The sequence below is a fragment of the Schistocerca serialis genome, chromosome 9, assembly GCF_023864345.2.
Source record: "Schistocerca serialis cubense isolate TAMUIC-IGC-003099 chromosome 9, iqSchSeri2.2, whole genome shotgun sequence".
Taxonomy (NCBI): Eukaryota; Metazoa; Arthropoda; class Insecta; order Orthoptera; family Acrididae; genus Schistocerca; species Schistocerca serialis.
In genome coordinates this window covers 64,197,971-64,342,149 of record NC_064646.1, presented here as the reverse complement: position 1 = coordinate 64,342,149, position 144,179 = coordinate 64,197,971, and the positions used below count along the sequence as shown (strand labels likewise).

The window sequence follows — 144,179 nt, the reverse complement described above, 5'->3', positions numbered from 1 at the left end:
CATCCACGGCATAAGAGAGGCATTAAACAGGATGTTAACAACTACAGAGGAATCTCTTTGCAACCAATTATATACGACATATTTCCAAGATTATACTACAGAGACTAGAGACAACACTAGGTAAAATGATGCATGAGCCACCATTGGAATTTAAGACATTTAGGGAGTATGAATAAGTCTTAAAGATGAAGTCGCAACCGAAGTTGCCAATTATATTCAGAGTGTAGTGAGAGACTGCCGACAGAGATCCCCGTCAAGGGTATAGGCACAGAATGGGTGCAAAAACCTCTCTCTCTCTCGATTCGCGACTGTGCAAGCATGATAATGGTACAGTGTCACTTCTACAGTGTAATTTCTTCCAAGTACCATCACAAGCAAACGACTACTACCAAACAGACGTCTCTTACTTTCATGGTTTATGTGGTAAAAGTGTGTTTGGTTCCAACAAATGCCACCTATTGGATTGAACCGAGACTCTTTGAGTTGGAATGCTTCAAGGTATTTGACAGATTAATAACTGAAATGGAAAACAGATCTCATATAAATCAAACCATTCCAACAGACTTCAATTTCTTCTCAGAAAACACCTTGAGTGAAAAGATCTGTGACTTATCTGTAAAAATTATTGAACTGAACTGGAAATGGTGCCAAATACAGCAGAGATATTGTTATAGTGGAGCTACTTAACAAGAGGTGAAACAGGTGATGTGGAGCTTTGACACCGCTTCTAATTTGATATTTTTAAAGTGTTTTTTCAAAGTATGCGTTAAGAGATGATTATCCAATCATCACAATAGCTCTCATGATACGATAATACCAGTGACTGTAGCATCTTGTGAACACAGTTTGAGGAAATTAAAGATGATAAAAAAGCTATTCAAGGTCGAGTATGCGAGAAAGCAAACTGTCCAATTTAGGTATCTTGTTGACAGAATATAGAACGACTGCTATACTTGACATCAGTGACATACTATACGAGATTGTTTCTTAGAAGTAATCTATTCTTTATTGTGCATCATACAGTACAGTAGCTCCCATAAACAAAAAGATGTAGATTTTGTTGTGTGCAATATTTTTCATCAATGTAGGCCGTTTAAATAAAATTTTTCAGTAATGCTTAATTTTTATTAAACCTTCTCATAAAATCATATAATTTGCTAAATATGTGTGTAAAATTACAGAAATGAAGCTGTATGGGAGGGAGGAGTGAGAACTTTGGCCAGGGGGCACAGGTTCACCTTGATACGGACCTGCTTATGTTAAGAAGTAATACAAACACAAAAGCGCTGACGCCCTCAGACTTTGTAGTGATTAGCATTTCGAAGCTTGTGATACAAATTGCTTGTGCTACAAAAGTAGAAATTCATGAAAACTTCATAGTAATAGCCACAAATACTACTTTTAAGGTGTGTACGAAACAACTGCATGCAGTATTAAAGTTTTTAACTTCTAAACGGGATGATGTAATATTAAATGAGCATTTTGATATGAATGTTTACCAGTCCAGATAAGTGCTCTGCCTCTGGGACGGAGAGGTGTACCAGTTCTGGTTCGAATCTGCCTCGTGTATTAAGAATGAGATCAGTATGCCGGCTAGCCTGGATGTGGTTTTTAGGTGGTTTCCCACGTCCCACTTGATGAATATCGGGATGGTGCCCAAAACCCTTTCTGTTACACGAGTCGCAAATATCTAGAAAACTTTCACTCAATTTCACGGAATAACATATATTCTGTTCTGGAGGAAGATGAGTTGGCGACAGCAAGGGCATCCGGTTACCCCTTCAAAGTAACGAGGTCAAATCCCTCAATAACTGTGCTAACCCTTCGCAAACGTGGGACAAAGTCACAAAAAAATAACGAAGATAAACATTTTTATTTGAATGTTTAAAGTGTATTATTCCACACTATGCTAAATACTCTTGCCATTTCATGTAAACCAACTTTCCATATGCAGGTTACAAGAGTTTGAGGTCATCAGCGTTTCTGCTGTCGACAGCTTTTCTATAACACGCCATGATTGCATTACCATTGTGTAAACACTTGCATTTAAGCTAAAAGACTAATAAATAGACACGGAATTGAGGACTAATAAATGAAAAATGAATTGTATAAATAAACTGGAAATATGTGCTTAACCCACTTAATATTAATGAAAAACTTAATGTCTTCTGTAATATAGCCCACATTGCTCACGAAAACGTTTCAAAACGTGTCTGAAAATTTAGTTTTTTTCAGTATTAGTCAATGCAAGGAAACCAAGTGCCACTGTTGCTAAAAAAAAAGGAAAAAAAAAACACTTCATTTTCCATAGCTCAGCTTCACGACCCAGTGGCGTTTATAATACTGGCTGGAACTGCTTGGAGAATCACTCGAGTGTGGTGGAGTCGAAGAGAGGGACCGATTGCAAACGATATCGCTGGCGATCTGTCATCTCTGTGTGGAGCCCTTACATGCGTCCTAGACTGTCAGTAGTATTGTGCAGTACTCCATAATGTGCAATATTATTGACCACCCTTGGGGTAAGATTGGTTGTTGTGAAATATATTGTACAATATGTCGACGAATTTGCTGAAATTGGGTTGTTATTGTGCAACTGCTTAGCTTGTATAGTCTCTAGCTAACACTGTATGACGGCGTGCTGAAAAGTAATACCTCCGAATTTTTTGTGTGAAAACTGTTACAGCTTTTTACATAAAACAAACATTATTAAAATTCTTCACATCTACATATTTATTTCTCAACAGAGTCACCCTGGCGACGAACGCATGTTTCCAACGAGAGAACAGTTTATTGATGCCATCACTGTAGAATATCTGACTGTTGTCAGAGCCACAACCTCAGCTCTGCTTGCACCGCATCATCAGTACCAAAGTGAAGTCCTTGAAGGTGTTCCTTAAGTTTTGGAAACATGAAAAACGTATGGGGTCAAGTCGAGACATAGTACGCGAAAGAACTTTCCCCCCTTCTAACAACCGTGTACCGCAAGTCTCTAGAGGAACGGAAGGTTCCAAATGATTGGAAAAGAGCACAGGTAGTCCCAGTCTTCAAGAAGGGTCGTCGAGCAGATGCGCAAAACTATAGACCTATATCTCTGACGTCGATCTGTTGTAGAATTTTAGAACATGTTTTTTGCTCGCGTATCATGTCGTTTTTGGAAACCCAGAATCTACTCTGTAGGAATCAACATGGATTCCGGAAACAGCGATCGCGTGAGACCCAACTCGCCTTATTTGTTCATGAGACCCAGAAAATATTAGATACAGGCTCCCAGGTAGATGCTATTTTCCTTGACTTCCGGAAGGCGTTCGATACAGTTCCGCACTGTCGCCTGATAAACAAAGTAAGAGCCTACGGAATATCAGACCAGCTGTGTGGCTGGATTGAAGAGTTTTTAGCAAACAGAACACAGCATGTTGTTATCAATGGAGAGACGTCTACAGACGTTAAAGTAACCTCTGGCGTGCCACAGGGGAGTGTTATGGGACCATTGCTTTTCACAATATATATAAATGACCTAGTAGATAGTGTCGGAAGTTCCATGCGGCTTTTCGCGGATGATGCTGTAGTATACAGAGAAGTTGCAGCATTAGAAAATTGTAGCGAAATGCAGGGAGATCTGCAGCGGATAGGCACTTGGTGCAGGGAGTGGCAACTGACCCTTAACATAGACAAATGTAATGTATTGTGAATACATAGAAAGAAGGATCCTTTATTGTATGATTATATGATAGCGGAACAAACACTGGTAGCAGTTACTTCTGTAAAATATCTGGGAGTATGCGTACGGAACGATTTGAAGTGGAATGATCATATAAAATTAATTGTTGGTAAGGCGGGTACCAGGTTGAGATTCATTGGGAGAGTTCTTAGAAAATGTAGTCCATCAACAAAGGAGGTGGCTTACAAAACACTCGTTCGACCTATACTTGAGTATTGCTCATCAGTGTGGGATCCGTACCAGATCGGGTTGACGGAGGAGATAGAGAAGATCCAAAGAAGAGCGGCGCATTTCGTCACAGGGTTAATTGGTAACCGTGGTAGCGTTACGGAGATGTTTAGCACACTCAAGTGGCAGACTCTGCAAGAGAGGCGCTCTGCATCGCGGTGCAGCTTGCTCGCCAGGTTTCGAGAGGGTGCGTTTCTGGATGAGGTATCGAATATATTGCTTCCCCCTACTTATACCTCCCGAGGAGATCACGAATGTAAAATTAGAGAGATTCGAGCGTGCACGGAGGCTTTCCGACAGTCGTTCTTCCCGCGAACCATACGCGACTGGAACAGGAAAGGGAGGTAATGACAGTGGCACGTAAAGTGCCATCCGCCACACACCGTTGGGTGGCTTGCGGAGTATAAATGTAGATGTAGATGTGTGGAGGATGATCGATGACTGTGAACATGGGACCAAACTGCTGAGGTCATCGGTCCCTAAGCTTACGCACTACCTAATTTAACATACACTATGGACAACACACACCCCCATGCCCGAAGGAGGACTCGAATCTCGCGCGGACCGTGACAAGGCGCCCAGACCACACGTCTACCCCGCGCGGCCGTGTGCAGTGTGGTATTGTCTTGCTGAAGAAGAGTGAACTCCATGTGTGGACGACCTTTCCGAATTCGAAACTCGACTGCAGCACGATGTGTTTCACGCAGTGGCACATTTACGTTACACAACGCCATGTTACACACTACAGTTCGGAGCCCTCTAGCAGCAGAGGGCTGCAGATATGTAGACATGAAAAATAAAGATGTAGCATTTTAATGAAGTCTGTTTTGTTTAACAAGATTTAAAACTTTTCACATAAAAAAGTCGAAGGAATGAATTTTCGGCGCTTCTGTCAGCTTACAAATTAACTTTATTTTGCGCAACTTGTATTGTGAAGTGGAAATGACATCGAAATCAGCGGAATGCACGTTCATTTTAGAATTATTGGAAGCATTTAGGGGTTTTCCACATTTCGTGGCGTATTAAATAAAACGAGTACAATAATTACCAAAGTTAGAAAAAAGCACTATATGCAGTTTAGAACTTCTAGGCTTCCAGCCACTATATTCGTAAATTATGACGATAAGAGAACAGAAGAAGTTGATAGTGTTAAATTCTTGGTATTGTACGAGGGTTATTCGGATAGTAAGGAACGATCGATCGCGAAATAGAAAATTCAGTGAAAACCTGATGAAGCTTTGCACAGATGCGTTGGGCACTATGTCTAGTACGCCCATCGATCGCATCATGTCGCTCTTTTCAATATAGTTATGATAGTTATGTTATGTGGATTGCATAACTTCAGGTGAAATCTTTCGCCAGGCCCTCATACTTGGCGGGAGACGCTAATTTCTAGCTATCTTTACGGTCTAGATAGCTAGAAATTAGCATTCCCGGCAAGTATGAGGGCCTGGCGAAAGATTTCACCTGAAGTTATGCAATCCACATAACATAACTATCATGCGGTTCGTTCTACATGAGAACGCACTCTGAAGGGGCAATGAAGATGCTGCTGCAGCTTTCCCGATGGGAAGTATTTGATCGCCCACAATACAGCCTGTAATTGGCTACCACTGAGGTTCATCTGTGCTCACATGAACCTCTGGTTATGGAGACAATATTTTGACACAGACAACGAGCTGCAGTCCAGAGTAGAAAATTGTCGAAAAGCCACTGGCGGCTGTCTTCCATAACGAGGGAATTGAAAAGTTGGTGCAACGTTACGACAGATGTCTAGGTCTGAACGGCGACAGTGTAGAGAAGTAGCTGGAAGGTGTAGCTAACTGTTATAAACAAAAGAGTCTTGATTTTCGCTGTGGTTTCCATTTCGCGACCTATCGTTCCTTACTTTCCGAATAGCCCTCGTCGTTGTAAACAGCCTTCACGGGTTTGCTACCGGATGGCGTTGTGCAAATTCCACAATATTTCCTCGGGGCAACTGTCCGAAATCTTCAGGTGGTTGAACCTTCCTGGTAGCTAAGTACGACTGTCGGTATGCGCACGTCGACGACTCTGTACATAGCTAACGCGTGTGTAGAATGCGCAGGCACGGAAATCAAGCACGCTCAGTGATTTGCAGATAGATGGACTCCATACTCAAACGCCTTCTGCCGAAAATCGCAGAGCGGCCCTCCTGCCTGTCCGCTTTGCGACTGACAGTGCAGCCAGATATTACTCACTTAAAAACCATAATAGACCAATGATATAACGGGTCTGTTATCGAAGGATCTTGATTTTTCTCGTCGTGATTTAATACCAGCCAAAGCAGGGTTCCAGGCGGTACTCAGTTGAAATCCCACATCCCTGTTGATGAAATTATCAGCTACACGGATATGTATTGCTTCCTTAATGACGCAGTCCCAGAAAGATGATGCCGGGGATAAAACTTCCATCTTTTCGTAAGTCATGCGATGTCCTGTATTCAGACAGTGTTCTGCAGTTACCGATTTCTCCGATTGGCCTAGGCGGGTATGACGCTCATGTTTATCACAGCTTTCTTGTACCGTGCGACTTGTCTGGCCTATATATGCTGCTCGACAAGGAATCCTATACACATCACGTTTACTCAGGCTAAGATCATCCTTAACCGAAGACAACAGATTCCTTATCTGTGCAGATGCTCTAAAAACAAACTTAATGTCATATATCCGACGGCTCTTCCGATTCGTGACGGGAATGGCATCAAAATATGGCAAGAAGGCCAAATTGGTTAGTGTCTTCGTGTCTTCGTTCTGCTCCATGGACTGAACTAGCTTGGGCCTGAATGTATTACGTATCTGTCTCCCAGAATAACCGTTTTGTCTTCAAATGTTGTATCTCACCCGACAGGGTGTCAGGATCAGATACCACACGCTTTCTATGAATTAACGTACGTAATGCACTACCGCATTGTGCAGGGTGGTGGCAGCTTGTGGCCTGCAAATATGTATGCGTATGCGTATGTATGCGTTGGCTTGCGATAGATGTTGTGTCCAAGGTTCCATCCGCTTTTCGGCCTGCAGATATACGAGGGTTATTCCAAAAGTAAGGTCCGATTCGCCGTAACTATTGAAATTTGGCGCCAATGACAAAACACGCATGCGCGCCGACTCCCGGCAAGCCTTGCGCGTCAAACGCCGCCATTCGCTTTGTTACTGTTGCTAAGTGTAGTTCACAGTGTCACTTTACAATGTTTAAGACAATTGATCAGCCCGCCGATTGTGAAGTAAGGGCAGTGATACGGTTATTGTCTGCAAGAAACAATTCAGCGGCGGAAATCCATCGGCAGATTACTGAAGTGTACGGTCCTAACATAATGAGCGACAGTAAAGTGCGCAAGTGGGTGCGAGCTTTTAATGAAGGACGGGATAATGTGCACGATGAACCACGGTGTGGCCGACCATCAGTGATTTCAGACGATTTGGTCAATGCGGTTGACAAAAAAATTCGTGAAGATCGCCGATTCACTATTACAGACGTAGACATGCATTTGCCGAATGTGAGTAGAACAACTTTGTACAGAATTGTGTCTGAACATTTGAAGTTTCACTAATTGTGTGCCCGTTGGGTTCCCAGGCTGCTTACTGAGCCCCAACGAATGAAAAGAATGGCTTTTGCTCTTGATTTTTTGGAGCGATATCATAAGGAAGGTGACAGTCTTTTAGACAATGTTGTCACAGGGGATGAGACATGGGTTTCTCACATCACTCCAGAGTCTAAACGTCAGTCAATGCAATGGCGTCACACGTCATCGCCAGTCAAGGTCAAGGCAAAGCAGACAATCTCAACACGTAAGGTTATGGCGACCGTGTTCTGGGATAGACGTGGAGTATTGTTAGTCGACTTTATGGAGAGAGGAACAACGATTAATAAAGCCGCCTACTGCGCTACCCTGACTAAACTTCGACGTGCAATCCAGAATAAGCGACGTGGTCTTTTGTCGTCTGGAATCTTGTTGTTGCATGACAATGCCAGACCCCACACTGCAAATGAAACGCAAGCTCTGATCAAGAAATTTGGATGGGAACAGATGGACCATCCTCCTTACAGTCCGGACCTGGCGCCAAGTGATTTCCACCTGTTCCGTTACTTAAAGAAGTTTCTCGGCGGCAAGCGCTTCGACACAGATGATGAAGTGAAAGAAGCAGTTAAGGACTGGTTATCGTCATAGGCGGCCGATTTCTATAACATGGGCATTCAAAAGCTTGTTGAACGATGTGACAAATGTTTAAATAAGTATGGAAGTTATGTAGAAAAATAGATAAAGATGTAAGGAATGTAAATAAAACAATTGTTTTGAAAAAACATTTTTGTTTTGATTTTTTTTTTATAACCGGACCTTACTTTTGGAATAACCCTCGTAGATATTGTAATATTAGTAATTTTCGCCTCACAAACATTAATATACGTTCAATAGTACACGCCTGATGGGCCGAACGCAGCATGAGGCAGAAGGAACATTATCGTTTTCCTATTATTTCTGATCCAACTTTTTTTTAACACTTTGTATTTCTTTTAAAGTCTATAAATCTTCTGGTCCCTTAGTGTTGTTCCGTGGATGACTACATCGTGAATATAAAAATGCACTGAAATGATAATGTTTCTCTTATTCAGGTATTTAATGCTCAACGTATATTATTATAATAGTGTAATCAATCCCTGATTCTGTTGCCAAATGGCCCACCAAAATATTCACTTTTTTCGACATTTTTCAAAAAAAAATATAAAATAACAATTCTTTTTCTTTTTGCCCACCAAGAGCAACGCTACAGTATGTATGCGTTGGCTTGCGATAGATGTTGTGTCCCAAGGTTCCATCCGCTTTCCTTCGTACCAAGACATGAAGAGAAGGTAAAGTGCCATTTTTTCCCACTTCCATTGTGAAGTTCATATTAGTATGAAGCGAATTTAAATGCTGAAGAAACGTGGGTAGAATATCAAGTCCATGTGGCCATACCACAAATGTAACATCCACATACCGCAGTAAACAAAGTGGTTTGAAAATGGCTGACTGTACAGTCTTTTCTTCAGTCCTCCATACAATAATTGGTCACCACAGGAGACAGAGGACTTCCAATGGCGACACCGTCAACTTGTTCAAAATATTGGTCATGAAATAAGGAGTATGTTGAAGTAAGCACGTGTTTAAATAATGCTACTATGTCCACCTCAAACTTGTTGCTAATGAGCTCTAAAGAGTCCTGCAAGGGCACCTTTGTAAATAAATACACAGCAGTTCTGTGGGAGAGTGTCACAGAGATACTGAAGGAACTGAAATGGCATACTCTTGACGACAGACCTAAACTAGCCCGAGAAAGTCTAGTTATCAAAGTTTTTCAAGAACCGGCTTTAAATGATTACTCTGCGGATATACTACAACCCGTTATGTATCGCTCTCACAGGGATCGTGAGGATAAGATTAGAATAATTACTGAACGCACAGAGGCATTCAAACAATCATTCTTCCTGCGCACCATACACGAATGGAACGGGAAGAAACCCTAATAACTAGTAGAATGGGACATGTGTTCTGCCATGCACCTCACTGTTGTTTGCAGAGTATAAATGTACACTCCTGGAAATGGAAAAAAGAACACATTGACACCGGTGTGTCAGACCCACCATACTTGCTCCGGACACTGCGAGAGGGCTGTACAAGCAATGATCACACGCACGGCACAGCAGACACACCAGGAACCGCGGTGTTGGCCGTCGAACGGCGCTAGCTGCGCAGCATTTGTGCACCGCCGCCGTCAGTGTCAGCCAGTTTGCCGTGGCATACGGAGCTCCATCGCAGTCTTTAACACTGGTAGCATGCCGCGACAGCGTGGACGTGAACCGTATGTGCAGTTGACGGACTTTGAGCGAGGGCGTATAGTGGGCATGCGGGAGGCCGGGTGGACGTACCGCCGAATTGCTCAACACGTGGGGCGTGAGGTCTCCACAGTACATCGATGTTGTCGCCAGTGGTCGGCGGAAGGTGCACGTGCCCGTCTACCTGGGACCGGACCGCAGCCACGCACGGATGCACGCCAAGACCGTAGGATCCTACGCAGTGCCGTAGGGGACCGCACCGCCACTTCCCAGCAAATTAGGGACACTGTTGCTCCTGGGGTATCGGCGAGGACCATTCGCAACCGTCTCCATGAAGCTGGGCTACGGTCCCGCACACCGTTAGGCCGTCTTCCGCTCACGCCCCAACATCGTGCAGCCCGCCTCCAGTGGTGTCGCGACAGGCGTGAATGGAGGGACGAATGGAGACGTGTCGTCTTCAGCGATGAGAGTCGCTTCTGCCTTGGTGCCAATGATGGTCGTATGCGTGTTTGGCGCCGTGCAGGTGAGCGCCACAATCAGGACTGCATATGACCGAGGCACACAGGGCCAGCACCCGGCATCATGGTGTGGGGAGCGATCTCCTACACTGGCCTTATACCACTGGTGATCGTCGAGGGGACACTGAATAGTGCACGGTACATCCAAACCGTCATCGAACCCATCGTTCTACCATTCCTAGACCGGCAAGGGAACTTGCTGTTCCAACAGGACAATGCACGTCCGCATGTATCCCGTGCCACCCAACGTGCTCTAGAAGGTGTAAGTCAACTACCCTGGCCAGCAAGATCTCCGGATCTGTCCCCCATTGAGCATGTTTGGGACTGGTTGAAGCGTCGTCTCACGCGGTCTGCACGTCCAGCACGAACGCTGATCCAACTGAGGCGCCAGGTGGAAATGGCATGGCAAGCCGTTCCACAGGACTACATCCAGCATCTCTACGATCGTCTCCATGGGAGAATAGCAGCCTGCATTGCTGCGAAAGGTGGATATACACTGCACTAGTGCCGACATTGTGCATGCTCTGTTGCCTGTGTCTATGTGCCTGTGGTTCTGTCAGTGTGATCATGTGATGTATCTGACCCCAGGAATGTGTCAATAAAGTTTCCCCTTCCTGGGACAATGAATTCACGGTGTTCTTATTTCAATTTCCAGGAGTGTAGATTTGTGGCGTGAGCTCAAGAACGTCATGCAGAAGCCCGTTTAGGTAACTAGGGACACCACTAGCGACAGCAAATACTGCTTCCCATAATATTTTTTATTCCTTAAAGAAATCTAGCGTTAAAAATGTGTCTTTTTCAAACCACTAGCTCACTTCATGGAATCAATACTAAAAAAAATAATCTTCATAAAGGTTTAAAATCGCTTACTTCAGTCTAGAAAGGTGTCTACAATTTAGGTACACACATTTTCAGTGACTTACCAGCAGCCACATAAAGTTTAACTACTGATAAAGTTCAGTTTAAGAGGAGTTTAAAGACCAAGTCCATCCGCTTCTCTGATGAATTTCTTAGCGGAAACGACTGTTATGTGTATGTTACTAATATTGTGGGTGACTGTTCAAATTCAGTTCAGTGCTGCGATCATTGCAAATAAATGCCGTAAAATGTTTGCTGATGCATGGTTACAATAGCCTAAGAATCATCATATGCTCCTCAGCGAATTTAGCACTTACACGTTTTGCGAAAAGTTTGTTTTTATGTTTTAAATGAAAATGCGTTTAAAACTTTTTTTACTTAGTCCATATTCAGATGGACCATTGCACTTTGAATTTGTGGACGATACATTAGGACATTTGTTTTTCTTTATAAGTACGAGTATTTACTGTGTATTCTTGTGTTCTGACATGTTTTTCGTCCTGGACGATCTTTTCACTATGGATTTATTGCAACAAGAAATACATCTAATCTAATATCAGTTGTTGTGAAATATAGCGAAGTGTATCCTGAGGAAGATAAGCTTCAATTACTAAATAACTTAAACTCATTACAGACGAATTATAGGAAAGAACAGAAAAGAATCAAGGGAACAGGGTTAGAGCTAGATTACAGTTGATGTATGAAGATAACAATGTTTTTACAGATGCTTGTAAACTGCTCTCCCTTATTCTGTCCATCTCTTCTGCTACCGTGCAATATTTGCGCAACGACGCTTTTCTTGCCTGAACCGTATAAAAACATACTTGAGGAATGCACTTTCAGAAGAGAGGCTTTCTTCTATAGCGAATATTTCAGTTGAGGAAGAACTTCTAGCGCAGTTAGTAAAAACACAGCCATTCTATGAAGACATCACCGACACGTTTGCAGTATTAAAGGACAAAAAGATTGACATGGTGTACAAGAATAGGTGAGTCCAAACATTAAGACAAACTTACGTAAACATAGGCATATTTTTATTTCCTGTTAGTTCTTCACCTAACTTCCCAGCCACAAACCTTTATTGCCTGAGAGTCAAATAACAGTTGGCGCATGTATCCACCATGATTACACATTGGGGATTTGAAGGAGTCGCTAAAATGAGAATGGTACCACTGGCGTTTACTGAACTCGGTAGATTTTGTTGTGGTGACAGACTGATTTGTAGCATAGCTCGAGGTCTAGGATTGAATGAAAGATGGTAATTTCGTTGGGATTTGGCGAAGACACCAAATGTGAATGCCAAATAAAGGTTGTGGTGACAGACTGACCTTCAGTTTCCAGAACGGGTGCACTGTGCCATGCGAAGTGCAGAACAGCACAGAACTACGCAGCATGGTTCTGTTGTGCACTTGTGCGTGACAGTAAAAATGGAAAGTGAAACACTGAATACTGCAAGTGTTGCTTTCATAGTGATTTACCGTCAGCTGAAGCCATTTTTCATCCAGAAACAGAGGCGTGAGTGTAGGACTTGCGTTCAGTAGGAAAAGATCACGTTCATCATTCAGCTTTATAATGTAAGGTAGAACTTTTCCACGGCAAAACTAAGGTAGAGTACATGAAGGATATGGTGGCCGATGCTCAGAGTCCAAAGCGCTTGGCGAGGGGAGGTCACAAGTGTTTTGCCACCTTTCGGAAGGTCGGCGATGACAGAATCGAGGTGCACGCCCTGCAACCTTTCTCAAACGATTTTACAGAAACTATTCGGTAAAAATTTTTATTTTCGCCTTACTTATAGCTTTATATGTCAGGTTCATGATGGTGTGCCCATCATTCCGTTAATAGTCATAATTATTGTAATATTTACGTCGAAGTAGAACACTGTGCAAAATCAGAAAAAGTTTGCAATGAAAAATAGAGGACGGTATGATTTTGCGTTTGGTGCATATTATATAATATGTTGCTGTGTATGAAATTTAGCTAACATATTGAATTTTTCTTAGACTTGGGTAGAACTGTCTGTCATCAACCTAGAGAAAACTGAACTGACGTAGCACACTCATTTGCGATCGGGACGCACCAGCGATAAAGCCAGAATGAAATATACACAACGTTCCTCATATTTCTTAAACAGTTTCAGACATCGTAATGAGATTTCGGCAAATGATAGCACACAAACAGGAGAGTGTTTTGCCATACCGTTATTATGAAAACTTCATTATCTACCATGTTATTCCACTAAATACAAACGTTTTCGATGAAAGAATGCAATTTTTAAGTGCCACTGATAGCTGGTGAAATGAGAAATACTATCTGTTTTGGAACATTTACAGAAAATGTGAACGTAGGCGTCAGTTTACAATAACACTTCCCCTCCAATGCTCTGCATTTTCCTGCCTCAGTTCCTCACTTAATAAACCACTATTTCAGAATTCTCTCGCAATTGTGTCTGCACGACATGTTAATGAGCTGAGACTGTGTAAACTCCGCTGTTTTGGCAAAAGAAACAAATTCTAACGTGGCAACCAGAGAAATGTATAGGTTTTACTTCAAACTCGCCGCTCATGACACTTGTCTGAAAGTTGCAAATGTTTAACAAGCCAGGCAAAAACAAATCACTGCGTTTTCGGTGGAATTCTTTTTAGATACGTTTTGAATGATCACCATGCAAGTGTGGCTGTGGAGAGGCTCCACTTAATATTAGCAAAAAATGTGAGTGCAGGCTTCAACTTAGGACGGGACTTCCCCTCCAGCGCTCCGGATTCCCCCACAACGCCTGCCCGTAACCCCCACACTACTGTTCTCGCCATCCATGCCCAGCCTTCTGTATATCTACAGGCCACAGTATTCCTCACGGACTCTACCACCACGTGCAATAGAAGCGAATCATCAGTAGAATCCACCTCCTCGTAAACAATGGAAAATAGCCTATTGTTTAACGCTTATGTTTTCACAAAATTCTCGACACTGATTGCAACATTCAGCACTTTAGTAATTTACGATTGCACTACTTTAAAGCCAATGCCTCCCACTGTATCATGCAGTGTGTGAATTTTACAGAAGGAGAAACAGCACACACTCTTGCCACGAAACCCCTTTTAGTTCCAGTAAATGCTGCCGCCCCATCGTTACATATACCAACACAATTTTTTCACGACAGACTTATCAACAAAAACGAATTCACAAGAAAGCAACTATTTTCGCCTACATGTCTCCCTTCCAGAGATTCACAAAATAGACTGTCCCTGCACATTTAATTTTCAAAACAGTAGCGTACAAAAACATGAAGCTAAATCAGATTTGCGATATCTCTACTGTCAGCAGGTTGCAGGACGAATTTTCGGCTATCATGAAGACATGTTATCAACTGGCTTTTCATTAGCTGAGACTGGTATCGACTAAGACTCTCGCCGAACCTTTCTCCATGCATGATTTCATTCGTTTTCCGCTCATGGCGCTTAGAAAATATCAGTTTACTTACATGCTCCGGATGTTTTGTCTGCAAGTGACTTAAGTTTTACAGGCTTAACCCCTAACTCACGACATGTGGTCTCTCAGACCGCACCAGAACTTCCCAAGTCGTTCTCGTAGGTCATTTGTGGCGGATGTTTTTATACACCATCTATCCTTTTATAATCACCAACCCCACAAATTAGTATTGTCAGTTGCGCTATCGCCTTCTTTGATTGTTGTTTTGTGTTGCTGACATGTGATGGAGTCTCCTAGCCGCGCCACATGGACTACGAACCAGCTTTTGTCAGTTCAGCACAAAATGTGTTAGCAAGAATGTGACAATTTAATTTCGATGAAATTTTTAGTCAGTGGTTGGAGAATCATATCAATGAAACAGAACAAGAAGTAGACGAAGAAGACAGCGATTTTTCAATAGCCAGTGATCACAATTCTGCTAACGAACAAGAGGACCATGAGGACCATTCAGAGGAAGAACTTCAGGACAATGGTGATGAGGACCTTTCTGTTTCTCCAAAGAATACTTACTGTTAGTTAACATGAAATGTGTTCTGAGTGGTGGTAAAGAAAGATGTAGATCTCAGTTCTGAATATTAATTTTGCAGCCTTTCTATTTCTGGCTATCGAGTTCAGTTTTTATATGCAAGTTTAAACCCTGGAAATTAGTTTTATGCGAAAATTTGTTTTCTACAGAGGTAGCACAATTATTCAGAGCGTAAAAGTCAGTTCTCCAACATTTCGTTTTGTGTACTATTGAAAAAGCTTTACAAAAATATATGATTTTTGCTTGATACAAAAAAATATACTGTTGGCTTTATTTAGTGCAATAAAATCAACAATGAGTATTTAAACAACACTTTTATAGTTGTAATCATAAATGTTATATAACATAAATTAAATTTTCAAGTGATTTACAGCTTAAATCTTGGCTTACAGATAGGGGTCTCAGAAACCACACCTCGTAGTATACGTTACAGAAAAGTCACCTCTCCAAACGAACAAAACATTGCTTATCGTTCCTCATTTTTCAAAAGAATGCTGACAAAGCCTAATGTCATTCAACCTGATATGTACGCTATTCGGTTTTGCGTTTAGAACTAACGTTGCTCATTGGAACAAGGAAGATGCGAAAGAAGGATATATTTTGATTAATTTGTTTGCTTATTAGAACTGCATACTTTCGAAGGAAAAGAGACACTAGGTGAATCACTTCCATGGGATCTCTTGTTACCACTGCGAATCAGCCACTAACCATGGGAATGGTGGCACTTGTATCACTCTCTTTTAAATCTGGTTAACTACTTCCACTGAACACGCCCTAGAATTCAACTTCTAGCTTACTCACTACCCGTGAACTGAGTCCGGAAGCTTGGTAGGAATGGAGTGGAGAGTCACAATGGCTGCGATTAACAATCTATTCTTGTAAAATCAAACAATGGAAAATCCAGGATGGATCTATTCTTGTAGTTAGTCTTGCAACGAAGTGGCGGTCACATTGTCAAGCGCCCTATTGTCATTAGTGGTTGTTAAATGTTTGGTAAGTAGCTAACCCCATGGCGTTGCCACAATGGTAACAACGGTTTCCGACAGGTCACCGAAGTTAAGCACTGTCGGGCTGGGATAGCACTTGAATGGGTGACCATCCGGTCTGCGGGTGCTGTTGGCAAGCGGGGTGCACTCAGCCCTTGTGAGGCAAACTGAGGAGCTACTTGATTGGGAAGTAGCGGCTGCGGTCTCGTAAAGTGACATACGACGGGGAGAGCGGTGTGCTAACCACACGCCCCTCCGTATCCGCATTCAGTGACGTCTGTGGGCTGAGGAAGACACGGTGGCCGGTCGGTACCGTTGGGCCTTTCATGGCCTGTTCGGACGGTGGTTAGTTTTGTTTTTAAGTAGCTAACACTGGGGTAATCGATGACGCGGTCTGTGTGACGAAATATTACTCGCCACTTTTTTCAGCATTTATGCTGGCAGGACCTACTGCGTCAGTTCTAGAGAAAATAAACGATGGAGGAGCTTTCTTGGTTCATGGAAATTAGAATCTGCTGCTAGCAGTATTTGTTCACCGGAAGTCTTTTTTTACAAAATATGAATTATAAATATTCCAATAGAAGCCGTCCCCCTTTTCCCCTACTATTACTCTCTGTACCCCCCATCACAATTTTGAGGTCGGCCGCTGTAGACACATGGATGGGCAACGAGCGGCTGCGAGCCGCATCTGGCCTGCGATTGGTTTCATTCCAGCCCACGATAGAAATTAGAGAGTGAGGCACTTGCACTGCACTTCGCTCTTGGACGCATTTTCGGTTATTTCCTTCGACAGTCGGCACGCCCCCGGTTTGCAGTTCATGACGCAGACCAATGAATGTTCAGCTTACTGCGCATAGGCTCAATGCCGTTTCGCCTCTGCTGGATTTGAACAACAAAGAGAAACAAGTTTCTAGTCTGAGCGTGAAGTCTTGTGCGTGCAGAGTGTGGGGTAGAAGGATTTTTGTCTCTGGATCAGTGCTGACAATACGCACACATTATTTACTGCTTACTGCCTATGTCTGCGCTACACATTGATAGTTCGCAAGCTTTGGCAGCAACAATGGCACGAAAATTACCGGCTACTCGAGAAACGTGCCGATTTTGAGCAACGAGCAGGGGCTATAACTTTGTGAACAAAGTAGTTCAGACTCTTTAGAACATACTGCATTTCTATAATCAGTGTCTTCTTTTCTTATTACAGATTCCATCATGGTTGCCTGCAGATATTTATCCATGGTGGGCGGCTGTGGTTGGTTAGACTCTAAAATCGTCTTTCTTTCTATACAAATGAATTGGCTAGCTAAGGGCCGTACCATGTCACAAGAACATCTGTTGACGTTCGTGCCTTATTTAATCGGTCGATTTCAGTCCAACGCACCCCCACTCGTTGCAGTCTCTGGTGAGATCTAACACAAAGTTTGCACAGTATCACTCCGCTGTCCTAGTCTAGGGAGTGGTGTAGCGACGTCCTTGTCTCGCGGTATATGGCATGTCGAGCCTATCCAATCGCTTTTACATACAGCTTCGAAGTTTTTGTAACGACTGATTTTGGTCGACCATTACTACAAAATTCATCACTGGCAGAAGCACAACCACGACGATCTTCTGCATTGTTGTTATTGTTGTTGTTGTGGTCTTCAGTCCAGAGACTGGTTTGATGCAGCTCTCCATGCTACTCTATTCTGTGCAAGCTTCTTCATCTCTTCCAGTACCTACTGCAACCTACATCCTTCTGAATCTGTTTAGTGTATTCATCTCTTGGTCTCCCTCTACGATTTTTACCGTCCACGATGCCCTCCAATACTAAATTGGTGATCCCTTGATGCCTCAGAATATGTCCTACCAACCGATCCCTTCTTCTAGTCAAGTTGTGCCACAAATTTCTCTTCTCCCCAATTCTGTTCAATACCTCCTCATTAGTTATGTGATCTACTCATCTAATCTGTAGCACCACATTTCTGAAGCTTCTATTCTCTTCTTGTCTAAACTATTTATTGTCCACGTTTCACTTCCATACATGGCTACACTCCATACATATACTTTCAGAAACGACTTCCTGACACTTAAATCTATACTCGATGTTAACAAATTTCTCTTCTTCAGAAACGCTTTCCTTGTCATTGCCAGTCTACATTTTATATCCTCTCTACTTCGACCATCATCAGTTATTTTGCTCCCCAAATAGGAAAACTCCTTTACTACTTTAAGCGTCTCATTTCCTAATCTAATTCCCTCAGCATCACCCGATTTAATTCGACTACATTCCATTATCCTCGTTTTGCTTTTGTTGATGTTCATCTTATACCCTCCTTTCAAGACACTCTTCATTCCGTTCAGCTGCTCTTTCAGGTTCTTTGCTGTCTCTGACAGAATTACAATGTCATCGGCGAACCTCAAAGTCTTCTGCATACCAATTGTAAATTGTCTGTGCTTGAACACGATTCGGACTGGTCGAGCAGTTGACGCCACAGCTCGAGAAATCTCTGGCTTTGCTCGAGCTTTCGATCACCGCATGATGGTTTGAGTTTCAGTAGATCTGATCATACCTCCATGATGTGTCATAGCGTTAGTAATATATTATTGCTTTTACAATAAAAATCATGTATCCTACAGGGCGCTTGTCATATGGAAAAACAGCCACTAAAGGAATTCATACACGAGAAACGGATCACAGCGATCCGTCGAATGCGATATCGCTGCAATCGGTCGCTTGCCTCATCCTCGCACACACAAGCAATATCAACCAGCACTACGAACGCCAATGTGACGAAAATTTCTGCTATTGAAAATGAACTATGTTTAGCAGCAGTCACATTTGCTCTGCGGATCCCCACGAAATTTAAAATAAGTGAATTGTAATTTATTACTTCCTTAGAAACACATTTTTAGGAGCTTTATGTTACATTACAGGATATATAGCTATTACATTTTTTACCTACGCCAAGTGGATTGTGTGTGTCTTTCCAGTGTGCTAAAACAGTGCATTTTTCGTTTATTAGTGCTCAATTCCTTTTTCATTCAATAGCTTTATAGTTTAAATTTCAAGTATTTACACAGTTTGTTTTGCAGTCTCGAGAAATGTCAATAGTAGCACTATTGGTTACCATAACTCTTGTTGTAAATAGTATAAGGGAGACCTACAATATATGAAAAGACAACGGACTTGAGTACAGCTGTCTAATAGACGTGCCCTATCATTTACTTTAAAACGTATAGTTAATATTACGGTATATCACTCAGTTCAAGTTAAATACTTCAACAATGCATGTAACTGTATCATAAATAACTCAGTCATCCAATGTGAGTCCAGTGTACTGTGGTTACTATGGACTTCTCAAATTCTACACCATAAGCTTTAAAATGCTACTCACTGAAAAATCAAGAGGGTGTATTTTGTATTGCTTCTTACAAGGGAACCTCCCCATCTCACCCCCCCCCCCCCCCGCCCCCCAGATTTAGTTATAAGTTGGCACAGTGGATAGACCTTGAAAAACTGAACACAGATCAATTGAGAAAACAGGAAGAAATTGTGTGGAACTATGAAAAAAATTAGTAAAATATACAAACTGAGTAGTCCATGCTAAGATAGGCAACATCAAGGACAATGGGACTACAGGAGCGCCGTGGTCCCGTGGTTTCGTATCATTGGACTTTGAGAAGGCGTTCGATAGAGTCGATCATGCTTACCTTTTTCACACTATGCGTGCCATGAACTTTCCGCAAGGTTTTATCAACATTATTACAAATCTTTTGCAGAAGTCAACATCGAGAGTTATGGTAAACGGTCAGCCCAGTAGGCCCATTGTAATGAAAAGTTCGCTGCGACAAGGGTGTCCGATGTCTATGTCACTCTTTGCAATAGCAATCGAGCCATTACTTTTTCGCCTGAGCCACAACCTACAAGGATCCACTACACGCGGCCGTAGGATTGTGTGCACGGCATATGCCGATGAGGTTGCATTTATTGTCAAAGAAAACGACGAGATACAGAAAGCACTCGACATAGTAAACAAATATGAACAAGTATCTGGTGCGAAACTGAATAGAAATAAGTCTGGCATAATGAATATTGGAAGCGGATTAGGAGTTCCCATCCATGGGCCAATAAAGAAAATTGTCACCATGACATGTCTTGGGGTGGAGTATACAAGGAATATTCGGCAGACCATCGCAGTTAATTACAGAAGAATCCTCAACACCATCCGTGCCTGTATACGTCAGCACAATCTCCGTACTCTTGATGAGATACAAAGAGTGGCTCTCGTCAACATCTATTTGTCCTCTAAATTAAATTACGTGGTGCAAGCCCTGCCAATGCCGAGGGAAGTGGCGAACAGGAATTTGGCTGCTTTTGGCCACTTCGTCAGCCGCGGCCACATCTTCAAAGTCAAGTACCAAACATTGACTCTACCGACTGGGAATGGTGGATTGAATCTCACAGATGTGTACAATAAAGCACAAGCTTTGAACGTCTGTAAAACATATAAACTGTGGAAGCGGTCAGTCAACAGTGTCGCCGCATTCTTGTTAAATGAAATAGCGCCGGCCAGCCAGGACGCCCCAATAGACGTTCACCACATCCCAAATGAACTTTACCACCTAAAACATTTCTTTGTAGAATATAGCTACATTAGACTGGGAACACCCGAGAAAGATGTCATCAAAGTGAAGAAAATATACCAAAACTTAATGAACTTTCAGACCAAGAACATCATAGAACAAAAATACGTCGGTCACTCTTGGCATGATATCTGGAGGAACATACACCACCCGTATTTACCAACAAAAGTGCGGTCATTGTGGTACTACTTTGTGAATAGGAAATTTCCAACGAACTCCAGACTGCATTCCATTCACCTGACTGATTCCCCTTTGAGTACCACTTGCAACCTGATTGATACAGATGAACATCAATTTGTCTGTGGAAATGCGAATAATATATGGTTGTCAATCAGAAAAAAATTAGCAACCATGCAGAGAAAACCGCCGTATTTGATAACGCCAGCGTGTCTTTTATACCCGGAAGAAGAGCTATACCCCACCTGCAAGAAAAATGCCGTCAACTGGTTGAAGGGACGCGGGGTATTTTACCTGCTGTCCAGTAAAGAAAGGAGCGAAGGAGATTTTTGGACGTACATTTCCGACCAGCATCACAAGCTACTACGCATGAATAATTATTATGATACATACGCCAACTTCCTCAGAAGAACAGTCATGTGAACTCCATTTTCGATTATGCGATTCAGAACATGAAGAAACGAGAGACAATTTGATCTTTGAAAAACAAATACGATCAAGTGACGAACATCACTATCTGGTTTAGACTTGGATTTTTTTTTTAAATGCCAAGGAACATGTAATTAATTTTAGTTTGTTTTATTACTTTTAAATGTCAGTTGAAAATTATGTACTACTCTGGAATGTTATGACTAATAAAAAAAGATGGAGGAAAAAAAAAAAGTGGAACGTGGTTAGCGAGAGCAACTACGGAACGAGGGGTCCTAGGTTCAAGTCTTCCCTCGAGTGAAAAGTTTAATTTTTTATTTTCAGTTTATGTGACAAACTCTTATGTTTTCATCATTTTTTTGGGAGTAATTATCACATCCACAAGAAAACCTAAATCGGGCAAGGTAGAAGAATCTTTTTACCCATTCGCCAATTGTACAAGTTAGGTGGGTCGACAACATATTCCTGTCATGTGACGCACATGCCGTCACCAGTGTCGTATAGAATATATCAGATCTGTTTTCCTGTGGAGGAATCGGTTGATCTATGACCTTGCGATCAAATGTTTTTGGTTCCCATGGGAGAGGCACGTCCTTTCGTTTACTAATGGCACGGTTTTGCGGTGCGGTCGCAAAACACAAGACACTAAACTTATTACAGTGAACAGAGACGTCAATGAACGAACGGACAGATCATAACTTCGCGAAAATAAAGATAGTAAAATTTTCAGTCGAGGGAAGACTTGAACCAAGGACCTCTCGGTCCGTAACTCCCGCTACCCACGGGACCACGGCGCTCCTGAGACCACACTATCCTTGATGTTGCCTATCTTCCGCATGGACTACTCAGTTTGTATATTTTACTAATTTTTTTCATAGTTCCACACAACTTCTTCCTGTTTTCTCGATTGATCTGTGTTCAGTTTCTCAAGGCCTATCCACTGTGCCAACTTATAACTAAATCTGAGGGGGGTGCGATGGGGAGGTTCCCTTGTTAATATAAATGGCATCACCGGTCTCCACTTCTCAGACTAGTTCGCGGTTCCCGGGTAGCTACAAATTGCAACGTTAATCTCTTATTCAATGTGGCCAAAGCGAGACAAAACAAACCTGCACACCCGCGCTTAAACTACGGAAATGACTCGCAGCCACATGAAAAAAAGCCTCTAATAATCAGATAAAACATTGTATTGTGTTTAATGTCGAATCATGTTTTTGAAGGACAATGCTTTCGCTCTTGTTAGCTACACATCAAAAATCACTATACATTTCTATTTATGGTATCCATAAATAGTGTATGAGAAGTCTTTTTGTAAATTAGTTTGTACGGTGGTAGGATTTATTACCATTTCCACCCGTGTTTCACGGAACTCAGAAGTTCAAGCAGACCAAAAACACAGCTTGTAGTTTCGGCAACTTTTTAGTGTCTCAAGATCGCTCGCTGGCGTGTCTTGTTTTGAGTCAAATGTTCGTGATTGTTTGAGCAACACTCGATAAACCCCATGGCATCGATCTCTGTGGCGAATAGGGAAATCTCGAGCTCGTTCGAAAGTGAGTATCGTCTGTTGACCTCGTATGAAGGTAACTTATTTACCAAAAGTTGAAGGATGTGATTACATTGTTAACCCCGAAAAATTTTCATTTTTTACAACACCGTTTCTCTAAACATCATCATCAGTTATCTGCTATATTAGCAGGTCCTATGCCTCTCCATTTTCTGCGATCCATTGTTTCTCTAAACACCCGCTGTGAAAAAACTATACGATACTTGACCAATTCGTGAGCTGACATTGTTGTAACAATAACGAATGACAGTTTGTATTAACGCCACATCTTAATAGCGGCATCTAACGGTTACTGTACAGTTCGACCCGAACATTATTTGAGTTTTCGGAAAAGAATGACTTTCCACATTCGCCTCGAATCTCTCAGAGTAACAGTTTTTGTTGTAGTTTCCCTTATTGTTTAATTACTTTTCTAAACTATTTAATTCGCTCGGGTACTTTGAAGTACGTAACACTTCCTTATAATTTCTCAGTTACATCGACAGTTGATACGAAAAAACTAAAATGATATAAACGCCAGTTAACACGCGGAGCTGGTAGCTCTATAAAAATCCTACGTAAAATCTGCGCATTCGCGTAACGCAAATGGCTCGCGAAGTCCGGCATACAACCGACGGCTGAGCGGATCTAATGATCGCACGGTAGCTCCCCGTATCATTGTCGAGCAGAATTTTTTTTTTTTTATTTGTAGAAGTTCTAAATACATTTCTGTCCTTAGTGACGTACATTTTAAGAGTTTTTTCACAACGATCTACTGTTATAAAAGGATGTGGCAGCAATATAGTGGTACGAGTTTGGTGAAATACTTCGCAAAATTTTTCGTGGGATATATGTGCAATACTCTCAACACTCTGATGTACTTTTCGTACTGGTAGGTATTTAGTCAGCATTGGTTCTAGCATCCTCATAATGAACCAAAGGCTGTATTGTAGTATTTAAATCAATATTTTATTTCCAGACAGTGAAAAAGTGTATGGAGCCACATATAATCACCAAGGAAGATTTCTTTTCCTATTAGATAGTAAATTGGCATTTGTTTATTTAAGATTTGAACTTTACTACACCCACCTGCTTTCCTTCCCGCACAGATCATCCTAATTTGCTGTCAGTCAAGTATTGCCCACAATGACTCGTCCATAAAATCATACATACAGATGAAAGAAAAAGTCTGTGGCACAAGCCCAAGACTGAACTATCAGCCGGAGAAATGCAAAATTTTTTATTTCATCAATAAACAAATTAAAGGATAATTAAATATGCAGTGCACAGGAATCACTTGAAGTGAAATGAGATATCATCTGGATATACACATATCTATGAAACATGAAAAATTACTCCGCAGACTAGCCTCTCTAATCTTGAAAAAATATTGAAAGGAAATCATATTCTCAAATTTAATTTGCATTTTTGTATAAAGAACTCCATGTTCTCAAAGAACTGCCAGAAGCGAGGGTTATGGATGTGCAAAAATCCTATTGTTGCAGTTAATTATCTTTGTGAAAATGGCATGTGAAGTTCCTGGGATTCAATAAGATTATACTATGCTAGTATGTAGAACACAGCTTTGGTGTTCATAAATGAATTCCAGTACAGTAAATGTTGCTTCAGAATGCAGTCCTACTGACAGACTTTTAATCTGTGTGTTTAACACATTGCAACACTACATGGTGAGGCAGTACAAGTGCCTGGTCTTGCTCAAGATGAACCTTGGCTCTTCTCCCATGTTTGCTCTTGTGAGGCAGCATATAAACTGCAGGCCAGTACTGCAGCAGGGTAAACACCAACATGGAAGCCAGGCTGCTGCTGGGCTTCTCACTGCTGTGGCTGTTTGGCCACCATGTGCAGGTAACATGCTGTGACATAGTAAAGTTACATGCTCCTCTTAAGCTGTACTATTTATTTATTCACACATTGTATTCTGTGAATTCTGTCATGAATGGAAGCCTTCATGGAGGTGGAAGAATTTAAGTTGTACATTAACAATCAAGAGCAGCCACTGCAGGCTACTTCTAAGTGTACTAGCAAGAAATTATGTCCATTTCCAATCTTCTTACACAGATAATTATTGATTGATTGATTTTTATTTGGTTCTGCAAAATTACATTTTGTACAAAGATTGTACTGTAAAAATAGGACAAGTCAATGAATACAGTATTATATGGGCAAAAATAGAAGAAATACAAACAATACTGTAAACAATTTGAGTACAAAACATACAGTATAATACAGAAGATTTAAAAAAAAAAAAACAGTACCGGTACTGCAAACAATATACTTAAAAGGTATACAATATCACATACATCGGCATACAAATTACATCATTTATAATGTAATACATGTATAAAAATCTTATAGTTCTAGAAATTCATTTAAATTTTATACGGTATGGTTTATGAGGGACTGTCTCAGTTTCCTCATTTTAATACATGAGGGTTGTCAATGTCCTTTTTTATATTCAGTGGGAGCTTATTGTAAATTCTTATTCCAGTCTGGATAACTCCTTTTTGCATTATATTGAGACTAGCTGAGTCTTAATGAGGCTTTGCTTTTGCCTTTATTTTATTTTATTTTATTTATTGAGTCCTTTGATCATATGTAGTACAGTGTACAGGATGATATTGGACTTATTACTAAGTTCAAAATGATACATATTTAAATAATCATTTTTCAACATGCTACCAATTTCAATAGTTGTAGTTCTTACAATGATACAATGTTACAAATTACTGTAGCTGTAGTTCTTAACAGTTATTCTGGTCCAAGTATTCCTTTACTGAGTAGAAACAGTGGTACTGTAGATATTCTCTGACATATCTTTCAAAACCATGTGTTTTGACTGTGAATATCACAATTACTTTGGAAAAGATGTTTATTGTTATTACAAATATCGTCAATGAGTAGAGGTGCTGACTTGTGAATGCCAGTATCCCAAGTGTCTTGAACAGGTGCCTGCAGGATGTCTGATGTAAAACAGCACACATCAGCCTCACAGCCCGTTTTTGTATTTTGAAAACTTTTTCCACTTTTATTGCCTTTTCCCACAATATTATGCCATAAGCGATCAGAGAGTGGAAATGTGCAAAATATAACAAAATTATTATTTCCCTGTCAACAAAGGGCAAAACAGCTCTTAGTGCAAAATGTTTTGATGTTAATTTCCTGTGCAGATAATCAATATGTTCATTCCATTTAAAATTATTATCCATTCATGCTCCTGGAAATCTTATATGTAAAGATTAATTTATTTTCTGACCACTGATAACTTTCAAGGGCTTTAAGCTTGTTATTTGCTGTCTGAGACGGCATTAAATTTGTTTTTGATAGATTTTATGACAGATTATTTCCTGCAAACCACTTGTATACTTGTTGTATGAGAACTGCTTCTAGATTTCTGTGTACTGTATATGTATATTAGGAGAAAAACAGCATTTTTAAACAATCCACTACCTATTCTCTGATACTACTCAGATGTTGTTATTAGCTCATACTTCAAACATAGAATTTACTTTTTACTAACTGTGATCAGATAGCCATATACTGACAATGTTAAGATCCAGCCTGTTCCCATTGATCTCTACTTCTGGAATCTGTTCCCATTGGTCTCTACTTCCGGAACCTGTAAGTCATTTTTATTTGTGAAGAACTACAAACATTAGAGTTGTACAGAATTTACATGCATGTGGCCTCAGTTCTACAATTTGTGGTGTCTGAGAAAACAGACCAATAAAAATCAATCAATCAGTCAAATTCCAAATATTCTGATATATTGCAGGAGTGCGTAATGAGGTACCATGTTGTTTTACTTTTGTTCCTGAAAACTCTGCATGATGTCTGTCTGTAAAATGTTATAGATTATTGTACCAGAATATAAAATTTCATTCTCAACCCTAGATAGGTAAGCATATTCTATGAGGAAGAAATTACTTTTACTTTTAGTAAAGTGTTTGTACATTACAGAGTCCATCATAAATTCAATTTTGTTATCAACTGCAAACACCATTAAGAAATATAAAGTGTAGTGTCATGTAAGTGTAGGAAGCCCAAAGTCTCTGAAGAACCTTCCACAAGATGTTTGATTTTCAATTTTACGTAATATTCTTGTGCCACACTTCTATTCAACACAGTATGCTAGCAATCCTTTGTGCAAGTCAGTCCAATGAGAGATATTTCTGAGTGCAAAGTGGGCAACGCTGAACTTTTTGGTTAAGTTATCCACGTGTTGGAGCCACTCCAGTTTATTTTGTTGACCAGAAACTTAACACATGTGGCGTCATCCAGCCTCTTCCCATTCTCTACTTCTGGAACCTGTTCCCATTGATCTCTACTTTCGGAACCTGTAAGTCATTTTTATAAGAGTTAAACTGTTTGATGTGAAACAGTTCTGGGCTGGGTGCTTCTGGTGTGAATGTGTTTGCGAACTTTATCAAAATATAGCTTACTTGTTTCATTGAGCAGCCTCCTGGGTACCTGTATATTAAGTATTGATACAGGTCTGATAATTTCCCATATTGTGAATGGTAGTATAGTCTCTGCACCACCTTTAAATCTTATCAAGATCTGACTGAATATTTATGCAGCTTCGCTCAGATAATACTTGATTACAGATAACTGGATCATCTGCAAAAAGCCTGATTTTACTATCAGTATTGTCTGCAAGATCATTAATATACAACATAAGCAGCAAGGGTCCCTACCCGCTTCCCTGGGGCACACCTGAAGTTACTTCTACATCTGAGAAACATGCTGTATCCTCCATACCAAAAAGGTCCTCTATCCAATCACGAATTTTACTTGGTACCCCATATGATTGTACTATTGACAATAAATGTAGGTGCAGTATTGAGTCAAATGCTTTTCATCAGAGTCGATTCTAGAAGTCAGTCAAGGGGGGTGCTATTGGGGGGGAGGGGGTTTGGGGGAATGGAAAATCGCTTAACAAAAGGAGAGTCCTCCACTGACAAATTGGTAAAATTTGGTAATGCTTAAAGTAATTTTTGGTAACTGTTTTGGAGTTTGGAGTAAAAAAAAAAAAAAAAAACTTATTTTAACATGGGAGATTTTATAAATTACATAATCCATAAAAAAGGTCAACTTACAACAAATAAGTTTTCATTAATTTTCTGGATACAGATGGTGACATGAATGTAGAAACTTGAACTGGACATGAATATAAAAAAAAAATCTGTAACAAAATGCACTGGTTATTTCCATCTTCTGCCCAATTTGTCATGCTCATTGATCTCTGTTTCTTCTTACTGAATATGTCAATGATATTTTCAATGTCCATATCTCTTTCTTTATGGATATTTGCAAGAGCCAATCCATTTAGTCTCACCTGCCATATTGTGTTATGCAAATAAGCCTTTATTCATCTCGAAGTAGAGAAGCTTCATTCAGGAGTGCTTGCGGTGACAGGAATAGTCCCAAATATTTGAAGTAAAACATATACATTTGGGAAAAACTGCTTGTGACAGTTCTTTAAATCTTCAGTTGCTGTTTCAGATCTTTTACTTTCATCAACCCACTTTTTCTTCCGTAGTTTCAGCTCTCCTTCTGAATCTGTTGAAGTAATATGTTTGCTGATTTCTGAAGTCATTTTATCCCATGTAATATGATACTCCATTGGGAGGGAAAGGGGGGGGGGCTATGGGGGCTTGCCACTGCCTCTGATTTTCATAAATCAAGAGACTGCATCTACCTGGTTGCCTTGATCTGAAACTTGCCATTAGATCAAATATATTTCCATCATGATCTGTTCTAGGTAAATTTTCAGAGAAGGTGTTAAGTAAAGTTACCTTGGATGTCTTACACTTCCACCACTATCAAAACTGTAATTTTCCCAATTATTTGTTGGATGATTAGTCTCCATGATTATTACGGTATGATTGGGGAACTTAACTTCAAGTGAACTGAGGTTTTCTCTAAAGTTTTCGGTTATGTCAGGAGATGCGTCTGGTGGGTGATAGAAGGGTCCAATTATTATTTTATGGCCACCTCCGATACTGAGTCTTGCCCAAACAATCTCACATGCAGCTTCAGTTTCTATCTTGGTGGATTTGAATTTTTTGTCTACAAATACACCACTTCCATTTCCAATTTGCCTATCCTTTTGATATACACTTAAATTTTCCCCAAAAATCTCACTGCTATCAAATTCAGGTTTCAACCAGCTTTCAGTTTCTAGTATTATGTGAGCTTCACTACTTTTCATGAGCATTTCAAACTCTGGCACTTGACTGCGAATGCTTCAGCAGTTTACCATTAGGATTTTTATAGTCTCACTTTTGGGAGGCATTTGTTTTGATCTCACACTGATACTTCTGGGTTTCCTACAGTTATCATTATCTGGGTTCGATAGATAATTGCCTCATCCAAAAAAAACCTTGTGCACTCCCCACACACAGTCACCTACCTGACTAGGAGCCTCTGATGTGTAGTGCACACCTGACCTATTTAGAAGGACACTACAGTTCTCAACACTGAGGCGCAAATCCAGGAAGTCACAGTCTATCATGTCACAGAACCTTCAAAGTCTCTGGTTCAGTCTTCTCACTCAACTCAGAACCAAAAGGCCACAATCAGTTCTGGGGACAATGCTCCAAATTGTGACCTTTGTTGAAACTCCACATGCAAGGCTGTCTTCTCAACCTTCTCTGCCAGTCACTGGAATGACCTCGTAACCCAAATGACAGGCATCATTTTTTCCAGTGTATGCCACAGTTTGCAGTTGGTTCCCCCCATTCTCTCAGTGGCTGCTGGAATAGTCTCCTCAACATCTTGAATGAGGCCCCCATACATACACAATGTTTAAAAGTGTACTCAAGGAGAGAACTCTGAGAAGAGATTAAAAACTGACCAATGGGTAAAAATTATAGGCTTTATTAAACACAGTCTTCCAGGTTTTTTTAGTCCCACTTTCCATGGAAAAAAACTAGTAAAAAAGGTACATAGAAGCAAAGACAAGCAGTTGATAACACATGAAATCAAAATATTTTGTGCCAAGAAAAGAGAATTCTACTTAGTTTAGTGGACAAATGCAATCAAAGTTTAAAACTCAATTATCACAAATATTCTAAAATCCTCCACTCTATCATCAAAGGGTGATCTATTCATTTCCCAAAACATGTATTCCTTAATGGCATCTTTTAAAATGTTATTTGGTTGAGTTTTGAATCATGCAGTCACAATACAAGACAAAAGCATAATTTCCATGTTAACTATGAATGTTTGTCTAGGTTTCAGATTAGGGTTCATGTGCAAAGATCTTTAAAAAGTCCCTTCCTGACATAAATTGAAAATCCCTGTAAATTTAAAAGAAAATAAAAGCGTATTTCACCAATCACTCCATCTACAGCTTATCTACTCATCTAGATCCAAGGATTGAAGATTCCTTGGAACTGCATGACAAGGAGCGAAGCTCATTGTATGAGGGCCGTTCAGAAAGTAACCTCCGGTTGATTTAAAAAAATACACCAAGTTAAATAAAAATATTTTAATATATACATCTTACAACTACATCTTTGCACTATTTTTCTACATAGTCTCCATAGCGATTGAGGCACTTATCGTATCTCTTCACAAGCTTTGAAATTCCTTCTGCATAAAAATCACCCGCTTGTGCCTGGAGCCAGCCTGTGACCGCATCTTTGAGCTCTTCGTCGTCATCAAACCACTGTGACCCGAGCCATTTCTTCAAATGCATGAAGAGGTGATAATCACTTGGCGCCAGGTCTGGGCTGTAAGGTGGATGGTTGATAACGTCCCACTTGAAGGACTCAAGAAGGGCCGTTGTTCTGCGAGCAGAGTGAGGACGGGCGTTATCATGCAAAAAAACGATACCAGAAGTCAGCATACCACGGCGTTTGTTCTGTATAGCCCGTCGTAACTTTTTTATTGTTTCACAGTACACGTCTTGATTAATGGTCGTACCACGTTCCATGAATTCAACCAACAACACCCCTTTGGCATCCCAAAACACCGTTGCCATCAGTTTTCTGGCAGAAAAATCTTGCGAGGCTTTTCTTGGTTTGGTAGGCGAATTTGAATGTGCCCACATCTTTGATTGTTCTTTTGTCTCAGGGTTCACGTACTTAATCCAGGTTTCGTCACCGGTCACGATTCTGTTTAACAATGGTTCTCCTTCGTCCTCATAACGTGACAGAAAGTCTAATGCAGAGGCCATTCTTTGAGTTTTGTGGTGGTCGGTAAGAATTTTGGGCACCCATCGTGCACAGAACTTACGGTAACCCAATCTTGCTGTCACTATCTCGTACAAGAGAGTCTTAGAAATCTGTGGAAAACCAGTAGACAACTCCAACATTGAGAAACGTCGAGTTTCACGAACTTTTGCATCAACTGTCTGAACGAGTTCGTCAGTCACCAATGATGGTCTACCACTCCTCTCTTCATCATGAATGTTTTCTCGTCCACTTTTAAATAAACGTACCCATTCACGGACAACTCCTTCACTCATAACTCTTGGTCCGTACACGGCACAAAGCTCACGATGAATAGCTGCTGCAGAATATCCTTTGGCTGTAAAAAACCTTATGACAGCACACACTTCACATTTGGCGGGGTTTTCTATTGCAGCACACATTTCAAACTGCCACAAAAACTAAACTAGCGCAAGTACGACGTTCACTCGACCACGGCTTGATGCCGACTGACCTGTTGAGTGCGTGAACGCACAGATGGCGTCGCTACTCCCCCCACAACCCGCACTGTGACCAATCGGAGGTTACTTTCTGAACCGCCCTCGTAAATTGGGAGTATCAGTGTGATCATGTATGTATTCAGGGATATACCAAGTGCTTGATGATATAGGCCACTGCCAGGAGTGTAGACAAAGAGAGGGCACAAAAACTGTCCAAAAATAAAGATAAAATCAAGAAACATCATTTAAGAATTACCAAGGAAGATATGCAAATTTTTCTATCCCTCTATGAAAAGATGCCTTTCTCGTGGATGGCTGATTTGGGGGAGGGGACCAAATGGCGAGGTCATCGCACACCTTTCCCAGTGACAGATACTGCTGTCAGTCATTTCATCCAAGTAGCACAATAAAGATATTATTGCTACTGGACAGACTTCTATTTCTGATATAGTTTATGTGACTGATTCACACAATTACCTCCTACACAGCTCACTCGTGTTCAGCATGGAGCTGTTAATGCTACTTCACTGTGGAACTGTAGCATCTTAAAGGTCGGCGAGTACATGCTGAAACAGATATGCTATTTGAACTAAGGCTTTCAATTTTTGCCAAGGGAGGAGTAATCGTAATTTATGAGGAGCAAATAAAATCTATGTATTGTTTTACTTTCAGTTTTTTTTTTTAAATTTATACAATTTGTAATTTATGCGCAACATAGTATTTGATTTGAATATAATAGAGGGAAATATTCCACGTGGGAAAAATATATCTAAAAACAAAGAAGCTGTAACTTACCAAACGAAAGTGTGGTATGCTGATAGAGACAATAAAAACAATAAAAAACACACACACAAATTTCAAGCTTTCGCAACCCAAGGTTGCTTTGTCAGGAAAGAGGGAAGGAGAGGGAAAGACGAAAGGATGTGGGTTTTAAGGGAGAGGGTAAGGAGTCATTCCAATCCCGGGAGTGGAAAGACTTACCTTAGGGGAAAAAAAGGACAGGTATACACTAAACTGTGTACAGTAATCAATAACATTTATTGTAAAATATTTACTATCCTGATATTTCATTAACTAGATAATGTATATAAATCATGTGCATGTGTTTCTCTCAGAAATCACACGTCAGTCATTTGTGGTTACATCTACATCTACGTGGATACTCTGCAAATCACATTTAAGTGCCTGGCAGAGGGTTTATCGAATCACCTTCAAAATTCTTTATTATTCCAATCTCATATATTGCGCGGAAAGAACGAACACCTATATCTTTCCGTACGAGCTCTGATTTCCCTCATTTTATCATGGTGATCATTTCTCCCTATGTAGGTCGGAGTCAACAAAATATTTTTGCATTCAGAGGTGAAAGTTGGTGATTTGAGTTTTGTAAGAAGATTCCACTGCAACAAAAAACACCTTCTTTTAATGACGTCCAGCCCAAATCCTGTATCATTTCAGTGACATTCTCTCCCATATTTCGCGATAATACAAAACATGCTGCCCTTCTTTGAACTTTTTTGATGTACGCCATCAGTCCTATCTGGTAAGGATCCCACACCGTGAAGCAGTATTCTAAAAGAGGATGGTCAAGTGTAGTGTAGGCAGTCTCCTTAGTAGATCTCTTACATTTTCTAAGTGTCCTGCCAATAAAACAGTCTTTGGTTAGCCTTCCACACAACATTTTCTATGTGTTCCTTCCAATTTAAGTTGTTTGTAATTGTAATTCCTAGGTATTTAGTTGAATTTAAAGTCTTTACATTCGACATACTCCTCTGCAGAGACAAAAATTCATTCTGGGAAGAAAAATTGTCCTGTTGATATTTTCTGTGCATTTACGGACTTATTCAGTTATGTAGATCATACAACATTACTACAGAAACTAAAACATTATGGCATTTAAGAACTCCCCTTGCACTGTAAGAGTCACATATTAACAATAGAAAAGAATGTGTCACTTTGATAAATGAGACCAATGGAATATAAGTTAGTTAGTTAGTTACTTTCACATTCCTTGGATCGTTTTTCATGATAAGTCATCATGATGTGGAATGAGTCATTTTGCATTCATATTGCAAATTAATTTGTACATCTTTTTGTACTCTAAACATCACCATATTGTTATTATTTATTTATTTTCTTCCCCCTGAAATGAAAACAAGATACACAGATTGAGTTAGCAATTCCTGCCCACCACCTTTTACACATTACAAACATAGCTAAATACTCAGTGGGAAAACATTAAATACAATATCCATCAAGGGATCAGCTTCTGTTCTTGACCTATGTAAGTGATTTAATGCAGAAATTGGAGGACTGTCCAAAAACTGTGATCCTAGCTGATGATACAAATACACTAATAATAAATTTCACTCTCTGTACATCATATCACCTCCAAATTTAATAATGTAAATTTCTTACTACACTGTATACATACAATATGTAAAATTTAGTTACTAGCTATTGATCTGGGTGTTGCATTTGTAGCACCTAGTGGTGTATTTACAGGTTCCAGAAGTAAACATCTATGGGCATACAATAAATGAAACTTCATGTGTGAAATTTGTAGGCATACAGACAGATAAAAAAATTGTTGTACCAGTATGATGTGGACAATTTAACTAAAAAGCTCAGTTCTGCCTCTTTTAAATTTCCTCTCATTGTGTTGTCCTGCAGATACAACTGCTATAGTAGAGTCAGTGAGAAAGGTCCCTGATAGTTGGCAATGCTTTCAACTGTGAATCCATACAAGCCTTAATTTCTCTTATCTTGTTTTTATGTTCCTTGCACAAAATGTACACTGATGGCAGTAGAGACTCATTCTGCAATCAGCTGCAAATGCTGCTTCTAAAACTTTTCTCAATAGTGTTTTGAGAAAAGAATGTTGTCTTCCCTCCAGAAATTTCCATGTGTTCACAAATCACCTCCATCAATCTCACATGTTGATCAAACCTACCAGTAACAAATCTAAGAGCATGCCTCTGAATTATTTCAGTGTATTTCTTTAACCTGACATGGAAGTGATCCCAAATTCTCAAGCAGTACTCAAGACAGGGTCACACTGGTGTTCTCTACATGGTCTACATTATAGATAAGCTACACTTTCCTAGTATTCTCCCAATAAATCAAAGTCTGCCTGCTAAATCAAAGGCTTCCCTGCTATCATTCTTATGTGCTCGTTCCATTTGATATTGCTTTGTGTCATTACACCTAGATACTTAATCGACATTACTGTGTTAGGCAACAAACCACTAATACCATGCTTATAAAGTACAAGATCGTTATTCCTACTTATTTGCGTTAACTTACATTTTTCTACATTTAAAGCAAGCTGCCATTCATCACACCAAATAGAAAGTATGTCTAAGTTGTCCTGTATCCATCTGTGGTCACTCAGGGACAGTGTTTTCCCGTAACTATAGTGTCTTCAGCAAACTGTCACAGATTGGTGCTTATCCTATCTGTCAGATCATTTATGTGTGTAGAGAACAAGAACTGTCTTATCACACTTTCCTGGGGCTCTCCTGAGGATATCCTTGTCTCTGATGAGCACTTGCTGTTGAAGACAGTGTACTGGGATCTGTTACTTAAGAAATCTCATGTATCTGGGAATCGATTCTGTATGCTCAGACCTTCGTTAACAGTCTGCAGTGGCACTCCATGTCAAATGCTTTCTGGAAATTTAAGAATATGGAGCTGCCTGTATGCTTCATCCATGGTTCACAGGATATTATGTGAGAAAATGGGAAACTGAGATGCACTCAAGCGATACTTCCTAAATATCTGCTGATTTGCAGACAGAAACTTTTCTGTCACAACGAAATGTATTATATTCAAACTTAGAGTATGTTCAAGAATTCTGCAGCAGATCCATGTTAAGGATATTGGTCTGTAATTTTGCAGACCTATTCTTTTGTCTTTCTAATGTAGAAGTCACCTGTACTTTTTTTACAGTCACTTGGGACTTTGAACTGGGCAAGAGATTTGCATTAAGTGCAAACTAAGTACGGGGTCAATGCCATAGAGTAGTCTCTGTAAAACCAAATTGGGATTTCATCTCTTTCAGTTGCTTCTCTAGACAATAGGTGCAGTACAAAGTGGTTGTAATTACACTAACAGTGTTCCAAATACTGCATTCTGGGATATATACATCACAGGATGCTGAGAAGCTATTAATCGATGTGCTCACAGAGGATGCTGAAAAAAATAATAGTTTCACTTCCTCCCACCAGGTGAAAATGTAACACTGTAAGCAGTCAGAATGTGAAATGTTCCCTGTTTTGACTTCAGTATGTTGCCTGTCACTTGGCAACGCATGTTGATTTTTTTTGTCAAGTGATGCTTGGTGTAGAGGGTTAAGGAGGTTGAACTTTTCTGTACAAAACGCAATGGCTGTTGAGAAGAAGAATGTGCACTGCTGGCAAAGTTGTTTTATCAGAATGGCTTCAATAGAAGCACTGCATTGTGGGAATAGTTGCAACAGAAACAGCTGCAGTGATGCCCCAAGTCAACAACTGGGCTAAAGAATATGGTCAAGAGATTTGAAAAACAAGTGAATTAGATGGTGCAGCAGGGAGAAGGAGGCAGTCCATTCCCATGGCAGTTGCTGGTGAAGTTGCTGCAGCTATAGCCAACCTTGCAGCACATGCCTTAAATTCTAAAGCTAGTGTTCGAGCTGCATCACAGGAATTGTCCATCCCCTGGTCAACAATTCAAAAGATTTTGTGATGCGTTTTAGTCTGGTATCACTTCAAGATTCAGAATGTGCACCAAATGACGCCCAAAGATAGGCTTCAACATCATGACGTTGCCCTTCAATTTTTGGCGTGCACGGAAATGGATGACATGTGGCCAGAGAATAGTCCATGGACAGATGAAGCACATTTTACTCAGCACAGTGCCATGGATGCACAGACTCCACCACATGTTGCGCAGGAACATCCACTGTACTCAACTTATGTTACTGTGTGGTGTGGTTTCACAAGCTCCTTCATACTCGGTCCATTTTTTCAAGGTTGTGACACCTTATGGGCTTGTTAGTTGTACAGTAACATCTGCACGTTATAAGGATCTCCTTGTGCAACACATGATTCCAGTGTTGCAAGAACAAAACAGTATCTACACCACTGTTTTCGTGCAAGGTGGGGTGACACCACATGTCACTTGCCAGGTGGAGGATTCACTTTGAGAAACCTTTGGCTAACAACCACACCATCTCTAGGCAATTTCAAGATGCTTTCCAGATCCCCAACCTAAATCCATGTGACTTCTGGTTATGGGGTATCTGAAAGGCTGTGTCTATCAGGGATGTATCTGGACTCTTCCTGATCTGTGTGACAGCACAATATATCACTCTAATTACAATATATATGCTGTGAGTAACTGCTGACAGTGCCGTGTTATGGATGCAGCATGTTGCAAAGTCTGGAGACCACAATGAACATATGTTTTAACTTGTTACCATAACCTAATAAACATACCAGAACTACCATTACCATGTGTTTAATCATTCCTCCCTTTTCCTGTACACACACCCCTTTTCCTGCACACACACCACATTCTGATTTCTTACAGTGCCATATTTTCACTGGGAGGCACAAAGTGGAACAATGATATTTTTTCAGCATACTCTATGAGCCTACCGATTAATGAACATACCTATGAGGTTTCAACATCCTGTGATGTTTGCAGCCTGCACAGTAGCACTCAGAACACTGTCAGATTAACTATTTTAACTGTAACCACTCAGTGTTATGTCCTCCATATGGGAGCCTGTGCAGTGGTCAAATGAACATATGTCTGTATAACCCTCCTGCTGAACGAATTGTTAACATGAAATTTAAGACTACACTTTTCGTTTTGGTGTCTTCTGTTGCCACATAGTCTGGTTGACAAGTGACTGGATAGAAGCCTTCAACCTGGTTAGTGATTTTACCAGGTTGGCGGTTTCTATCCCACCTCTTGCCGATGGGTTCTTGGCAAGATCTTTCACTAAGGTGTGAACTGGAAGTTTTTGTATGCATCAGTCTTTTTATAATCACTTGATTTTTTACTGACTGTTGCCTGTCAACATTTCTGCATTCTTTTTTAACAAAGAGTGCAACGATATCTGCTTCTTTAGCATTTTCTGAATTTTGTTGTTGGACCACAATGGGCCATCTCCATACTTAATTCATGTACTCAGCGCATACTTCTCAAGAAAGTAATTTACAGTCAGTTAACATTTTCCCCATAATTCCTCTGTGTCCATAAAACTGAAACTAAATTATGTCCATTCATTGTCAAATTAGGATGCTTACAATCGCTTATCTGCTCCCTCCAGCATAAGTACTTTTCTAGCCTTCTTGATGGATTTACTTATGTCAGTAACCATTGTTGCTATGATGACATCATGATCACTGTTTCCTTTCTCTGTCCTGAGACTCTTGATAAGATCAAGCATGCTTGTAGTTACACAATCTAAAATACACTGATGGGGAAAAAAATGCAGCACCAAAAAGGACTTGTACGATGCAAATGAAACTTGGTAGGTGTGTTTCTACAACTGAACGATGATGTCTATTAATATTTTGCGTGAGTCACATAAGAGTGGCACTAGTAGTGCCACTATGAGCAGGCTAATCTGGTTTGCTTTAAAAACATGCTGTAATGGCCGTGAGTGTTAGCTGCCTTTGAGATTGTATGTGATGAGTTGATATTAGTCAAGAATGCCTTTATGTCAAGCAAGACACTGTTATCAACACTTCATGAGATTAAATGAGGTCATGTAATGGGGCTATGAGTAGCTTAATATTCCTTCTGCAGTACTGCAGAAAGATGTGGCAGGAATGTTGCCACTGTACATGACTGCTGGCAGTGGTAGTCATGAGAATGTATGTCTGCAAGAAGATCACTGTGTTCGGCTTGGGATTTTGGTGCATCATATTGCATCTGCAGCAGCAATTTGAGCAGCAGTTGGCACCACAGTGACACAACAAACTGTTAAAAGTCGGTTTCTTCAAGGCCAGCTCTGAGTCAGACATCCCACGTGTGTGTTCCACTCACCTCAAACCACTGCCATTTGAGAATTTAGTGGCGTCAAGCGAGAGCTCATTGGAGGGCAGCATGGAGGTCTGCTGTGTTTTCTAATGAGAGCTCATTGTGCCTTGAAGCCAGTGATGGCCATGTGTTGTTTAGGAGAAGGTCAGTTGAGGGCCTGCAACCAACTTGTCTGCATGGTGGACACACTGAGTCTACACCGTTAGTTATGGTCTGGGGTGCAGTTTCATATGATAGCAGAAGCACTCTCGTGGTTATCCCACAGACCCTGACAGCAAATTTGTACATGAGTCTGATGATTCGACCTGATCTGCTGCCATTCATGAACAGCATCCCAGGGGGTATTTTCCAGTAGGATAACAATCACTCACATACCACTGTTGTAACCCAACATGCTCTACAGAATGTTGATAAGTTTCCTTGGCCTGCTCGGTCACCAGATATGTCTCCAGTTGAGCACATATCGGATATCAGCAGATGACAACTACAGCATCATCCGCAAACAGTATTAACCATCCCAAGATTGACCAACCAAGTGCAACAAGCGAGGAATTCCATCCACTAATTGACATCCAGCACATGTACAACACAATGCATGCATGTTTGCATGCTTGCATTCAACATTCGGACAATTACACCAGTTATTAATGTACCAGCATTTCACATTTGCAATGACTTATCTTGCGCTTATGTTAACCTGTGATTGTGTAATGTTAATCACTTAAGTATGTTATCTAGACATGTGTGTTTCCAAAATATGTACTGTGCTGACAGTGACAAAGAAAACCACTTTCAACAAAGGTTGCTTGTGCAAACAATTAAAAACCTGGAGAAGCATGTACATGGGGCCATTGACACCAACACAACTGAGAGGAGTGAGTTGTTCAACAGGTGTTGTGCTACGAGTGGGTGAGGGAAATGGATTGATGAAGCTTGAACTTATAGGAAACATGTAATTCCAATACTTGGAATATTGGGACTTTACTATTACTTGAAAATAAAGAAATATCTGTACAGATTATGAATCCATGTGAAGGGCACACAAAAGGATTTTATGTTCTGGCTGAAAAGTCTTTAACATGTTACCAGTAGACTCCAGGAAGGAAATCGGAAACTCCAGATGTACATAGTCTAAAGTAAAGGTGTATCTTATTAGCCATACCTTCTGTGACTTATCAAAATATTTGGATTCAGGGATATAAATTCTGGCCATCACTAATGTTCATAGTAAACTGTTCTTATCTTTTTTAGTGTACAGTGTATAGACAGCTTATAATGTTCTCTGAAATCAGTTAAGTTACATAACAGCTACATACAATGTTCCACTTAACTGAAGATGCTTTCCCACAGTAGGATGTTTGGTTTAATAAAAATAATAATTATTATTATTATTGCGTGCATCACTTACAACAATAAACTTGTTTTACGTATTTAACCAAAAAGATGGATATATACAACTAGTGACAACATGTGCTCATTCAAACTATGCATGAATCTTGGAAGACTCACTCCAGTCGAGTGCCTCATTGGATGCTCTTTTAAAATGTGGGCTGCATATTGCCTAACTCACTCTACAGCGCAAAAGCTCCAATTGTGCATGTGGTATTTGCACATACCTTCTGCACTCTGGAATCTATTGAGCTGTACTCACACCTCTCTAGTATGAAGAAAGCGCAGAACTTTAACAGTTTGGTTATCAGTTAGTGTGTTGTTCTGAGTTTTTTTGGCTCCATATGCTGGTCTTCTGGATTTGAGTTATTGCCTAGGCCAGTGGTTCCCAACAGGTGGTCTGTGGACCCCCAGGGCTCCGCGAGCTATGCCAGAGAGGTCCGCAAGATGCTATTAGAATAAAAAATTTATTAAATATATTTCGTATGATAAGAGATTTTTTGTTATGGCCGCTCAATATTTTTTCAATAATGAATATGTCAATGTTTTTTCTAAGTACCAAAAATAGAAAACGTATAAAAAGACTCTTAATTTGGCTTTTTTAGGTACTTGATACTGTGATATGACAAGATACCAATCATGCTCGATGAGGGGGGGGTCCTTGAGAAAATGCTGTTGGTACCCCTGGCCTAGGCAGTGAGAGTAAATCTTCATGAAGAGGGATTGATTCATTTTTAGAAACACGTTGACATTGGTTGTAAAGAGTCATTTTTCAGTGAAGGTGATTTGGACAGATGTTCAGTAATATCAGTAGCCAGCACGTAGGTGCAGATCTGTCACTGTGGCACCAATGGCTCTCATAGGTACATTAATATGAATGTCAGCTTCCTTCACATGAGCACTTCTGAAACAGACTTGTGTGCAATGTTCTGCTGCAGAGAATACCAAGGCAAGGGATGCTCCATGGACAACTAATATACGAGTAGTTACCCCATGTACTACCTGCCAGTTTCCTCACCAGATTTACTTCTACATCTACACCTATATTCTGCAACTGTACCACTTATTAGGATTACTTCCTGTTCCATTCCTATCTGTAGCACAGGAAGTAAGATCCTTTGAATGTCTTATTGTAATCTTCTCCTCATGATCCCTGTGTGAGTGACACATAGGGGGTTGTAATATATTTCTTAAGTCATCATTTAGAACCAGTTCTTGCAACTTTGTTAATAGACTTTCTGGTATGGTTTACATCTATGTTCAAGAGTTTTCCAGTTCAGTTCCTTCAATATCTATGTGACATTCTCCAACAGATTAAATAAACCTGTGACCATTTGAGCTGCTCCTCTCTGTAAATGCTCAATGTCTCCTGTTAGTCCTATTTGGTGTGGGTCTCACATACTTGAGCAATATTCTGGGACTGGTCAATGAGTGATTTCTAAGCAATCTGAATTGTAGACTGATTGCACTTCCCCATTATTCTAGCAATAAACTGAAGTCTACAGTTTGCTTTACCCATGACTGAGCCTGTGTGATCATTCCATTTCATATCCCTACGAAGATTTACACCACGGTATTTGTATGAGTTGGCTGATTCCAACAGTGACTCATTGATATTATAGTCTTAGGATACTATGTTTCTTCATTTTATGAAGTGTACAATTTTACATTTCTGAACATTTAAAGTAAGTTGTCAATCCTTGCAGCACTTTGAAATCTTATCAAGATCTGACTGAATATTTACACAGCTTGTTTCAGATAGTAATTCACTATAGATTACTGCATCTCTGCAAAAAGTCTGATGTTACTATTAATATTGTCTGCTAGGTCTTTTGGACAGTAAGGCTCCCAACACACTTCCTTGGGGCACACATGAAATTACTTCTACATCTGTCGGTTACTGTCCATGTAAGATAAGTTGCTACTTCCTTCCTACCAAAAAGTCCTCAGTCCAGTTACAAATTTCACTTGATACCTGTATGATCATACTTTTCACAATAAATGTAGGTGTGGTACTGAGTCAGATGCTTATCAGAAATCAAGAAATACTGCATCTACCCGACTGCCTTGATCCAGAGCTTTCAGTATGTTGTAAGAAAAGTGTGAGTTGGATTTCATGTGACTGATGTTTCCAGAATCCATGCTGCTTGCCACTGAGGAGGTCATTCTATTCAAGATATCTCGTTATATTTGAGCTGAGAATATGCTATAAGTTTCTACAACTAATCAATGTCAAGTATATTGGACAGTAGTTTTGTGAATCACTTCTGCCACCCCTCTTCAAGATGGTTGTGACCTGTGCTTTTTTCCAAGAGCTGGGCAAGGCTTTTTGTATGAGGGATCTACGATAGATTATAGGTTGAAGAGGGCCTAACTCAGCTGCAAGTTCAGTATAGAACTTGACAGGGATTCCATTGGGCCCTGGAAAATTTGTTCAGTTTTGACAATTTCAGCTGTTTCTCAATACTGCTGACACTCATACTTATTTAATTCATCTTTTCAGTGGTGCGAGGATTGAATTTGGGCAATTATCCCAGGTTTTTCTTTGTAAAGAACACTTGAAAATGGAGTTAAGCATTTTAGCTTTTGCTGTACTGCCCTCAGTTTCAGTTGTCTTGTGTCTGAACTTTCTTAACTGTGTAGGAAAGATGTTTATGGTGAATCAGCATGACACCCAGCTATTTTGGCTTATCGTTGTACTTGACTATGCCAAGAGGACTTATGTGTGGGCTGATCTTTGCTGCTGCTAGATGATTAGAGAGGTGGGAAAGACATACCTGTGTTTCAGAAACATTAGATCTAAGTCTCCATGTCTGATAATAATCATAAAGTTTAGTGAGGCTGTTTGTTAGGTGGTCTTCAGATTCCAAAAGATCTTCACTCTGCTATGAAATTGAAAGGTTACCTGCATACTGGGATTTCTGGCAGGTCATGTTTGGTAGGTCTGCTGTGTAGAGATTGAATGACACCAGAGCAAGAACAGAGCTTTCAGGCAAGCTGTCATTGATTACATTCTATCTTCTTGTTTCTATCTTCTTGTCTTTTCACCTTGGCCTAATTTAAACCACCAATTGCTCAACATGTTGCAAAAGAGGTTACTTAGAGTCTTACAAGATATTGTTTTCATAAATTTCAATATGAGACCCTCATTATGCTCTTCATGGGTATGCTGCCGGATATGATCGTCTTCAGTACCGATATTTTGGTGATCCATCTGGCCGCCATCTTCAGGTGCAGTCGTCAAGACACAATCACGCTGGAACTTAATGAACATCAGAAACCGCAGTTCCTTTATACCCCGGGTCCAGCCACTGGGCCTGCGCGAGAAGCGGAAGAGCTGCCCCCTCTAAAGTGAAGAATTGCAGTGCCAGCGGCAGTAGAAACTGGCAAAAGTGATAAATCGCAAATTAAAATGTAGCGGGTCAAAAACCAGACCACTGTTGTTTTATATCAGATAAAATAGGGTTCCATATCATGCTTAGAGGAAAACCTCTGTCTCTATTAATAATGTCATCGAATAATCGTATTTTGATGGATTCCTTAAGTACACAATCCCAGTAACGAGAAGCCGGAGCAACAATTTGCGTCTCTTTAAATGACATGTTATGCCCTTAATTGAGACAATGTTTGGTGATGGCAGATTTTTCAGGCTGGAGCAAATGTATGTGACGCTGATGTTCCACACATCGGTCATGAACAGTGCGAATAGTCTGTCCAATATACGTCTTTCCACAATGACAGGGAATTTTATAAAAGATTATCATATCCAGCAGCATACCTGTGAAGAGCATAATCGTATAAGGCACCGGGAAAATCTATGGGATCACATGAGACCCTCATGTCACACCATGTCATAAACTGCTGACAGGTCAACGAAAACTGCCCTGGTCTTGAGTTTCTTCTGGTAGCCAGTTTCCATGTGAGCAGTCAAGGAGAGCACTTGCTCACCAGATCTTCTATGAGGTGTAAATCCAGCTTGTTCAGGCGCTACCACAGAATTAATTTGGTCTTGTATTCAGTCTAAGATCGTTGTTTCTGAGAGTTTGTAAGCACAGTTAAGTAGAGAAACTGAGCATAAGTGCTCTCCAGCTGTTCATTCTTCCCCTGGTGGCCTGACAGCAATGTAAATTTTGCTGATAATGTTCCTGTGTTCAGAATTTTCCTAAAAAGTGAACTACTCACGTTCGCATTGTAGGACCACTGTGCACCAATAATTCATGGTATAGCAAATCTGCAGTTTTTCTACATTTTGTATGGTTAAGGGTTGCCTCCAGTTCAGTGACCTTAAGTAGAGAAGAGAATTATGGATTAGATTGTAGAGATTTCTTGATTTCAGTAAGCTGTTCTTTTCTTTCTGAGCATTTACTTTACCTGCCAGAACCCTTGAAACTCTCACTAAGTGCTGGTGATTGTGTCACTTGAGACTGTTGACTTCTTTGTATTGTGGGAAGGATCTTCTCCGAGCTTGAAAATCAATGTCCAAATTTTTATACTGGCATGTGTGGTGTCAATGTCCCTGATTTCTTTGTGCCATTTTTCTCTCCTATGTTCATTCAAGGAATTCATCAGATTTGAAGCTGTCTCCTAGTTTCCCTTTCCTTCAATTTATTATTTACTAATATAGCTTCCTATTCAAATGGCACTGTTCAGAGTCAACCTGAAAACATGCTCATAATTTGAATTAATGAAGGAAATTCATGGTATCAGCTAGTGGAAAGGACGTAAGAGACTACAACCTCCAGACTTTACATGGAAATGATAACACATGGAAAGAAGACCTGCTCACTGGTAGGATACCCAGATGATGTTGACGATGATTGAAAGTCACACTTGATAATGTTTCCAAACAATGTATCACTCATATAACAGAAAACCTATTTCTTTTTGTTTGTTTCAGGCACAGCAGGCGTCACAAGCACAGTCGCAGTCGCAGACATTATCAATAAACACCGCTAGAGGTCGGCTCAGCCTCTCGCAATCACAATCAAGTTCCTTATCATTCAGTGATCCTCAAAACATTCTTCTTATGTTTGACCGCATTGCAGAGCCATTGTTTGTTCCTAAAGGAATAGAAAACAGAATTGTGTTCAATCTCCCAACTGAGTATCTGGTGAGTTTACTGTGAATTAATGACTGAGGCCATACTTTAGAGTGTGTCTAATTATATCTATATGTGTATCATGTATAAGGCAATCCTCAGTTTAAATGATTTTTTTTTAATGGGCACTTGCATTCTCTATGGAAACTGCAGTATGCAGACACTAATACCCTGTTAATACACGCCTGTCATTTTTAAGAGTGATGACAACATTGCCCCTCCATTAGTTATTATTATTAGTGTTATTCATGAAATTCTGCAAATGTTTAGTACTGGTTTTGTTTAAGGTCTGTAGCATTCAAATTTCTTCTCAGACTTGTCCTTCTTTAGTTTTATAGCTTCCAGTAATGGCACATACTGTGCTTGTAGTAGCCTACATGAATTACGGTACATTTTAAGCAAGTGCCATTGCAAAAATTGTGAATACCCACACCCCATCCACTCACAAATATACCATACAAAACGACATTCCAGAAAACACACACACAGTATTACCACAGTCAACAAAATTCTTCCTCGTGTAGTTTTATCGCCTAACAATACAAGCGAGGTCAAGTAGAACTTTCAAAGAATACATCTTAAACATTGCAGTTTTCATAATTTTAAATAATTAAGAAATGAAAATAACAACAGCAACAAAACATAGAAATGCAATGAAACATAGAAATAATGGGCTGAAATAATATGTTTGTTCAACTGATCCACACAATACATGCTCCACATTTCCATTTTATTGTATCCTCTCTTTAGTATTCATTCATTCAGAAATCATCATGACTTTGGTTTCATACTGAAGAAGGATGGAAAACTGCTTACTAGTAACAAGATGAATGTGGAACACACTGTTGCTTTAGACTTCTCTATGAAATAAATCAGTGCAGTCTCTTAATAACAGTTACAGGTATTGTAGAAATGACGTGTATTATTTTTCATTTTTATCAGTCCTCTTGGCTACAAAAGCGTCTTATGCATAAGACATTGAATGAGTCAGTTTATATGCATGCAGGTAAAAGGGATTTCTATGCATACATATTTGAAATTACAGATAATATGATTCATACTTTTAAACATAGATAAAGATTAATATACAGAATTATTCTTCAATGATGTAAAAGTGGCATAGCTGTAAATATGACTTTAAAGGCTTCCCAAAGGTTTTGAAATTAGTATTTGCTTTACTATCATGAAATTTGTTATTGTGACTAACACTTTCAGCTGCTGAATTAAGCAACTTTATTCACTACCAGTTTCAGCCTATGAGGCTATCTTCAGGTTCATGAGTATATACAAAAATGTATTCAATAGTAGATGTAAAACTTTACAAAAATTATAAAATTACTCTAAAAAGTTTCATGATAAAACACAAACAGTGAGATTCATATTTGGTGTCATTAGTATATCTTTGTCACAGGTTTGTAACCAGCGCCATTGACACAAATATGAATTTCAGATTTCGTGTTTTACCACAAATCTTCTCAGGGTACTTTTACATTTTTTGTATAGAAATTGTATCTACTATTGAACATTTATGTCATGTATGCATCCATACATCTAAAGATGGTTGTATAGACTGAAACTGATAATGTAAAGTTCTTTAATTTGGCTACAAGTTTACAGTCATGAGCCAAAACATTGTGACCACCTGCTTAATAGCTTGTTTGTTGGTAGGTTTGTGGACGTATGTGGCATTAGATTTCTATGCACAAGTCATGTAATTTGCGTAAATAACAGGCCACTAATTTGCATATGCGGTGATGATGCCCAATAGCAACCCAGATGGGTTCCATAGGATTTACGTCTGGTGAATTTGGTTGCCAAGACATCAATGTGAGTTCACTATAATGCTCCACAAACCAGTGTAGCACCGTCACATGTCCAAAACCTGGACAGTTATGTTGCTGAAAAATGACTCCACCGTTGGGGAAGATGTCAAGCGTGAAGGGATGTATGTTGTTCACAGCTGTCAGCGTGTCTTCAATAACTACCAAAGGTCCTGTGCAAGAGCAGGAGAATGTCACCCATAGCATAATGCTGCTCCCATCAGCCTGTGTCCGTGGCATGCTGCACATTTCGAACTACTGTTTACCTCAGTGACGGCATTTGTGGAGATGACCATTGCTGTAGTGTAAAAAAAATGTGATTCACATGAAGAGCTGACATGTTTCCATTGTTTGATGGTAGAATCCTGTTGGTCCTATCCCCACTGCAGTCATAACTGATGATGTCGTTGGGTCAAGATGTGAACACATAGGGTGATCTACTGTGGAGCTCCACGTTCAACACTGTACGATTAACGGTGTGCTCCAAAACACTTGTGCATGCACGAGCATTATGCTCTTTCATCAGAGATGCCACAGATCACCATGTATCCTATTTTACTGAGCAGACAAACCTCTGGACTCCATGTTGTGTGAAGAATCATAGATATTCAACCATGTAGCATCTAGTGGCAGTTTCACTGCCCTTCTACCTCTTTCAGTAGATGCTCACAACACTAGCATGTGAAAATTCGACCATCTTCACTGTTTTCAAGATACTTGTTCACAGACTCTGCATAATAATAATCTACCCTTTGTCAGACTCACTTATCCCAATGGATTTCCCTATTTTCAGCCCATACCTTCGCTAGGGTGATCCCCTGTCCATGTCTGCTCTGCTTACATACTTTTGTCACCACATCACATGCCTGCAATGCCACCATGTGTCAAATAACATCATGGTTGGCATGGTCATAATGTTTTGGCTTATCAGTGCATGTTGAAGAAAACGTGTATGTATTGGAATATAAAAAATTATGAAAAGGATAATCTATCAGCCAAAGTCTTCTTTAGAAAATAAAGGAAAAAATGCACACACGTACATTTACTCGAGCAGCCACACCTCACATGAACATGACTGCTATCTCCAGCCATAGTCATGTGTGTCTGTGTGAGGTGTGGCTGCTTGAGTGAATGTGTGTGTGTGTGTTTTCCTTTGTTTTCTGGAGAAGGCTTTGGCTGAAAGCTCATTGTGTAACAGTCTTTTCATTGTGCCTGTCTGCAACTCGATGTGTCATCTTTACAGTGAATAGCAATCTGTCTGTTCCATAACTGTTGAGATTCCAACCAGGACTTTCCATTGCTTCTATGTATTGGAAGTTTAAAAAGTTGTCAGTGTATGTAATCAGGGTAGGGAGTCACTGATGAAACTATGCAAGTTGTGTTGAAAAAGTTCCAGACCTTTGTTGTGTAAACCAGTGAAGTATAGGATACTTCCTTCTGTGGAGATGTGGTTGCAGGCATTTACGCACAGCTGTGAATTTCTTCCCACCAACAGAAAGCATCAGCTGCTAGCAACAGAGTCTATGAGAGAATTGGTTTGCAGTAAGTTGTAAAATGATGGGATATATTTAGCAGTGATATTGCACAAAATTTTGCCAAAAGCTTGGCAGTACCCAAGTGAAAAGCATTCACAAGACTTGACAGACTTCTGGGAACGATACAGTGAACAATGCATAGATAAAGGAGTGGTATAACCTCTTCAAAGATGACAAGCACATCAGTGGACAGTGAACCACGTTCAGGTAGACACTTAACATGCCAAAGAATGGTACATTCAATTTTGACCAACAGATTGTGCATGAGGAGAATATCACTTATGCCTAAACTGCTGAAAAAGGAGCATAAGCTATCCCATCTGCATATTGCACAGGACATGCTGGACAAAGCAAACAGTAAATCCAATTTTCTGGAATATTGTGATCGCTGGTCTTTCTGCAACACTGTGATCATAGGTGGTGAAATGTGGTTTTATGTGTACAACCCAGAAACCAAGATGCAGTCATCTCATTAGAAACTTGTGACACCCCAAGGAAAAAAAAAAAAAAAAAAAAAACAGCATGGCTGGTCCACAACAATGTCAAGGTCATGTTGACTATTTTCTTTGGCTCACATTGGATAGTGCATCATGAATATGCGCCCTAAGATCAAACAATCCCAAAGGCATACTGGAATACTACCAGGAGATACTGTGTCAAATTCTTCATGCTGTGTGCCACAAATGACCAGATCTGTGGGCAGTAAAAACTTGGCAGCTGTCACAATAATGCACCTGCACTTTCTGCACACCTGATTCAGACATTCCTCACCAACGACAACATTCCTATCGTTAGTCAGGCTATCTACCAACATGCCTCCATGTCATTTTGGGCTGTTTTCCAAATTGAAAATGGCCATGAAATGAACATTATTTGAATCAAGAGAAAACATCACGTAGAATGCAATGACCCCATTGATAACTTTTCCAAAAGACAATCTCCAGAAGTGTTTTCAACAGTGGCATGAGCAATGGAATTGGGTGTATTGCCAAGGAGACTACTTTGAAGAGGGTTAGGGTTCTGTATCATCAAATCAACTAATATATTTCTGCCAGCCAGAGTTTCAATACTTCCTAAACACACCTCATAGATAACAAGCAAGAAATAGTCATAATGGGCTCATGTTCTTTCATTGTTAGGAATGTAGTAGCAATTTCCTCATATTTTCTTATTCTGTTAGAGAACTCTCAATACCACACAGCTTGCATGAATTAGGAGAAAAGGCTCAGAAAATCTAGGATGTTTCCCAGTTTTAAATGTCGCGTCACTATTATCTATTTTATCATTTTATTTTCAGCCATCACGCTATCAGCCAATAGCTTCAGATTTAGCAGACAGATGGGGTGGACCTTCAAATAAAATAGAAATAGATGTGCGGTCCATCACACTGCCTGATCTGTCATTTCCCATGAGCCTTGGCCGTAAAGAGAACTTCTCTCCATTTATACCACATCATCGAAGAATGGCAGGAAGACTTGTAGAAACATTTATGGGTGAGTAGTGTAGCAGAGAAGTTTAATGGTCATTATAAAAAATATATTCTTAATGTATTTTCTTATTTTAATGTGACTGATAAATAATTTTGTGAACCAGTACACATAAGCATACAGCTCTTACACAGGACATTTTAAGCTTTTTAAAATGAGAAATGTAGCTTTTTATGATGTGTAACTGCTTGTTTGTAACTATTTCTCAAACTAAATGGAAGATGCCATGAATTTTCCACAGTTTGGCTTGTAGTTTATTTTCTGTAGATCAGAAAATTTTCTGTTTTACCAGTTTAATTCGCTTGTCACTACTTAGAAGCTCAAGAGATTATTTGTTTCATCAATGTAATTAATGCAACAATTCTCAGAACACTAAAGCAAATGAGGGTCTGAGAAATAGAACATTATAAAGAAACAGCACACCCAGACCGTGGGAACTGACGATCAACCTATATAATCTGTGGATATAATTCTGAGTGTGAAGGAATCACATATGGGGTTCTCCATGGCTCAGTTTAGGTCCACTATTGCTTCTCATGTATTTAAACAACCTTCTGCCTAATACACAACAAACAGAATTAGTTCTTTTTGCAGATGACACTAGTACTGTGACCAGCCCCAGCATACATACAGAAACAGAAGAAACAGTAAACATTGTTCTTAGAAGTATCATTTACTGGTTTTCTGAAAATGGTCTCACACTAAATCTTAAAAAGGCAACAATTTATTCAGTTCTGCATGTCTAGGGGTACTATGCCAGTGATAAGTGTAACACATGGTGAGGACATAATAAACTGGTTGGAAACTTCAAAATCCTTAGGTGTCCATACTGATGAGAATTTAAACTGGAAAAAGCACATTTTGGAACTCCCAAAACAATGTAGTTCAGCCACATTTGCACTTAGAATCTTTGCAAATTTTGAGAAGAGACAAATCAGTAAGTTGACATATTTTGCATATTTTCATTCAATAATGTCATATGGTATAATGTTCTGAGGTAACTCACCTTTAAGAAACAAAAGTCTTTATTGCTCAAAAACGTGCTGTAAGAATAATATGTGGTGCTCACTCACGATCATCTAGTAGACATTTGTTTAAGGACTTGGCCGTTCTGACTGTTGCTGCACAGTATATTTATTCCCTCATGAAGTTCATTCTAAATAATTCACTACAGCTGAAAAGGAACAATGATGAACATAATTACAATATCCCAAGGAAAAATGACATCTATGGCTCCACATTAAATTTTTCTGTAGCACAAAAAGACATGCACAGTGCTGCAACTAAAACTTTTGATCACTTAACCAAATAATATAAAATATCTGGCAGACAGCAAAGTAAAATTTGAAAACAAACTGAAAAAGTTTATCCTTGGGAGCTAATTCTATTCTGTAGAAGAATTTCTGTTTTTGTAATGTGCAAAAGGTGGTGTGTAGGAATTACTAACAACCCACATCTGTATTATCTGTATTTTTTTAAACTGTTATATGTTCAGCATGTACCCATATTTATGGAATTAATTTGTGATGTGAATGTGAAATGAATTGTTCCACATCATTACAATTTATCATGCAAAATGATCCATGGGACATGAAACAAAATAACTGTAAACAGCATGGATGTTAATAAGAACATCCCTTCTAAAATACCTGCCAGCTGAACTCATAGATTGTCAATCAAATTGTGAAGTCAACAGTGGATCAGTGAATGATAAATACTCAGAAATCCAGTTGAGTGGTAGAGAGGTACATATTTTGGAAATTTGTGGTGAGTTCCTATGGGTCCAAATTGCTGAGGTTATTGGTCCCTAGGCTTACACACTGCTTAATCTAACTTAAACTAACTTACGCTAAGGATAACACACACACCTATGTCTGAGGGAGGGCTCGGACTTCTACAGGGGGAGCCGTGCAAACTGTGGCAAGGTGTCTCAGACCACACGGCTACCCCACACAGCGAGAGGTACATAAAAACGGAATTTTAATGTAGTATCGCAGCTTACAAATTTATGGCCTTCTCAGAGTTGTGCGTGAGCGCGCGCGCGCGCGCGCGCGCAGACACACACACACACACACACACACACACACACAGCTACAATGTTCCAGCAAGGGCTGTATTGTTGTGACTTTTCTTTTTATTTATTTGTTTTGGTAGAAAATGGGGGAGGGCAAATGATCCCATTCGTAGATTCTGGTAAAGAGTAACATTTCCCAAACTGTTACTGTTTTGTTTACATACAAATATAAGACTGAAGGCATTTTCTGCAGCACTGAAGAGAAATGGAAGTTCTCATGTTATGGAGGGGAATACTGAGGATATGGAGGGTACCAGTAATTTAGAAGTAAAAGTTCTTGTAACTCTGAACACGAGAATCAATTGCAGAAATGAGACACCACTTTAAGCTGAATATGTTTACATTAAAATTATAGCATCCATCTCACAAACTATTTTACCTTTTTTCAGGAATGCGCACATATGAAGATTTTTTGTCCTTATCAATCTACTGCCGTGACCGCATAAACCCATACATGTATGCTTACGCACTGTCAATTGCCATCATTCATCGACCAGACACACGAAATATACCGCTGCCTCCTCTAACTGAAGTGTTTCCAGATAAGTTTATGGACAGCTCTATCTTTGGACAAGCTCGTCAGGAAGCAAATGTTGTTGGTGAAGGGAACAGGGTAAGCCATGCACATTTTGTAGCACAGTATACTTTAATGGAAGATTAATATTACATAGTAGTGTTTGTACAAGGCATGAATATTGTGTGTGTATTATACACACTGTACACTATATGGCCATATACACAGGATCATGCGTATGTGAGCAGATTGTGTTGGACAACAGTTTCAGCATCTTTTATAGTCTCCTCTAGATACAATTCATTCCTGCTATCGTGAGGGTAGAGGTACCAGACATTGCTTTGGGAGACAGTGTTGTATGTTGAATCCTCCGGTTGTCAAAATTGTCTTGAATGTTTTATCCACATATTAAATTGGGATCAGGTCACTGATCATATTGCCCAGGGTAAATGATTTTCATGTAGACTTTGCCTCCTTATCTGTGGCTCATTGTGTAGTTATGAACTCTGGTGCAAAGCTCCCATCTAACATAAAGCAAGAAATTTGAAGAAAAAAAAAGAAATATATATATTTCTAAAAACAAAGATGAGGTGACTTACCGAACAAAAGCGCTGGCCGGTCGATAGACACACAAACAAACACAAACATACACACAAAATTCAAGCTTTTGCAACAAACTGTTGCCTCATCAGGAAAGAGGGAAGGAGAGGGGAAGACGAAAGGAAGTGGGTTTTAAGGGAGAGGGTAAGGAGTCATTCCAATCCCGGGAGCGGAAAGACTTACCTTGGGGGGAAAAAAGGACAGGTATACACTCGCACACACGCACATATCCATCCACACATACAGACACAAGCAGACCATCTGCTTGTGTCTGTATGTGTGGATGGATATGTGCGTGTGTGCGAGTGTATACCTGTCCTTTTTTCCCCTCAAGGTAAGTCTTTCCGCTCCCGGGATTGGAATGACTCCTTACCCTCTCCCTTAAAACCCACTTCCTTTCGTCTTCCCCTCTCCTTCCCTCTTTCCTGATGAGGCAACAGTTTGTTGCGAAAGCTTGAATTTTGTGTGTATGTTTGTGTTTGTTTGTGTGTCTATCGACCTGCCAGTGCTTTTGTTCGGTAAGTCACCTCATCTTTGTTTTTATATATAATTTTTCCCACGTGGAATGTTTCCTTCCATTATATCGAATATATATATTTCTGTTTACTGTCATCCACAGTCCTGCAGCATTTTAGAAGTGACTACATTTTCTAACTGGACTCTTAATAAAGTGGTTTATTTACGATCATAATTTCTCAGTTAATAAATCACTGTGAAGACCATCAGTACATATTCTGTAAATTGAAGGTGGAGGGAGAAGAAAGGAAAAGAAGAGAAGGAGCTATCATTTTCACTTGCGTCAAGATTTTAAGCCAAGTCAGCGGTGATGGGCGGACCAGTATTGTAACCATGGATCTCCTGCTTATCTGGCAATTGCATTAACCATTGTACCATTGGGACACGGTGTTTATCGCAATTGTGTGGACTATCTCAGCACGCCTCTCGGCTGACCTACAGTCTCACCTAGCATCAACTATCCGCAGTCCCCATCCATGTCCTCCGTGCTTGCTGCTTTGAAATTTCCACTGGAGGGCAGCCATTGTGTATCCGCACTGAAGGTGGTGGATTCATTGCCCATCAAGACGAATCAACTGTATTAATACATGGTGTCTGTTCTTTTGGACATGACCAAAAGAAGAAAACACAGTGTGGAATCTGCAGCTGTGATACATATTATGTAATTTGAAGGTGGAGGGGGAGAAAGGAAAGGAAAGTGAGGGAACTATTGATGTCAATTGCATCAGGACTTTATGCAGAATCAACGGTGATGAGTGAAAATATGTGCCGGACTGCTTATTAGCCAGTTGCATTAATCACTGCACTATCCAGACTCAGAGTTTATCAGGATTGCATGGACTATTTTGGCAAACCTCTCAGCCAACCCACATTCTCACCTAGTGCCAACTATCTGCAGTGATTGTCTATGTCCTCCATGCTCGCTACATTGAGATTCCTGCAGGAGGTTGGACGCAGTTGTACAGTCACACTGAAAGTAGTGGATTCATTACCCTTTGAGGTGAATCACTTGTATGAATGTGTGGTGTCTGTTCTTTCAGACATGTCTGAAAGAACAGACACCATGCATCCATACACTACATATTCACTCCTGTTAAGGGAACATTGTCCTCATGTCAACCACATTCATGCATTTCATGCCATAAATCATAATCTGTATAAAAGAACATAGGATCTTAAATAATAATTCATTTAGAATTCTTATCAGTACTGCAGAATACACGTGCACCAGATGTGACATTTGACGTGAGGACAATGTTCTCTTAAAACAAATACTAACAAAGAGATAGAGGGGCTGGCCAGTACTTACCTCAGCTCAGTACAGCCGATAGATACACATAAAACAGAACTGAAAATTTACGTTCCTAGCTTTCGGAACAAATGTTCCTTCATCGGGGAGGAGAAAGGGGAAAGAAAGGGAAGAAGGGAAAGGAGATTCAGTTACTCACAACCCAGGTTATGAAGCAACAGGGAAAGGAAAATAGGGAGGGTAGCAAGGATGGAGGCATGGTTGTCAGAGGGAAGCCAAAGATATTCTACTGTAAGTACTGTGCCAGCTTCAAACCAAAGAGGATGCATACAGAAGTAAAGAGGTATATAGTATAAAGATAAACACAACTATGTAGGATGAAAAGATGCGTGAATGGCTAAAGAGGAAAGGGAAAGAGGAGAAGACAAAGAGTGAATGGGAGTGAGGTTGTTTAACGTAGGTTCAGTCCAGGGGGATGACGGGATGAAAGGATGTGTTGGAGTGCAAGTTCCCATCTCCGCAGTTCAGAGGGACTGGTGTTGGGTGGGAGAAGCCAAATGGCACATACGGTGTAGCAGGTTCCTAGGTCCCTAGAATTATGCTGGAGGGCATGCTCCGCTACTGGGTATTGGGCATCTCCTAGGCGGACAGTTCGTCTGTGTCCGTTCATGCGCTCAGCCAGTTTAGTTGTTGTCATGCCGATGTAAAAGGCTGTGCAGTGCAGGCATGTCAGTTGATAAATGACATGTGTAGTTTCACACGTAGCCCTGCCTTGAATTGTGTATGTTTTACCAGTAGCGGGGCTGGAGTAGGTGGTTGTGGGGGGATGCATGGGGCAGGTTTTGCAGGGGGTCGGTTGCAGGGGTAGGAACCGCTGGGTAGAGAAGGTAGTCTGGGAATATTGTAGGGTTTAACAAGGATGTTACAGAGGTTAGGGGGGCAACGAAAGGCAACTCTGGGTGGTGTGGGGAGAATTTTGTCAAGGGATGATGTCATTTCAGGGGTTGACTTGAGAAAGTCATATCCCTGGCAGAGTAATTTGTTGATGTTTTCGAGGCCAGGATAATATTGGGTACAAGGGGGATGCTTCTGTATGGTCTGGGGGTAGGAACATTGTTGTTGGACGGGGAGGAATGTATTGCTTGGGAAATCTGTTTGTGGACAAGGTCTGCAGGATAGTTGCAGGAGAGGAAAGCACTGGTCAGGTTATTGGTGTAATTGTTGAGGGATTCATCACTGGAGCAGATACGTTTGCCACAAATACCTAGGCTGTAGGGAAGGGAGCGTTTGATGTGGAAAGGATGGCAGCTATCAAAGTGAAGGTACTGTTGTTTGTTTGTGGGTTTGATATGGACAGAGGTGTGGACGTGAGCTTCAACAAAATGAAGGTCAACATCCAGGAAGGTGGCTTGGGTTTTGGAGAAGGACCAGGTGAAATTCAGATTCGAAAAGGAGTTGAGGTTATGGAGGAAATTAAGGAGTGTTTCTTCACCATGAGTCCAGACCACAAAGATGTCATCTATAAACCTATACCAGGCCAGGGGAAGTAGCTGTTGGGTCTTTAGGAAAGCCTCCTCCATGTGGCCCATGAAGAGGTTGGCATAGGACGGAGCCATCCTGGTTCCCATGGCCGTTCCCCTGATTTGTTTGTAGGTCTGGCCTTCAAAAGTGAAGTAATTATGGGTGAGGATGAAGTTGGTAAGTGTGATAAGGAACGAGGTTTTTGGAAGATCTTCGGGTGGGCGTTGGGAGAGGTAGTGCTCAAGGGCAGAGAGACCATGGGTATGTGGGATGTTTGTGTAAAGGGATGTAGCATCTATGGTGACAAGAAAGGTTTCAGGTGGGAGAGGAGTGGGAATGGATTTGAGACATTCTAGGAAGTGGTTTGTGTCTTTGATGTAGGATGGGAGTCTGCGGGTGATAGGTTGTAGGTGCTGGTCTACCAGAGCTGAGATACGTTCGGTTGGGGCTTTGAAGCCTGCTACAATGGGACGGCCAGGATGGTTCCCTTTGTGGATTTTGGGTAATAGGTAGAAGGTAGGGGTACATGGCTCAGGTGGAGTGAGTAAGTCTATGGAAGCTGTTGTGAGGCCTTGTGAGGGACCTTGGATTTTTAGGATTTTTTGCAGCTCAGTCTGGATGGAGGGAATGGGGTCCTGGGTAACAGCTTTGTAGGTTGAGGTGTCAGAGAGTTGACACAGTCCTTCTGCCACATACTCCACACAGTCAAGTACGACAGTTGTGGAGCCTTTATCCGCCGGGAGGATGACAATAGAGCGGTCTATTTTCAGCTCCTTAATGGCACGGGATTCAGCTGGGGTGATGTTGGGGGTTCTCTTAAGACTGATTACACACTGATGCTCTGCGTAGTGAGCTGCTGCTTGAGAATATACATCAACATATATGTACATGATGTTTCGCAAGCCACCAAATGGTGCATAGATGATAGTACCTTGTACCACTACTAGTATTTTTCTTCCCTGCTCCTCTCACAAATGGAGCAAGGGAAAAATGACTGTATTTATGCCTCCACATGATCCCTAATTTCTCTTATCTTATTTTGTAGTCCTATTGTGAAATGTATTGGTGGCAATAGAATTTCTGCAATCAATCTCAAATGCTGGGTCTCTAAATTTTCTCAATGGTATTTGGTGAAACGAACATTATCTTCCACCTAGCAATTCCCATTTGAATTCATGAACCTACTGGTAACAAATCTAGCAGCATCTAAATTCCTTCAATGTCTTCCTTTAATCTGATGTGGTAGGGTTCCCAGACATTCAAGCAGTACTCAAGAATGGGTCATGTTTTCTTAATAGATGAGCTGCACTTCCCAAAATTCTCCCAATAAACGGAAGTTGACTGTTCGCATCCTGACTGCCATCTTTATGTGCCCATTATTTTTCATATCACTTTTGAACGCTACACCTAGATATTTTATTGACATGATTGTGCCAAGGAGCACACTATTAATGCTGTATTTGAACATTACAGGATTGTTTTTCCTATTCATCTGCATTAACATACATTTTTTTCACATGTAGAACAAGCTGCCATTCATCACGCCAACTAGCAGTTCTCTCTAAGACATCTGTATTCTCCCACAATCACTCAACATTGACGTCTTACCGTACACCACAGTGTCACACGCAAAAAGTCACAGACAGCTACTCACCATGTCTGTCATATCATTTATGTATATGGAGAATAAAAGTGGGGCATTCCTGAAGATACTATTGTCTCTGAGAAACACTTGTCGTCGAGGATAACATCCTCGATGGCAAGTGTTCATCAGAGACTACAGTATCATCAAGAACTTGCCACGGTCATGTGATAGAACCACTTTCATTCTCCATATTTATAAACAATCTGAGGGACAGGATGAACAGCAGTCTGTGATTTTTTACTGATGATGCCATTGTGTGTGGGAAGATGTCATCATTGAGTGACTGTAGGAGGATACCAGACGTCTTAGACGGAATTGCTAGTTGGTGTGATGAACGGCAGCTTGTTCTACATGTGAAAAAATGTACGTTAATGCAGATGAATAGGAAAAACAATCCTGTACTGCTCAAAGCTGTTTATTGTTAATGCACTATATGGATTAAGTTTCTATGATTTGCCAGTCTTTTGTTAATCCATGAAGGTTCTCCTTTGTGATGGGATCTACAGAACCCAATTAATTAATGAACACAAAGCTTGGGGCAAATGTTGCATAATCCACAATATGTGTAGGCAAGCAGTGGAAGAAAAATTAATTAATCGTATGACATTGATAACTGGGAATCCCTACCTTGGGGAAGTTTGGCCAGTGAGTTGCAAGTCCTTTTAGTTGATGCCACATTGGGCAACTTGTGTGTTGGTGATGACAAAATGATGGTGAGGAACACACAATACCCAGTCCCCAAGCAGAGAAAATCTCTGATCCGACTGGGAATTGAACCCGGACCCACTGCTGCACAGCAGTCAGACATATCAACCATTCAGATCAACCACTCAGCTAAGATGTGGATTACACAAGCTGTGGAAGAGAGCATCTACCAGAATCGTAGAGTTAGGAGCAGGGTGAACTCATTGACATTCTACACACATTCTGCACTTTTCATTGTTTGGTCGACACCAGATTTAGTATTTACTTGTAGACTGTGGCACCAGCACCCCTGCCACAACGCCTGTACCTATTTCTGCCTGTTTCTGTCTGCTACACTCTAATAGTTTTTACTCTCCTTATCAATGCCATGTTCACAAACTGCTATCACTGATACCAAGGCAAAATCTTTTTTCATCACTAATAATTAATTGGTGCCATTCAGCCTTTGAGTACAAACTCTCACTACACCTCAGGACTTGGACACTTGGAGGTTACACCTGAGAGGGAGCCCAGTGAGCAGCATCATATTTCACAGCTTGTCTTCCACCAGACACATCCTGAGGCTCCGAGATGACATTCTGTGTACAACATTGGTCCTAATATGTGTTACAGCTTTTGTGCAGTTTACAATGGCAGATGGCAATTCACCCATGCATCAATTCATGCTGCCGTCTGCAAATAGGACAACAAGCTTGTGCACATCTCTTGGCCCGCCTCTGGCAACATCCACAGCCATCTGACACTTTATATTCAACATGTTGGGCATTTTGTGTACAAAAAGATCTCCTAAAGAACCCTAAGATATGGTGGGATGTACTCTCTGCTGTGCCCTTCAAAGTTGTTTTGTGCAGTATACATGTATATTTAGACCCCTGCAAGCCCATAACAGAACTCGTATGAAACTGAGAAAACTGCATATAGTGTGGTCATTTATGCCATCCTGCTATCTTTACTAAGTTTAACAAATCAATATTGTTATTGAAATATCAGACCAATATATCATCTAGCCAAATACAGTTGTTATGGACTCAGCCTTTCATACTCAGGATATAATTTCTCCACAACATGGCTCTTTCGGCCATTGTATTTCTACATCTACATCTACATCTACATACCATTGTGAGATGCATGGCAGAGGGTATGTCCCATTTTACCAGTTATTAGGTTTTCCTCCTGTTCCATTCACATACGGAGCATGAGAAGAATGATTGTTTGAATGCCTCTGTGTGTGCAATAATTATTCTGATCGTGTCCTCACGATACCTACGGGAGCCATATATGGAGGGTTGCAGTACTCGTATATTCCTAGAGTCATCATTTAAAGCTGGTTCCTGAAACTTTGTTAATAGACTTTCTCGGGATAGTTTACGTCTGTCTTCAAGAATCTTGCAGTTCAGTTCCTTCAGTATCTCTGTGACACTCTGCCAAGGATCAGACAAACCTATGACCATTTGTGCTGCCCTTCTCCATATATTTTCAATATTCCCTGTTAGTCCTACTTGGTATGGGTCCCACACACTTGAGCAGTATTCTAGAACTAGTCACACGAGTGATTTGTAAGCAATCTCCGTGTAGAGAGATTGCACTTTCCCAGTATTCTACCAGTAAACTGAAATCTACCACCTGCTTTACCCACAACTGAGCCTACGCGATCCTTCCATTTCATATCCCTACATAGTGTTACACCCAGCTATTTGTATGAGCCGGTCAATTCCAACAGTGACTCATTGATATTATAGTCTTAGGATATGTGCTGCACCAACCCTCCATGCATAAATGATGTTTCTATGTCACATATTTAGAGGTGTTTAAATTTTATTCCAATACTTTATATTCTGAATTTTCCATTGGAAAGTCTTATGCAACAGAACAGTTACCAATATTTTAAAAGGTAGCTTCCCTTATTAATAACATGAAATTTAAACAATCATACTATAACTGAAGCTTTCTGTATGGAAATCATCCCCTAGTTATAATGGAAATTAAAGGTTGCCGTGTCAGATCTTGATAATATAAAGTATATTTTGTTGTAATATTGGCTTTATGGGGCTCTCAGAAGACAAAACAGAAGTATGCTTTGATCTGATGTAACTGCTTAACTGCTGTCATCAGTATTTCTGATAATTTGTCCTGTTGAAAGCATTGTAGTATTTCTGATGACTTGTACCTTTGAGGTTATCCTGAGATTTTGTTTCTGTTTGAGTTGTGTAAAATTATCCTTTGATTTTCCTTCTATCATATGATTTTCCTTCCTTAGTTTCTCAAAGAGTAAATTGAATAGAATACATGGGAAACATTCAACAGTCTTCATACATGAGATGCTAGTAAATTTGAAGAAAATGGTGTATAACCATTGCATTTTACTCGGAAAAAACTAAAGCCAATAAACATGCAGTATCAGCACAATGATACCAAAATAAATGACCCCAAAAGACTAGAAAACTTTACCAATCTGTATTTCAGCAACATTGCTACCAAACTGCAACAGAAGTTCAATAAAACAAAGCATTTACAAATGCTGAACAGAATACCACACACAATGATGCTATGACCAACCACAGCAGAAGTATGCAATCTTGTGAGTAGCCTAAAATGTAAAAATTCAGCAGGCATATATGAAGTACCTATGTGCTTACTGAAGTGCAAAAATCCTACCTATATATAAGAAAGGTGACCCAGAAGTCATAGAAAATTACAGACCAGTCTCATTACTGTCATCCTTTTCAAAAGTCATAGAGACCATAATCAAAAACAGGCTCATGGGGTACTTGAGAAAGTTCAATCTTTTGAGTAAAGAGCAATTTGGTTTCCTGCCTGGTGAAAGCACAAATTCAGCTGTAGCTCATTTCTCAAATGTTATCCTCGAAGCACTAGACAAAGGAGACTACATAACAGGGATCTTCCTTGATTTGACCAAAGCGTTTGACACAGTAGACCACACAATTTTGCTAAACAAACTAAATGCACTAGGAGTAAGAGGAGTAACAAACACGTGGTTTCATTCATACCTGCAAAACAGGGTCCAACAGGTGGAGATCACTCAAACTAACTCCAATTGTACCTTTTCATATCGTTCAAACCCAGAGTACATCAATATAGGAGTCCCCCAAGGAAGTGTGCTGGGCCCAATCCTCTTTTTAATATACATCAATGATTTTCCACAAAGTGCCAAACATGGTGAATCAGCACTGTTTGCTGATGACAGTAACGTCTTAATCAAAGCTGAGTCACCAAGTGTACTCAATGGAAAAGCCGAGGGAACACTTAAGCATCTATGAAGGTGGATAGAGACTAATAAATTAACCCTTAAAAAAAAAGTATTAGTTTACACTTAAACAGAAAACTGAACAGTACCAAGCTAAAAGTTAATAATGAGCACATAGAACGTGTAGCATCAACAAAATTTTTAGACATGCATGTCGACTCTCAACTAAATTGGACCGAGTACCCTGTGGTACTTCAGCATGCTATGCACTTAGGTTAATAAATTCAGTGTGTAGTAGCTCATGTACTAAAAGTGCATATTTTGTGTAACTCCACTCTATAATTAGTTGTGGCATATCCTTCTAGGGATCAACAGAGCAGAACAGACAGACAATATATAAGTTGCAAAAAAGGGCTGTACGAATCATAACGATAAGTAGCAATAGATCCCACTGCATGGAGTTATTCAAATTTTTGGGTATATTGACAGGTCTGTGTGAATACATTTTACAGACAGTAATATACATAAAAAAACATATTGACCAGTTCCCAATAAACAGTTCCATACATGCACATGAAACCAGACACAGACAGCACTTACATCTCTATAGGAAAAACAAATAAAAATCTCAAAATCACATGTTATATAATGGAATTAAATTGTACAACAATCTTCCGTAAGGGATCAAAGACATAATCGAAATAGAGAACTTCAGGAAATCACTAAAAAAAATATCTCTTGGAAAAGTGTTTGTGTACTGTTAAGGATTATTTGGAATTATGTAAATATATAGTTATATGTAAAAAATTAGCAACTGTGTTAAGTGGATTAACGATGTATCTTTATGTTACAATATTCATGAATTCTGATATTGACAATTATAAATTTGTGTACCTGTTGTATATACTTATGTAGTAAACATCCATAAAATCCTGATTGTCTACAGATGGATAAATAAATAAATAAATAGTTATACCATGCAAGTTTTGAGAACAGCAAAATTCAAAAACACCTGAAGAATATGGCAGCAGCAGTCATCAAAATAGTGTGCATAAAATGGAAACAATGTGACAGAACATCTGAAGCTCATAATGACTCAAGCAAACTGAGAAAACATGACAGATCACTACTGACACATTAGATAAAAATTTTAGAATTTCTTGAACACAATCCACTTCCCCCTGAAACAAACTAGTATAAAAGCAAATAGCATAATCATCTGTGGAAAGATACAAGTGTAGAAAATATAGGGTGAGGGCTAGTTGCTTATACAGTGTGTCCCAGGAGAAATGGTCAATATTCTAGGATGTGACAGAATGATCATCTGAAGGGGGAAAAAACTAGTAAACATCTGCTCTATAATACATACTTAAGAGCTATGAGCAGTCTTTCATCTTGGATAGTATGAGACAAATCTCTTCTACTACAAGTTCTTTATGTTACATATTTTGAGAGGTGGCAGTATGAATAAAAACAAGAAAAAATTGTCCAGTAAATATGGACTGTAAAGTGTGTACCTTAACTTGTTCAGTAGAAGTGTTTCACAGTAGTGAAGATGAACAAATGCTCATAGCTCTTAGGTATGTATTGTGTAGCCTGTGTTTACTAGACAATTTTTTCTTGTTTTGGTCCATACTACCTCCTCCCAAAATATGGAAAGCAAAGAGCATGCAGTAGAAGAGATTTGTTTCACAATATGAAAGATGAAGAAGTGCTCACAGCTCTCAATGGATGCATTATAGAGCTCCTGTTTACTAGATTTTTTGTTTAGAATGATTGTTCCTGTCATATCCCTGAATATTGGCCATTCTTTGTATATTATACAAGTAAGTGACCTTGTAAAAATCATTTTTCCACCTTCTAAAAAGATAAAATGAGAGTTAAAACTAAGAGTGAATGAAGAACAAGGATCAGCGAAAGTCACAAGAAAGTCTACCCAACTTCTAGGACAAGAACATCCAGAAAGTCATTTGAATGGCCTAACAAAGAATGGCCCGGGAAGACCTCACCTGAAGAAGACTGCTAGTAGCATACTTCAACACTTGAATGGAAGAATCCATATCACATCATGATAAAAATCACTGGCGACAATAATGACAATGTGGCAATTAATTTATGCTCCATATTGTAATCTGGCAGATTCTTAGAATCTCATTATTATTTTATGGGCTTTATTGGGGTTTAGTTTTGTGTTATTATTAAGATCCACATTATAATGTCTTAGATTTTGTTTTGAGCACTTCAAGACATGAATTAGCCCCTGTATCAGGTAGCGCAACACCTTTTGCCATGGATCAAGTCGTGCACTGCAATCTTGTATGCTAAATTGTCAGTATATAAAACTCATAAATTAAATAATAAACATTGAAATACTACCTTTGATGACTATACATGAACCATTTTGTACTGTTCAGCTTTATATCTTATGATCAACAAAGAGAAGCAAGTTATTTTAACAAATTGTGATCGTAACCATGATACATGAAAATATCTGTAACTAATAGACTGAGAAGCAGTTTAAAGATAAATAGTATTTGAACTACTTTGCTAATGACCACAACTTTTGTAAGAAACTGAAAGGCTACCTACACTATTCCAGAATACAAAACTGTAAGTAATCTAATGAATACCTGCATCTTTGTAGAAGGTCATTACCTTTGGAGAGCACCTACTTGTTGACAATTGTTATGTTGAAAATTTTGTCCCATACTAGGATTCGAAGTCGAGGGCCATCAAACAAATGTACATTGGCAGTCTTATTTACTTGTACCAGAAAATGGTTCTCCAATATTCAGTTGAAGACAGTCATGAATGTGCACTTAGTAATGCCCCTGAACTTTTGGTCCAAGAGAAAACTGAATAAACTAACAAATACTCAGTATAGAAATGTAATTTGTGTAACACATATCTAGAAAACTAAGTGTGATGTGCTAATAGTGTGCTGTGAAACTAACTGGTTCTCTCAAATTCCATTGCTATTCACAACTTAAAGAATTATAATTACACAATCTAAAATCTTCTAAGCTGTTAGACTGCACAGTTCTGCACCTCAAAATTAAGGTCCATGTATTGGGACCTTCTTGAGGAGCACTAACTGAGTGACTGAACAAATACAGTTGCAATCAAAGTTTCATGTTTATGTAAAGAATATTTTACCATATAATATTATAGTAAACTGTTACTGAATAGTTGTTCACTATGCTTTCTTTCGTTTTACATTTAAATCTAGCACAGGCCATCATTGCTGCTTAATGGTGGTTATAACATTCTGTTAGTTTTTTTTTAATTTCCTGTTTTTCTGTGTGTGGTAACTGTTGAGGATATTTTAACAAATCATATTCAATGAGGTTTTGTCTTATTCTGCATCTTCTAATTGCTTAAAATAGAATATATACTCATTTTGTATGGAGCTCTTAAATAGACTAGTTATTACTTTTTTCAAACATTTGAGGTTAAGAAATCATACTGAAATGTGTAACCAGATTATGTAAGTAACTTACCTGGAGTGTAACATAGTAATAATTGATATCAATATAATAGAGGGAAACATTCCACGTGGGAAAAATATATTTAAAAACAAAGATGATGTGACTTACCATACGAAAGCGCTGGCAGGTCGATAGAAACACAAACAGACACATACATACACACATAATAATTGAATTTCATCTAGGGAAATTAAATTTTCTATTGTCAGTTACTTTGACATAAAATGATGTATTTTTTAATCTTTTGTCCACATTTAGTTACCAATAGTAATTCCACGTGACTACACAGCATCTGATCTTGAACCAGAGCACCGTGTTGCATATTTCCGAGAAGATATTGGGGTTAATTTATTCCACTGGCAGTGGCATCTGTACTATCCATTCTCTGGCTTACCAGCTCTTGTCAATAAGAATCGACGTGGTGAGCTATTCTACTATTTGCATCAGCAGATTACCGCAAGGTTGGTATCATTTGCTTACACATAACATTAGAAATAAAAAATACATTTTAATTATTTGCATCGTAATCTATTACTGTTATAATTTCCCACAACTTTATTAGCCAAAGAAAGCTCAGTTTATTTGAGGTAAGTAAAATTTTACATCACTTTGAAGAGGCCATGATTTACAGCTCCTATGAATTTTTGGAAAATCATGGTTTCCATACAGCTGTATTGTCACTTCATTAAACAACAAGCTTGAGTCAGAAACATATACTTCAATTCACATGTTGCTTTATGGCATGATGCTTGTTAATAGTTATGATTTGTCATGCATCTGATTGTGGTGTCACATTGTACCTGACAGTGGTCCATTTCTTACAGACACTGGTTTTTTAATAAAGTTATAATACAGGTGTGTGCAAACCATAATTCTCCAAAAACTAAACAGACAAAAATGGTGTGGTGTCTTGATACTTATTTTGAAATATCAACTTTGTTCCTTTATTAAATTTAGCTAGTATAATCAGAATAGCATTAAGCAATATAGGGATAGTTTATTGTAAAAACTAAGTCTTTTGCATGCCTTTTGTTAATGTATACTTTGAATCATTCCACAATCCTGAAAGTTCTCCTTCTAAATGAGTCTGTGGAATACAGTGAATGAATGAATGAATGAGTGAATCATTTGAACTGAGGTTGACTGGTGTAGAATTCAATGATGGAAAGAATATTTTACAAAATTACCATAGCATCTGCATTTAAAGATGGCCTTTTGACTGAAAGCTTACTTGTTTAGCAGTCTGCTTGTTGTTCCTGTCCCTGACTCAACATATCCACTGTATGGTTAGCAGCAATCTATCCTTTTCATAATATTGTCACTATTCCATCGTGGATTATCCATTGTTTGATTTAGTCTTGGAAATTATCGTTTTCAGACAGACAAACAGACAGACATAACAGTTTTAGATAAAACTTTAAACCACAATAGCTCTTTTTCCATGGTCCAATCTTAATGAAATGAAGCCCATACATTGCCCCAAGTGACGCTCAACTTACCTGTGAAAACCCCATAAAAATTTGTGTAGTAGTTTTGGATATTAATGTGTTCAAACAGATACATGACAGTTTTACAGTTTTATTGTTAGTATATAGATATGTATATGTGCTGCTGCCATATGCCATACAATAAATAAAGAAATAAAACATTATCCCTTTTTAAGCATTTTGGGTATACTCCCTTCCTGCATTACTAAATTTATCTAGAATGTGAAATGGTTTTGCAAGATACACAGTACAGTTTTTTACCATTTTTGCTAATATGCCATCCAAACTCTCTGCATTTTTTTTTTTTTTTTTTTTTTTTTTTTTTGAAGCTTCTAATTCACCTGTAGGTATAAACTTGCAGGCACACCTTTGGAGTTTTCTATTCTCTTTGGTGCTGCTGTGTTTTGTTTCAGAAGTTCCTCCATTACAGTTGTATAGTGCTGATTGCAACTATTACACGTGTGCTGTGGATATATTTGCATTTTTCTAAGACATGTGACTTTTTCCTGTTTACAGATATATACTTTCAGACTGTTTTAGTGATGTCAGAAGGAGTTTGCAGTTCTGGGATTTAGTGGGTAGTCTTCACTTCTCTTATCATCCTACTGTATACTTTCTTCCTGCACCTGTAAGCCTCATGACTGGCCTTTCCTTTATCTTTCTGTTGATTTTCATATATTACAGTCAGTTCATTTCTTGTTTTTATATATATATATATATATATATATATATATATATATATATATATATATATATATATATATATATATATATATATAAACATAATAGAGGGAAACATTCCACGTGGGAAAAATATATCTAAAAAGAAAGATGATGAAACTTACCAAACAAAAGCGCTGGCAGGTCGATAGACACACAAACAAACACAAACATACACACAAAATTCTAGCTTTCGCAACCAATGGTTGCCTCGTCAGGAAAGAGGGAAGGAGAAGGAAAGACAAAAGGATATGGGTTTTAAGGGAGAGGGTAAGGAGTCATTCCAATCCCGGGAGCGGAAAGACTTACCTTAGGGGGAAAAAAGGACAGGTATACACTCGCACACACACACATATCCATCCGCACATACACAGACACAAGCAGACATTTGTAAAGGCAAAGAGTTTGGGCAGAGATGTCAGTCGGGGCAGATGTACAGAGGCAAAGATGAAGTTGAAAGACAGGTGAGGTATGAGCGGCGGCAAATTGAAATTAGAAATTAGCGGAGATTGAGGCCTGGCGGATAGCGAGAAGAAAGGATATGCTGAAGGGCAAGTTCCCATCTCCGGAGTTCTGACAGGTTGGTGTTAGTGGGAAGTATCCAGATAACCCGGACGGTGTAACACTGTGCCAAGATGTGCTGGCCGTGCACCAAGGCATGTTTAGCCACAGGGTGATCCTCATTACCAAAAAACACTGTCTGCCTGTGTCCATTCATGCGAATGGACAGTTTGTTGCTGGTCATTCCCACATAGAACGCTTCACAGTGTAGGCAGGTCAGTTGGTAAATCACGTGGGTGCTTTCACACGTGGCTCTGCCTTTGATCGTGTATACCTTCCGGGTTACAGGACTGGAATAGGTGGTGGTGGGAGGGTGCATGGGACAGGTTTTACACCGGGGGCGGTTACAGGGGTAGGAGCCAGAGGGTAGGGAAGGTGGTTTGGGGATTTCATAGGGATGAACTAAGAGGTTGCGAAGGTTAGGTGGACGGCGGAAAGACACTCTTGGTGGAGTGGGGAGGATTTCATGAAGGATGGATCTCATTTCAGGGCAGGATTTGAGGAAGTCGTATCCCTGCTGGAGAGCCACATTCAGAATCTGATCCAGTCCCGGAAAGTATCCCGTCACAAGTGGGGCACTTTTGGGGTTCTTCTGTGGAAGGTTCCGGGTTTGAGGAGATGAGGATGTGGCTCTGGTTATTTGCTTCTGTACCAGGTCGGGAGGGTAGTTACGGGATGCAAAAGCTGTTTTCAGGTTGTTGGTGTAATGATTCAAGGATTCCGGACTGGAGCAGATTCGTTTGCCACGAAGACCAAGGCTGTAGGGAAGGGACCGTTTGATGTGGAATGGGTGGCAGCTGTCATAATGGAGGTACTGTTGCTTGTTGGTGGGTTTAATGTGGACGGACGTGTGAAGCTGGCCATTGGACAGGTGGAGGTCAACGTCAAGGAAAGTGGCATGGGATTTGGAGTAGGACCAGGTGAATCTGATGGAACCAAAGGAGTTAAGGTTGGAGAGGAAATTCTGGAGTTCTTCTTCACTGTGAGTCCAGATCACGAAAATGTCATCAATAAATCTGTACCAAACTTCGGGTTGGCAGGCCTGGGTAACCAGGAAGGCTTCCTCTAAGCGACCCATGAATAGGTTGGCATACGAGGGGGCCATCCTGGTACCCATGGCTGTTCCCTTTAATTGTTGGTATACTTTCTCAAACGCCTGGAATCCCTACCCAGTCTGTTACCCCCGGAAACCATCCTTGTAACCATTGATGCCACTTCCTTATACACAAATATTCCGCATGTCCAGGGCCTCGCTGCGATGGAGCACTTCCTTTCACGCCGATCACCTGCCGCCCTACCTAAAACCTCTTTCCTCATTACCTTAGCCAGCTTCATCCTGACCCACAACTTCTTCACTTTTGAAGGCCAGACATACCAACAATTAAAGGGAACAGCCATGGGTACCAGGATGGCCCCCTCGTATGCCAACCTATTCATGGGTCGCTTAGAGGAAGCCTTCCTGGTTACCCAGGCCTGCCAACCCGAAGTTTGGTACAGATTTATTGATGACATTTTCGTGATCTGGACTCACAGTGAAGAAGAACTCCAGAATTTCCTCTCCAACCTTAACTCCTTTGGTTCCATCAGATTCACCTGGTCCTACTCCAAATCCCATGCCACTTTCCTTGACGTTGACCTCCACCTGTCCAATGGCCAGCTTCACACGTCCGTCCACATTAAACCCACCAACAAGCAACAGTACCTCCATTATGACAGCTGCCACCCATTCCACATCAAACGGTCCCTTCCCTACAGCCTTGGTCTTCGTGGCAAACGAATCTGCTCCAGTCCGGAATCCTTGAACCATTACACCAACAACCTGAAAACAGCTTTTGCATCCCGTAACTACCCTCCCGACCTGGTACAGAAGCAAATAACCAGAGCCACATCCTCATCTCCTCAAACCCGGAACCTTCCACAGAAGAACCCCAAAAGTGCCCCACTTGTGACGGGATACTTTCCGGGACTGGATCAGATTCTGAATGTGGCTCTCCAGCAGGGATACGACTTCCTCAAATCCTGCCCTGAAATGAGATCCATCCTTCATGAAATCCTCCCCACTCCACCAAGAGTGTCTTTCCGCCGTCCACCTAACCTTCGCAACCTCTTAGTTCATCCCTATGAAATCCCCAAACCACCTTCCCTACCCTCTGGCTCCTACCCCTGTAACCGCCCCCGGTGTAAAACCTGTCCCATGCACCCTCCCACCACCACCTATTCCAGTCCTGTAACCCGGAAGGTATACACGATCAAAGGCAGAGCCACGTGTGAAAGCACCCACGTGATTTACCAACTGACCTGCCTACACTGTGAAGCGTTCTATGTGGGAATGACCAGCAACAAACTGTCCATTCGCATGAATGGACACAGGCAGACAGTGTTTGTTGGTAATGAGGATCACCCTGTGGCTACATCTCTGCCCAAACTCTTTGCCTTTACAAATGTCTGCTTGTGTCTGTGTATGTGTGGATGGATATGTGTGTGTGTGCGAGTGTATACCTGTCCTTTTTTCCCCCTAAGGTAAGTCTTTCCGCTCCCGGGATTGGAATGACTCCTTACCCTCTCCCTTAAAACCCATATCCTTTTGTCTTTCCTTCTCCTTCCCTCTTTCCTGACGAGGCAACCATTGGTTGCGAAAGCTAGAATTTTGTGTGTATGTTTGTGTTTGTTTGTGTGTCTATCGACCTGCCAGCGCTTTTGTTTGGTAAGTTTCATCATCTTTCTTTTTAGATATATTTTTCCCACGTGGAATGTTTCCCTCTATTATGTTCATATCATTAATTTGAAGCCAACAATCACGTTTGTTATTGTTATCGTTATTGTTATTGTCACTGTTACATTTCGAAGTCTTTTCTGTCGTCTTATTTCCTCCTTCTGTTTTTGCCAGCAGTTTCACTTTCTATTCACCTTCTCCCTTTTTTACCGTAATCCAGTATACAATTTTATCCCGTCGATATACACTCAATAATACGTAATAATACGTAAATCACTTCGAAACCATAACCAAAAAAAAAAAAAAAATTTTTTTTTTCCCGCTTTGCTGCTATAAAATCCACCGTTTCCAGTCCACAAACAGTTCCTTTTAGCTATTAAACAACCCTTTCGGCAGTTTTAATAACTTTTGCTTTATTTCCATTTCCGTTTTTCTCACATCACCGATCATTTTTAGCCGCTTCCCACAGGTTTTAACGTCATTATTTCTTCATCAAACAATTGTTAGCTTCATTTCCATAATCTGCCACCACCAAACCACTCCTTTTAATACATCCTCACGTAGTTTTTTCGAAATTTTCCCGAATTTCTCCACCCTTTAACGTGTTTTGGCGGCAACACAACCACCTAACCTTTATGCACATCATTATCTACCTACACAAGTTCACCACAGGATCAACATAGCCCAGCCCTAACCAACCCTTTTTCGCCTTTTTTCACACCAGATCTCCATTTGCTTTCTAATTTTACCTTTATCTCTCCCCATATATTTTTTCATATTTATTTTCATTTTCATTTCAGCCTCGTGTTCCACTTTCCACCTTCTAGTACCATGTCACCCTCACAACACCTTCACAACGACCCCATTAAGTTTTATTTACATTCCCTCCGCAAACATGCCTTCGCCCTAGCCAGATTACACTCCCATATTTTATTTTCTCAGGCTTGTCTGACATTTGGCATCACCCCCAAAGGCCTCACACTTAAAGTTCCCATCTCTGGCTGCAACCCTTCTTTCCATCAGTCCCTATACCAGTTCCAAACCAAACAATCCATTGCCCTCACCCACCTAATCCTTCACCTACACATCCACTCAGCCAATCAACACGCCCATCAACTCCTATCCTTTATAAAAATCCTCAATCTTTCCTCTCCCACATCCACACCTGTTGTTCAGAGCATCCTCCTACAGGCCAACCGCAAATTAGAACAGCATGCCACCCTCCACCTTAAAAAACTATCCAATCTCCTGGTTTCCCACCTCCGGAAAGGCAACTCACTCACCCTTCACAACCTTTCCAGCAAACCTCAACCTCCTCTCATTGCACACAAACCCAGTCTCTCCCATCTACTCAATCTCCCACTTCCAGCTCCACTCCCTCCAAAACCTCAAAATTCCAATCAACGCAATCTGGAACCACAACACCCCAATTCAGTAGTTAACCTTTCCTCCAAACCTCTCTCCCAATCCGAAACCTCTGTCCTATCCAAAGGCCTCACCTTCAGCCCCACTCCCAGATTTAACCAAACAGCCCTCGTCAAAGATTTACTGTCCTACACCCGTACTCTCTGCTGGAAATATCACTTTGCCACGAAGAAAAATGATCCTACTCCTAATGATCGAATTCCCCAAGACACTATCCAAATTGAACCATGCCTGGAACAGTTCCGTCCTCCGTCACAGCGGGACCCACCTCCTCTTCCTCAAAATCACCCTCTCCTAACCTTCCAGGAATTTCTGACTTCCAGCCTTGCCTCTCAATCCTTCTTAAAAAACCTTAATCCTACTCCCAACATCACCACTGCTGAAGCCCAGGCTATCCGTGATCTGAAGGCTGACCGATCCATCGTCATTCTTCCGGCGGACAAGGGTTCCACAACTGTGGTACTTGATCGTCGGGAGTATGTGGCTGAGGGACTGCGTCAGCTTTCAGACAACACTACTTACAAAGTTTGCCAAGGCAATCCCATTCCTGATGTCCAGGCGGAGCTTCAAGGAATCCTCAGAACCTTAGGCCCCCTACAAAACCTTTCACCCGACTCCATCAACCTCCTGACCCCACCAACACCCCGCACCCCTACCTTCTACCTTCTTCCCAAAATTCACAAACCCAATCATCCCGGCCGTCCCATTGTAGCTGGTTACCAAGCCCCCACCGAACGCATCTCTGCCTACGTAGATCAACACCTTCAACCCATTACATGCAGTCTCCCATCCTTCATCAAAGACACCAACCACTTTCTCAAACGCCTGGAATCCCTACTCAGTCTGTTACCCCCGGAAACCATCCTTGTAACCATTGATGCCACTTCCTTATACACAAATATTCCGCATGTCCAGGGCCTCGCTGCGATGGAGCACTTCCTTTCACGCCGATCACCTGCCGCCCTACCTAAAACCTCTTTCCTCATTACCTTAGCCAGCTTCATCCTGACCCACAACTTCTTCACTTTTGAAGGCCAGACATACCAACAATTAAAGGGAACAGCCATGGGTACCAGGATGGCCCCCTCGTATGCCAACCTATTCATGGGTCGCTTAGAGGAAGCCTTCCTGGTTACCCAGGCCTGCCAACCCGAAGTTTGGTACAGATTTATTGATGACATTTTCGTGATCTGGACTCACAGTGAAGAAGAACTCCAGAATTTCCTCTCCAACCTTAACTCCTTTGGTTCCATCAGATTCACCTGGTCCTACTCCAAATCCCATGCCACTTTCCTTGACGTTGACCTCCACCTGTCCAATGGCCAGCTTCACACGTCCGTCCACATTAAACCCACCAACAAGCAACAGTACCTCCATTATGACAGCTGCCACCCATTCCACATCAAACGGTCCCTTCCCTACAGCCTTGGTCTTCGTGGCAAACGAATCTGCTCCAGTCCGGAATCCTTGAACCATTACACCAACAACCTGAAAACAGCTTTTGCATCCCGTAACTACCCTCCCGACCTGGTACAGAAGCAAATAACCAGAGCCACATCCTCATCTCCTCAAACCCGGAACCTTCCACAGAAGAACCCCAAAAGTGCCCCACTTGTGACGGGATACTTTCCGGGACTGGATCAGATTCTGAATGTGGCTCTCCAGCAGGGATACGACTTCCTCAAATCCTGCCCTGAAATGAGATCCATCCTTCATGAAATCCTCCCCACTCCACCAAGAGTGTCTTTCCGCCGTCCACCTAACCTTCGCAACCTCTTAGTTCATCCCTATGAAATCCCCAAACCACCTTCCCTACCCTCTGGCTCCTACCCCTGTAACCGCCCCCGGTGTAAAACCTGTCCCATGCACCCTCCCACCACCACCTATTCCAGTCCTGTAACCCGGAAGGTATACACGATCAAAGGCAGAGCCACGTGTGAAAGCACCCACGTGATTTACCAACTGACCTGCCTACACTGTGAAGCGTTCTATGTGGGAATGACCAGCAACAAACTGTCCATTCGCATGAATGGACACAGGCAGACAGTGTTTGTTGGTAATGAGGATCACCCTGTGGCTACATCTCTGCCCAAACTCTTTGCCTTTACAAATGTCTGCTTGTGTCTGTGTATGTGTGGATGGATATGTGTGTGTGTGCGAGTGTATACCTGTCCTTTTTTCCCCCTAAGGTAAGTCTTTCCGCTCCCGGGATTGGAATGACTCCTTACCCTCTCCCTTAAAACCCATATCCTTTTGTCTTTCCTTCTCCTTCCCTCTTTCCTGACGAGGCAACCATTGGTTGCGAAAGCTAGAATTTTGTGTGTATGTTTGTGTTTGTTTGTGTGTCTATCGACCTGCCAGCGCTTTTGTTTGGTAAGTTTCATCATCTTTCTTTTTAGATATATTTTTCCCACGTGGAATGTTTCCCTCTATTATGTTCATATCATTAATTTGAAGCCAACAATCACGTTTGTTATTGTTATCGTTATTGTTATTGTCACTGTTACATTTCGAAGTCTTTTCTGTCGTCTTATTTCCTCCTTCTGTTTTTGCCAGCAGTTTCACTTTCTATTCACCTTCTCCCTTTTTTACCGTAATCCAGTATACAATTTTATCCCGTCGATATACACTCAATAATACGTAATAATACGTAAATCACTTCGAAACCATAACCAAAAAAAAAAAAAAAATTTTTTTTTTCCCGCTTTGCTGCTATAAAATCCACCGTTTCCAGTCCACAAACAGTTCCTTTTAGCTATTAAACAACCCTTTCGGCAGTTTTAATAACTTTTGCTTTATTTCCATTTCCGTTTTTCTCACATCACCGATCATTTTTAGCCGCTTCCCACAGGTTTTAACGTCATTATTTCTTCATCAAACAATTGTTAGCTTCATTTCCATAATCTGCCACCACCAAACCACTCCTTTTAATACATCCTCACGTAGTTTTTTCGAAATTTTCCCGAATTTCTCCACCCTTTAACGTGTTTTGGCGGCAACACAACCACCTAACCTTTATGCACATCATTATCTACCTACACAAGTTCACCACAGGATCAACATAGCCCAGCCCTAACCAACCCTTTTTCGCCTTTTTTCACACCAGATCTCCATTTGCTTTCTAATTTTACCTTTATCTCTCCCCATATATTTTTTCATATTTATTTTCATTTTCATTTCAGCCTCGTGTTCCACTTTCCACCTTCTAGTACCATGTCACCCTCACAACACCTTCACAACGACCCCATTAAGTTTTATTTACATTCCCTCCGCAAACATGCCTTCGCCCTAGCCAGATTACACTCCCATATTTTATTTTCTCAGGCTTGTCTGACATTTGGCATCACCCCCAAAGGCCTCACACTTAAAGTTCCCATCTCTGGCTGCAACCCTTCTTTCCATCAGTCCCTATACCAGTTCCAAACCAAACAATCCATTGCCCTCACCCACCTAATCCTTCACCTACACATCCACTCAGCCAATCAACACGCCCATCAACTCCTATCCTTTATAAAAATCCTCAATCTTTCCTCTCCCACATCCACACCTGTTGTTCAGAGCATCCTCCTACAGGCCAACCGCAAATTAGAACAGCATGCCACCCTCCACCTTAAAAAACTATCCAATCTCCTGGTTTCCCACCTCCGGAAAGGCAACTCACTCACCCTTCACAACCTTTCCAGCAAACCTCAACCTCCTCTCATTGCACACAAACCCAGTCTCTCCCATCTACTCAATCTCCCACTTCCAGCTCCACTCCCTCCAAAACCTCAAAATTCCAATCAACGCAATCTGGAACCACAACACCCCAATTCAGTAGTTAACCTTTCCTCCAAACCTCTCTCCCAATCCGAAACCTCTGTCCTATCCAAAGGCCTCACCTTCAGCCCCACTCCCAGATTTAACCAAACAGCCCTCGTCAAAGATTTACTGTCCTACACCCGTACTCTCTGCTGGAAATATCACTTTGCCACGAAGAAAAATGATCCTACTCCTAATGATCGAATTCCCCAAGACACTATCCAAATTGAACCATGCCTGGAACAGTTCCGTCCTCCGTCACAGCGGGACCCACCTCCTCTTCCTCAAAATCACCCTCTCCTAACCTTCCAGGAATTTCTGACTTCCAGCCTTGCCTCTCAATCCTTCTTAAAAAACCTTAATCCTACTCCCAACATCACCACTGCTGAAGCCCAGGCTATCCGTGATCTGAAGGCTGACCGATCCATCGTCATTCTTCCGGCGGACAAGGGTTCCACAACTGTGGTACTTGATCGTCGGGAGTATGTGGCTGAGGGACTGCGTCAGCTTTCAGACAACACTACTTACAAAGTTTGCCAAGGCAATCCCATTCCTGATGTCCAGGCGGAGCTTCAAGGAATCCTCAGAACCTTAGGCCCCCTACAAAACCTTTCACCCGACTCCATCAACCTCCTGACCCCACCAACACCCCGCACCCCTACCTTCTACCTTCTTCCCAAAATTCACAAACCCAATCATCCCGGCCGTCCCATTGTAGCTGGTTACCAAGCCCCCACCGAACGCATCTCTGCCTACGTAGATCAACACCTTCAACCCATTACATGCAGTCTCCCATCCTTCATCAAAGACACCAACCACTTTCTCAAACGCCTGGAATCCCTACTCAGTCTGTTACCCCCGGAAACCATCCTTGTAACCATTGATGCCACTTCCTTATACACAAATATTCCGCATGTCCAGGGCCTCGCTGCGATGGAGCACTTCCTTTCACGCCGATCACCTGCCGCCCTACCTAAAACCTCTTTCCTCATTACCTTAGCCAGCTTCATCCTGACCCACAACTTCTTCACTTTTGAAGGCCAGACATACCAACAATTAAAGGGAACAGCCATGGGTACCAGGATGGCCCCCTCGTATGCCAACCTATTCATGGGTCGCTTAGAGGAAGCCTTCCTGGTTACCCAGGCCTGCCAACCCGAAGTTTGGTACAGATTTATTGATGACATTTTCGTGATCTGGACTCACAGTGAAGAAGAACTCCAGAATTTCCTCTCCAACCTTAACTCCTTTGGTTCCATCAGATTCACCTGGTCCTACTCCAAATCCCATGCCACTTTCCTTGACGTTGACCTCCACCTGTCCAATGGCCAGCTTCACACGTCCGTCCACATTAAACCCACCAACAAGCAACAGTACCTCCATTATGACAGCTGCCACCCATTCCACATCAAACGGTCCCTTCCTTACAGCCTTGGTCTTCGTGGCAAACGAATCTGCTCCAGTCCGGAATCCTTGAACCATTACGCCAACAACCTGAAAACAGCTTTTGCATCCCGTAACTACCCTCCCGACCTGGTACAGAACCAGAGCCACATCCTCATCTCCTCAAACCCGGAACCTTCCACAGAAGAACCCCAAAAGTGCCCCACTTGTGACGGGATACTTTCCGGGACTGGATCAGATTCTGAATGTGGCTCTCCAGCAGGGATACGACTTCCTCAAATCCTGCCCTGAAATGAGATCCATCCTTCATGAAATCCTCCCCACTCCACCAAGAGTGTCTTTCCGCCGTCCACCTAACCTTCGCAACCTCTTAGTTCATCCCTATGAAATCCCCAAACCACCTTCCCTACCCTCTGGCTCCTACCCCTGTAACCGCCCCCGGTGTAAAACCTGTCCCATGCACCCTCCCACCACCACCTATTCCAGTTCTGTAACCCGGAAGGTATACACGATCAAAGGCAGAGCCACGTGTGAAAGCACCCATGTGATTTACAAACTGACCTGCCTACACTGTGAAGCGTTCTATGTGGGAATGACCAGCAACAAACTGTCCATTCGCATGAATGGACACAGGCAGACAGTGTTTGTTGGTAATGAGGATCACCCTGTGGCTACATCTCTGCCCAAACTCTTTGCCTTTACAAATGTCTGCTTGTGTCTGTGTATGTGTGGATGGATATGTGTGTGTGTGCGAGTGTATACCTGTCCTTTTTTCCCCCTAAGGTAAGTCTTTCCGCTCCCGGGATTGGAATGACTCCTTACCCTCTCCCTTAAAACCCATATCCTTTTGTCTTTCCTTCTCCTTCCCTCTTTCCTGACGAGGCAACCATTGGTTGCGAAAGCTAGAATTTTGTGTGTATGTTTGTGTTTGTTTGTGTGTCTATCGACCTGCCAGCGCTTTTGTTTGGTAAGTTTCATCATCTTTCTTTTTAGATATATTTTTCCCACGTGGAATGTTTCCCTCTATTATGTTCATATCATTAATTTGAAGCCAACAATCACGTTTGTTATTGTTATCGTTATTGTTATTGTCACTGTTACATTTCGAAGTCTTTTCTGTCGTCTTATTTCCTCCTTCTGTTTTTGCCAGCAGTTTCACTTTCTATTCACCTTCTCCCTTTTTTACCGTAATCCAGTATACAATTTTATCCCGTCGATATACACTCAATAATACGTAATAATACGTAAATCACTTCGAAACCATAACCAAAAAAAAAAAAAAAATTTTTTTTTTCCCGCTTTGCTGCTATAAAATCCACCGTTTCCAGTCCACAAACAGTTCCTTTTAGCTATTAAACAACCCTTTCGGCAGTTTTAATAACTTTTGCTTTATTTCCATTTCCGTTTTTCTCACATCACCGATCATTTTTAGCCGCTTCCCACAGGTTTTAACGTCATTATTTCTTCATCAAACAATTGTTAGCTTCATTTCCATAATCTGCCACCACCAAACCACTCCTTTTAATACATCCTCACGTAGTTTTTTCGAAATTTTCCCGAATTTCTCCACCCTTTAACGTGTTTTGGCGGCAACACAACCACCTAACCTTTATGCACATCATTATCTACCTACACAAGTTCACCACAGGATCAACATAGCCCAGCCCTAACCAACCCTTTTTCGCCTTTTTTCACACCAGATCTCCATTTGCTTTCTAATTTTACCTTTATCTCTCCCCATATATTTTTTCATATTTATTTTCATTTTCATTTCAGCCTCGTGTTCCACTTTCCACCTTCTAGTACCATGTCACCCTCACAACACCTTCACAACGACCCCATTAAGTTTTATTTACATTCCCTCCGCAAACATGCCTTCGCCCTAGCCAGATTACACTCCCATATTTTATTTTCTCAGGCTTGTCTGACATTTGGCATCACCCCCAAAGGCCTCACACTTAAAGTTCCCATCTCTGGCTGCAACCCTTCTTTCCATCAGTCCCTATACCAGTTCCAAACCAAACAATCCATTGCCCTCACCCACCTAATCCTTCACCTACACATCCACTCAGCCAATCAACACGCCCATCAACTCCTATCCTTTATAAAAATCCTCAATCTTTCCTCTCCCACATCCACACCTGTTGTTCAGAGCATCCTCCTACAGGCCAACCGCAAATTAGAACAGCATGCCACCCTCCACCTTAAAAAACTATCCAATCTCCTGGTTTCCCACCTCCGGAAAGGCAACTCACTCACCCTTCACAACCTTTCCAGCAAACCTCAACCTCCTCTCATTGCACACAAACCCAGTCTCTCCCATCTACTCAATCTCCCACTTCCAGCTCCACTCCCTCCAAAACCTCAAAATTCCAATCAACGCAATCTGGAACCACAACACCCCAATTCAGTAGTTAACCTTTCCTCCAAACCTCTCTCCCAATCCGAAACCTCTGTCCTATCCAAAGGCCTCACCTTCAGCCCCACTCCCAGATTTAACCAAACAGCCCTCGTCAAAGATTTACTGTCCTACACCCGTACTCTCTGCTGGAAATATCACTTTGCCACGAAGAAAAATGATCCTACTCCTAATGATCGAATTCCCCAAGACACTATCCAAATTGAACCATGCCTGGAACAGTTCCGTCCTCCGTCACAGCGGGACCCACCTCCTCTTCCTCAAAATCACCCTCTCCTAACCTTCCAGGAATTTCTGACTTCCAGCCTTGCCTCTCAATCCTTCTAAAAAACCTTAATCCTACTCCCAACATCACCACTGCTGAAGCCCAGGCTATCCGTGATCTGAAGGCTGACCGATCCATCGTCATTCTTCCGGCGGACAAGGGTTCCACAACTGTGGTACTTGATCGTCGGGAGTATGTGGCTGAGGGACTGCATCAGCTTTCAGACAACACTACTTACAAAGTTTGCCAAGGCAATCCCATTCCTGATGTCCAGGCGGAGCTTCAAGGAATCCTCAGAACCTTAGGCCCCCTACAAAACCTTTCACCCGACTCCATCAACCTCCTGACCCCACCAACACCCCGCACCCCTACCTTCTACCTTCTTCCCAAAATTCACAAACCCAATCATCCCGGCCGTCCCATTGTAGCTGGTTACCAAGCCCCCACCGAACGCATCTCTGCCTACGTAGATCAACACCTTCAACCCATTACATGCAGTCTCCCATCCTTCATCAAAGACACCAACCACTTTCTCAAACGCCTGGAATCCCTACCCAGTCTGTTACCCCCGGAAACCATCCTTGTAACCATTGATGCCACTTCCTTATACACAAATATTCCGCATGTCCAGGGCCTCGCTGCGATGGAGCACTTCCTTTCACGCCGATCACCTGCCGCCCTACCTAAAACCTCTTTCCTCATTACCTTAGCCAGCTTCATCCTGACCCACAACTTCTTCACTTTTGAAGGCCAGACATACCAACAATTAAAGGGAACAGCCATGGGTACCAGGATGGCCCCCTCGTATGCCAACCTATTCATGGGTCGCTTAGAGGAAGCCTTCCTGGTTACCCAGGCCTGCCAACCCGAAGTTTGGTACAGATTTATTGATGACATTTTCGTGATCTGGACTCACAGTGAAGAAGAACTCCAGAATTTCCTCTCCAACCTTAACTCCTTTGGTTCCATCAGATTCACCTGGTCCTACTCCAAATCCCATGCCACTTTCCTTGACGTTGACCTCCACCTGTCCAATGGCCAGCTTCACACGTCCGTCCACATTAAACCCACCAACAAGCAACAGTACCTCCATTATGACAGCTGCCACCCATTCCACATCAAACGGTCCCTTCCCTATAGCCTTGGTCTTCGTGGCAAACGAATCTGCTCCAGTCCGGAATCCTTGAACCATTACACCAACAACCTGAAAACAGCTTTTGCATCCCGTAACTACCCTCCCGACCTGGTACAGAAGCAAATAACCAGAGCCACATCCTCATCTCCTCAAACCCGGAACCTTCCACAGAAGAACCCCAAAAGTGCCCCACTTGTGACGGGATACTTTCCGGGACTGGATCAGATTCTGAATGTGGCTCTCCAGCAGGGATACGACTTCCTCAAATCCTGCCCTGAAATGAGATCCATCCTTCATGAAATCCTCCCCACTCCACCAAGAGTGTCTTTCCGCCGTCCACCTAACCTTCGCAACCTCTTAGTTCATCCCTATGAAATCCCCAAACCACCTTCCCTACCCTCTGGCTCCTACCCCTGTAACCGCCCCCGGTGTAAAACCTGTCCCATGCACCCTCCCACCACCACCTATTCCAGTCCTGTAACCCGGAAGGTATACACGATCAAAGGCAGAGCCACGTGTGAAAGCACCCACGTGATTTACCAACTGACCTGCCTACACTGTGAAGCGTTCTATGTGGGAATGACCAGCAACAAACTGTCCATTCGCATGAATGGACACAGGCAGACAGTGTTTTTTGGTAATGAGGATCACCCTGTGGCTAAACATGCCTTGGTGCACGGCCAGCACATCTTGGCACAGTGTTACACCGTCCGGGTTATCTGGATACTTCCCACTAACACCAACCTGTCAGAACTCCGGAGATGGGAACTTGCCCTTCAGCATATCCTTTCTTCTCGCTATCCGCCAGGCCTCAATCTCCGCTAATTTCTAATTTCAATTTGCCGCCGCTCATACCTCACCTGTCTTTCAACTTCATCTTTGCCTCTGTACATCTGCCCCGACTGACATCTCTGCCCAAACTCTTTGCCTTTACAAATGTCTGCTTGTGTCTGTGTATGTGTGGATGGATATGTGTGTGTGTGCGAGTGTATACCTGTCCTTTTTCCCCCCTAAGGTAAGTCTTTCCGCTCCCGGGATTGGAATGACTCCTTACCCTCTCCCTTAAAACCCATATCCTTTTGTCTTTCCTTCTCCTTCCCTCTTTCCTGACGAGGCAACCATTGGTTGCGAAAGCTAGAATTTTGTGTGTATGTTTGTGTGTCTATCGACCTGCCAGCGCTTTTGTTTGGTAAGTTTCATCATCTTTCCTTTTATATATATATAATGGAAGGAAACATTCCACGTGGGAAAAATTATATATAAAAACAAAGATGAGGTGACTTACCGAACAAAAGCGCTGGAGCGCTGGCAGGTCGATAGACACACAAACAAACACAAACATACACACAAAATTCAAGCTTTCGCAACAAACTGTTGCCTCATCAGGAAAGAGGGAAGGAGAGGGGAAGACGAAAGGAGGTGGGTTTTAAAGGAGAGGGTAAGGAGTCATTCCAATCCCGGGAGCGGAAAGACTTACCTTAGGGGGAAAAAAGGACAGGTATACACTCGCACACACGCACATATCCATCCACACATACAGACACAAGCAGACATATTTAAAGACTATTAGAAGGTGGAAAGTGTAACATGAGGTGAAATGAAAATGAAAATAAAAATATATGGGGAGAGATAAAGGTGAACCGGAAAGAAACTGGAGATCTGGAATGAAAAAAGGCGAAAAGGTGTTGGTTACAGCTGGGCTATGTTGGACTTGGGTTGGTAGACAACGATGTGCATAAAGGTTAGGTGGTTGTGTTGCCGCCAAAACACGTTAAAGGACGGAGAAATTCGGGAAAATTTCGAAAAAACTGCGTGTAGTATATTAAAAGGAGTGGTATTGTGGTGGCAGATTATGAAAATGAGGCTAACAATTGTTTGACGAAGAAATAATGGCGTTAAAACCCGTGGGAAGCGGCTAAAAATGATCAGTGATGTGGGAAAAACGGAAATGGAAATAAAGCGAAAGTTATTAGAACTGGCCGAAATGGTTGTTTAAAAGGTGAAAGGAGCTGTTTGTGAACTAGAAACGGTGGATATTATAGCGGCGGTAGTGCTGAAAGCGGCAAAACAAAAAAACAAAAAAAAAATATTTTTTTGGTTATGGTTTGGAAGTGGGTTACGTATTATTGAGTATATATATAGGTGGGATTAAATAGTATAGCAGATTACGGTAAAAAGGAGAAGGTGAATACAAAGTGAAACTACTGGCAAAAACAGAAAGAGGAAAATAAGACGACAGAAAAGATTTCGAAATGCAACAGTGACAATAACAAACGTAATTGTTGGATTCAAATTAATGATATCAATATAATGGAAGGAAACATTCCACGTGGGAAAAATTATATATAAAAACAAAGATGAGGTGACTTACCGAACAAAAGCGCTGGCAGGTCGATAGACACACAAACAAACACAAACAAACACACAAAATTCAAGCTTTCGCAACAAACTGTTGCCTCATCAGGAAAGAGGGAAGGAGAGAGGAAGACGAAAGGAAGTGGGTTTTAAGGGAGAGGGTAAGGAGTCATTCCAATCCCGGGAGCGGAAAGACTTACCTTAGGGGGAAAAAGGGACAGGTATACACTCGCACACACGCACATATCCATCCACACATACAGACACAAGCAGACATATTTAAAGACAAATATGTCTGCTTGTGTCTGTATGTGTGGATGGATGTGTGCGAGTGTATACCTGTCTTTTTTTCCCCCTAAGGTAAGTCTTTCCGCTCCCGGGACTTGAATGACTCCTTACCCTCTCCCTTAAAACCCACTTCCTTTCGTCTTCCTCTCTCCTTCCCTCTTTCCTGATGAGGCAACAGTTTGTTGCGAAAGCTTGAATTTTGTGTGTTTGTTTGTGTTTGTTTGTGTGTCTATCGACCTGCCTGCGCTTTTGTTCGGTAAGTCACCTCATCTTTGTTTTTATATATAATGGTTTACCACTAATAGCTCTGCATACTTTAGGTCAAACAAAATTTTTTGGTGTCTTACTATATCAAAAAAGATTCCCAGATCTTTTCTACACTGTCCTGTTTCCTCTGCCCTACTATAATCACCAGACTGAATTTTTTTTAAAATTTAGCCACTGTGTTGTCCTAATATTTTTTATCATCTCAAAGTTCTATTGTTTGTCTGAATGTTCTACAACAAGAGTATTCACAAGCTGAACTTTTTGTCTGTCTGTAGATGTAGTCAACAGAACATGGTCTGTTAATGTGGTTGATGCTGCAGTACATCTCATTGGTATTTTTTATTTTATTTTTTTGTATACGAAATCTGAGATTTTATGTCCCCATAACATTGTGAAAACTTCATGTGTAGCCCCTGTCTTCCAGCATATCTATATTTAAGTCACCTGCTATTATTACAAAAATGCATTTCTTCATGACTCTTCTCTGTTCTCATGTATCTAAGTCCAGACAGTTTTAGAGATATTAAAAGTAGTTTGTATTTCTAGCTTTTGATGGCTAGCGGTAGCACATCAACTTACGGTAAACAGTTTTCGATGCTTGAGATTGGAGATCAGTATATCATATCTCTTAGAAGGCATTTTCCCCCCATGAACTTTATTTGCACTGCTGGTACTTCAAAGCAAAACTTTGTGCAATTTGAGATCTGTAGTGAAGTGTAGTCCTCTACCTTGCTGTCCACAGATGTTGCTATTTTCCCACTCTTACATTTAGTTCACAGCAGTGATTCTGCATGTCATGGATTCGCCAAGTACTTGGTAGGTTTCCCCAAGCATGTGGAGCCAGATGTCTGTGCACATGTAACACAATTACTGTAGATTTTGGGTTAGCAGTTTGTGGGCATGGAGCTAGTGCATGATACAGGGTGTATACTACCCGGGAGATCTGGTAAAAACCCAGGAATTTTTTTAACTGGGAGAAAACTGGGTAAAACTCAGGGATTTTTTAGAATTCCTTGAATTTTTCATTGTTTTAGTTTTCAGTTAAATTTTTGTTACTTTGACTGGTATGAACCAATACTCTTACAAAGGATATTACTGTATCTCGCTACTGCTGCAATAAAACATGAACGAGAGAACAAAAACAACGAAAAAAACTTAAGTTACAAAAGAAATATGCCATATACAACAACAAGACACAGTCCTCATACAAACATCTGCCAACAGCAGAATGTGTAAAAGGCTTTAGGAATACTATGCAGTGCTTTGTAACAAATTACCTCCAATAAGTATGATGTCGAAACTGGTTGCATTAGATTTGTTTGAGCAGTTGCGAGCGAGCTCATGTGTATGCGCAGTTCAGTCACGTATGAATAGTATCTTCCCCTGCTTCTGGCTACAGAAGTGTAGCAGTTAGCTGTATAAGCAATAGCAGCAAGCAGCCAGACGCCACTCGGAAAAATTTTACTGGTGCGCCTAAGCTGCCAGATTCATGCATGCACAGCAGGCCTGGATCTAGGGGGCAAGGCTAACCAGGATATCTGCACTGGGCAGCAGTTTCGGGGGGGGATGGGGGGATGCCAAATTCATATTCTTGAGGAAAAAGACCTGGTTTCACCAAGTGCCTAGCATCTAGTGCACGTTGGAGTATCGCTTATTCATATGATTTTGAAATGTGTCCCTGGTGGTTTTTGAACAAATTCTAAGTTGACTTGTGAATGAATCATAAGTTGATTTTTGAATGCATGCATGTTGTGCATGATGTCTTTGCCAGGGGAGTCCCCGTCGCATCTAGAAATAAATTTTCCTGTAGACAAAAGGGGACAAGGCTATACGAGCTGAGCAGAATAAAGCCGAATGGGTGAATGCCAATTGCTGTATATGTGGTTGATTGGGTTTGCAAATGGTCAGCGTTGTTATAATTAGCAAAATCCATAGATTCAGACTACCAGAGTGGAAATAAACAACTAACAGGAATAACAGGTAACAAAGATTATGTATTATCTTCTTGGTGTATCCAAGGAAATGAGATTTTGACAGAAAACTTTAGGCCAGACTGCGACACGTAAGGCCCAGTTGTACAGTCCCTGGCTAGCAGCCGCTATAGTTCTATTCTGGGAGCAGCGCAGGGTTAGTGAAGTTAAGCGGACAGTAAGTTTTGACACTGACAAGAATAGTACAGAATTAGTAATGACAAGATTGTGTCTTAGAACGATGAAGGAGAAGAAATGGGGACATCACACAAATCATGGAAGAATATGATGATTCCAAATTTATATAGAAATTTCGTACTACTACTTTTCGATCTCATACTTCAGAAGCTAGAGACTATGAATGAAATGTGAAATTATTTCCTAACATAAAATTTTTTGTTTATAGTAGGCCTATTAGGCATTTGATATTGGTACTTCGTAAATTATATTCCGTTGTGTTACTTATGTAAATGTGGTAGATAAAAATGAGCATTTGTGCTTATTTGGTGTGTGTTACAATTGCTGCAATATTAGAAAGGCCTATTTCATTTTATCTAGCAGACAGTGACAAAATAGATGTAATCAGATAGGGAAACCACACCAGTCTTGGGTACCGTTTGTATTAACAGCTTTTTCAGTATTAGACAACGAAGTTTCGTTTTTTCATGTAGCAAAACATTTGATGATCTTTGATGAGGTAATAGATTCTTTCCCAGAAAGGAAAGCATGCCATGTAAAGCTGTAGCAAGATTATAGAGAAAAATAAGCTGGGACCTAAGGATTGAAGAAATGTATACTGTCTTGCTTGTCTCTGGTCTTTACTGGTTTTATGTATCCTATATTTAATATTATGTCACACAAAAAAGCAAATTATTAGCTAATAGGCAGTAAAGAGTGCAAATTTTCTGAAGGGTTCTTGTTCTTCCAGTTTACAAATAATCCCATCCAGTATTAATTCTGAGTTTTTTTTAAGAGGGGCTGGATGTCAAGCCAGCCAAGTAGAAGCAGGACGGGCACCACAAGACATTTTAACTTCCAGTGTCCTGAATATAGTTTGATGGCAGCCATTGCAAAATATTACACGTTTGAGTTCCACAGTAGCTTGTGATACAAGAATGCTGTGTGAAGAGGCGTGGCACTGCACTTTGGCACACTTAAGACCAAATAATGTGTCTTACATTTCTCGAACACACATATTTTTTGTATTAGAAAAATAAAATGTGTGCTACAAAATGAACATATTTTTGAAAAGTTTATTTTTTTTTAATTTTTGGCGTCCCACCTCAAATGCTCAGGGGAGAGGGAGCACCATTATCTAGTATTGCACCAGTTCAGAAATATCATAGATCTGAGGCTGATGCACAGAGCAGTCTGCGTTGTAGTGGGGATGTGGGTAGTCTCCATGTGACCCGTGTTTACATTTAATGACTTTTGCTGTTTCATCCTCATGTATAGCTCTCACATCAAATGAAAACAAAACTGATTTCTGTGGCAGGGAGCTATCAAGCGAATTAAAATACGTTCACATAATCACAGAAGGCTAAAATATGTTATTAGTTTCAGATTTTATTTTATTCCCACCTATCTGACCGTCATGGATTAATCGCCTTGCAGAACGATGAAGTTATTTTTGTCAGTTTGCTAAAGAAATTTGGCTTTCATTGATATTTTCTGCTGAGGCAGTCAATTTATTTGAAACGAAGTGTCTATTGGCTAGTTTCAACTGTTTGCTGCATTTCAAGTGTATGTTTTCATCTTATAGCATGTATGGCATTATGCCATAATTAAGAACCAAACATAAGATAATACAGTACTGGTACTCCAAGAAAATTTACACCTGAATCTGGACATGTGAATGTGCACTTCAAACCGAATTATGCATTTTAGTATAGTTCACAAAATTCCAATGTTCTTGGAGTATCCTCTAATGTCTTACTTCTTTTATGACATAATGTAAGATCTTTTAATGTTTTACACACATGAACATATGGGCTTCCTGCATCATCGTACCTGTGCAAGTGCTGTGATGCCTGTTATCTGGTGCTCTCTGGCAACTGCTGAAACAAACCTACACCATGTGATCAAAAGTATCTGGACACCACCAAAAACATACATTTTTCAAATTAGGTGCATTGTGCTGCCACCTATTGCCAGGTACTCCACATCATTGACATCTGTAGTCATTAGACATCGTGAGAGAGCAGAATTGGGTGCACCACAGAACTCACAGTCTTCGAACATGGTCAGGTGATTGGGTGTCACTTGGGTCGTACATCTGTATGTGAGATTTGCACACTTCCAGACATCCCTAGATCCACGTTTCCGATGTGATAATGAAGTGGAAACATGAAGGAACACGTACAGCACAAAAGCATACAGGTCGACCTTGTCTGTTGACTGACAGAGACTGCCAACAGTTGAAGAGGGCCGTAATGTGTAATAGGCAGACTTCTATCCAGACCATAACACAGGAATTCCAAACTGCATCAGGATCCAGTGCAAGTACTATGACAGTTTGGCAGGGTGTGGGTATGACGAATGCCAGGTGAACGTCATCTATCAGTGTGTGTAGTGCCACTAGTAAAATTCGGAGGCGGTGGTGTTATGGTTTGGTCATGTTTTTCATGGAGGGGGCTTCAATCCCTTGTTGTTATGGATGGCACTATCACAGCACAAACCTACATTGATGTTTCTCACTGTTGAAGAGCAATTCGGGAATGGTGATTGCATCTTTCAACACAACTGAGCACCTGTCCATAATGCACAGCCTGTGGCAGAGTGGTTACATGACAATAACATCCTTGTAATGGACTGGCCTGAGCTGAATCCTATAGAACACCTTTGGGATGTTTTCGAATGCTGACTTCATGCCAAGCCTCACTGACCAACATCGATATGTCTCCTCAGTGCAGCACTCCATGAAGGATGGGCTGCCATTCCCCAAAAAACCTTCAAGCACCTGATTGAATGTGTGCCTGTGAGAGTGGAAGCTGTCATCATGGCTAAGGGTGGGCCAACATCACATTGAATTCCAGCATTACTGATGGAGGGTGTCATGAACTTGTAAGAAATTTTCAGCCAGGTGTCCGGATACTTTGGATCACATAATGTATTTCTAACATGTCACAGGAAAATATTACGAATGTTTGTTTGAGAAGCGTTACTTTCAAAATAAATTTCCTTTTACGCAATATGAATGACGTGCGAGAATGAACGATGAATTTCTTAAATCACAGAGCGTTTGACTCTCATTTGAAAATAAACTCTTTCAGGATGACCATTTAGAATAATTTCTAGGCCCGATCAGACATTTATGTCATCGTTAAAAATTTTACTGGTACATTTGTGTGACATATCTCAAAGTGTAACACGCGCAAAGAAGATCAACATTATACATGAAAGCTTAGCTTCTCTTGCAGCTTATTAATCTTCAAGAACAAGCTTTTCTTTCCTTGTAGCAACACTACGTATATTAATTTAAACCATTACCTTTTCCTGTTTGTATGTTCACGCTACTTAACAGTGCTGTTGCTGTTGATTGACTGCGTCACATGTCCTGTGCTCTGAATATCTGCTGTCATCGGATGGCGAGATCACGTGACATGAGTGAGCTATGACTGGCTTACAATCTTGATTTCAGTGCTTGGGAAAGTAACAGGCAGTATATGGTGGAATTCGAATTTATACTTTCATAACACAAAAATATGCAGTGTAGATGTTGCTGCACATCAGACACCAAGTGTCGGGGAATTCTACGCCGGTGTTAAAACCATAACCATTGAAAATATTGATAAGTTTTACTGCTCCAAGGAAAAGTATATTGTCACTTAACACGGAAAAAGTGTATTTTCATCTGGGAAAAAGTGTATTTTTAATCAGGAAATGCGGGAAAAATCCGGGACTTTTTTTCCTCGACCTCATGTACACCCTGGTGATAGCATCCGAGGTTTGTGCCATGGGGTTCATATCAGAAAAATTTGGTGGCCAAGACACCAACATGAGTTGACTATAATGCTTCTAAAACCACTCAGGTGTTGTGACATTGACGATTGGAAGATGCCATCACCTTTCAGAAGGGCATTGAGTGTGAAGGGACACAGGTGATGCAAAATAATGTTCACTTAGTCCACACCTGTTATGGTGCCATCAATTACTACCACATGTCTCATATAATTCCAGGCAAATTTCCCCCCACAGCACAGTATTGCCACTACTCACCTACATCTGTGGTGTGGTGCATGGATTGAACAGCTATTTAACTGAGTGGCAGCATATCTGAACATGAACATCAATCTGATGTAATAAGAAATGTGATCCATTTTATCAGACAAAATGTTGCCATTGATACACAGTCCAATGTCAATGGCACAGTGCTCACTGCAGTTGTAAATGACGTGGGATCCCTCAGGGGTCCTCTGTTGTGGAGCCCCATGCTTGATAATGTACACTGAACGATATGCTTTGAAACACCTCTGCCTGCATCAGAATTGTACTCTGTCATCAGATCTGCTGCCGATCACAGTTTATCCTGCTTTACAGAGCAGGCAAGCCCTCGCCCTCCACATTCTTTGATGACACATGGACATCCAACATCTTGTTGCCTACTTGTGTTTTCAACATGCTTCAAAACCACCTTCTGTAGATACTCATGACAGTACCACACAAACAGCCAACCAGCTTCACCATTTCTGAGGTGTTTGTTCCCGGGCAGTGGACCATAGCAATCCACCTTTTGTGGAATTCAAGCAGTGGACTCTAGATATCTACCTTTTGTGGAATTCATGTATGTTATTGGATTATCCCATTTGTGGCCCTTATGATTACTAGAATGATTCACCATTCGTCGTTGCTCGACTTATATACCAGGTTGTTACAATTAGAGTGCAGTTATTTACAGAGGTCCAGTGTGGTCTGTAACTACTGTATGGCAGTGTATTTTAATGGGTTAATGCAGAACTGATTTAAACTGGAAAAAAATTAGTTCCATTTTTGGCCACCAGGTGCAAATCCGGTGTTGTACAGCATCTCATCAATGTCTCTGGTGCTCATATTGAACAAATTGTGTAAGCAATGAAGAAGCGGTTAATAATAACATGAAGATTATGCCTTCTCACATGTTTGACCTTTTCTGCCCACATTCTGTTACAAATCCATTACACACTGAAACCCTTCTGAAAGTCTTTATCGCATTCATAGTGCCAGATTTGCACCTGGTGGTCAAAATTGGAACAGATTTTTTTCAAACATAAATCAGTTCCTCATTAACACATTAGAATATAAACCAAGTTTCACTGCTATATGATAATTACAGCTCACACTGGACTTCTCTGAGATGCTGCACTGTAATCATAACCACCCTGTACTTTCTTGTCTTTTCATGTACCCGTACCGCCGTCAGACTGCATTCACTCTCACAGTATATATTTATAGATTGCATGGCTACTGTTGCAATGTCCTAGTCTCTGATGGACTAGAGTATCGTACTGGTGTAACTGGAATATGACATGGTAGGTGAATGCATGGGACAATTTCCATGTTGGCTTTGCTTTCTTGTCTAAGATAGAGAGTGGAGTTTTTCGTTCTGCAATGCTCTCTGCAGATTCAAAAGAACATTGAAATCCATATTTTAGGCAATTCTTCTGTCAATTACCTGACTATTTGGTTTTAGGAACAGAGTTAACAGTTTCGTGACCTGTGATTACAGCTGGAACATCCTCACCAGGCTGGAGTAGCTGAATACAGCTATTATCCTAATGATGGACCTCTGTGGGTCATGTTGAGGTTTCCAAGGACACTGTTACTGGAGATAGGCAAAATAATGTGAACACCTGTACTTACTTGGGAATGGTTTATTGACAAGGGTTGGACCCCCATTTGATCATAATACAGCTGCAATTTTTCTTGGAATACTGGCCCATAATGACTGTATAGTCTCCAGTGGAATGTTATGCCACGTTTTGATCAGAGCCTCTTCTAACTCCTGTAGTGAGAAGGTAGGCGGAAATCTGCTCCGGAGTCTGCACACCAATACCGCCCACAAGGGTTCGATAATGTTCAAGTCCAAGGACTGTGCTGGCCAGGGAAGAAACTGCATTTCAGTTGCACGTTCCTCATACCACAACTGTACTGCCCTGGCTGTGTGAATGGGTGCATTATCGTCGTGAAATATGGCATCATTGTTGGCGAACAGCATCTGAATCATGGGGTGCACCTGATCACCTATTGTTCACATATTCTTTGGCTGTAACACAGTCTTTGAGAGTAATGATGGAACCAGCAGAATATCATGATATGGTTGCCCACACCATCACACTTCCACCTCCATGCTTAATTGTTTGAATCAAGCAGTCAGGATTGTAGGCTTCCTTTGGCATTCTCCAGACGTAAACCCAGCCCAGTGTTGGAAATAATGTAAACGTTGACTCGTCGGACCATATGATGTGTTTCTATTGATCAGCCATCCAGTATTTATGCTCATGACACCATGTTTTACACTTCTATGTGTTGGTTGTTGTCACTAATCGTTTCGGTATAGTAGCTCATCCATGAATATTCATTTTATGGAGTTCTCGGTGGACAAAAAAAATGATTCAAATGGCTCTGAGCACTATGGGACTTAACATCTGTGGTCATCAGTCCCCTAGAACTTAGAACTACTTAAACCTAACCAACCTAAGGACATCACACACATCCATGCCCGAGGCAGGATTCGAACCTGCGACCGTAGCAGTCGCGCGGTTCCGGACTGCGCGCCTAGAACCACTAGACCACCGCGGCTCTCAGTGGACAGTCTTGATAGATACGGGGTCTCAAAGGTGGCTATTGAGCTCTGCAGTCACTTTAGGTGCCATAGTTTTGTATTGTTTTGACACAATTTGTGTTAGTGTATGATGATCTCTGTCATCTGGTTTTGATTTGTGCATGCTGTTAGATTTACACAATGATGTATTGCTATGTTTTGTGTAGGCTCTCATGACTGATGAAACAGTTGCTCTTTAAACATTCAATAAATTGGCAGTCTTGTTTACTGATGCTCAGCTAATCGGACCCCTACAACCTGCCCTCTTTGGAACTCTGTTAGGTCTTTCATTCAACGTCGACCCAGGCCTCTGAATTCAAATACGAAGTGTGCACTACTCATAAACAACCTGCACTGATGCCTAGTCTGTACTGAATATGCACAGTCCAGCATGATACGTGCCTTACCCCTGTTGTTGACTGTCAAACACACCATCCCATTACTACCACTGTTCAGATTATTTTGCCTATCCCCTGTATATCAGGCCTGTTGCATGCATGTGATTTTTAGTTTCTAGTCTTGCTAACTGAAAATCCATAACTCTTCTAGGCTTAAGAATGCTGAAATAAGGCATTCAAGCAGGGGGTCCCCTCTTCAGAAAAGAGAAGTAACAAAAGTCAGCTCCGCTCACACCAAGTGCCATACAGGTGGCGATTATTAACATTACAATATAATGAAGGGGATATTTGCTACTCACCTTAAACCAGAGATGCTGATTCACAGAAAGAAACATACCAAGAAAGTAAGGAAATTTCCCACACAATGGCAGACAAGCACATTTCAGATATTTCTATGACTTTCTCAGAAATCCACTTGACCCCACATGAGGGGAAGGTGGAGCAGAGTGTTCCTAGCCTATAATGAAACCCACCCCTCTTAAAAAAGTGTAGAAATATCCTTTGGTCGTTTGATGTCATTCATAGGTGTTCCAACCCTGTGATGGTAGATTTCTGACCAGAGAAGTAGAACTTTGCATTTTCCTGCCTCATTCCCACCACAGTTAGCACTGACAGTACTATAACTCTCATAGGATTTGAATTTTTGTTCCTCTGCATCACCTGTGTATTTCTTGAATAATTGCTTGTGTTCAAGACAGAAAATACTTGACTACTGAACTTCAGTGTTGGTTTCATGGAATTTTCCATATTCTGAAGATTTCCTCAATTATCTGAGTCCAACACAGGTGTCCCTACTATAGGATACACAATCACTTTTATTTTCAGCATTAACTTTACAGTAGATAGATGTCGACAACTTGCAACACTATGACAGGTTTATTGAAAACAGCCCCACATTATTACATCAGGTGTCTAAATGCTGCTATTATCTGATAATTATCTGTGTTGCCGTTTAAATATTAAACCACTAGTAAGAAAAACAAACTAATGCTATTTCGTTCAACTGAGAAAGCTGCATTTTTTTCTTACAGTAATAGTATTCCTGCCAAGTTTATAATATTTTGAGACTGTGTAACTGTAAACGGTATAAAGTGGATTAGGATTGTCAGTTATCAACAGAGTGAACAGGATTATTTCTTACAACTCCTTCTCTTTGTTAATAAGTACTTTGATGTGTTCCACATCCCTGAAGGTTCTAGTTTGAGATGGCATCTGTAGAACATTGTGGATGAATGAATGGCTGCACTAACCAGAAGACTTAGATGTCCAGAGCATCACAGATGTATGTATATCTACATCCATACTCTTCAAGCCACTGTGAAGGGTGTGGCACAGATATTAACCATTATACCAGTTATTAGGGCTTCTTCTCATTCCATTGTTGTATGAAATGCTGGAAGAATGACTTTTTAAACAACTCTGTGTCCATTGTAATTAACCTAATCTTCTCCTCACTATCCGCACCAGAGCAGTACATAAAGGATTGTAGCATATTTCTACATTCATTGTTTCAAGCTGGTTTTAGAAAATTTGGAGGTAGGATTTCTATGGTGGTTTGCATTTGTTTTCAAGTGCCTACCAGTTGAGCTTCTTCATCGTCTCTGTGACTGTCTCCCATGGGTCAAAAAACCTGTGACCACTTGTGTTGCCCTTTTTGCATACATTCAGTGTTTCTTTTTAGTCCTGTTTGATATGGGTTCCACATGCTTGAGCACTGAGAGCTGTTCAAATGTTTGGGATCCCCACCAGGTCAGATTAAAGGAAGACTTCACAGTAATTCAGAGACATGCTGCTAGATTTGATCAGTGTGCATGTATTACAGAGGTGTTTTGTGAGCTCAAAAGGGAATCCGTGAAGGGAAGGCAATGCTCATTTCGCAAGGTGTTGTTGCATAAATTTATTGAACAGGCATCTGAGGCTGATTGCAGAATGATTCTACTGCTGCTAATCTACGTTTCACATCAGGACCATGAATATAAGATGTGGGGAATTGGGACTTGTGTGGAGGTTTTTAGACAGTCATTTTCCCTCATTCTATTTGTGAGCAAAACATCTGGTATCTGGCTCCACAGAAGTTGAATACCCACCAGAGGTATTGAACCTAAAAGGCTATTAGAGGAACAGTCTCGCTGTAGTGTCCTGCTCACAGTGTGAGCACACTAGTCATCTCACCATGTGAATATGCTGGTCACTGGTGTTCCTCACTGCAAATATGAATAAGGGCACCCAGCAAACAGTCGGTCAGTTCTGCATTCGCATCTGATATTGTTGATTACTGTCATCACTGTACTATGTGCTACTGGATAAAAACCTCACTTTGCACTTCTTCTTTCTCTCTGGCCACAATTGGGATCATGTGTCTCTTTGCTCTTGACCTTTTGACATCTCCGTGGAGAAGGTTTCCACTTTTCACTTCGTTATTTACATAGGATGCTTTGGCCTTGTCCTTGTCTGCATCCTGTCCACCATCAGTCAGCCGTTTTAGCTCCACCACTGCTTGGTGTCGTGTTCTCTTCCACTGGTGGTCCTTCCACCTTGCAGCTTCAGGTGTCTCTCTTCTGAGTTCTGATGCATGCTCTGATATCTGGCTAATTGCTGATGTAAAATAACAGGAAAGGAAGTGACTAGTATTGGTATGTGATACCCTCTGCTATGCACCTTATGGTGGCTTGCAGACAATGAATGTAGATGTTCATGTAGATGGTTCACATGAGGTGTTTTGTAAACAATATTCTTCATAGACTGATTGCATTTCTGTAGTATTCTACCAGTGTGCCAAAATCTGCTGTATGCTTTATATATGACTGAGCTCATTGATTCTGTTGTCATAGGTTGTAGGTTTTTTTCATTTTGTGATGTGAACAGTTGTACATTTCCAAACATTTGAAGCAAGTTGGCTATCTTTACACCACTTTGAAATCTTATCAATAGTCAGTTGAACATTTGTGCAGCTTTTTCCAGACAGTAATTCATTATAAATAACCACATCATCTGAGGCTACTCGTGATATTGTCAGCAAGGTCATAAATATATAATGTTTACAGCAAAGGTACTGGGGTTCACCTGAAGTTACTTCTACATCTGTCGATGACTGTCCATCTAAGATAACATGCTATGTTCTCCATACCAAAAAATCCACAATGTAGTCAGAGATTTTGCTTCATACCCCATATGATCATATTTTCAGTATTAGGTGTATATGTGGTTCTGGGTCAAGTGATCCTTAAAAATCAAGAAATACTACATCTACCTGACTGCTTTGATCCTTGGCTTTCAGGATATAATGTGAGAAAAGTGTGAAATGAGTTTCACATAGTTGATGTTGATGTTTCAGGCATCCATGCTAATTGGCATGAAAGAGGTCATTGTGTTTGAGATACCTCATTACATTTGAGCTAAGAATATGCTGCAGATAGCCACTGGGACCTGGAACTTTCCTCAGTTCTGCTTTTTCAGCTATTTATCAATGCTACCAACACTAATATCTAAATCGCTGATCTTTGCAGTGCAGCAAGAATTACATTGTGGCAATACTCCTGGTTTTTCCTTTGTAAGGGAATATTTTAAAACAAAGTCCAGTATTTCTGTTTTTGTTTTGCTGCCCTCGGTTTCAGTTTGTCTCATCCATCTAACTTTGGTACACCTAACAGACCTTACAAATAATCTGAACTTCTTTGAGCTTTTTGAGAGATCTTTTAATAATATTTTGTTACGGTATATATATCTATCAAGTACAAGGTCACCTATTCTTCTGAACATGGGCCACAGTTCTTCTATATGAGGCGGTCCGTTCCAAAACTTGCCTTATCCATGATAAGAAATTTTACAGGAGACACAAAAGACTAAAAACTTCTTAATTCCGACAGAAACTGAACTCTTTTCCTGGTAGGAATGCATAATTTTAATAAATAAAGTCATGATTAATTGGGAATATAATTATTACCACCGAGAAATTGGTTATGTTGCTTTATATCCAGGATTAGACAAGTTTTGTTGCAGCACACTGCAAGTGCGTAGTTCATGTACTCAGGAATATACTTTTTTGTGCATTTGTGATAGTGCTGATGCATTCAATTTATACTCATTTATTAGAACTTAAAAAACACAGTTCATAGTAAACAATAATGATTCTACATAATTATTCATAGAGCAGAATTCAAATAACTAAGTCTGTCAAATCCTCATGAGTTTCACAATTTTTGTTGATTGTCTCTTCAGGGGAGTAATTTGTTTCTCCAGTATTGGACGCTAACAAATTCTTTTAGAAAGCCAGTTCTTCATTTCTTCATTCACCTTCCACTCCAGTCCAAAATGTTTTTGTAGCAAATACTCTACGTCCTTAATCTTGGCTGGGTTCAAGGGCTCTCCTGAGGACACAACTTGTGGAACATCCATATTCATCAAACGTTTACCTTTCTTCATCACAGACCTTCCTGAACCACAGTCTACATTGTAATTCTGTTCTCCTTGTACTGTCACATTTCCTTCAGACATTTCACACAAGATGAACCGCTTTGCTGAAGAAAATTTGAAATGCCAGCTACTTGGTTTTTTCATCATATTTTAAGCAGTCTTCTTCCAGTCTCTCACTGTGCAATCCACACGCAATTTAGAAACCTGAGCATGCAATGCAAAAATATCTTCATACTCTTTTGGGTTGCAAATTACTGACCTGGTCCTAATGTCCTTCTCTATTTGTCCAAATACTCTGTCCGATGGCAGAAAGGAGTGTCCTGGAATGGAAAATATCAGTTCAATACGCTTCGCATTTGGGGGACTCACTTTTGACAGAAAATAGCAGCACATCATTATCACTGTAGAGTTTCTATTCTGTCCTCCACAGCCATCAGCACAAAGCCGCAAACTTGAGTAGTTCGATAAATCACATTTAGAAAGTCTGTCAAATATTACAGAGGATATCTCATTTGATCCCTTTTTGTATTCATGTTCCATCCACGTACACGTGAAAACATTTTGTACTGTCAGTTCAGTATGTGAATGGCCCATCACAACTGTAAAATTATAGGTGTGTATCTGACAACTGTAGTAGGCAATTTGATCCAGTATTTTAGGATTAACCAGATTTTTCTGACAGTCAAATGACATTGTGAGCATATCATCCCTTTTTTATTGCAGCTTTGCGTAAAAAGCTTTTGCTTTTAACTTATGAATCCTAAACTGAATAATCATCGAATTCTTTTCTGACGTATCCTTTGCATGCTCAGTTTTTCCCTTAAGTTCAATGCATGTAGAACATGCATCTTTTACAGGTCAACCAAAACCGATGTTGTAACCTGTTGTGAAAATGTTGCGAAAGAACCATCGCTTCACTCTCATATCATGACAAATCTCTGCATTATACATGCTGTGTAACTTTGCAATGCTTACGTTTCCAGGAAGATATTATCTTTGCAATGATTTTCCTCGACAATAGCGACTTTCACAGCACTTCAAACGTTCAATAATAGGCTTTACAGATTGTCTCTTTGCATCATACTATGGCCTGTCTCTAGCACCATCTCTTTTCTCTTTAGGCATTTCACTGGTTTGGTAGTGATTTCTGGCAATTCTCTGAATTCTATCTTTACTGACATGTAAAATATTGAGAAATGTTTTTTGGCACACTTTTACTTGAAATTTATCGGTATTAGCAAGTTTAACAAAATACTCAATAGCAACACTCTTCCTACTGCTACCTTCTTTTGCGTGTCTGTCTCTTTTAGGCTTTTCTGCTCTCAGATATTTCAGTATATAAGTGTCTTGCTCAATTTTGTTGGGAGAGCTGTAGAAGTTCTTATAGAACTGTTGAACGTCTAACATCCTTAATTTCCTGCATTCGTACGTTGGTCCATTATGACTGCATTATGGATATTGTGGTGGTTCCATTGGCCCATGCCTGTAACAATAAAAACAATGGCCTTAAAATAGCTCCTGATGTAAATGCCCAACATGGTGTTTGATTAAATCAGAGGAATATAATATTGTTACTTTCCCGTTATGCAGTGGCAGCTACTGTGTAAGAGCACAAGATCATGTGAACACCCAAAGTTTTTGACACCTTGTGGATGTAGTAGTTATTAAATTCTTTGAATACTGTTAAACGTAACACAGAGTTTACGTCAATGCCACTAGGTGGCAGCACATTACGACAGACGTTTGCAAGACGTATGTCCCCATTTGATCGACATAAATCCCGCTATATGATAGCACACTCCTCAAATATGCCAATAATTATTTTTACTACCATTATTACTACTATTATTATTCTCAGTGGTTGTAGCTGTATAAATTTGTTCAGACCGTCATCATAACTGTTACAGAAAATGCTATTTCACACTTTGAGCTTTACCTGAATCAAAAAATTTGTATGGAGTAAATGTTGGGGTGATCTACTACAGATGATAAAGCCCTGAGAGTTTTGAAACTGCTCATCACCATAAATTTAAAAAAAATTATCTGTGCAAACAATCTATTGTATTACTAAAAATTTGTGAACACCTAAAATTTATTTTCAGCAGCCACCACCACCGTTTTGTTAACCTTTATACATTCACTGATCATTGACACCAGAGCCTAAACCAGTCACGTAAACACACTGCACAGATTTGGCATCTTTCTTACCTTTTATATTTTTCCTTGGTTTTCTTCCATAAAGCAGGATCACTTTTACGGCATCTTGCTTTGCCTTTTGGAGCTGGAGTTATTCTTTCTTCCACCGTAATCCTATTTTGTCACAAAACTGCACGTCTTCAGACTTTACTGACGACAGCTGTAAAAACGCGGGAAAAATATCGAGCGTTTCCTTTGACTGGAATATGAAAAATTTCATTGGCTGGTAGGATAAGGCGACTATTGGAATGACACTTGGAGTAAATAAAGGCAAGTTTTGGAATGATGACCGATTTTTAGCTAATGATTTCTACGGTAAAGAACAACTTTTCAGTGAATATAGACTAATCAGTCAATGCGCCGGGTACTGAAGAAAATTGGAGTAGGCTTCACTTATTTCGTAAAAAAAAATTGGATAAGACCAGTTTTGGAACGGACCGCCTCATATGGTTTCTTTCAGAGCTGAGTGTTTGAAGTTACTTAATATGAAATTCTCAGTTCCCTACTGCCATCACACCTCCATGACCAATTTCTCATTTTTCATGTTCAGTTTTGTGTATAGAGAACATTAGCCTCACTACAGAATATCTCACCAAAAACAAATTGGCACTAAATAAGGACAAGGCAATTCTCATGGAGTTTCTGCTAAATTATAAATCAAGACAGGTGGATACTGAGCCAGAATATTCAGTTGAAACAACTGAGAAACATAAATTCCTGTGTATTATAGTAGATGAACATCTTACATGGAAGGTGCATGTCAGCTATGTGTGTAAACTCCTGTAACTCTTACTTTCTAAAACACCTTTCTAGCACAATAGGGCCACCTGCCCTAAGACAAATCAATTTTGGAGTCATATGCTCCAACCTACAATATGGTATCGAGATTTGGAGTGGTAACTCCTACTTTCTAAAACACCTGTAACTCCTACTTTCTAAAACACCTTTCTAGCACAATAGTGCCACCTGCCTTAAGACAAATCAATTTTGGAATCATACGCTCCAACCTACAATATGGTATCGAGATTTGGAGTGGAGCACCAATGGTATACATGGATAGGGTTTTCAGAGCCCAGAAAAGAGCAGTTAGGATAATAGCCAATATTAGTATATATCAGTCCTGTAGAGAATACTTCATTATGTATAACATCTAGAAGTGTACGCATTGTATGTTCTCAGGATTATACTGTTTGTGAAAGAAAATATGGAACATAGTGTAATCAATAGTGAAGTCCATAATTATAATGCAAGAAAAAGAGAGGATTATCACATAAAATTTAGTAATAAAAGAGCAACAGATCACAGTCCATTTTCTACTGAAAGACATTTTTATAACAGGCTGCCAAATAACATAAAACTGTGTAACGATTCATGTTGAATGTTACTTAATTTAAGTTTCTTCTGCCTGGTCCATTGATGAATGAATGGGAAATTTTCATGCTTTACAAAATTTATTTACATTAATTGACATCCAAACTGCACACTCATCATGTAAACAAAACACGGACAGACTTCACTGAGTTCTTTGACTTCCAAAAGTAACTTCAAAAACTGACTGAGAAAACAACAACTCAAGAACTAACTCGCAGCCTCACTGCATTGCCTTATTTAGAATTTTAACAATAAATTCCAAAATAAAGCATTATTAATTTTGTACAGTTCTGATGATGTTACATTTAAAATTTACAAAATGTAAACAAAATGATGTTACAGCCGAATAAGGTATAAAATACAATATTCAGTGACAATCTTTTATAGTAATATCTTTAGTTTTCCATAAGAAAATCGTTCTTAACTTTAATTACAATAATGTCTCTCATATTATTTTAGTTATGTAATTAATTACAGTTTAGGTTTGCTTACTAACATGTAATGGTAGTACAGAGCTTGTGCTTTATCCGAATAAATACATAGAATGTACAAATAAGGCCTCAAATTCTGGAAATTGGAAAACTGTGAGATGTAAACAATTGTAGTGTTGATATAATGGAAGGAAACATTCCACGTGGGAAAAATTATATATAAAAACAAAGATGAGGTGACTTACCGAACAAAAGCGCTGGCAGGTCGATAGACACACAAACAAACACAAACACACACACAAAATTCAAGCTTTCGCAACAAACTGTTGCCTCATCAGGAAAGAGGGAAGGAGAGGGGAAGACGAAAGGAAGTGGGTTTTAAGGGAGAGGGTAAGGAGTCATTCCAATCCCGGGAGCGGAAAGACTTACCTTAGGGGGAAAAAAGGACAGGTATACACTCGCACACACGCACATATCCATCCACACATACAGACACAAGCAGACATATTTAAAGACTTTAAAGACTTTAAATATGTCTGCTTGTGTCTGTATGTGTGGATGGATATGTGCGTGTGTGCGAGTGTATACCTGTCCTTTTTTCCCCCTAAGGTAAGTCTTTCCGCTCCCGGGATTGGAATGACTCCTTACCCTCTCCCTTAAAACCCACTTCCTTTCGTCTTCCCCTCTCCTTCCCTCTTTCCTGATGAGGCAACAGTTTGTTGCGAAAGCTTGAATTTTGTGTGTGTGTTTGTGTTTGTTTGTGTGTCTATCGACCTGCCAGCGCTTTTGTTCGGTAAGTCACCTCATCTTTGTTTTTATATACAATTGTAGTGTTGATTATAAATGTAATTACAGAGAATATTAATTACAGAGGAAGACATAAAAATAAATAACAAATGAAAATACATCGCTTGGTAATAACTTTTAAGCTGTTTCTCAAGATAGTGAGATCTAAGGTTACTGGATTTTGAGATTACAATTTTGCTAATTAGAAGCACAGATTTTTTATGCTAACATCTCTGCAGTTTCTAGTTATTTATTTTTAAAGACTTATTACTTCAATTTCTTTATTAGTTACTTAATTTAGTATACGTACATAATGTTATCAATGACAACAATCCACCAATAATTATGACAACGCACGTCCTTCCAGAACATTAAACATGCCTTCGCAATGAATATCAAGTTTTTTATCAAATAGGACAGAATGATATATATAAAGGCACACATACAAGGCCTTAGGAAGCACTGAATTGTCTCATAACTATCTGGATGCATATGAAAAAGGTGGTATTGGACATTTCATATGAGTCCTCGGGTAGGCTGTACCGTTATAACTATGTAATGGAAACATATTAAAGACAAAATTAAAGCAACTGTTAATTGCTAAATGTTTGTACTTCATCAAGGATTTTTAATGAATGTTGGGTATAATTCATCTTTATTTCTAAACTCTTATTAATGTTCATATGTTTATAAACAGACTATGTCCATGACCGTAAAAGTTATTATGGACAAATAAACCATTTATTTACGTATCATTCATCAGTAACTGAGAAACCTACAAAGGTTGCTTTTACCGCATTAAGACAAATATATTTCCTTTCTTACAGGTACAACTTTGAACGACTCAGCAACAAGCTTGCTCGTGTCAGGCGTCTACTGAACTGGCGTGAACCAGTGGAGGAGGGCTACTTCCCTAAACTTGACAATATTGTCTCCAGCAGAGTTTGGCCACCACGGCACTCATTTGCCAACTTACGGGTAGGAATTTGTTCTTATATTTATTACTGAGTATAGGCAGATATTTGACAGATGATACTTATGTTTGTTATGAGGTGAAATTCCTCACTTGTAGAAGTACTGCATATCTTATAAAACATTATGTGTGGCTGCATGCTGAGAATTTTGTGATATGTAACTGCAGAATATAGTACATTAACTTTATGTAATAATGTTTGATTGTTTTCTCTATCTCAGTCATACATACACATAAGCAGATTCACGTAGACACCACACACACACACACACACACACACACACACACACACACACACACACTAAGATTCCAGACACTGAGTGTATTCATTTGCTAATCAGTAATTTCTAAATAACCTGCCTCTGTAGCTGAAGTAACAAATGCACACTAGTATAGCAGCATTTGAGTTAACTGGTGTAAATGTAGGCAGTGGAAATTTTCATCATCAGCATTTAGTTTAACAAGGAGAATCTAGCTGTTGTCCTAAATATCCTGATCAGTGGACTGTGTATCAATATCTTCATTTAAATTCCAATTTGCACCATGAAGTCTCACAGACAAAGAGCATGTGACACTGTCAACTGTGTCTCTCTGTTAAAGGGAGAACTCAAGAAAGAATTCAATAAGTTGGACAGATTCTTAGTCTCATGTTCTGATTGTTGTTCTGGTTGTTAAAGAGCACAGGGGTTCAGCCTGTGATGTATCATGTAGAAATTTAAGGTGAGGAATGAGACATGGCTTTGGGACTAAACGATGCTGATTTGTCTCTGTAGGACTAGGTTGGGAAAGGAGGTAGCTCGGTGGTATCTAGAGATCTTTCTGGAAGGAGAAGTTACATCTGGTAAGTATTGCAATACGTAAATGGGTCAGATTTAGAATGGGATATAATATTAGGACTGATATAAATCATACACAATGAATTACTGTCAAATGAAGCACATAGTTGTTGAAGAAATTTCTTGGGTAGGATACCATGATGTTACTGAATTATATTGGTTAATTTTATATAATTTATATTATACAAAATTCAATAACACTGGAGACAGAAGTTAAGAGGAAATTTAATTAATGAATTTTGCATTATATATTGTCTTAAATCTGTATCTTAAATTTGTACAGACAGAACAGCAATATAAAATGTTTTCTTTCTAAAGGATGTTAACCGAGAACTTGATCAAATTAAGTTTGATATCCTGGACTTGGAACGCTGGCGTGATCGATTCTATGAAGCCATTCATGGTGGTTCTGTTGTAAATGTAAGTAAGATAGTATTTTGACTGTTATTGTATGTTATAACTATTATTTATTACAGACAATGCTTTTCAGTGAACTTTATTTCTGGGCATGAATAAATAAATATCAAGTACTGTTCAGTAAGAAGTAGCAAAGATGCTGAGTCGCGATAGGCACAACAAAAAGATGCACACAATTATAGCTTTTGACCATTAAGGCCTTTGTCAGCAGTAGACACACACACACACACGCAAACACAACTTTCACACACATGTGCAGTCTCAGGGAGCTCTGGTATTGTTACATTCCATCCTGTATTTTTCAGTAAGAAGTAGGGGAGAGCTGGGCAAAGTGGTCAAGCAATGTAGTCTCATATTTTAAGCTGAGTAGTGGTAGAAAGAAAAGCATAGAAATTGTTATAGTGTGCAACTTTTGAAGTATAATATTGAATAGTTTAATTACCTTAGGGTCAAATTAAGTACTTTAAACAATTTAGTTTTCACAAAGTGGCAATATGGCCACTTGACCAGACATGAGTGGACAAAGTGGAAATTTAGTTTTAAACTCAAAAATAAGAAATAAAAACCATGTAACAGAGAACCCAGAGGGAGCACAATTGGTCCTAAAAACACTGCTCTTCTGGTCTTGAACTTGAAAATTTTTCTTTGCAGTACTTGCACTCTCTGTCTTCATCATTGTCATCAAAAAGAGTCATCATTGTCATCAAAAAGAGCTCTTCTAGGATTGGGTTGCCTGCTCTTCACACTCTTCTCGTTTATTGCTTTTCTTCTCTTCGACTGCTTTCCATTTTTCCATTCTTTTTCTTCTCCTTCTTATTTTCCATTGTTAGGTCACTCTTCTAATTACATGCTGTGAGTATCGCCACATAGCTCTTCTTTTTGGCACAGCTATTGCGTTTTGCCCCTACACAAAGTGACCAGAAGTCACTGCTGAGATGGCCACTTTGCCCGGATTGATGCCATTGCACAAAAGCTATATAGCGTGAAAGAAATTTCAGTAACTAAAGTAGAACTGTGGAGTCAAGATATTAGACTTTCAACATTGTTTCATTAAAAAGTCATTAGTCACATTCCCTCTCCACAATTAACGCACAAATTGAAAACTTACCTCACATCAGGGTAACTAAAATCCACAAAAATGATTATAACTCTCAGGAATGTTATAGTGAACAAGTTAGACTTCACAGGGTCACTGGACCCTCCAGGGAGAATAAGCCAACTGCTTCTATTCTGTAGAAGAATTTCTATTCCTGTAATTTGTAAAAAGTGGTGGGTAGAAATTACTAACTCACATTTGTATATCTTCTTTTCTTATTGTAAAAAAATTGAAAAATAAAGTTGGAAGAATTGTTCCACATCATTTCAATCTAGCATCCAAAGTGATCTATAGAATCTGTAACAAACCAACTTTTCCGTGCAATGCCAGTGCCTTACAGATGTGAGGACCCCCAATGGCCACCTTGCCTGCCATGGCCACTTTGTTCAACTATCCCTTTTTTATGGCAGAAGTTCCATGTACCAAATCCCTCTAACAAGTAATAAAACATTTATTATAACTCTATTATTTTTGAATCAGTAGTCTCTTACATGCATAAAAAAGTAGATTAACATGGGAATTATATACAACTGATATGGGACCATTGTTTCTTGCAACAATGTCTGTCTTCACACCTTGTCAAATTAGCTTTCGATGATAACCTCAATTGTTTTCATTAGGAACAGTCAATGGACGTAACTGCCCATTTGGTGATCTTGTATAGCAGATAACAGGCTTGTAATCAGCCAGAATACATCATCATAAAGACATGCTACTGGACATCCTGCTGATGTCTGTAATGCTAATGGCATCACGCCAGGTGGATGTAAACAGCTTGGTGTATTTCACTGTAGTTGTTTTAATTTCCTACACACTTCCTCTTAATTGCAGTTAACTTCTGAGCAGTTTTTGTAACATTGCACTAGCTTGCTCAGCCACTATGCATTGACTTTCTCTGCCAGGAAATGACAAGGTGACAAAAATGGTCTTGAGTTCCTCATAATTTATTTCTACAACTATATCTACATGACTACAGCCCTGGCACCAATCGTCAGTGATTACTCAGATCACAGTATTTGGTCCACTTGTTGCACAATCTTCATCATAGGCATTTGTATCAGTACTTTTAAAGTTTCAGCGCAGCTGTGTATCCTTTACTTCACCCATTGTCTTAATCACTTGAATTTGAGCTGCTGTAAATCCTTTTGAACACAAAAATGAAATTACAGTACACACTTAACAGATTGTGAGAGCAATGTTTGAAGCCATTGTTGTTTGGTTTCAGTCACAATTGCTGAATAAAAATAATGACTTCTGTGGCTTCATAAACAATCAATATTGGACCTGCAATTGTGCTACTTTATTTTGAACAGCTAATATTTTACCAAACAATGGAAACTCCAGGTAGGAATATCAACAAAACAATGTGGGAAAAGACAAGAGTGCTACTTACTGTAAAGAACACACATCAAGTTGCAGAGAGGTACAATTAAAAGACACTCACATATAGCCTTTGGCCACAGCCTTCATCAATACAACACACACACACACACACACACACACACACACACACACACACACACACACACACACACACACACCATTCACTCACTCACACACACACACACACACACACACACACACACACACACACACACACACACACACACACACACACGAGCGCGCATGCACATGCACTCAAGCACAACTCATGTGCACAAAACCACCAAATCCAGTATCTCAGCCCAGAAAGCAGTCCAGCATTCCGGCCTGAGATGTTGGAGTTGGCAGTCATGCGTGCATGAGGTGTGCTTGTGTGTGTGTGTGTGTGTGTGTGTGTGTGTGTGTGTGGGTGGGTGGGTGGGTGGGTGGGTGATGGGTGGGTGGGAGGGTGTTTCACTGACAAAGGCTGATGTGTCTTCTTTATGGTAAGTAGCTAATATTTTACTTATAAGCCTTAATGTTTCAAATATTCTGCATACTATTCCTGACTGACACACTCCAGCCATGATTGCATTTACCCAGATATGTGATATGTGAAAAGTGAGCACTTCTGGATTACTTGGTCTAAGTTAAATGTTGCTGGTCTCTAAGGAACATTCTCTCATTGGCCATCATTTTGTTGTTGTGGCAAATCTATGATTTTGTGCAAAGTTCCATACTTGAATTTCAGCATTGCATTCCTGCCAGCTAGGACTTTGCCATAACAACCAGTTTTTGCCACATGTCTTTGCCACTTTATTCAGTCATGCTTCAATCAGAAGCATTAATAAGGATAATATGAGCTGCACACTCCAGAGCCTCCTGTAGTCATATTTTTAAACGGTTAGGCAGACTGATAAATGCCTCATAGCACATTTACTCACTTATCAAGTTAATGCCAGCAATCAATCACAGGTTGAAAACAACAGCTACATTTATAAGTATAAGAAGAAGAATAAATGATTCACACTATCCATTAGTCAGTTTTTGTGTATTACAGATATATGTGAACAACTGCTATCATCAGCCTGAAGGTTGATTTGAGCACGACAGTGCCCTTACCTTCCTCTGATGTTTGATAATCTCACTTATGTAGCCAGTTGTAGCAGTTGCAGGAGGAGCCACTGCTTCAGGTGGACTCTGAACCTTGTTTCACCTTCACATTTTTTCACATTAACAACTCATTGTCAGAAGTAAAAGAAGTGCAAGTTATAGAAAAAATTCTAGGACCGACTGTGGATTGAAAATAAGTATAAACAACTGTATGAAAAAAAAAACAGTACAATCATGTTAATGGTCAGCATATCACCATATTTCGTATTTTTCACTGGTATAGGGTGTTATGGTGTTAAACAGTCTCATTCTACACCACACAGGAAGACTCCAATGTAAATTGTTCTCAGTACTTTTCTATAAGTTTCTCCCCTTTGGTCACAGCCTTTTAACCTTTCAAATACATTATGCTGGTCAGATGAGAATGACAGTAATAGCAGTTTCAAAGATCTAAATTAATTCCGCCTGCCAGTGCAAGCTTGGATGTATCTTTGGAATATGCTTGACATAACAGATTGCTGATTTTGGTTTTAGTGTCTACATGAATTGACTTCCAATTCTAATTTTTGTCAGTAGGAAGTGCAAAAAGTTTACAGTGAGATTTGTGAATAGGAGTATCAGGTACCCCAGGAGAGTTTTGTTCAGAGGATAATCCGTAGCTGCATTAAATTCAAAGAACAATGTCTGGTCACAGTGGCCAGAGACAGCAGTCGTGTGTGTATGTGTGTGTGAGTTGTGCTTATGTGAAAATGTGTGTGTGTGAGTTGTGCTTATGTGAAAATGTGTGTGTGTGTTTTCTACTTCAGAAGAAAGCCTTTTGGCTGGAAGCTAACATATATAGTAGACCTGTCTGCAGCCCAACATCGTCTCTATAGGGTGAATAGCAGTCTGTCCTTTTCATAATATTATTGTTACTCTAAGCAGGGATGGCTAGAGGACAAATGTAAGGATGTAGAGGCCTATCTCACTAGGGGTAAGATAGATACCGCCTACAGGAAAATTAAAGAGACCTTTGGAGATAAGAGAACGACTTGTAAGAATATCAAGAGCTCAGATGGAAACCCAGTTCTAAGCAAAGAAGGGAAAGCAGAAAGGTGGAAGGAGTATATAGAGGGTCTATACAAGGGCGATGTACTTGAGGACAATATTATGGAAATGGAAGAGGATGTAGATGAAGATGAAATGGGAGATACGATACTGCGTGAAGAGTTTGACAGAGCACTGAAAGACCTGAGTCGAAACAAGGCCCCCGGAGTAGACAATATTCCATTGGAACTACTGACGGCCGTGGGAGAGCCAGTCCTGACAAAACTCTACCATCTGGTGAGCAAGATGTATGAAACAGGCAAAATACCCACAGACTTCAAGAAGAATATAATAATTCCAATCCCAAAGAAAGCAGGTGTTGACAGATGTGAAAATTACCGAACTATCAGCTTAATAAGTCACAGCTGCAAAATACTAACACGAATTCTTTACAGACGAATGGAAAAACTAGTAGAAGCCAACCTCGGGGAAGATCAGTTTGGATTCCGTAGAAACACTGGAACACGTGAGGCAATACTGACCTTACGACTTATCTTAGAAGAAAGATTAAGGAAAGGCAAACCTACGTTTCTAGCATTTGTAGACTTAGAGAAAGCTTTTGACAATGTTGACTGGAATACTCTCTTTCAAATTCTAAAGGTGGCAGGGGTAAAATACAGGGAGCGAAAGGCTATTTACAATTTGTACAGAAACCAGATGGCAGTTATAAGAGTCGAGGGACATGAAAGGGAAGCAGTGGTTGGGAAGGGAGTAAGACAGGGTTGTAGCCTCTCCCCGATGTTGTTCAATCTGTATATTGAGCAAGCAGTAAAGGAAACAAAAGAAAAATTCGGAGTAGGTATTAAAATCCATGGAGAAGAAATAAAAACTTTGAGGTTCACCGATGACATTGTAATTCTGTCAGAGACAGCAAAGGACTTGGAAGAGCAGTTGAATGGAATGGACAGTGTCTTGAAAGGAGGATATAAGATGAACATCAACAAAAGCAAAACAAGGATAATGGAATGTAGTCTAATTAAGTCAGGTGATGCTGAGGGAATTAGATTAGGAAATGAGGCACTTAAAGTAGTAAAGGAGTTTTGCTATTTGGGGAGCAAAATAACTGATGATGGTCGAAGTAGAGAGGATATAAAATGTAGGCTGGCAATGGCAAGGAAAGCGTTTCTGAAGAAGAGAAATTTGTTAACATCCAGTACTGATTTAAGTGTCAGGAAGTCATTTCTGAAAGTATTCGTATGGAGTGTAGCCATGTATGGAAGTGAAACATGGACGATAAATAGTTTGGACAAGAAGAGAATAGAAGCTTTCGAAATGTGGTGCTACAGAAGAATGCTGAAGATTAGATGGGTAGATCACATAACTAATGAGGAAGTATTGAATAGGATTGGGGAGAAGAGAAGTTTGTGGCACAACTTGACCAGAAGAAGGGATCGGTTGGTAGGACATGTTCTGAGGCATCAAGGGATCACCAATTTAGTATTGGAGGGCAGCGTGGAGGGTAAAAATCGTAGGGGGGAGACCGAGAGATGAATACACTAAGCAGATTCAGAAGGATGTAGGTTGCAGTAGGTACTGGGAGATGAAAAAACTTGCACAGGATAGAGTAGCATGGAGAGCTGCATCAAACCAGTCTCAGGACTGAAGACCACAACAACAACAACAACAACTCTATCCTGGACTTTCCTGTGTTTAAACTCAAAGAACACATATTTAGGAATGCTTTTCACAGGAAGACACTGAAACTAAGCAGACCTAACTTCTGGATTTTTCCTTTCAGCAGCCACAAATGTAAAGAGTGCAAGAGTTACACACAACCATCTTCAAGACATTTAGAGACAAATTGGTCCCCCTTGAATACTGCACCTTTGGAATTGTCAATTTCAAATATAATGCAAAAGAAATTTGTTCTCAATGGTTCCAAACAATTAGAAATGGGTGTCTAAATTTACTATAAGTGCAAAACTGAGCAAATTACTTAAGATAAAGCAGAAACAGTATATTTTATTGATACTAAAATTAGGAAAGTGCTCAATACTGTATAATACACATGCTGTATTTTCTATTTATTTCAAAACTAGGAACGTATGTGGATTTAACTTCATTAGTATATGATATAACAGTAAATATGCTACCTGGGGAAGATAAAAATGTTTTGTTATGAAGGTTACAGCCTTATGATTGGAAGCAGCAACTTCTTGTACTTATAAAAAAATTATTATACTATGCAGTCTTTAAATTAAGTCACAAAATGTGGACATAAAACACCAATAGTGTTCTTGAGCCCCCATCACACATTATGTATGATTCCAAAGGTAGTGACAGATTCTTAGAAAAAGTGGATGTAAATATATCCTGCATCCTAATAAAAATAGCATAATTGCTTTCAGCTACTGTTACTGTGAATACTAATCTGTAGTTGTCACTTTTTTCTTAAAAATAATTTTTGTTGTCTTTTTAGGTAAGGAAAGAAATTGTTGATCTTACAGAAACAGAAGGAATTGACATTCTTGGTAACATGATGGAGGCAAGCTCACTGTCTATAAACGCTAACTTGTACGGTGATCTGCATAACCTTGGTCATGTTATGATGGGTTTCTGCCATGATCCTGATGCAAGACATCTGGTAAGTGTAATGAATGTAGCTGAAGGAATGTGACACATGGAAATAGAACATACAACAAACATCAATCAGTATGCACTAAAAGTAAAATAAATTCAATTTATAATTTCTCAGAACCTTTCATCTTCACATTTTTTTATACAGTGTTCATATAGTGCGTGTAGAGCTCAGTTGGCAGACATAGAGTTCTGTATTAGGGTGGAAAAGTGAAACAAGAGTTAAAACACATTCTGTAGCAGTGATAACACCTGTAATGGCAATATCGAGATAAGTTAAAAAAGGAAGATTAATAATTATTGACATATAGACAAGTGCACATCCTGCCAGCTGTGATTAAACATAACTATGATAATCTGACACAAAGGTAATCCAATAAACTTACTTCATCTCCAAATTTGTCTAACCGAAGTATGGAAATGAGGAATATGAGTCCATATGATATCTGTCTCTCCTCAAAAGTGAGAGATAGTACCTGTGAACAGCTTTTTGAGTTATTAAAAGTGTGAAATGTTACTTAACAATAACAAAATATGAGGCATGTAGTGACGGAGGTGACTTGGGGGCAAATACTGCATCATGCTTTGAAACTATCTTTTTAGCACAGAAAGGAATTTTACTACTTTCTCAAAATGTTCAGAGTTATCTTCAAATGTATACAGCATTTTTATTTATTGAATTACAATTACATGAATTAGTAACAAGCAAGCTTTCCAATTTAATAAAATATCTCTATTATACACAAGAGCTTTTACTCACAGAAACGTTGCCATTATTTTTGCAACTGCCAACATAAAATTTTAATATCTGCCAATATGGAGGCAAATGCATTTTGTATTAATAGAAGTGCTATATTTAGAAAAATTACTCCTTCACTCTGATTGATACTATGAACACCAGCATTAACATGTTTGTATGCTTCATGGCTCTGTTTAACATAATAATTTGAATATTTTCTGGCTGTACTTATATCCCCAGCAGTTGTAAAATATCGGATAACAGCATAGCAACACTTTGTTGTTAATAGTAATATTAATATGTATTCTGCCAGTCATTGTTTTGTACTCAGAGGTTCTGAATATAACTTCCCATTTTCATTTTCTAATTTATATTTATCGTATTAAGAAGTTACTATTTCCTGAAATCATTTTACTTTTGTTGCAGGAAACATTTGGTGTTGTTGCTGATCCAGCAACAAGTATGAGGGATCCTATTTTCTACAGATGGCATGCTTTTGTAGATGGACTCTTCCAGGCACATAAGAGTGTTCTGCCAAGATACAGTGTCCAGCAGGTACTGTTTAACATCATTAATATTCATATATTCATAGTTTCTTTTCCATATGTTAGTAAATTACAGTAGCATCTCCTTTCAACATTGAGTTAGTATCAGTCCTTACAATTGAATTCTCTCAAACTTGATGGGCTCATTATTGAAACACAGATACCTTACTACAAAATGTATTAAGTATGTACAACAAAGAGAAATGTTCAGTCTATGAAACAAATGCCATTTACAACAAAATACCCAAAATATTGTGAACATCTGAAAATCATCAGACTTGTGCAAAAAGGTTTCCAACATATCAGAATGAACTTTTTCAACTCCCTCCCATAAGACATCAAAATGTTCGTAAATCTAATGCCATTGTTTAAGAAGGAAATGACGAAACCTTCTTGTATGCCATGTATTCACTTGATATATATTTAACTTAATGCAGGATCCACTCACATTAATGTGACCACCGGCTGTTTTCTACATCAGTGTGCATTAACCAATCACAGGAGGCGGGTGGAAGCACTAGCAGTGGAGGCCATATAAAGCATGTTATGGGATGTTAAAAACAGTGCAGTCTTTGTCGTATTATGGAAACAGAGTGATTTATCTGACATCCAAAAGGACAGATCATTGGCATTCGGAACAAAGGTGGAAGCTTTTTTGAAACAACTAATTTTGTAAACTGTTCATGGCCTTGGTTAAAGTGTACTGTACATGGCAAAATGGTATTATCCACAACAGACTCCAAGGTGACTACGATGCACCATGGGCCATAGATGACGTGTGAACTATGGCTGCAGAGATGTGTATGGGCAAATACACTCCTGGAAATTGAAATAAGAACACCGTGAATTCATTGTCCCAGGAAGGGTAAACTTGATTGACACATTCCTGGGGTCAGATACATCACATGATCACACTGACAGAACCACAGGCACATAGACACAGGCAACAGAGCATGCACAATGTCGGCACTAGTACAGTGTATATCCACCTTTCGCAGCAATGCAGGCTGCTATTCTCTCATGGAGACGATCGTAGAGATGCTGGATGTAGTCCTGTGGAACGGCTTGCCATGCCATTTCCACCTGGCGCCTCAGTTGGACCAGCGTTCGTACTGGTCGTGCAGACCGCGTGAGACAACGCTTCATCCAGTCCCAAACATGCTCAATGGGGGACAGATCCGGAGATCTTGCTGGCCAGGGTAGTTGACTTACACATTCTAGAGCACGTTGGGTGGCACGGGATACATGCGGACGTGCATTGTCCTGTTGGAACAGCAAGTTCCCTTGCCGGTCTAGGAATGGTAGAACGATGGGTTCGATGACGGTTTGGATGTACCGTGCACTATTCAGTGTCCCCTCGACGATCACCAGTGGTGTACGGCCAGTGTAGGAGATTGCGCCCCACACCATGATGCCGGGTGTTGGCCCTGTGTGCCTCGGTCATATGCAGTCCTGATTGTGGTGCTCACCTGCACGGCGCCAAACACGCATACGGCCATCATTGGCACCAAGGCAGAAGCGACTCTCATCGCTGAAGACGACACGTCTCCATTCGTCCCTCCATTCACGCCTGTCGCGACACCACTGGAGGCGGGCTGCACGATGTTGGGGCGTGAGCGGAAGACGGCCTAACGGTGTGCGGGACCGTAGCCCAGCTTCATGGAGACGGTTGCGAATGGTCCTCGCCGATACCCCAGGAGCAACAGTGTCCCTAATTTGCTGGGAAGTGGCGGTGCGGTCCCCTACGGCACTGTGTAGGATCCTACGGTCTTGGCGTGCATCCGTCCGTCGCTGCGGTCCGGTCCCTGGTCGACGGGCACGTGCACCTTCCGCCGACCACTGGCGACAACATCGATGTGCTGTGGAGACCTCACGCCCCACGTGTTGAGCAATTCGGCGGTACGTCCACCCGGCCTCCCGCATGCCCACTATACACCCTCGCTCAAAGTCCGTCAACTGCACATACGGTTCACGTCCACGCTGTCGCGGCATGCTACCAGTGTTAAAGACTGCAATGGAGCCCCGTATGCCACGGCAAACTGGCTGACACTGACGGCGGCGGTGCACAAATGCTGCGCAGCTAGCGCCATTCGACGGCCAACACCGCGGTTCCTGGTGTGTCCGCTGTGCTGTGCGTGTGATCATTGCTTGTACAGCACTCTCGCAGTGTCCGGAGCAAGTATGGTGGGTCTGACACACCGGTGTCAATGTGTTCTTTTTTCCATTTCCAGGAGTGTAGTTGTGCAGTGTTGACCAACTGACCACCCAAATGAACCAGTGGGCTACCAGCCGTGTCTCCTCAGTGATTGTTCAGCGAATGTTGCCATGTATTGGCCTCTGCAGCAGGTGCACGATTATGCACCCGTGCTGACCGCTGCTTATCAATAAAGGCTAGAATTTGCACGCCAGTACCAGAACTGGACTTCCACTGAGTGGTGGTGTTTTCAGAAGAATTGCATTTTATGCTCCACTGGACTGAAAACAAACACCCAGCAATAATCGTTGGAAGAGACGAGTTGGGAGCATTATGGTCTGGGAAATGCGTTTGTGGCATTTTCTAGGGCACAAAAAATCACAAGTATCCATCTATCCTCGCAGTTTGTTTATCCTTGGCACAGTGGCATCTACCAGCAGGACAACGCAACATGTAACACAGCTTGCAGTGTATGTGCATGGTTTCAAGAGCACCAGGATGCGTTTACCTTACTCCACTGGCCACCAAACTCCCTGGATTTAAAAGTAGTCCCAAGTCTATGGGACCACCTTGATCATGCTGTTCATGCCATGGATCTGCAACCAACAAATCTAGAGCAGGTGGCCAGGGCACTGAAGTCAACATGACTCCACATCCCTGTCTATACTTTCCACAACCTCATTGACTCTCTTCAAGCATGTTTTGCATTGGTACACGCTGCAAAAGATGGTTATTCAGGCTTTTGGCAGGTGGTCATGTTAATGTGACAGAATCAAACAATGGAATGTCCAGGATGGAATGTAACAATATTAGAGAAGGAAAGCTGCTACTCACCATAGAGCGGAGATGCTAAGTCGCGATATGCACAGCAAAAAGATTCACACAATTATAGCTTTTGGCCATTAATGCCTTTGTCAAAAATAGACACACATATACATACAAACACACACACACACACACACACACACACACACACACACACACACACACACACACACTCACGCAAATGCAACTCTCTCACACAACTGCAGTCTCAGACAACTGAAACTATACTGCAAGCAGCAGCACCACTGCATGATAGGAGTGGAAACTGGGTGGGAGAAAGGAAGAGGCTGGAGTGGGGAGGGGGAGGGATAGTACGGTGGGGGTGGCGGACAGTGAAGTGCTGCAGTTTAAACAGAAGGCCAGGGAGAGGTGGAGAAGGGGGGGGGGGGGGGTGGAGTAGCGGAAAGGAGAGAGATAAAATGAAATAAAAAGTCTGGGTGTGGTGGTGAAATGACAGCTGTGTAGCATTGGAATGGGAATAGGGAGGGGGCTGGATGTGTGAGGACAGTGACTGAGTTTAAGACCAAGAGAGTTACGGGAACGTAAGATGTATTGCAGGGAAAGTTCCCACCTGCACAATTCAGATAGGCTGGTGTTGGTGGGAAGGATCCATTTCGCACAGGCTGTGAAGCAGTCATTGAAATGAAGGATATCATGTTTGGCAGCGTGTTCAGAAACAGGGTGGTCCACTTGTTTCTTGGCTACAGTTTGTTGGTGGCCATTCATGCAGACAGACAGCTTGTTGGTTGTCATGTCTACATAGAATGCAGCACAGAGGTTGCAGCTTAGCTTGTAAATCACATGACTGGTTTCACAGTTAGCCCTGCCTTTGATGGGATAGGTGATGTTAGTGACTGGACTGGAGTAGGAGGTGGTAGGAGGATGTATGGGACAGGTCTTGCATCAAGGTCTGTTACAGGGGTATGAGCCATGAGGTAAGGTATTGGGTGCGGGGTTTGTGTAAGGATGGATGAGTATATTTTGTAGTTTCGGTGGATGGCAGAATGCCACTGTAGGAGAAGTGGGAAAGATAGTGAGCAGGATATTTCTCATTTCAGGGCATGACGAGAGGTAATTGAAACCCTGGCAGAGAATGTAATTCAATTGCTCCAGTCCTGGGTCGTACTGAGTTACGATGGGAATGCTCCTCTGTGGCCGGACTGTGGGACTTTGGGAGGTGATGGGTGACTGGAAAGATAAGGCATGGCCAATTTGTTTTTGTACAAGGTTGGAAGGATAATTACAGTGAGCGAAGGCTTCAATTAGACCCTGGGTATATTCCGGGAGGGACTGTTCATCACTGCAGATGCGATAACCACAGTTGGCTAGACTGTATGGAAGGGACTTCTTGGTATGGAATGGGTGGCAGCTGTCAAAGTGGAGGTATTGCTGGTGGTTAGTAGGTTTGATATAGATGGAGGTACTGATGTAGCCATCTCTGAGGTGGATGACAACATCTAGGAAGGTGGCTTGTTGGACTGAGTAAGACCAGGTGAAGCAAATAGGGGAGAAGTTTTTGAGGTTCTGGAGTAATGTGGATAGGGTGTCCTGACCTTTGCTCCAGATAGCAAAGATGTCGTCAATTAATCTGAACCAGGTGAGGGGTTTAGGGTTCTGGGTTTTTAGGGAAGATTCCTCTAGATGCCCAGGAATAGGTTGTCTTAGGATGGTGCGATGCAGGTGCCCATAGCCGTACCCCGGATTTGTTTGTAGGTAATGCCTTCAAAGGAGAAGTAAGTGAGTGAGGATATAGTTGGTCATGGCGACTGGGAAAGAGGTTGTTGGTTTGGAATCCATAGGGCGTTTGGAAAGGTGGTGTTCAATAGCATGAAGGCCATGTGCATTAGGAATGTTAGTGTACAGGGAGGTGGCATCAGTAGTGGCGAGCAGGACACCATGTGGTAAAGGGACAGGAAGTGTGGAGATTCAGTGGAGAAAATGGTTGGTACCTTTTATATAGGAGGGTAGGTTCTGGGTAATAGGTTGAAGGTGTTGGTCCATGAGAGCAGAGATTCTCTCCGTGGGGGCACAGTAACTGGCCACAATGGGGCATCCTGTGTGGTTTGGTTTATAGACTTTAGGAAGCATGTAGAAGGTAGTAGTGTGGGGAGTGGTAGGGGTGAGTTGGGAGATGGACTCTGGAGAGAGCTTCTGGGATGAGAACACTTTTTTGCCTCCAACCCAACCAGTCAGACTGAACCTAAGATCAATATTGAACCTTGCCTAACTTAGTTCACTCCTCCATCCAACTGTGATCCACCACCACTGCCCCCAAACCACCCCCTGTTAACTTTCCAGAATTTTTTAACCTTGAACCTTGCCTCACCATCCTTCCCCAAATCCCTCAACATGCAAACTAAACTTACATCCACAGAAAGAACTGCAGTCCATCATCTAAAAACTGATCCTGACCTTATAATCCTACCTACCACTGTTGTCTTGAACCGCAAGGATTACCTGGTGGAAGGACTCGGTCAGCTGTCAGATACTTCCACCTACAAACCTCGCTACAGTGACCCCATTCCAGTAGTCCAGCAGGATCTCCAGTCACTACTCAAATCCTTAGGCCCATCCCAGAACAAATCTGGGGTACGGCTATGGGCACCTGCATCGCACCATCCTAGGACAACCTATTCCTGGGCCATCTGGAGGAATCCTTCCTAAAAACCCACAATCCTAAACCCCTCACCTGGTTCAGATGCATTGATGACATCTTTGCTGTCTGGAGCAAAGGTCAGGACACCGTATCCACATTACTCCAGAACCTCAAAAACTTCTGCCCCATTTGCTTCACCTGGTCTTACTCAACCCAACAAGCCATCTGTTGTGTTATCCATTTTTTGACGTGTCTCCTGTACACTAATCATATGATTAGAAATTGTATGTTATGAGATGAATAAAACACTATTCACTATTCACTATTCTTAGATGTTAACCTCCACCTCAGAGATGGCTACATCAGTACTTCCATCAATATCAAACCTACTCACCACCAGCTATATCTCCACTTCAACACCTGTCACCCATTCCTTACCAAGAAATCCCTTCCGCACAGCCTAGCCACCTATGGTCGTCACATCTGCAGTGATGAGCAGCCCCTCTCGGAATAAACTGAGGGTCTCACTGAAGCCTTCACTCACTGTAATTATCCTCTCAACCTTGTACAAAAACAAATTGGCCATGCCTTATCTTTCCAGTCTCCCGCGACCTCCCAAAGTCCCACAGTTCGGTCACAGAGGAGCAATCCCCTCGTAACTCAGTACCACCCAGTACTGGAGCAACTGAATTACATTCTCTGCCAGGGTTTCGATTACCTCTCATCGTGCCCTGAAATGAGAAATTTCCTACCCACTATCCTTCCCCCATCTGCAGTGGTCCTACAGTGGTAGTCCGCCTTCCACTGAACCTACGCAATATACTTGTCCATCCTTACACAACCCCTGCTCCCAATGCCTTACCTCATGGTTCATACCCTTGTAATATACCTAGATGCCAGACCTCTCCCATACATCCTCCTACCACCACCTACTCCAGTCCAGTCACTAACATCTCTTATCCCATCAAAGGCACGGCTACCTGTGAATCCCGTCATGTGATTTACAAGCTAAGCTGCAACCGCTGTGCTGCATTCTGTGTAGGCATGACAACCAACAAGCTGTCTGTCTGCATGAATGGCCACCAACAAACTGTGACCAAGAAACAATTGGACCACCCTGTTGCTGAACACGCTGCCAAACATGATATCCTTCATTTCAATGACTGCTTCACAGCCTGTGCCATATGATCCTTCCCACCAACACCAGCATTTCTGAATTGCAAAGGTAGGAGCTTTTCCTGCAATATGTCATATGTTCCCATAACTCTCCTGGCCTCAACCTTCATTAGTCATTGTCCTCCCCATCCAGCCCCTCGCTGTTCCCATTCCAGCACTACACAGCTGTCATTTCACCACCACACCCAGTGTTTTTATGTCTTTTTATCCCTCTCCTTTCTGCTACTTCCCCGCCCCCCTCCCCCCGCGTAAACTGCATCACTTCTCTGTCCACCACATCCACCATACTATCCCTCCCCCTCCCCACCCCAACCTCCTCCATACACCCACCCAGTTGCCACTCCCATCATGCACTGGTGCTGCTGCTTGCAGTGTGGTTTCAGTTGCCTGAGACTGCAGACGTGTGAGCGAGTTGCATTTGTGTAAGTGTATGTGTGTGTGAGTGTGTGCTGCTGCTTGCAGTGTGGTTTCAGTTGCCTGAGACTGCAGACGTGTGAGCGAGTTGCATTTGTTTAAGTGTATGTGTGTGTGTGTGTGTGTGTGTGTGTGTGTGTGTGTGTGTGTGTGTGTGTGTGTGTGTCTGTTGTTGACAAAGGCATTAATGGCCGAAAGCTATAATTGTGTGAATCTTTTTGTTGTGCCTGTTGCAAATCAGCACCTCCGCTTTATTGTGAGTTGCAACTTTTCTTCTCTGATAATGTGACAGAATAGTGTATGAGCATAGTACACTCATGATCTGTTTGGAATGGCATTATATCTGTCTAACATGTTACACTGTAATCTTTCATACGGTTAATTTTATAATATATATTATTTTTTGCAGTCTCTTGGTGTCATTATTCATAATTGTGCAACCACATTAACCTCCTATGTCTCTTTGCTTGGATTAGTGTGCTTTTATTATGTAAACTTGACTCATAGCATAATGGAGCATTTACTGTCTAATCAACAACACATATATAACTAAATTAAAGTAAACAAATATTTAAGCACAGTGTAGCTATTATAATAATTAAAGATTTTTATGATATACAGCTCAGTTTTGATGGAATTCGGGTTACTGGAGTGGAGGTTGCAACACAGAATCTACCGAATATACCAAGTAACGAATTTGTCACATATTGGCAACAAAATGATATCGATTTGTCAAGAGGATTGGATTTTGCACCAAGAGGTCCAGTGTTTGTTCGATTTACACATTTGCAACATGCACCATTTGTAACTAGAATTATGGTGAGTATTTTATTACTCATATGCTTTGTTGATGATAAGCTGTATATATTAAATTTTATATTGATTCTGACATTTCTTCATTCTTAATTTTCCAAATCAGTACATACCCATGGGTTGATCATTTATAAAAAAGTTATTTACTCCTCTTTCTTATTCATAGCAAAATATGTTGTATTTCAGAATAGTTTAAAAAGAGAGATCTGAATGAAACACATCTGGCTCTCAAGAGAACAATGTGTGATGCCTTCAGTGACTGCCATAGCAGAATATTGTCATATGATCTTTCACGAAACCCAAAGAAATTCTGATCATATATGAAAGCTGTTAGTGGCACCAAAGTTAGTGTCCAGTCCCTAGCGAATGAGACAAGAACTGAAACTGAGGGTAGCAAAGGAAAAGCTGAAATGCTTAACTCCTTTTTCAAATTTTCCTTTACAAAGGAAAACCCAGGATTCCGAAAACATTGATCATGTGAAATCCAACTCACATTTTTTTTTTTTTTTCATGATATACTGAAAGCTTTGGATCAGGGCACCCAAGTCGATGCAGTATTTCTTGAATTCTGATAGGCATTTGACTCAGTAACACACCTGTGCTTATTGTCAAAAGTATGCTCATATGGGGTATGAAGTGAAATTTGTGGCTGGACTGAGGACTTTTTGATAGGGAGGACACAGCATATTATTATGGCTGGAGAGCCATCATCAGATGTAGAAGTAACTTCGTGTGTGCCTCAGGAAGTGCATTGGGACCCTTGCTGCTCACTTTGTTTATCAATGATCGTGCAGACAATATTAGTAGTAACCTCAGACTTTTTGCAGATGATGCAGTTATCTATGATGAAGTACTATCTGAAAGAAGCTTCATAAATATTCAGTTACATCTCGATAAGATTTCAAAGTGGTGCAAAGATTTGCAACTTGCTTTAAATGTTCAGAAATGTAAAATTGTTCATTTTACAAAATGGAAAAATGTAATATCCTATGACTATAGTATCAGTGAATCACTATTAGAATCAGCCAACTCATACAAATACCGGGCTGTAACGTTTGTCGGGCTATCAAATGGGAGGATCACATAGGCTTAGGCATGGGTAAAGCAAATGGTAGACTTTGGTTTATTGGTAGAATATTGGGGAAGTTCAATCAGTCTACAAAGGAGATTGCTTACAGATCACTTGTGTGGCTGATTCTAGAATATTGCTCAAGTGTGTGGGAGCCATATCAAATACGGCTAACAGGAGATGTTGAATGTATACAGAGAAAGGCAGCATGAATGGTCATAGATTTGTTTGATCCATGGCAGAGTGGCACAGAGATACTGAAGGAACTGAACTGGAAAAATCGTGAAGATAGACTTAAACTATCCCAAGAAAGTGTGTTAACAAAGTTTCAAGAACCACCTTTAAATGGTGACTCTTGGAATATACTACAGTCCCCTATGTATTGCTCACATAGGGCTCGTGAGGATAAGAGTAGAATAATTACTGCACATACCGAGGCATTTAAACAATCATTCTTCCCACGCTCCATACATGAATGGAATGAGAAGAAACCAAAATGACTGGTACAATCAATGGGTCTTGCTCTCTGCAATGCACCTCATGGAAGTTTGTAGAGTATAGACATAGATGTAGATGTTAATGCAAACTAGGCAATGCCATGAGGCAGTATTCATTAGCATATTTACCACACATTTCTTAAAGTGCATTCAGGGGGATATGAGATCACTGCAACAGCTCCTAGGCTAAAACCATTTTCAAATGTTTGGTGTCAGTAACAGGAAATACAATTAAGATTTTATTAGAAACATAGGTCAAGCATTTGTTTGGCTTTCAGCATTGTGAAATTCTATAGTGCTCTTGAATCATTCCTCACAAACAACTGTGGTGCCTTATGTGGAGTCCTGCATTATTTTGTTCTATAAAATGAGGCATAAACCCCCTTGTCACAAATCTGTGAGGTAGTTAAAGATTATCCGAAAGTTGTACACAAATCAGACTGCTTTATATGAGTTAAAGGATAGAAAATGGAGGTAGGACTGAGCGAGATAGGGTTATAGCCTATCTGAAATGATATCCAATTTGTACGTACAGCAAACAATAAAGGAAAATAAGAGGAGAAGAAATAAACTGAGGTTTGCTAATCACTTTGTAATTCTGCCAGTGAAAGCAAAGGAGTTGGAGGATAAGTTGAACAGAATTGATAGTGACTTGGAAGTGGTTCTAAGATTGACTTCAATAAAACTAAAACAAGAGTGTTAGAGTGTGGTCACATTAAATTAGGTAATGCTGGGGGAATTAGATTGTAACTGAGGCACCAGATGTAGTATAGAAATTCGGCAAAATAACTGACAATGGCAAACTAAAGATGATATGAAATTCAGACTGATAACAGCAAGAAAAGCTCTTCTGAAATGGATGATTATGTTATTATCAGATATAGTTTAAGTGTTAGGAAGTCCTTTGTGAAAGTTCGTGTGGAGTGTAGCTTCATATGGTAACAAAATTTGGGCAATAAGTAGTACAGTCAAGAAGAGAACAGAATATTTTAAAATGTGGTGCTACAGAAGAATGGTGAAGGTCATATTGGTAGGTCTACTTCTGTATCTACATACATACTCTGTAAGACATCATACGGTGTTTGGTGGGAGTGGGGGACCATGTACAAATTCTAGTCATGCCCTTTCCTGTTCCACTTTCAAATGAAGAGAGGGAAAAATGGCTGTCTGTACGCCTCCTTACATACTCTAATATATCTTCTCTTTTCTTCAAAGTCCTTATGTGAGATATTCGCTTGTGGCAGTAGAACCATTCTGCAGTCAGTCTCAAATGCTGGTTCTCTAAACTTCCTCAATAACGTTTCGCAAAAAGAACGTCATCTTCCCTCCAGGGTTCCCGTTTGACTCAACACGACATTGCTATTCCATCTGGTCCTAGTGACCTATTTGTTTTCAACTCTTTCATTTGCTTCTCAACATCAGGGAACCTTATTTCTATGTTATCTGTACAGGAGTCCACGTGATGGTCAAGTGATAGTATGTATGTACGATCCTTCTATGTGAATGATTTTTTAAACTGAAATTTAAAAATTCAGATTTCCTTTTGCTGTCTTCTGCTGCAACACTAGACTGGTTGATGTGTGTCTGGATATAAGAGTTCAATTTGCTTAGTAATTTTGTATACGGTCAGAATTTTCTTGTATTCTCAGCCACGCTTTTTGCTAATTTGATGGTGGAAGTTGTATGCTTCATGCATCAAGGTTTTATAAATGTTGTAGGAAAGTTATTGTAGAATGCAAATATTCTTGCAAAATATAAATACTTTAGGATTAAAGGAGACCACTCACCAAAAAGTAGAACTGTTGAGTTGTCGATAGGCGCACACAAAAGAAAGAAAACTTGTCAGCTTTCAGAGTTATCATTTGACGAGCTAGAGTAAACTACACAAACACTGACACACATGCATACACAGATCCATGTCTCTACATGGTGCTAGCTAGACTAGACTAGACCAGCCAGCACCATGCAGGGGCATAGGCATGTGTCTGTGTGTGTGTGTGTGTGTGTGTGTGTGTGTGTGTGTGTTTTAATATAGCTCGTTAAAGGATAACTCCAAAAGGTAGCAAGATTTTTTTTTATTTTTTTTATTTTATTTTATTTATTTATTTTTTTTCTTTTTGACCACTCGACAGTGTCTGTTCATTGTCTAAGTGGGTTTGCAACAACTCGTTTGCTCTTTCTAAGCTAGAAAATCTCCTAGCCTTCTTGATGGACTTATTAACTTTAGTAACCAATGTTGTTATGATGAATCATCATCAATAATCCCTGTCTGGATACTGAACTGTCAATAAGGTCAGCCCTGTTTATACACTCCTGGAAATTGAAATAAGAACACCGTGAATTCATTGTCCCAGGAAGGGTAAACTTGATTGACACATTCCTGGGGTCAGATACATCACATGATCACACTGACAGAACCACAGGCACATAGACACAGGCAACAGAGCATGCACAATGTCGGCACTAGTACAGTGTATATCCACCTTTCGCAGCAATGCAGGCTGCTATTCTCTCATGGAGACGATCGTAGAGATGCTGGATGTAGTCCTGTGGAACGGCTTGCCATGCCATTTCCACCTGGCGCCTCAGTTGGACCAGCGTTCGTACTGGTCGTGCAGACCGCGTGAGACAACGCTTCATCCAGTCCCAAACATGCTCAATGGGGGACAGATCCGGAGATCTTGCTGGCCAGGGTAGTTGACTTACACATTCTAGAGCACGTTGGGTGGCACGGGATACATGCGGACGTGCATTGTCCTGTTGGAACAGCAAGTTCCTTTGCCGGTCTAGGAATGGTAGAACGATGGGTTCGATGACGGTTTGGATGTACCGTGCACTATTCAGTGTCCCCTCGACGATCACCAGTGGTGTACGGCCAGTGTAGGAGATTGCGCCCCACACCATGATGCCGGGTGTTGGCCCTGTGTGCCTCGGTCATATGCAGTCCTGATTGTGGTGCTCACCTGCACGGCGCCAAACACGCATACGGCCATCATTGGCACCAAGGCAGAAGCGACTCTCATCGCTGAAGACGACACGTCTCCATTCGTCCCTCCATTCACGCCTGTCGCGACACCACTGGAGGCGGGCTGCACGATGTTGGGGCGTGAGCGGAAGACGGCCTAACGGTGTGCGGGACCGTAGCCCAGCTTCATGGAGACGGTTGCGAATGGTCCTCGCCAATACCCCAGGAGCAACAGTGTCCCTAATTTGCTGGGAAGTGGCGGTGCGGTCCCCTACGTCACTGTGTAGGATCCTACGGTCTTGGCGTGCATCCGTCCGTCGCTGCGGTCCGGTCCCTGGTCGACGGGCACGTGCACCTTCCGCCGACCACTGGCGACAACATCGATGTGCTGTGGAGACCTCACGCCCCACGTGTTGAGCAATTCGGCGGTACGTCCACCCGGCCTCCCGCATGCCGACTATACACCCTCGCTCAAAGTCCGTCAACTGCACATACGGTTCACGTCCACGCTGTCGCGGCATGCTACCAGTGTTAAAGACTGCAATGGAGCCCCGTATGCCACGGCAAACTGGCTGACACTGACGGCGGCGGTGCACAAATGCTGCGCAGCTAGCGCCATTCGACGGCCAACACCGCGGTTCCTGGTGTGTCCGCTGTGCCGTGCGTGTGATCATTGCTTGTACAGCACTCTCGCAGTGTCCGGAGCAAGTATGGTGGGTCTGACACACCGGTGTCAATGTGTTCTTTTTTCCATTTCCAGGAGTGTAGTTACAAGATTTAAAATATTTCCATTGCATGTGGCTTTTTGAACTACCTGCTCAAGACAGGGAATGTGTTCAGAACTGTTTCACAGGTCTGTACCACCTGCAACAAATCCACAGACATCCCAGTCTTTACTAGGTAGGTTAAAGTCATCCCCAACTAACATTGCACAATCAGGGTATTTTCACACTGCTAACTGTAGAGTTTCTTTGAATTATTCTACAACTGTTACAGTGGAATCGGCAGTCCTTAAAAAAACATCGGATGATTAATTGGAGTTCACCTAGACTGGTGACTTGCATCCATGCAACTTTGTGGTCAGACTCAATTTTGACCTCAATAGATGTAATAGTTTTGTCAACTGCAATGAACATTCCCTCCCTCTATGATTCCTAACCTGTCTTTTCAGTGTATGTTACATCCCTTGTTGAATATTTCAGAGCTTTGTACTTGAGGATTCAGCCAGCTATCAGTTTCAAGTTGACCGTGACAGATTTCCTGAAGTGCAGAATCTGATGAAGAGGTGTTTAACTAATTGAGGAGAATAGACTCACATGGTAGACTAGCATGGAGAGCTGCGTTAAACAACAATAAATATGAAACTTCCTGGCAGATTAAAACTGTGTGCCTGACCGAGACTCGAACTCAGGACCCGAGTTCGAGTCTCGCTCGGGCACACAGTTTTAATCTGCCAGGAAGTTTCATATCAGCGCACACTCCGCTGCAGAGTGAAAATCTCATTCTGGAAACAATAAATATGCTTTCAGTGTGATGTTGAACCTTAAATAAAAGTGAGAATAGGATGTTGCTGATTCAGTTGCTCTCTGGTATTTCATTAAGTTCTTGTTCACTCATGAAAATGATGTGTGAAATTGGATTTATCTGCCTCCCAATGTTCAGTTTTCAAAGTGTTTGATTTGTTATACTTAAGAAAAGCCAAGTTTAAAGTGGAACATAGTTAAGTTTATTTTTTTTTTTTTTATGAAGAAGGATGACAGTTGTCACATTATTTTGTGCACATTAATTCAAAATCATTTGTAATTAAAACAGTTTGTTATGTAGGGCACATGCCAAATGAATAAAAGAGAGCTCATTAAAAAAGAAATTGCTTCACATTAGTTTTACACACATTATTGCAATGTAATTCACTTATATGATACAATTGTATTATTCAGATTGTAAAATGGCCTTTCCAGTATGTTGGGAAGAAAGAGTAACACTTTTTTCACTAATTAAGTTATAGAGTATTCTTTTCAAGTGAATCAAGCTCCAAGTTAAATGTATTCCAGCCTTTCAGTTTGTTATAAATGTCTGATCCCATATACTGTCCTATCTGCAAATGAAGTTTTAAATAGTCTAAATTAAACATTAGAAAGTCCAGGTTGGAGTATCAACAATTATGAAAAGAATAGATTGCTACTCACTGTAAAGATGACACATTGAGCTGCAGAGTGGTTCAACAGAAAGACTGTTATACATTGAGTTTTTGACCAAAGCCTTCTTCATAATGGAAACACGCACACATTCACACGAGCAAGCACATCTCACACGCACATGACCACTGTCCCTGGCTGCTCTGGCAGGCCCATGTCAAATGGAAGCAGCAATCTGTAGTAAATAGTCTGTGAGAAGTTTGACATCTCCTCAAAGTCACATGCTATAATTATGCTTGAAATAACATTTTCCAGTGTGCAATAGTTGTTAAGCAAGAAAATATAAACTTCTAAATGTACACAGGAGGAATTTTTGATATTTTTAAATGCTGGTCGCAATAAATATCTTTGTTAGACAAGACATGCTTGTGGTCATCTTTAGCAGCCTTGTGGTGTTAGATGAATGTTTCCAGACAGTTATCCTGTATCAAATAACTGAATTTAAGTAACTGTGATAGTCTATATGTGGCTTCCAATTTAAAATTTTGTCCATTTGAGACTTAAAAACTTCATATGGCTTGCTTCTGCCATTTTCTGACCAATTAAAGTTACTTTTATTACATTTTTTTTCATAAAATATTTACTGGTTTGAGCTGAAGGTTGTCTTTCTGACCTATGACATGTACACCCCCCCCTCTCTCCTCCCCTCCAATGCACTACAGTAAACACAAGTCAATCAGGTCCATTAAACCATGCTGGACTTTTTGAGGACCCTCTGTCCTTTGCTGCATCCATGCAATGAAAAGACTTCTTTGACTGCTGCCATATGACATAGAATTAACTCAAAGTCAGTGATGAACTTCATCTGACGTAATTAATATCTACATTCAACTGTATCCCTGCCCCACACCAAGTTATCTGCAGATAACTTTCCAATTTCTAAACCCAGTTTCTTCCCAAGATCTATTCCCAATAAGGCCACCCTCACAATTGTAGAAAGAATTGTTGTACATTACTTCTAAACAGAACGTGGCCTGATCACTTTTTCTGCAGCCAAGGCTCCACCATTGTCAGCAAGGACTGTAAGTGATGGGGCACTCCGCTGAGGTAAATCCACTTACAGGCCATGTTGCAGTGATCTTATTTCAGAATTACATGACCTCCACTCACTTCTCAAACACACACACACACACACACACACACACACACACACACACACACAACATTGTTGTCTGCCAGTGTTGCAGCTCGACTGTGTCAAGTAGTCATGTTAGGGAAAAAGGGGAGCAGGATGGGGGCTGGAGAGAAAGGAGATAGAAGAAGAAAATTTCTCTCTGGAATTTATCTGCTTTCTCACTCCTCCAATCCCCAGACATGCACTTATTATATGCTTCCTAAGATCCAAAATACGATCACCCATGTTACCACACTTATCACCAGTGCCCGAGGTCTTGTCATCTCTCCCAAAGCCCAATTAATCACTGAACCCACAACTCCTTCCTGGTAACCATAACCAACTACATCCTTTACCATTCCTACTTTGAAGATATCACAAGGAGATCTACATCACTGCTGTGAACACTTAGAGGGAACCATTCTATGAAATTCTGTTCATGGACCATCTTTAGGATCTTTGGCAACCACCCACAGTTTTAACACATTCATGTGCTTCAGACTCCCTGATGATCTGAGCCCATGGCAGAAAATCCCTATTATCATTCCTCCAGAACCCCAAAATCTTCTCTCTCATTCATTTTCCTTCTCCTCAGGTCAACAAGCCACCTTCCTGAATGATGACCTCGACTCACTGGTAGCTCCACAAGCATCTTTGTTCACATCAAACTTAATAATTACCAGTCACTTCCCTTCTTCAACAGTTACCAATCGTTTTGCTTCAAGAACTCCCTCCCACTGTGCCTGCCCACCCAAGAGCACTATATCAAGAGAGTCAAGAAACCCTTCTCCCAGTATGCTGAAGGTTTTGCCAAGGCCTTCACAAACTGAAACTACCATTTCATCTAAGACCAGTAACAGTTCTCTTGTGTTCTACCTCTACACACATCCAATACTCCTTGCACTTTGTGCTGACTGGCCACTGAGGGTGGTACCTTCCTCAGTCAATACCACTTGGGACTGGAACAACAGAATCTCATTCTCCTCCAGGACTTTTACTACCTTTTGTAATCTTCTGGAATAAGAAATCTCTGCACTACCCAGCTCCTTCTATACTAATATTCCATTGCCTGCCAGATCAGTGCATTCTAGAAATTTCATGGGTGGAGACACTGTAACTTATTGTTTATTCCTCCAACCCCTGTGGCCATACCACCTCTAAACTTTAGCCTCCACCAGCATATCACATGATCTTTTGTAATCCTCTCCGTCCTTGTTCATCTCTTTTTTAACCTTCCACAACCTAACCCTCTCTCTTTCCTGTGGAAAGAACTATTAGATCTAAATTCATGGAAATGTGTAACTTTTACTTCTAAAGGTATCAGTAGCACTACACATCTTGCCTCCTAAGATAAGTATCCACAAGAAATTATGTCTAATTAAATTACAAGTCATTATTTGGATATGACACTTCTTCAGTTTATTTTATTAATGTTTCTAGGTTGATAACACTGGTGGTCCAAGAATAGGCACAGTGAGAATTTTCATGGCACCAAAGTTTGATGAGAGGGGACTTCCAATGTTGTTACGTGACCAGAGAACTCTCTTCATTGAAATTGATAAATTCTTTGTCCAGTGTAAGTCTCTCTACTACTTTTATGGAAATTTTCATGGAATATGCTTTATATTTGTTGAACATTATTGATACTATTATTTATTTTTGTGGTTATACTTTTGTACACAAAATCTTCCCGTTACCTAAATTTCTTTGAAATTAATACTGGGGCAAAGACAGCAGCGAGTAATAATAAGACAACATTGTTGACTGATCTGAAGTAATTCATGTCTCACTCATTAAACTGTAAGCAGTCAGTAATTAACAGTGGAATGAAGTATAGTCTGCCATTATTCTAAATAGTGTTAACACTTTACCCTCAGTCATAATACACCAAAAGATGAGGCTGGTGTAAACAGAGACTGAAGGCAGTACAACCCGCATTACATAAAAGTATTGTTCGTGACAAACCCACTGACAGATGATACAAATAATAATAATAAGTACCATAAATAAATAAAAAATAAAAATCAGTACCTGTAAATTGGGGTAGTGTGCATGATTGATTAAAAAAAGATGCGAGAATTCAAAGAAAACAAATTATAGGTATAGAATGTAAAAGATATGAAAGTCAGATTCATATAACAGGAAAACAGTACTGGTACTTAATGTACACGCAGTAAGCTATTGCAATATGTGTAATTTATGTACATTAAACATAGAAAGGTTAAATCAAAATTAACCCATAGGTACTCAAACAACTCATATTGATATATATTTTTTGTGTTACTGCTGTTTTTTAGATCATGTTATATGCAAAGGTACACCATATTTTATAGATGATAATACGCAAAGGACTACAAGACACACCTTAATTTTTAACCATTTTTTAAATAACATTTCTACCATTTTTATTATTAGACTGCAAAGTCAGACTAAAAAGAAATTCATAATTTATAAAACTGAACTGATCTTTAAAATCTCTGGAAATCATCATCTGAACTTTCTTTTGCTTCTTCTTCCTCTTTGTCTTTATCATTGTCCTGTTCTTGTATAAAATGGTCTTCACTGCCATGGAAAACGTTACTTATGGCGCACTGCATGAAAGATCTAACAAAAATGTCTTCTCTCACTCTTGATCATGACTGTTTTATCTACTGATACATTTATTTGATTGTAGGTCACTTTAAAGCTCTCTTCAGCATGAATTCCTGTTGGGTTTCATCTGCTGTCTATTTGTTCCATTCCTGTCGTATGCACTCTTTAAATGGTTTATTTACTGAGAGGTAGCAAATGTGAAGTAAGTCCTGCCAGAATAACAGTAAGCTATGTATTTCCCTGTCTCAATTTCTCTTTCACAGAATTTTTGAAATGACTACTAAGCTGATCTAGCACAAGAAGAGATCTCTTCGTCAATAAAGCACCATTCATTATCTCTCACACTGTTAATCCATAATTTCATACCAGCCTTGTCCATCCAACCCTTATCATGTACTTGAGCAACAACACCTGGCAGTATTTCAGAAGGTTTTGGGATTGTTTTGTGCTTGAAAATTATGACTGTATTAAGTTTAGTACCATCAGCACAACATGTAAAGACAATAGTGTAGTGTATTTTTTCATACCCACTTGTTTTTATAATTACAGTTTTAGTGTCTTTCATGGCAACAGTTCTGTTACTTGGCACAGCAAATATCAGGGGAGATCTGTTCATATTTGCCATTGGGCTTAGTTCCAAACTGGTTTTCTTTCGATGTTGAATAATAAAGCACTGGAAAGATAATATTTTCTCTTCATACTCTTGTGACATTTTCTGAAGTATTTTGGTTTTGGTTTGCATGCTAATTCCATGATGCTTCATTATCTCTGGAGCTCGGCAGACACACGTGTATGAAGCTCTTCCTAAGTTAAGTGATTAATATTGAAATAAGAGCTAATTTAGTTAATATTACATTTTAGACTAGTGTATAACCATCTTCTCTAGGCTTATATACTTCTTCTCTAGGCTATCTATCGAAGGTTTCGCTCTTCTGAACATATTTAGATCGAAAAGGAAGTATTTCATAAAAGGCTGGTAGTTGTTAGTTATGTTTACGTTTTTTAGGCGTAAATTTCACACAAGTGTAGATTTTCGTTTTGACTAGCATTATCGCTTCAAAGTCAAATTAATTCACTTCGGTCATACAGAGTTTAGGTAGTTAAAACTTTTGGAAGTAAGTTTAAAATTTGTTTACATTAGTGTTTATTTACAGATTAGTAGGTTACGAAACTGCTGTGGTCTTCTGCCAACTTATTCTCTGCTTTTGTGTTAAGTTTGCCTATCAAGCCACGTGTGACAAATTTGGTGGTTGCCGTAGAAATTTGAAAGACGGGGTGTTCTGTGTAGACTGTAAGTTATGGTTTCATTGGGGCGGATGTAGTGGTGAGGAAACGAGGGTAGAAAATGAGGCTCTATTTATTTATTTATTTATTTATTTGTCCATATAAATCTCTTTTTAAGTACATATATTGTACACAGGATATTGGACAGAAAACATATTTTGGCTATTGGATTTTCAAATATCAAACATAAATTTTATAAATTTTTATGACAAATTGGATCTATACAGTTAATAATTACAAATTTTTGAAATACTGTATATTTATAACTTATTTCTACAATTAAAGATACAAATTACATTTTTTCTTGCATAAGATACTGTGAGACTGAATAGTAGCAGTTTTTCAGAAGGTAGGATGTCACAGACTTTTTAAAGCTTTGTAGTTCAGTAAGAGATTTTATATGTCTTGGTAATCTGTTGTAAAGTTTTGTTCCTGCATGATATACACCTTTTTGGCATAATGTGGTGTTACAATGATTGACGTGTATGTCACTGTCTGACCTGGTACTGTAATCATGGACACTTTTGTTTTGAGGAAAAAGGTTTTCTTTTCTCAGTATGCTTTTTTTGACATGCGTGACTATTTCCAGTATATAAATGCAGGGAAGAGGTAGGATCTTTAGATCTTTAAAGAAAGGTTTGCATGATTTTCTGCTGCTCACTTGTTTCATTATTCTTATAATTGCCTTTTGTTTCCTGAAAACTGTTATGGCCTGATGTACATTTCCCCAGAAAATGATACCGTACTTCAGTATTGAATGTACACGAGCAAAGTATACAGCCCTAACTGTTTCTGCACTAGTACTGTTGCAGAGAATTCTTACCACATAGCTCATTTTTGCTAGTTTTGAATTTAGGGCTGTGATATGAGTGTTCCATTTAAGATTTTCCTGGATATGAATCCCGAGAAATTTAGTTTCATTGACAGAACTAATGTTTTGGTTATCCATACATATTACAGGTTGTGCCGGATTTTTATTTTGATCAGTGTGGAAATTCATTAGTACAGTTTTTTGGGGATTAACTATTAGCCTGTTTCTGGTAAACCATTCAGACACTCCTTTTGTAATATCTTTTGCAGATGCAGTAAGATTTTCTTCATTATTCCCTTCAATCAATAGACTGGTGTCATCTGCAAACAGTACTGGCTCTTCCATGGCAATGTAGATTATGTAGAAAGGACAGAAAAATCGCTGAACAGGAGGCAAAAATTTGTGCTCTTAAGGCTGAATTAGAAAACGTGAACTTGGAATTATGTAGGTTAAGGAAGGAAAAAGATTCTGGGAACTGGGAAAAGGCAGCAAGCAAAAGGCGAAAAAGGGAAACACTTGAAAAAACTCCAGAAATTCAATTAGTAAATCAGTTTGGCTTGCTATTTGAAGTGGAGGAAGGGCCTCATCCAGCCGTTGTTGAAAGTAGGTTGAAGCAGAATATTAGCTTAAAGAAAAAAAGACAGGTCGGGATCAAACCAGAATAGGAAAAGAAGAATTCTGCTTATAGGCAGCAGTCATGGGAGGGGTGTGGGCTAGCTGCTTCAGGAGAAATTAGGTGCAGGGTACCAGATCACAAGTTTTGTGAAACCAAGTGCTAGCCTTGGCCAGGTAACAGAAAACTTAGGTCAGCTATGCAGGGACTTTGAGAAGGAAGATCAGGTAATTATAGTTGGGGGAGCTGGAAACATCCTGGCTATGAATCCAAGATACAGTATTAGGAGTGACCTGGATAAAATAGGAGCAGAAACTGAGCACATAAATGTGGGGTTTGTGGAGGTCTTACAGCACCATGATCAGCCCTGGGTAAACACTGCTGTAAGGCATGTTAACACTGAGCAGAACAGGATGCTCCAGACACTGGCAAAATCTCACATAAGTGTTGTTCCAGTATATGCTATTGGTAGGTGGGGATACACTACACATGGCCTGCACCTGAATAGGATGAGGAAAAATAAGTTAGCTTCTTTATTAGCAGAAACTGTAAGGGGGTCCACAGTCACACAAGGGGTGATCTCTGTGGTTAATGGGTCCAGGCAGACAGGTTTTTTTAGGTTAAAGCCAAAGTCCAGACACCTAACAATCAAGATAAATAAAATAAAAGAAACTTTATGTACAATAAATAGGGGTAAAGCTAAGGGCAGTACCAACTTACTTCATCAAAATATCAGGGGAATAAAAAATAAAGCAGATGAGCTATTAGTGTGTTTATATGATCTCAAAGATGACAATGAGATTGATATAATCTGTCTGAACACCAAGTAACTGTGGGCATGGATAGTGTCAGTATAGGTGGGTATAATTTAGCATCTTACACTTGTAGATCTAGGATGGATAAAGGAGGAGTTGCCATTTTCATAAAACAAGGGCATAAATGCAAAACTCTAGAAGTAAGCAAATTTTGTGTTGATCAGCACTTTGAGGTTTGTGCATGTGAACTTCAGCTAGGTAATGTAGTACTGATATTTGTAACAGTGTACATGTCCCCATTAGGAGACTGGGAGCTGTTCATAAAAAAGTTTGACTCCCTATTGTGCTGTCTTTCAGACAAAAAGGAGAAGTTATTAATCTGTGTTGATTTCAATGTAAACTTTCTAAGTAATCCTGATAGGAAAAGTGAACTAGAAGTGTTATTAACAATATATAACTTAGAGTCAGTGATCAATTTCCCTACACATATAGCTCAAGACAGTAGCACGTCAACAGATAATGTATTTGTACAGAAAGAGGATGTAGAACAAACATATGCTTTTCCTGTGGGAAATGGATTGTCAGACCATGATGCATAACTGATTAACTTACAAAACCTAACAGGGTGTACAGTTCAGAAACCTTTAAGTAAAAGTGTGAAGTCACTCAACCCGGTATCTATAGAGCACTTCAGAGAAAGCTTAAGAAACGATAATTGGGGAGATGTATATAATGAGCCAAATGCTAATGATAAATGCAACATATTTCTTGATACATTTATATCCCTCTTTGAACATTGGTTCCCAAAGAGAATTAGTAAATGTAACACCACACACTTTTCAAGAAACCTTGGATTACTAAAGGTATTAAAGTGCCTTCAGAAAGAAAAAGAAAACTGTATGAGACAGCAAGAACTAGTAAAGATCCAGAAGTAGTTTTACACTATAAAAATTATTGTAACATACTGAGAAAAGTTGTAAGGTAATCAAGAAATATGTATCCAGAATGAGGCTGTGGCTAAGCCATGTCTCCGCAATATCCTTTCTTTCAGGAGTGCTAGTTCTGCAAGGTTCGCAGGAGAGCTTCTGTAAAGTTTGAAAGGTAGGAGACGAGGTACTGGCAGAAGTAAAGCTGTGAGTACCGAGCGTGAGTCGTGCTTCGGTAGCTCAGATGGTAGAGCACTTGACCGCGAAAGGCAAAGGTCCCAAGTTCGAGTCTCGGTCGGGCACACAGTTTTAATCTGCCAGGAAGTTTCAAGAAATATGTATGTTAGCGAAGAAATTAACAACACTGGCAATAAAACAAAATCAGTATGGAATGTTGTTAGAAGGGAGACAGAAAAAGTAACCACTAGGGTAGGTAGTATTACTATTAAAGAGAACAAGACCATCCTAACCAACAGTACACAAGTAGCTAATGTATTTAACAATCACTTATTAAGTGCAGGAGAAAAAATTGGTGAGAACAGTTTAAAATCAGTATGGAATGTTGTTAGAAGGGAGACAGAAAAAGTAACCACTAGGGTAGGTAGTATTACTATTAAAGAGAACAAGACCATCCTAACCAACAGTACACAAGTAGCTAATGTATTTAATAACCATTTATTAAGTGCAGGAGAAAAAATTGGTGAGAACAGTTGAAAAGAAAAAGCCAGGCAGTGCATGGAAGAGTCTGTTTTGAAAAACTGTAGTAAGATTAAGTTTCAACTTATAACCTTGTGACCTAAAAAAAATTATTAAATCTTTGAAAAGTATATGTTCTGTTGGAGTAGATGACGTCTCTCAAGATATTAAATCAATGTGGAGCAATTACAGCTGATGTTCTGAGTCACATATGTAACGCATCACTGACTCAAGGTATTTTCCCAGACAGGTTAAAATATGCCATTGTCAGGCCTCTCTACAAAAAGTTACAGAAATTACAATTCTATGGCATAAATGAAATAGCAAATGAGTAGTTGAAGTCATACCTACAGAACAGGAAGCAAAAAGTTTCCTTATATGAGTCAAATGATTTAAATGAGTTTTCCACTTCATCTAACTGGGGTGAAATTACATTAGGTGTTCCACAGGGTTCAATCATGGGTCCCCTTCTGTTCTTGATTTATGTGAATGACCTCCCTTCCTCTCTGAAACAGGAAGCTGAAGTGACACTGTCTGCTGATGATACAACGATCTATATTAATCCAGTAAAAGAAACTCCAATTGAAAATGATAAAAATAAAGCCTTTGGAAAAGTCATTAACTGGTTTTCTGCAAATGGGCTTGCCCTAAACTTTGAAAAAAAAACACAGTACATCCAATTTTCTGCTGCAAAAGGTACAGTTCCTTCAATAAATATAACACAACCACAGAAGTTAGTAAGCAGGGTGGGAGCATACTAAGTTTTTGGGTGTACATATAGATGAGAATCTTCAGAGTAATTGCCAATTTTGAGGATATAGAAATTAGTAAGCTAACATACTTTGCATACTTTCACTCTCTGATGTCATACAGAATAATGTTTTGGGGTAACTCAACATTTAGACAGAAAGTATTCACTGCTCAAAAGAAAGTGGTTAGAATGATGTAGCGTTCATAGTCGCACATCTTGTAGGCATCTTTTTAAAAGATTGGAAATTCTTACAGCAGCCTTACAGTACATTTACTCACAAATGAAATTTGTTCTCAACAACATGGACCAGTTTAAAAACAACAGTGACATTCATGATTATAATACCAGAAAAAAGAAGGACTTCCACTATCCTTTACTCATCCTATCTGTGGCTCAGAAAGGGGTAAAATATGCTGCTATAAAAATTTTTGACAAATTACCAGATGAAGTAAAATGTCTGACAGCAGTAATAGCTTCAAAAATAAATTGAAATCATATCTCCTTGACAACTCCTTCTATACCATAGATGAATTCTTGAATAGGAATAAATAAATCTATAATTTAAGGGAATGAGGTAAATAATAGAAATATCTTGTTTCATATGTGCATTCCTTGTGCACTTGACACATTCCACATCATAACGGCTACCGTACCATGCGACTGATCAATCGAACACGCAACCAACTAACTAACTAATTCATAAACCTGTAACACCAACCAAAACAACACTTACAGTCTGTCAAGTTCCACTGTAGTGCTAGCTTACAGGCATGTATTTGAATCATTTTTGAATCAGTTCTAGTGTCATTTTGATAGTGTCCTTGAATCCATTTCAATATGTCACTTTCTAGTTTTTACAATGGAAAATCCAGGATCGAAAATATAACAGTATTATGAAAAGGGTAGTTGCTACTCACCACTTTGTCCCTATATGCTCCCACAAGCAGCACTTTAAATGTAGATAAAAATTTGAGCTGGCAGGCACACATTGAATACCTGGCAAACAAACTGAGTGGTTTCGCATTTGCAGTGCAAATATTATCAACTGCAACTGACATGGACACACAAAAAGTAGCATATACAAGCTATTTCGAATCCATTATTAGTTATGGTATTGCTTTTTCGGGTAACTTGACAAACATAGTGCAGATAATAAAAATACAGAAAAAAATCATTCAAAATATGTGCACTGCAAATCACAAAGAACCATGTTGACCATTATTTAGAAAACTTAAAATATTAACTCTGCCATCCTTATAGATATATGAGATTATTATATTTTTGTACACCAGATGTGAATTATCGGAGGGAAACCATTTTGTCCTTTCACATGATACCAGAAACAAAGAAAATTTTATGCTCCCCACCCACCGCCTCAGACTGTATGCCCAGGGACCTCATACATGGGAATTAAAATGTGTAATAAATTAAAAGGGAACAAGTTGATGCACACTGAAGTGTTAGTACTCAGTGGATGAATTCATGCAGGACAAACTGGAAATTTGAGCTGGACACAATGTGTTACACATTCCAAGAAATATCCTTATAGTGTTATGATTTATTATACTGCTATTATTTATTAGTGTAAAAATCACTGTAACTGTTTTATAAATTTTTGACATTTCTCCTGTACGCAAACCAAATGGATTGCTAATGTATGTCATGAGATGAATAAAACACAATTCACACATTTCACAATTACCATCCCCCACACCTACCCTGCATCCCTTCCCCTCCCACCCCAGCCTCCTTCCTACCCCCACTACCCAGTTGCATCTCCCAACATATGCTGCTGCTCGCAGTGTGGCCTCAGCAGCCAGAGACTGCAGTCGTGTGTGTGAGTTGCATTTGCTTGTGTGTGTGTGTGTGTGTGTGTGTGTGTGTGTGTGTTCTAGCTCTGACAAAGTCCTTGTTGGCCAAAAGCTCATTTTCTGACAGTCATTTTGCTGTGCCTATCTGCAACTCAGTATTTCCACTATGTGGTGAGTAGCAACTTTCTAGTTTTGGCCATTTTGCATTCAATTTTTTCAGTTCTTATTTACTAGCCAACCAATCATAAATGGTTTGCAGGGCCGACATGCCGATCAGGTGTTCTGTTTCCATGTTCTTCTGGGTATGCAGTTACTTTCAGTTTATAGCCCACATTATATGAATATCTATTATTTTCGTCCATTATGAAAGTCACTGCTAATAAAACTATGATACTGTTACTGATAATACAAATCACTTTCAATTCAAGTTGACTGGCACTGCCAAGTGCAGTGACACATTATAGGCATGATAGTGTTCTGGGTTTGTGATGGCAGGGCCTGAGAGAGACAGTGTTAGCAAGCTTATGATTCTCCCACAACTAACGTTTGTCACATCTGCACTGCTGCTGCCAGTTGAATTCAATGTTGCCAGATAGAAATAGGTTTCCTGAGGCATCAAATATGTGGCCATTTTGAAGACTGGCAGGAATTTTAAATCAGACTCTGGAAATTTTCATATTAATTTCGAGCATAGGGTGCACCTTAATTTTGGAGGCAATTTTTTGAAGAAAAATGTGTCTCTTATAGTCTGTAAGATAAGGTAAACAAGACATGTTGACTAAATTTGCCATTTCTTTCAATTGTTGTCTTCAGTTACATTTCAAAGTAACATATGACAGTAAAATAGACAATAGATCATTTTTAGGTGACAAAAATAGAAGAACTGGTACTAAAAATAAGGTAATAATAAGAAAAATAGGCTTCAGTTAATTGTTGACCACTCAGTAAATAATGTATTGCACTGCACTTTGTCTCTATAATTCATAGCTGTGCATATTGAAAGTGCTGAAGGTCAAATTACATTATAAATTACCTTGGAGTGTAAAATTTATTGGCCTAATAAGTCACCCTATCAACTGAGTGTCCAAGGATGCCCCCACCCAACTTAAAGCTTCAATTTTACTGTGAATTGTCCATACTCTTAGACATTTTACATATTCTCCTGCATGCCTAGCTGGAAGAATGGTCCTTGGGAAATGTATTCGACAACAAGCTGCTAAACCAACATTCTGATACACATTTGAAACAGCATATGGAATTGTGGCTATACAGTCTCATCCTAAGGTGTAGGTGAAGATTTCCTGCCATTATGTAGCCATTTAAAATCATTTAAGTGGTCCACAAATTTTGTCAATTCGTTTCTGTGTATGAAAGGTAGTACAATTTTCTGATGTCACTTTATCTGAAGAACATTTTCACCTCTTAGATGTGTTCCATTAACTATGAATGATTGAGTCACATGGACCCTCTTAGTATGCTGGGTCCGACATCTCAACCAAGCACCCAATCCACTGGGAGTGTTTGTGAAATTTAGTGGGTTTGATTTTGATTCCATAAGACACAAGGGAAATAGTCAATCCAGGCAGAGGCCTACACAGCACACGTGTGGGTTGGGGTGGATAGTGCAAGGATTGCCTGACATCTGTTTTGCCTCAACAGTCATGCACCCAAATGGTCTGCATGTCATCTAGGGGACTGAACAGTCCTGATTGGTTACAGGTCCTGCAAATGTGGGATTCCTGAGCTGGGAGCTGGTAACTGCTACCACTTCTCTTATACTGTAAATTCTGAGCCTGCTTCAGTGATTACTACTGGGCATATTATTGGAGTTTTGGGTGTCTTGAAGAGCAATGATCTTGGCTCAGACCAGAGGATGGTATAAACATCCATCTTTTAAAAATGCAAATCATAATGAAAGATACCTCAAACCAAAAAAATGCTATCAGATACAGATAGATAAAGCATGACACTGGCTGAACAGAAACATGAAAGTGTGTGAACTCAAAAAAGACAGTAGCCATTTTGTGTATGAATTCTTGCAGACTTTCTTGGATCACTGCGCAATTTGCACGGCGGAACTTCCTCTTGTGTGAACTGACAGTAAACAGTTCTGCAAAAATAATATTTCATGGTATGTATTCATGTATGTTTGTCTCCTAGTAGCAGTTTTTTTTCTGTTGCAGTGAATAGTGGCCGTAATGTCATACAACGCCGTTCTGATGAGTCATCAGTGACAATACCATTTGAGCGGACATTCCGCAATCTTACTGGAATAGGATCATCACCACTAGAGCAGCAATACACCTATTGTGGTTGTGGATGGCCACAACACATGCTGATACCCAAGGGTCAGCCAGAAGGATTCCCTGTTGAGTTCTTTGTTATGGTATCAGATGGCAGTCAGGACAGGGTAAGTCCACTTGAGTTCTTACTCCAGTTTGCAATATATGTGAAAAATTACTTTAAACTACAAGGCAAACTCCAAATTATACACAATAACTTCTTTGCTTTACATTAGATTACTGGGAATAAATAAGTCATGTTAAAATAAAAACAGTCTTACATCATATAGAAACAGAACAGAAACTAAATGAGTAAGAAACAGGAACAGAAATGCAATCAGCGCCTGGAAAATATGTTGTTAAACATAAGATTTAAGTCACAAAATCTGAACATACTATTATTCTATAAAATCTTACTGTTTTGCAGCAGCCAAACAAAAAAATTTCTGTTTGTTTATGGTCCGTAATGAGAAAATGAAATTATGTTTGGTAATCATGAGAACATATTATATCATTACTAAATAATATAATTTAATTTTTGTCTGGAAAATCTGTCAACAGGTGGAGCAGCCTGATCCAGACGTTGGTTGTCGTGCGGCTCATAGTTACTGTGGTCTGCACAATCGTTTGTACCCAGATAGACGTAACATGGGATATCCATTTGACCGGTTGCCACGTGATGGTGTAAACACTCTGCGTGAATTCCTGACACCAAACATGGCCACAATTGATGTGAGGATACGGCACATTGAGACTGTTGTCGCTCCTCAACCTGGAAATCGTCCTGGGATCCCCCCAAATTTTGGATGATGAAAATGAACATTACTCTCATACTACTGTATTAAACTTGCAGAGAGACATGGTGTTTTTGCAGAATTGTACTACACTTAGTTTTCACAGAAAATTATAATACTCTTAAGACATATATGTCAATGGATCACTATGAGGTAGGCTCAAGGAGACGGGTGATAACTAGTAAAACTTCCAGAGAAAACCTTTTTGTAGTGCTAAAATACCCCACCCCCTTCCCCTCCCAAATACATACACACTGACATTACCCCATGACCCATTGGTCTGGATTTGGGAGCAGGAGTTGAATAGGGGTGGATATGGGGCATTGCTTGGTTTGGTCTGACAGAGGAATACCACTTTGGGAATGGTGAGAAGGATAGTGTTGTCAATTACTCTGTGCCTCTTTTACTAGATTCATAGTGATTTATCCTTGGATATATATTATAATTGCATATTTCCATTGTAAGTTATGTGAAACTCAACACAATCATGACATTGCATTTACAGTGTTTCATTACTCATTGTTATGTATGGTTTTGGTGAATTTTGTATGTTTGACTTCCTTTTGTATCTGTTATGAAAGAAATAATTTATTAAAAATGGATATCAAGAAAACATTATAAAGATATATCTTATATTTTTGGGCTCCTGCAGTGAAAGAAAGAACCACTACATAATTTGTGGAACCTTTTTTTAACCTTCCTACAGATTAGCTTACTATGTTTAAAAAAGAAAAAAAACACTGAAGTGATTCTGAGATAAAGTTGGATCTCGTGTTTGCTTTAATATAAGTCTAACAAATCAGTGAATATGGTGAAGATTCGTTTTGTGTAATGCAGGGCTGAATAATTCATAACTATAAGCAATCTAATTAAAACAAACCACAGAAGCTACACTTCTACTGACTATAAGCTCACAAACTGATGCAGCCCTTTGACAGGCATCTTAACTTTTACACTCTTGTACATATATAAAACTATAATATGCATCACAAAAGATGTTGCAGAGTGGGCTAAAAATGCTAGTTTACACACCGACAACACACGGAGGAAGAACAGCATAAGAAGCACAATCCATCGACTGACTGTTCTTAAAAAATGTCCCCAGTATCCAGGCATCAAATTACTAAGAAGTCTGCCTAAAAACTTTGTGACAATGTACATGGCACTAAGTTTTCAAAGAACCTCAAAGACTATCTGGTGAAAAAGGAATTTTACAGTTTTGAAAAGTACTTATCACATTAAATTAGTATATGTTGTTACTTATAATCAGTGATGTTAGAATGTAAGAAAAATGGTTAGGATGTATGTTATAATGAATGTTTTTCTATTTTTGACATGTCCTGTATTACATGTACATTCGCTGTACACCATGTAATCCTGCAGGATCAAATAAAATTCAGCTCAGTGAAATGGAGCATCATGAGGTAATTTGTTTATGGGAGCAGTGGAAATATTGCAGACGTACCAGACAGCTAAATACATTATCTAGATGGACCACTCTCAGCTGCAACATTTCTCTACTGCTGCTGAAAATTAACTGCCGCATGATACTCAATGGGCTGCCACTTTATCAGTGGGC

At 40.3% G+C, this 144,179-nt stretch overlaps 1 protein-coding gene across 1 annotated transcript; it reads left to right on the top strand.

Annotated features, from left to right (window-relative positions):
- The first annotated feature begins 24,727 nt into the window (after window positions 1–24,727).
- On the top strand, window positions 24,728–143,134 carry LOC126419371 (phenoloxidase 2-like). Its single transcript, XM_050086559.1, has 13 exons — window positions 24,728–24,787; window positions 44,920–45,132; window positions 49,773–49,968; window positions 52,426–52,649; window positions 65,738–65,940; window positions 103,511–103,661; window positions 104,811–104,912; window positions 111,986–112,150; window positions 113,309–113,437; window positions 121,254–121,451; window positions 130,726–130,861; window positions 141,708–141,934; window positions 142,368–143,134. Exons 1-13 carry the CDS (start codon window positions 24,728–24,730, stop codon window positions 142,614–142,616), a joined length of 2,253 nt encoding a protein of 750 aa, XP_049942516.1. The 3' UTR covers window positions 142,617–143,134.
- The last annotated feature ends 1,045 nt before the right edge of the window (window positions 143,135–144,179 follow it).

Bases quoted from the DNA above. Each gene is read 5' to 3' on its own strand.
- LOC126419371 (XM_050086559.1), top strand. From the start codon at position 24,728: ATGGAAGCCAGGCTGCTGCTGGGCTTCTCACTGCTGTGGCTGTTTGGC. The intron at 45,133-49,772 runs GTGAGTTTACTG...TTTTATTTTCAG, and splicing joins ATCTCCCAACTGAGTATCTG to CCATCACGCTATCAGCCAAT. The intron at 65,941-103,510 runs GTTGGTATCATT...CCTTTCTTACAG, and splicing joins CATCAGCAGATTACCGCAAG to GTACAACTTTGAACGACTCA.